The following is a 144179-nucleotide window of genomic DNA, read 5'->3' on the forward strand; positions in this document are numbered from 1 at the left end:
TTTTATGTTTTTTTTTTTTATTTTTTTAAAGCTGTCAAACATTTTAATGGTGTCACTCCATACAGTACATAAGACTTACATTTTTAAGAATTGCTGTTCTACTTCTTGCCTTTCATAGAAATGAAAGTTTGCCTAAGACATTACTCTGCTCTATAGCCTAATATCGCAGCCCAGCTGGACAGGGCATTGGTTTAGGGTTTCACAGCAGAGTTGAGGAAGGGCCAGATGATTTATAACTATGTTACCAATAGTACCTCCCCTTTCTGGATCCATCCACACTTTCCTGGAAATTGTCTTGAGCTTCGTGGGAGCTCAAAAGGTATAGACTGTTACAAATTCCAGTTCATAGACAAGGAAACTGAAACACCTTCAGACTCACCCAAACATCTTTTAGATCCCACATGGGCCTTGTAGGGACTGCAGGTGGGGAGCAGAGAGCTGGAGGGAGGGGCGTGGAAGGCTGGAAAGGCACGTGGAGAGAAAGATGCACCTGCTGGCCTGGGCTTGCTGACCAGGAAGGGAGTGTGACTCTCACCTGCCCAACACGTAGAACTCACTGAAGGATTTTCCACAGGAGACAGACTTCATCATGTTGATCTTTTCAGAGGATGGTCTGGCTGCTGCTTGGAGACACAACAAGAATGTGCACAGACAGTGAGTGAGAGAGAAGTCAGGGCCCCAGGGGAATAAGTGGGGGGCGGGGAGGAAGAGCCCCTCTGTGGGTGGCATGGCCTTTTGTAAATCTTGGATCCCAAATCCTGTGCATTTCCAACAGAGTCACATTCTGCTGGCCATGTCCGCTACAAACCCCTGTGTCATCGGGGATGGCTCACATGAGGGCTTATCAGACATCACTGTCACTTGGCATGGACCTCTCCTGAATCTCTGCAGAGTCAGAGTCCAGCTGTAGCCAGAGCCCCATCCGGGCATGCTAGTGATGAAGGTCCAGTAGAGTTAAGGGATAGGCAGCACAACGGCCTAAATCCCTGAAAATTTCTCATTGGACATGATACTTATTTAAAGAAGAAGAAGGAGGAGGAGAAGGGGGAGGAGGAGGAGGAGGAGGTGGAGGAGGAGAGGGAGGGGGAAGGGGAGGAGGTGAGGAGAAGAAGAAGAAAGAAGGGAGGGGAAAGAAGGAAAAGGAGGGAGGAGAGGAGAAGGAGGGGATGTGGGTGGGAAGGGAAAGTCCCTCAGCCCTTTCCACAGCTTTGGCTCCACACTCGTTCACTGGGTTGCCTTCTCTCTTTTCTCTTTCCTTCCTTCACCTTTCTTCCTTCCCTTTCTCAAGAGCATAAACCAAGTTTCCTGGTTTTTGTGTGTAAAGCCATCTCTGCAATGCCCAGAGGAGCCCCTTGCATACCTAAGACAGAGGCTCAGGACCCTGCAGCCTCCCCTGCCAGGCACAGCCAAGAGTTCTCCACTCAGGGCCTCAGGGAAGTTCCTTCCTCTCACTCCTCCTCAAAGGCTATTCTTAGATCCTTACCCTTCAGGTACCAAATTCATTATCACTTCCTCCAAGAAGCCCTCCTGGCTGGGGCTGGCCTAGACCTGTCTCTAATATTCTGTCCCTGCATCTAAGTTCCCTTCATTATACTCATCATTTATTTGAAATTACTTAGTTCTGCATTTCTCATCATTCTGTTTTTGGGGGGAAACTGGGTCTCAACCTTGTCTGCACATAAGTATCACTTGGGGTGCTCTGGGGAACAGAGGTTCCTGGATACACCTCCCCCACCTCCATCTCCAAGATGCAGCTGGTCTGGGATACAACCAGGCATCAAGGGCTTTCAAACCTCAGGAGATTCCAATGCACAGCCAAACCTTCTGCATCAGCTGGACTTTCCTGGGGAGTTTCTTTTTGATACTGGTTCTTATATTGTTTCCATTTCCCCTGAGTTACATTTTTTGTCTGTGTCTTACTTCCTCTTTCTCTTTGGAGATTTCTTGGACCACACGGTGATTCTGTCTTGTCTGTTCATATTTAAAAGGGAAGCCCCTGCAGAGCCAAGGCCTTTCTCTGGGGTGTGGACAGGGCTTACTTAACAGCTGTGTTTCTCAGCTTCAGCCCGATTGCTAGGGCTCCAGAAGTTCACTGGGGGGATAAGGATGCCAGTGTGCACAGACTTTTCTTTGGGGGATAATTGGCCTCTCCCACTTCTTGAGGTCCAACAATGGAAGGGGTGTAGGAGTTTGCCTCTGTATTCCCTCCACTGCTTTAACTGGTGGCTGCAGTCCAGAGTGGCTCTTGCAGAGTAGACCTCTCTTTTCCAGGGAAGGGTCATTGGTGACCTGGCCATATGCATGGGATGGGATCTGGGAAGGGGATCTCTGCTCCTCATACAGACTCACGGGTCCCTTGTGTTCAGCCAAACCTTTCTCTGCACCTTGCATCTGTAATTCCGGAGTACTTCTGAGTCTCGTTGAAAAAATTTAGTTTATTCTTTTTTGGAAGGCTTCTACTCCTTGACTTTCTTTGTTACGCTAATTCTTCCAGCAACTTAAACATCTGGACATTGGTTGTCATTTCTCATCCCATGTCATCGCCTATCCTGATCTTCTTTTCTGTGGGTTTATCAGTATTTTATTTATTTCACTTTAGAACAGTTTGGGGAAGCAGAGAAGGTAGATGCCTATGTACCATCCATTGAGAGAAAGCCTCAAGGCTTTGCTCCTTCTCTGGTCCAAGATAGGCTGAGCTCTCTCTGTTGAACTCAAAAGTTGATTTAAGTGTGTTACAAAGCAGAGTAGGAATGATTTTTATACTCACTTTATAAGATGTGGAACTTGAGGATCAGGGAAGTTAGTAACATACCAGAGGTCACACAGCTCCCAAAACTTTGCTTTCCATAGTCCACACTACTTTCAAAAGGCTGCCTTCTGCAGCTCCTATGACCCCAGAATTATCAGCCTATTTTTGAAAAACACACCAACTACAAAATTCAATTTCCTGATATGCCAGTAGTTATCTCCTCTATAAAATAAAGATACTAATCACAGTCCCACTATCCTTGCAGAAGGTTGGGAGGGCCCCAAATGAAAGTGGTTTGGGTAGCCTCTTGTGAAAAATAAACCAATATAGGTCATGATGGCCAAAGATGTATTTTGTTGTAATCATGACAATTGCTGTTGGGCGTTTTTTGGCCATACTTGTGAGCTTCTGACAGCAGCCAGTCACTTGAAAGTACTTCAGCTTTTGTTGGACAAATTAAGGAGAGTCATCAAAGTTTAAGGAGGGGAATCTGAGTTCTGAGTTCAGACAGACATGGGTTCAGACACCAGTTTTGTCTCTTCCTGGCTATATGACCTTGAGGAAATCACATAAGCCTTCCCCAGCCTGTATTTGCCTCTCTCCAAACTGGGAGAGTGGTCCCCAACTCTTGAAAATGCTGGGGAGGATTATGGAGAATCACACATTGCAAGCATCTTACAGACACCCTGGCAGATGACCTTCTCTTGCCCCGACTCCCCTTCCCTGATTCATTCAGGCTCCTAACACCCCTTCAAGCAGACCTTACATGTTGGAGATGAGAATAAAACCTTACCATATTGCATGGAGCACTGGGTGTGGTGCATAAACAATGAATCTTGGAACACTGAAAAAATAAGAGAAAATTTAGAAAAAAAACAACAAAACAAAACAAAACAAAAAGCTTACCGTTAAAAGAGTCATAAGGCCCAGGGAAGAGGACATTTGCATTTTTTTTTAAAAAACTATATTTTTCATTAATGTTTCTAATAAAACCAAAGCCCCAAGGAAAAATGAAAGGAATTGGCTTTATTTAACCCAATAGAGGGAGGCTTCAGTGGGCCTTGTAACTGCCTTAAAGTGTGGGAAGGAATATCAGATCAAAGCTGATTGTCAGCAATAATGTGCATCAAGAATCCAGACTCAATTACAGCCACAAAACTCACAGACAAAAGGGAAAGCAAGGAAGACTGGCCATAAGGAGAACCCTGAGGTCAAGAGCTGGGAAGCCAGAGGAGGTTATGGCTGTCCTTCCCTCCCACTCCTGCTCTGTTCTTGCCACTCACTTGCTGACCTGGTCTCCAGGCCAGGATCCCTGGACTTGTCACTCTTGCAACACATTGTAACCTTTCGTGCCTCCGTGCCTTGGCACACAGCCTTGTCTGGTTACAGTGCCCGCCCCCTCACACCTGTCTGGTTCCTGCACCCCCTTCCTCCTGTTGCAAGTGCTTTCTGTGGATCCCTTCCTCTAGGATTCCTCCAGCACCTCTCCCTCACTTCTCCCTCACACCCTAGCACTCCACTCAGCTCTGTTCCAGGAACCACTACCATGAATTCTATGGCTCGCTTACATATATCTCCCTCACTTGATTTTGATCTCCCACTATGCTAGCTAATTACCTTGTATATGACAGGGACTCGAAACTGTGTGTTGAGAGAATAGGTTAAAGAATGAGTGAATTCCTCAAGCATGACCATAGATCTCCACAAAGTTGTCTTTCTTTGAAATGATCCCTCCTAGACTCTTACCTCTGACTTCCCAGATGGCAGGGGTGAGAAGGGGCGGGGGGCGAGTAGGAGGCTTGGCTTAATTATCCGGGTAGGTTTGAGCTTCCCTGCAGAATTTCTCATCACTCCATGTGGACACTCCCCATCTGCCATGCAGCCCCCAAATGATCCACAAAGTTCCCGTATTAGCAATGCTGACCCTCCTCCTAGAAAGCGTATTCCATTCCTCTCTGCCTGAATCACATTGTATCCTTCAGGACCCGGCTTTGGCCAATGAAACCTGGACAGACACAGCAGTGAGCAAGCAACAAGGCCAGACAGTACAAGATCTCATGTGTTTCCTCTTACCCTTCTGGCAGTTTCAAATTCCCGCCTGGGAAGCACATATTCTGCTACCCATTCCGCTTGGCCTGAGAATGAGATACATAAAGGAAGCTATCTTCCCTAAGTACTCACTGTTTGTTCCAGGGAGGATTAGTGACCCAGGAGAAGACCTGGTCACAACTACAGCCTGAAGCCTAGAGCCCAGAGTTTAGGGCCCAGCCCAGCATAGCACAGCACAGCCAAGTGATGACCGAGTGACTTCTGGGACACAGTTGGCTCCTCTCACTATGGCCCTTCTTGCAGTCCACCTACAATTCCCTCTTGGAAATGGACCTTGGGTGTCTAAGTCCCTGGACCCAGTGCCCTAACTTCTCTGTGTGTCTGCTCCTTACCTATAAAATGGGGGTACCTAACAGCATTGTGGAGAGGATAATATGATTTGCTATATATAAAACACTTAGAATGCGCTCTTTATGTTGTAAAATATTGAAGAGTAGTGACTATTCTTACAGTAGTGTTAGTACTGGGAGTATTTAATGAATGGCATATTAGCTGCCTATTGCTATTTAACTAATTACCCCAAAACTTAGTGGCAAAAATAATATATTTATTTATTTGAGAGTGTCTCTAAGTCAGGAATCCGGGCATGGCTTAGCTGGAGCTTTCTGACTCTAGGTCTCTCATAAGACTACAATGGAGAGCTTAGCTCTGGCTGCATTCACCACAAAGCTCTTCTTGGGGAGGACGTGCTTCCCAACCCACTCCTGTGGCTATTGGCAGGTTATGTCCTCACCTGCTATCTGTTTAAGACACATAGCTGTCACATAGCTTCTCTAACATGTATCTTACTTCACCCAGAGGGAAACAAAGGGAGGAAGCAAAAACCCATGACAGAAGCTGCTGCTTCCTTGCAACCCAATTTCAGAGGTGACATCCCATCCTTTTGCTCTATTCTACTTGTTAAAAGTAAGTCATTAGGTCCAGCCCATAGTCACCATGAGGCAGAAATGATTGGAACCACCTATCACAAATGATACTATACTGACCATCACTCCTATAATAAATAATGGTAACAGTGAAGGGAAAGAGGGCTACATTTGGTATCAGAGAGAATTGGATTCAAATCTCAGCTCTACAACCCATCTAACATGGAATGATAGTACAAGTCACTTACCCTCTAAAGGCTCTGTTCTTAATTTGCAAACAGAGGATGATGCTGCATTTTGTATAGAAACTATGTGACATAAGTGAAATAATGGATATGAAATGCACATATGGTATTTGGCACAAAGACAGAAGAAAAATAAATGATGGCATCATTATTGCATTGTGTGGGGTTTTAGCTCCAGCTAAATGTAATTGCATTTTCTTGGCATATTTTTTTTCCTAAAGAATTGGCTTATCTAAGATACTAGCCAATCTGTTAGACCATAAAATAAATGCTTCATCTGCTCCCAGTTCCTTTGACCTTAGAACCAGAGATAAAATGCCAATGGATGAGGTCATGAGAGCTATAGAAAACCCTTAGTATGTGCTGTCCCAGGTCCTGAGTTCAAAAGCTTCCTGGAAGGCTCTAGGCCTACATAAACTCCCATCTCCTCCCAGGAAAGAGGGCTCTGTTAGCCCAAGGTAGCACCATGGCCTCTAGCAAGGAGACCAGGAGAGCAAGGAGGTCTGTCCCCCACAGAGTACCAGATATTTTAATCTTAACATTTAGAGGGATACAATTACTACGTCTTTGATATTTGTGAAGGCATTTCTCATACCCAGATAGCCTGAGGCCATTGCAAAATTCAAAGGATAGAGTCAATTTATTGAATCAGACTTTAGGAGGGGATTTATATGCAACTCCAGATAAAGACCAAATATAGATTTATAAGAAGAAAAAATGAAATGTTTTTCCTCTTGCCTAAGAAAAAGTTGAAGTTGTGTAGGTTTCTCATAACTTGGGGGAATTCATCTGGTCCCAAGACCTTGGGGTTTGGTGTTAACGTGGAACCAGCTTTTGGGATTTTTATTTGCTTCCACATCTGCAAGAGTAGATGAGCTAAGTCTACGTGGAGCAACCACAGGAACATCAGAAAGGCCACTAGACCCTCAACTGTCTGCCCTGATGTCTGAGTTTCCACCACTTCCGAATCCTTCCTTTGGAGAGACAACATGGTTCTGGAGACAGAGCACATCAATCAAAAGACAAAGGGATGACTTGCATCCCAACTGCTCACTGGCTATGCCAACTGGGCCTCTAGGATTTGGTTTCCTCATCTGGAAAACAGAGTGATGATAATATTTGCATCACAGAACCTGATGATGTTAATGTGAAAATGCCCACAAAATATTTCACTATTTTGTCAATGGTGAAAAATCAATTCAGCTGTTTGTTAGCCAGAATTTTGAATTCTATCTTTAATATTCACTGCGGTTCTTCTGGAAAGAATGGGGTTCTTATTATTATCGTTTGACAAAAAGGAAAACTGAGGCTCAGATGGGCAATTAACCTGCCCTTTGTCACTGCTAAATTTTGTGATTGTTATTATTGCTGTTACTGGATTCAATCATTACATTTCTGAGAATTACCTGTAAAACACAAATGTTGCCATTGTAATTACCTTGTGTTTTTTTTTCAGCCCTTACCTTTCCAGCTCAAATTAGTTTTTCTCAATTTTTATTGATAACTGAATCAAAAGAATCACGTAAAATCTTCTGCATTTACTATGAAACTACTATTCAATATATTATTTATTATATCATGAAAAGTCTTTTACATACAATATCAGGTAATAAATTCCTTTAAGAATGTTGTGGCAGGAAATAAGTTTGTACTTCTTTAATAATGGCATCATTTCTTCTAACAGATAATAAGAGCATTTCAATCCATGAGATTTTATCTTTTGTCTCTACCACCAAGAAGTATCTAATCCAAATTTAATCTCAAGTGACTCAAAAATGTTATTCATTCATTCATTCATTCATTCATTCATTTTTTTCACTCATTAACCAATTTTTTTCTTTTTTAATTAATTTTTAAAAATTTCTTTTCAGTTCCCAGAGTTCATTGTTTATGCACCACAGCCAGTGCTCCATGCAATACATGCCCTCCACAATACCCACCACCAGGTTCCCCCAACCCCCACCTCCCTCCCCTCTAAATGCCTCAGTTTGTTTCTCAGAGTCCATAGTCTATCATGGTTCATCTTCCCCTCCGATTTCCCCCAACTCACTTCTCCCATCCTTCTCTCAATTTCTTCAGTTTTATTCCTTATGCTCAACAAGAAAGTGAAACCATATGATAATTGACTTTCTCACTTGACTTATTTCACTCGCATAATCTCCTTCAGTCCCATCCATGCTGATACAAAAGTTGGTTATTCATCCTTTCTGATGGAGGCATAATAATCTAGTATATCTGGACCATATCTTCTTTTGAAGGGCATCCTGGTTCTTTCCACAGTTTGGTGACTGGCCATTGCTGCTATGCACATTGGCCCTTCTTTTCACTACATCTGTATCTTTAGGGTAAATATCCAATAGTGCAATTGCAGGGTCATAGGGAAGCTCTATATTTAATTTCTTAAGAAATTTCCACACTGTTTTCCAAAGTGGCTGCACCAGCTTGCATTCCCACCAACAGTGTAAGAGGGTTCCCCTTTCTCCACATCCTCTCCAGCACATGTTGTTTCCTGCCTTGTTGATTTTGGTGTAAGGTGATATCTCAATGGGTTTTGATTTGAATCTCCCTGATGGCTAGTGATGATTTTTCTCATGAGTCTATTAGCCATTTGTATGTCTTCTTTGGAGAAGTGTCTGTTCATGTCTTCCGCCCATTTTTTGATGTGTTATCTGTTTTGTGTGTGTTGAATATGAGGAGTTCTTTATAGATCTTGAATATCAGCCCTTTGTCTGTACTGTCATTTGAGAGTATCTTCTCCCAAATTTTTAATTTGGTTGGTTAATTAATCTCCATTGCAAGCATTGCTTGTTCTAGGGCCTAGGAAGAATACAATGGAAGAAAAAAACATATATAGATTCTTTCTTTCTTAGAGCCTTTATTTTGTGAAGATTACACATAAATAATAAACAAATATGGTGTATAAAATACTGATGAATGTTGTACAGGAAAGAAATGCAGAGAAGAGAAATGAAAGTATCAGAATAGAGGAGGGGAGCTGATATATTGCAGTTTCTACAGGGTGTCAGTAAAGATGTCATAATGAAGGTGACAGTTAGCTTAGATCATACCAAACTTCTCCCTGAAGACAAGAAAAAGCCAGGTAAATGCCTTTTAAATATTCTGTTTGAAGGAATTGGGGAACTATTTAACTTCAAGGATCAAGAACTCAAGGAGAAGAGAAATACAGCATCGTGAGTCCTATATTCTGTCTTCTCTTGAGGTATTTACCAATTAGTAAATGGCGACCAGAGGCTAAGAAGCCTGGAAGAAACTGCTGAGAGGTTAAGATTTCAGCCATCTTGTAGAGCTGTGGAGACACAAAATCTCAATTCAGATCACAGAGGGAAGGACCTGGTAAATACCACATGGGACCACTGATGTTCAACACCCCTCAAAAATAAGGGCAACCTGGAAATTCATCAGTTCCACAAAGACTGAAGTCAAAGCTTCAATTCAGCTCAATTCCAGGCTCGTTCATTTTTATCCTCCCAAACCCTAAATTCCTGCCAGGAGATAACTTAATCCCAGAGTCTCAAGTTAGTTCTAGATTTTTTTCATAAATAATGGCTGTAATTCAATGAAATTTACTAGGCAAACCAGGCAACAGAACCAAATAACCAAAACCAAGAGGGAAAAAAAGCAGGCACTAGAAACAGAACTGAAAGAGATCCAAAAGTGAATTTTTAAATAACTGATTAATGTGTACAAGAAAATTAATGACTAGATAGGAAATTTGATCAGAAAATTTAAAAAAAATTAAGATTTTATTTATTTTGTTTGTGAGAGAGCAAGAGAGAGAGAGAGCACGAGCTGGATGAGAGGAGGCAGAGGGAGAAGCAGACTCCCCACTGAGCAGGGAGCCTGACATGGGACTTGGTCCTGGGATCCTGGGATCATGACCTGAGTCAAAGGCACATGTTTAACCAACTGAGCTACCCAAGTACCCCAGAAGTTATTTTTTAAAAAGAATCAATAGAAACTCTAAAACAGAAAATACAGTATATGAACTTAAGTGTTAATGGATTGGTTTAACAGAAAACAAAGCAAAATAAAAAAAATAATGAACTACAAGTTAGGTTTAGGAAATATTCAGAGTAAATCATTTTTGAGACCAGAAGGTGAAAGCACAGAAGTAAGGATAGAATACATTTGACACTGCAATTGCACTACTGGGTATTTACTCCAAAGATACAGATGTAGTGAAAAGAAGGGCCATCTGTACCCCAATGTTCATAGCAACAATGGCCAGTCACCAAACTGTGGAAAGAACCAAGATGACCTTCAACAGAAGATATGGTCCAGATATACTACGGAGTATTATGCCTCCATCAGAAAGGATGAATATCCAACTTTTGTATCAACATGGATGGGTCTGAAAGAGATTATGCTGAGTGAAATAAGTCAAGGGGAGAGAGTCAATTATCATATGGTTTTGCTTATTTGTGGAGCATAAGGAATAACATGGAGGACATGGGGAGATAGGAGAAGGGAGTTGGGGGAAATTGGAGGGGGTGATGAACCATGAGAGACTGTGGACTCTGAGGAATTAACTGAGGGTTTTGGAGAGGAGGGGTGTGGGAGGTTGGATGAGCCTGGTGGTGGGTATTGTGGAGGGCATGTATTGCATGGAGCACTGGGTGTGGTGCATACACAATGAACTCTGGAACACTGAAAAGAAATTTAAATAAATAAATAAACAAACAAATAAAAGGATACATTTGACATATGACCAAAAGATTTAACAGTAGTTAGAGTCTCAAAAAGAGAGGACAGAGAAAATTAGCTAAAGGCAGCATTTGAAGAGATGGTGACTGCAGATTTTCACCAACTAATGAGCTAATAAAACATATCTAGCCACAGATTCCTGAGCAAAGCCTTAAGATAGCTTCCTCCTTGAGGAAGGAGCCATGAAGATATGAAGGGGAAGAATTCTCTGGGTGCAGGGAAGCAAATGCAAACATCCTAAGGCATGGATTTCAGTTTGGCTGGAGATGACTGAACAGGAGGGCAAGTAGTAAATTAGGTCAAGGAGGTGAGAGAGCAAGAAGGGCCATACAGAATCCTCTCACATCTTTGGCTTTTATTTAATGCAATGTGGTGGACAATTTCTTAAAAGAAGAGGACAGACATGATCTGACTGATCTCTGAAAATGTGCAATTAAGACAGAATAAAAACAAGTTCCTTGTTCCCAGCATCAGTTGTCTACTGCTGCTTAACAATTACCTCACATGCAATGGCTTAAATCAACACACTTTCATTATCCCATAGTTCTGTGAGTCATGATTCCAGGGACTTTCAAGGCTGACAAGGCATGGGCCTTGAGATCTTATCTGGAGGCTCAAGGAAAGTAGTTGCTTCCAAATTCATTCAGATTACTGGCTGACTCAGTTCCTTGTGGCTGTCAGACTGAAGTCCTCATTTTCTTGCATACTCTCAGCTCCTAAAGACTGCAAGCATTGCTCTGGGTGTGGAGCCTTCCATCTTCAAAGCCAGCAATGACATGTCAAATTCTCACCATGCTTCAAATCTCTGAATGACTCCTCTGTCACCAGCTGAAAAAAACTTTCTGTTTTTAAAGGGGCTAACTGATTTAGTAAGACCCATCCAGTTAATATCCATATCTTAAGGTCAGCTGATTTGGGACATTAATTCCATCTGCAAAGTCCCTTCAGAATACTTAGATTAACACTTGATTGAATAACCGGGAACCTGATATTTTGGGAAGACATATTTAGAATTCTGCCCACATTGTTATTTTGCAAATGAGAAAATGAGACATTGAAAGGTTGTGACTTGCCGAATATCACATTACTAGTTATAATTGCCATTGCTTTTTTTCTTGCTGACTACAGTGGTAATAGACTAGATAGGGAATGAATACAAGGGAAAAAACCAGAGTTCTAGTGTTATAGTCAGGGCCAAAGATGATTGCAGTATCGATGAGGGTGGTAATAGCGGAGATTGTGAGAAGTGATTAGTTATGGATATATGCTGAAGATATAGTCAAGATGTGCTGATGGACTGGATGGGGGATCTAAAAGGAGGTGTCAAGATGACTTTACGGGTTTTGGTCTGAGCAAATAGAAGGACTTTTACTGAGAATGCATTTACTAAGTTTGGGAAGTCTGGAGGATGAACAGGTTTGTTGGGGGAAGATCTGGTTTTAGATATGTTAAATTAAGATGTCTCTTAGGCATTCAAATGAGATGTCTAGTAGTATATAAATTTGGAGTTCAGGGGAGGTTGTCAGTGGATAGATGATATTTAAAACTCTGAGACTAGATGAGATCAGAAAAAGAATATAAGTATAGTTAAAGAAGAAAAGAGGTCCAGAAACTGAGCTCTGGATATTCAATGTTTAGAGGAAAAAGAAGGAACTCTAAAAGATGATCAAGAGGGAGCAGCCATTGATGCAGGAGGAAATCCAAGAGAGTGTGGTGTCCTAGAAGCCAAGTTAAAGTATTTTACTGAGGAAGTAGTGAGAGATCATCTGTATAAAATGATGCTGATAAATGAAATAAGATGAGGACTAGGAACTAACCCTTGTTATTTAACAACACAGAGTTCACTGATGACCTTGAAAAGAACAACTGTAGTGGAGAAATAATGGTACAAACCTTATGGAGTAGATTTATTAAAGAACAAAGGGAAATAGTGAGTATAGACATACCTTTCTAATTGTTTTTCTATAAAGACAATCAGATAACTTGTGCCTAGGATCTAAAAAACTAGGAAGAGCATCACTTCAATCCTAACAACAAGAAAAAGTGGGATAAACTGCAAAATTATTACTTTCCTTGAACCTATCAGACAGTTGAAGGCACATGGCTAAACAACTAACCTGAAATCTGGAAAAAAAAAAAAAAAGAAAAGAAAAAATACCTTGAAACCTGGTTTACTTGTAGAAGATCACAGAAGGAAGATATTCTGGGTGTCATACAAGCAGCTTAAAAGTCTAACAAATTGCTAGTGACTCAATGTGAGCTAGTTTGAAAGTATAAAACACTGGGAATGACAAATTAAAGAGGAGTTTGCAACCACTCTCAAGGTTTTCTCCATAGACCTCCTCTGGGTATTCATGGAAGACTGGAAGAATGGCAAGAGACAGGAGAAAGCCCCTGTCCATCATGCCTTGTGGGAGGAAGGGGCAACTACCTTGAAGGTAAGACATAATACTCCACCCAGGTTCTGATCTTCCATGAACCAAAGCCTTAAGATGCTGGGGAGAAAACAAGCCTAAGGCCACAGGACACAGATGAAGACACTTTACATATGGTGAAGATTAAAGAATGAACCTTCTACCATGGAAAAGGGGCAGAAAACAGTCCTGAGCCCAGCATCCTATACCAATAAAATTGGAGATCCAACCACTGAGGAAAAAGCAGAAAGCTGACAAAAAAATAATCACCAAAGACACAGGCAGAGTCTGGCTGCTTCAGGGTGACAGAGCAGGTGGGTGAGAAAGCCTAACCAAGAAAGCCAAGTCCACAGGGCCTGTCTAAAACAGAGACTGGACTAAATAATAGGCTCACAATCCCCCATGAGCAAATGAGAGCATCGTAGCACTGTGGAAAATGCAAGTACATGAAAGAAGACTTCCTCCATCACATTAGCATGCAGGGAAAGCCAATATCTGATGATACAACAGGAACATTGAAAAAAACTCTCCATGATCCCAGCTGCCATCCTAAGTACAAACTAACATCAGAGGAATTTGAAACAAGTGGTGCCCTGACAGTAACCATAGCAATAACTACTAACTATATTGACTCAATCCCATATACCCAGGGTTTAGAAGAAAAAGCATGACCATTTCTAAGCATAAACACTATTTACATTTGTCCCTGCTGTTCTACACTGAATGTTTGGGTGTTCAACCAAAACTTAACACACACACACACACACACACAGAGCACATAAACACACCCTACTCTCATGAAACATATTAATTAATAAACAAAACTAGACTCAGAGGTGACCCAGATATAACCACCAGGATATTTAAAATTGTTTGACTAATATGTCAAAGGTTCTAATAGAAAAATTGGGCCATACACATGATGGATGATAAATTTCAGCAGAAAGAATAAAGCTATAATAAAAGGTTCAATTGAAATGCTAGAAATAATAAGAAAACATAGTAAGATATATGAAGAATATTTTTGATAGGCTTGTTAATGCACTTTATATAGCTAATATATAAAATCAGACCCAACTTGAAGTTAGGTCACCAGAAATTACCCAAATAGAAACACAAAAGAAAAAATGCAATAAAAATAAAGGCATATCAACTCATCCAAAATCTTTAAGACAATACCAAATCGTCTACTGTTTGTGTAATGAAGTTCCTGAAGTAGAAGAATGAGAGAAAAGAATAATTAAAATGTTGGGAGAGATAATCACCAAGAATTTTCCCGAAGTGATGAGTGACATCAAACCACAGATCTAACAAACTCGGAGAAACTCCAAAAGATAATTAAAAAAATAAAAAAAAAAAAAACCATACTTATCAGGGGTGCCTGGGTGGCTCAGTGGGTTAAAGCCTCTGCCTTTGGCTTGGGTCATGATCCCAGGGTCCTAGGATCGAGCCCCACATTGGGCTCTCTGATCAGCAGGGAGTCTGCTTCCTCCTCTCTCTCTCTGCCTGCTTGTGATCTCTGTCTGTCAAATAAATAAATAAAATCTTTAAAAAAAAACATGCTTATCATATTCAAGCTGCTAAAAAGCAAAGATAAAGAAAAAAGAGACAAATTATAAAGAGGATCAAAGATGAATTACAGCCAACTTCTCATCAAAAACTATGAAATCCAGAAGACAATGGAGTCACCCTTTTAAAATACTCAATGAAACAAAGAAACTTGTTAACCCAGAATTCTATACCTAGTAAAAATATTTTTCAACAGTGAAGGTGAAATAAAGACTTCCTAATAAGAATGAAAGCTAAAATAATCCATTACCAGGAGATTTGTGCTACAAGAAATGTAGGAAATTCATCAGACAAAAATAATTATAATAGACCTAAATTTGGATATATAGGAAATGAAAAGCTTAGAGATTGTTATAATAAAGGTAAATGAAAGTATATTTTGCAAATTTCAATAGCTCTAAAAGAGGACAGTCTACAGAAAAATTAGCTATGTGCTGTGTGTTTATGTAAAAGTAAAACATGCAACAAAATCACAAAATATGACAAAGGGAGAAATTATAAATACACATTGTTTTAAGATTTTGATACAATATGTGAAGCAATATAATATTGTTTGAAACTATTTTGGGTGTGGTTCATAAACAATGGATTCTGGAACACTGAAAAGAAATTTTTAAAATAAATAAAAATATAAATAAATAAATAAACAAACGAACCCATAACTTGGGGGAAAAAAAAAGGAAAGAAAGTATTCTGTGATAAATTAACAATGTGTATTTTAAACACCAGGGTTATCACCTTTTTTTAATTTCTAAGGGTTTAAATAATTTTTAATGGTTTAAATAATAAGCCAATAGTAGAAGTAAAATGGAAACGCAAAAGGTTCTCAGTTCATGCAAAAGGAGATAGAAAAAGAGGACAAAGAATAGATGGAACTAACAGAAAACAACTAGAGATTTCTATTCAACCATATCAATGCTTACATTAAATATAAATGGTCTAAACACTTAAAAAACAGATATTGTCAGATCAATTCTAAAAACAAAACCCAACTATATTCTATCTACAAAAAAAATTTTTTTTAAATTATTGTTAAAAGGATTAAAAATATATGTTATACAAATACAAAATAAAGCTATAGTGGCTATATAATACCAGATGAATATATGAATAGTATCAGACAACTTCAAAACAGGGAAAAAGGGATAAAGAGGTATATTATATAATATGAAATTGGTGAATCCTAAATGTGTGTGCACTAAACAACAGGGTCAGTTTCTTTTTTGAAATCAGAAAGAAGGAAGAGAGTAGTTGGAAGAGAATATAGGTTTAAGGGAGGATTTTTTTTAAGGTAGCAAAAATTAAAGCCCGTTTCATGCTGATATGAGTGATCCAAATGAAAGGATATGGCTTAGGAAAGAAGAGGAATTTGTGAAATATGTAAGGGGGTATGCTTTCTAGGAGACAGATATGGAGGTTAGTCTTACCTTGGACTGGTCCAGAATCAGTAACAGAAAAAAAAAAAAAAAAAGTGAGGTAATTCCTTTAGGATTAGCATGTAGTTTCTCTTATACCATGTTCAAGAGTCCCAAATCTATATTCACTTTTAAAAATTGTGTATGCAATTTATATAAACTAAAAAATTAAAAATTAAGAAAAGAAACCAGCTCAACTATTTCTCTCATTCCGCATTTCCAGCTCTTAAAACTACCGGTCTGTTCTCTGTATCTATGAACTTGGTTTTGGTTTTGCCAGGCACAATAATAAGCACAGAACCTTCCCAGTAGGTAAGGAATTGTAATAGCAAAGAACTGCCCTGAAAGGGGGAAAGTTGGTGGAGTATAATCTTTGTGTTGTGTTCAGCTGGAAAGTTAGGGGGAAGAGGGAATACAGACTTGCCTACCTCACAAGGTCTTTCTGAATATCATATAACAATTGTTAATTACAGAACCTTACACAGAAATTTGACATTTTATGGCATGAAATAGCAGCTAAGGCTATTTCCAATCTGACTTCTACGTTTCCATGATGATATAAGAGCTCAGGGATCAGACTGAACAGAGAGCCTTAATGTCTCTATAATGAGTGTGGCTTTCAGGTCATTGGATGGGATGAAAAATCTCTTCCCTCACACCTTCCCATGGCTGACCACTATTTCTCACTTATGTGTCAACTCAAATGCTAACTCCTTGGAGAGGCTTTCCTGAAATATTCAGTCTAAAATATTCCCCATCCCCACCTCAGTCACTTTTTTCTTCCTAAAATATATCACTATGTAAAATGATACTTTTGTATCTGCTTTTTGTTTAATGTCTGTTTACCTCACCTACCATAAAGAAAACTCCATGGACACAGGACATTTGTCTGTCTTTCTTAACTCTGGGAGTGAATGAATGGATGAACAAATGAATTAAAAGGGCATAGGCTTTGAAGTAAGGCAGACCTGGATTCAAATCTAACTGGGTGGGTGACTCTTAACTTCAATTTCCTGATCAGTAAAATGCAAACAATAATTCCTGCCTCACAGTTATTGCAAAGATGGAAACAAATGTAATCAGGATGTGTAAAGTGCCTGACACTCTCAATAAATAACAGCTCCAACTTCAATTATGAAGAGATATTCAATTGGCCAAAGGAAAGGAAATCAAAAAGGGGCTTCAACTGCACCCTCTCTGCAAAGAGCAGGGTTCCAGTGGTTCCTGGGGAGCACAGGTGTTTGATATGGCTGTTCTGATACAGCCCAGCTGTCTTACCAGTTCCTGGCCCCTTTCCCTTATTTGAATGACTGGGGCTCCATCTGTGGGTTTTCCCGAACTGTGCCATGTCTTGGAGGCGGAATAAGAAGGACTTGCCATTTTAGGATATCCACAGTGAGCTTCTTGGCCAAACTTCACCCACCTCTGAGAATCAGCATGCACATACTGTGTGACCATCCTCCTTCCTCTCCTCTCCCTCATCGGCTTCCCCCTCTTGCCAGCTGGCCTTCCTGCCCCCGACCAGCTGGCATCTCCAGCCAAACAAGAAGATGATACCACCTCAAGTTCTTCAGACTATTTTCCAAAGGGATCAAAGCAGGGAGGGCAGAAAGCAGAATCCTGCAGCCTTTCTCAATGTCTTGCTCGTTGTTAAATAACTTGCCCAATTTTAAAGAGTTATGAATAGTGGAAGTCAGAATCAAACTCGGGAGCAACTTGTCCTAGGAGCTCTAGTTCTTGGCTACATCATGCTTCTCTCATGATGGAAAAGCATATACAAGCCTGGCATCTGGCATAGGTGTAATGTTTAATGGCAACAAAGGATGGATGGATGGATGGATGGATGGATGGATGGATGGAAATAAGGAAGAGAGAGAAAAATGAAGAGTGGAAAGCATTAGAGATACCTGAGCTGAACATCTGAAAAGAATATTGAATCCTTATCACAGAATCAGGATGTTTTCTCAGGATTGAGATGTGATTGATGGGTCCAAAGTAGCTATATCTTAAACAACTGTGTCAATAGAAAGGGTAGGAAGAGCTCTTCATAACTGATAGGCAGCCAGTCATATCTTCAGAAACCTATTTCTCCCCCATCAGTCCTAATCCCTGCATTGAGAACGTTGCCCTGATTCCTCATAGCTAATATCTCTTTGACTCACTTTCTTCTGTCCCCTTCAGTCCCAAGAACTCCTCAAGCCCTCACTTACAACAGATATTCTTGAAATATGGAGTTCATCTCAGAGGCATTTTTCTCTTGCCATAACTTTTTAGTTCCCTATAAGTGTTCAAAGTTCAAAGTGAGACATGACAGAGATGTTTTCCCAGGGATCCATGTGTCCCTTAAATACTTTATATCCTTTTTTTTTTTCCTTTTTTTAACTTAAGGAAGAATTTAAAGGGGCAGTTTGTCATTGGACTGGTTCTTGTTGGCTTGTTAACAATAGCACAGAGAGAAGCTGCAGTGAATTTGGAATCTCCATCCCAGAGGTGAGTTCTAGCTACACCAAAGTCCCTGTGCCACTGTGTGTATGGGTCTCTTCCAGGATAGAGGCCAACAGACTCTTGTCCAGATGTGGGAGATGCAAGCTCACTCTAGACTCCATAGGAATTACCCAGTAGAAGAACTGAAACCCCAAAACTCAACACAAGAGACCCTTATGTCCTTCCCCTTCTTGCTCTACTAGGCTCATCTCTTACTATTTCTTTCTTGTCCTTTACACTCTAATACAACTGGACTTATAAGCAATATACAAACTCCATACTCTGTGTTCTCTGCCAGTCCCCAACGTTGGCTCACTCATCCTTCTCTGCCTAAACATCTTCCCACCTTCCCTCCTTTGTCAATGCCTATTTGACTGCCAAGGTTCTGCTTGTGTGTTGCCTCCTCCATGAAGCTTTCTCTTCCTCCATCCCTCAGTTCAGGTTAGACTTTATGTGTCTTTCCATCTGAGTTTAGTTATAACAAACAGAACCACTCCAGGTATTTTAAGCAGAAACTGTATTGTGTTTAAAGAATCACTGGAAGCTTTAGAGGAACAAGTTCCAGACACAAACCCACCACTCAATGGCCACCACTCTGAAAGGAAGAAAGTGAAAGGAAATTGCATGGGCCTCAATGCTGGCTGGTCAGTGAGTTTTCACTAGGAGTGCGTCCTGTGTTTGACATGCTGGGGATAAATCAAGAAGGAGATGTCCTCTACCTATACACCACTGGCCAATACCTACTAGAAACATTTGCCTTTAGAAACTTTTCCTGATTGCCTAAAACTCTTCTAGACCTTAAAGAAGAATCCAATAATGGTAATATTTCTAGAAACCTGACAAAGAAAGGAAGATATTTTAAAACAAAGGATTATTACTGGGAATTCCTGCCTAGACATTCACTTACCTACCCTGTTCTTACAGTGATTTAAAACCAAGAAGCAAAACAGAGGTATGAGGAACACATGTCATCAAAGACCTGCTTATGCCTGACTTAACCTGTATGTTATCCAGAACATCAAATTCAATGTCACCTAAAGAAGTTTGTACCATTGATGCTAAGAAATTATCCTTCAAAAATGCTAAGCAGCACAGGTCCTTCCTTGGTCATCACTATATCCCTAGAATTTTAGGATGGTACGTGTTACATTGTAACTCATCAATACATACTTGCTAGATGAATAAATAAATGGATGAAAGCTGTATTTCTATCATTTCCTTTCATTTGCCCTCAAGCGCACAGTAAAATAAGTGCAGTCTGTCTTCCGTTGTCTGTTTGAGAAAACCTGGAATCTCCTTAGCTAAAATGTCAAGGCCTGGGATCCCCAGAAGCAGAGTCTGGGACACAGTCTCTGTGCATTTAGAAAATGAGAGCTGCCATTCCAAGAAGAATGGATGAGAGGCCAGGGGGGTGAAGTGGGCAGAACTGTACTCTCCAAAAGATATGTCCAGGTCCTAAACCCCTGTCTGTGCCAGTGACCTTATTTAGAAACAGAGTCTTCATGGATGTCATCAAGTGAAGTTTCTTGAAATGAGATTATCTGGGGTTTGGTGTGGGCCCTAATTCTGATGACTGGGGTCTGATACATGAAAGAAAGAGGAAATTTGAGAAGCATGGGATGAACATCAGGTGAGGAGCAAGGTTGACCCTGAAGTGACTAGGAATGCCAGTAACCACCAGTAGCAGGAAAAGAAAAAGAAACATCTGCTCCAGTCACCTTCAGAGGGACCTCAGCTCTAGTGACACCTTGGTTTAAGACTTGTGGCCATCAGCCTGTGAGGAAATACACTTCTGTGGTATTAAGCCACCCAGTTTGGGCACAGCACAGTTTCCTACAGCAACTCCAGGACACTGACCCAGGGAAGGAACTCAGCAGGAGGAAAATCTGTTACAAGTTGTGTTACCAAACTGACTGCAGCAAAGGGTAACTTGTGTGTGACCACTAGTGACTCCTCTCATCTTCATCTTGAGCAGGTGATCATGGGCATTCCAGAGAAGTCCCAGGACAGAAAGCAAGAGACAGAAGCCCACAGCTGGGGGAAAGCTCCATCCAGTTCCACTTCCAGCAGCTGGAAATAAAGCTGGAGCTTACGCAGAGCAGGGGCTAGGACAAGAGGGGAGGCTGAGATCTGCCCCATGCAAGAGTTTCACCCTCCAGCTTCTTGGCTCCATGCCTGCACCATCCCAGGAGGGAGCCCAGGCCATGCATGGCTGGTGGGCACTTGAAATAGGGCAGTTGTGCAACAGAAGAACGAGATTTTTTATTTTGATTAATTTAAATACAATTTTAAAAACCAATACTCCATTCAAGTATCAGACAACTTTTAAGAATGTTTGAGACAAATCAGGCTGATGTAAATCCACTTTTTCTCCTGCAAATTTTATGAAATTTAAGTACAAATTTAAGTACTCATAAAGTCCAGATAGAGATGTGCTAAATGCTTAAAATACACACCTTTCCGAAACTTGATATAAAAACAGACTGCAAAATATCTCATCTTTTTTTATATTACATGTTGAAATGATATTTTGGATTTAGTGGGTTAAATACCATGCGTTATTAAAATGAATTTTGCCCATTTCTTTGTACCTTTTTTAATACGGCTGCAAGAAATGTTTCATTACATAGATGGCTTGCATTACACTTCTGTTGGGCAGCACTGATCTCTACTACCAGATCCTGGAAAGCTCGAGCTTATCTTATGTACATTTTCCTCTCCTCTGCCTGGCCTGAGGAGGGTGGCAGGGGACTGGTATGGAGAAGGGATGTGCTAGGGAGGCTTCCTATGACTTCTGCAAGCAGTGAGTCCCCAGCCAGCCCTCTTGCTCCCAGAATCCTCTGGCAGTATTCAATCTTCCCTGGAATAATGCAAGCACAGGGTTTTGCCAGCCAGCAGCTCACTACCTGGAAGGCACTGCTATTTATAGACGATGCCATCCATGGGAAGTAATAGTCCCTCAGAATTCTCAGAAGACTTTGCTTTTCGATTAGAGCCCAGCCTGGTTGGGAAAGTGAAGACCAATTTATGAGTAATTTTAGTCCATGCGATGTACATTCAGGAGCACCGAAATTCCAAACCATTCTTCTCCAGGAGGCTGAGCACAGCTGCAAAGCCAAGAGTGGGCTTTTTCATGAGGAAACATAATTAGCTTCCCTGTAAACAGGCTCCATGGAGTAAGTCAGTGCATGGGTCTGTCTGAGGGGGGAGGGATAGTGCAGGTGAATCTCACCGAAGTCAACATAAGCAGCATTTCAAAGCAGTTTGGTTGGAGCTGCTTGGGGATTAGATTTCTAGTTCATTCTCTTGTTCTCTCACTGGCCATTTCTGAACACTGCTTAGTGCCAATTGAGAAAAATTACAAAAATAAAACCCATCTTTGGGAACACTGCAAAAGGCAGAATTCTCCTGGTTCAGAGGCATTGATTTGTGATCCTGGGTTCCCATGCAAATATTCAAAAATAACAGCTTCTTCTCTCTTACTTTTTGTCAGAATTATGTCTAGTGTATGTCAGTGAAAGAAACAGCTTGGCAGGAAGTGACCTGTCCTGACTCTGACCAGTGATGGGTAACACTTACCCATAAATGAGACTCACTAAAAGAGAGCCACAGACAATGGGAAGGGGTGGGACTGCAAGTCAGAGACCGTGGCACCAGTTAGCTGCCCTGGGCACAGAGGCCTGGGTTACCACCTCCAAAAAATGCAACATTATTTTTAAAGATTTTGTTTATTAATTTGATAGACAGAGATTACAAGTAGTCAGAGAGGCAAGCGGAGAGAGAAGAGGAAGCAGGCTCCCCGTTGAGCAGAGAGCCCAATGCGGGGCTAGATCTCAGAACCCCGAGACCATGATATGAGCCGAAGGCAGAGGCTTTAACCCACTGAGCCACCCAGGGGCCCCAAAATGCAACATTTTTAAGAACTGGAGAATTCCCCAGCATCCATGAGACAACAGGGTGTGGGTATCTCCCTTACTTTGTCTTTTGGACTGCCTGAATCCCAGGATCACAAGTGTGTGTGAACATCCACATACACCTTATTATTTACAATACTTATCATAGAAGTCATCATGATAACATCATTAAGTACTTGCCACTATAGTTCAGGTTCTCAGATGAAGAAACTGAGGCTCAGGAAGGTTTGTTGACTTGTTTGAGTTACAGAGAGAGAGAGAGAGAGAGTAGCCATCAGTACTAAGCACAGCTCATCTCACATTCAGGCTCAGGATGTTTTCCAGGTATGAAAGTCTTTCTTTAGCAAATACCTCCTAAATGTCTGCTACTAATAACTGTGTAGCTGTCATGTTAGCTCATTTATTCCTCAAGCAACTGCATGAAATAGGTAAATCTCAGGAAAGTTCATCAGACTTCTAGCTAACTATAGAGAATAGAGCCAAGGTCTTCTTTCTATCCTAATAGTCCACGACAATGATGATGCATGACATTTTTGAAAGGTTGCTATGAGTCAGCTTACTATATGTCAACTTCTAATTTCTTTACCTGAATTGTCTCTTTTATTGTCACAAAATCCTACCAGGAAAGTTTTACTATTTATTCCCATTTTATAGATTAAAAAAAAAAAAACTGAGGCAGAAAGGAATGCCAGATGGCTTGCCTAAAGATATATGGTTAAAAAGGAGTGACATTTTTCAGGCACTCAGTCTTCAGACCCTGGGCTCTTCACCCTTATGATTATAAAGGGGCAAAAAGTAACAATGAACCCAAATGAAAGTAGTATCTGCAGAAAATCCACTAGTAGTTGAGGGACTTCAGTCAAATTCTGGGAAACAACACAGAGAGTAGGAATTGATGTCACAGGGTAGAGGGAGCCTCAGCTCTGTGTGTTAGCAGAGTGATGTATGCATGAAAATTTTACATCTTATAACACAAAGCTCTGGAGAGGTCCAGGACTTGGGAGTGCTAGGTGAGGTTGATAGTGGGCTAGAACCAAGATTTACCAAGATAGGGGTCTGGAAGCATGGGAATTAGCTGAAAACCCAGATGCCAAGTAGTTTCCCTTCCTCCCCAGCCACCCACTCTGTGAGCAGTGTACTGTCAGCCCGATGTGGAACCTGTCTTCTTAACCTCATACCTCCACTTCAGGGAGAACATTTGAGGTTTTCCTTCTAACTGAAGATGTTGTGACCCCCCTCCTCCAAAGATCCCTAGTCGGGAATCTGGGATTCTTTAAGCATGATATCTGGCACTATAAAGAGTAGAAAAAACATGAAAGACAAGAGATATAACTATGTGGTCTAATATTTTACTGAGAGTTTATTACTTCTTAAAACACCACAGTGAAGAAAAATCTCTAAAAGCTTATATCAAAGGCTTCTCATTTTAAGATGGCAGGGTAAATACATTTTTGCTAACTTTTCCTTCCCAAAATTTCCTCCAATAACAAAAACTAAAAACAAAACAAAATAAAAAGCAAACAATGCATTTCATCTTCAATAAAACTAAGAGACATCTGAACACACTATATGGGAAGATGGACCACAGAAGGGGAAAAAAATGACTTAGCAGAGAGAACATATCAGTCCTCAGAGCCTGCAAAGAAAGGAATCAACCCAATTTGCCCTTCCAGCAATAGGGAAAGGCCTAGAAGCTGAGACTGCTGGGTATTAAAAGTGGCAGAGGAGGGAAGGATGGAGCAGGCAGCTAAATACAGAAGAGTGGTTGAAAAGACAGGGTTTTTTTTTAGTTGGAATAAATTTATTTCATCTGTCTGTAAACAAGGTGTTAAATAGTTGCAGCATTTTTAAAAATGCATATTAAATCAGATGAGTTAGATTGCATCCCAGATATAACAAAAAGCAAAGAATCAGCAACAAGATCTGTTTTAAACCTGTACATGTTCCACAAGGCCCAAACAATGAAGCGAATACTAGAATGTCCCCGAAGAAGTGCCTTTTGGAAGAGTCGTAGTTCAGTTAAAATCCATCTCACAGTGACAACCATTCATTTTTTTTTCTTTTTTAATTATTTTATTTTATTATATATTTCAGTGTTCCAAGATTCATTGTTTATGCACCACACCCAGTGCTCCATGCAATACATGCCTACCTTAATACCCCCACTAGGCTAATGTATCCCCCACATCCCCTTCCAAAACCCTTAGTTTGTTTCTCAGAGTCCACAGTCTCTCATGGTTCATCTCCCCCTCCGATTTCCCCCAATTCACTTTCCTTTTCTTCTCCTAATATCCTTAATCTTATTCCTTATGCTCCACAAAATATTCATAGCAACAATGGTGACAATTGCCAAACTGTGGAATGAGCCAAGGTGCCCCCCAGCAGATGAACGGACAAAGATAGGGTCCATAAATGAATGGAATATTACACCTCCATCAGAAAAGGTGAATCCCCAACTCTTATGAATAACATTTGACTTAAAGTCCACTTTGTCTCATATTCCTCTAACTTCATATTTTTCTGACTATGCTTTGCATGGACTCTTTTATTCAAATCCTTTCATTTTTCACAGTATTGAGACTTTATAAATATGCATTGGATGGCTTATGGTGAGTGTATATCTGTATCTGTATCTGTGTATCTATATCATCTACATCTATTCCATTCTGACAATGTATGGTGTTACTAGGATATTTAATCCATGTACATTTGGAGTAATTTCTGACCATTCATTTTAACAATAGTACAGCACAGAACACATGTGGGAAAAAATCCATTGCAAGACAGCCAAGTCCACAGTCATGCAACTTCATACATAACCTCAAGTGCAAATAAAAACCGATCCTGTGAGGAACAAGCCGGACATACTCCAGATGGTTATGATGGGATACCTAACATCCATAATGGCAGCCATTTTGATCAAGAGTAGAGCTGGTGTGCAAGGAAAAGACAGGAACAAAAATCTGAGCTACTGCAATGATGGAATGTCCCCGGGGATCCAATCAGGGTGGCTGCTGTAAGGTCATGGGAGGGAGTGCCTTTTGCTCTCGTTCTGCAGCTGCCCTCCTCATATATCCTACAGGCAAGAGGTCTGTCTGCCCTCAGGGCAACAGCCATACTGAACATAAACTACTACTGCTTTCAGTAGCTTGTCAACAAAAGGGATATTACTTGGTTAAATAAACCAGACACTGGTTAAAGAAGACGGAAGCAAACCAAATACCTATGTGAAAATTTTAAATGATTAAAATTTAGACCCCTGGGTCCTCATCTCAACCCCTGCCCTACGCTCCAAGACACCCTAGGTTTATTCTCCTGGGAACTGAGTTGAGTAATTGACTCTATACCCTGTTGAAAACACGTTCAAAGAAAAAGCCTTTATATGTAATTGGGGTGGAGGGGGGAACCACAGTCCCTTGAGTTGAAGATCTTTCTACAGAAAAATAAACCTATACCGGGAAAAGACCTACAAACCTCTAATGAAAATGCCATCTGGACTTCTACTGCCCTACTGTGGAGCCCACCAGGACACTCAGGACTTCTATCCAGTTTGAAGAAACTTACTCGTTAATATGAACAGATGATTAAAAATTACTAAAAATTGGGGAAATCATCCTTCTTGAGAAAAAAGGACTGAACAAAGAGCAAAGAATACAGAAGCAATAGAATTAATGTAGAGAGCATAAGAAACTTCAAAGAAAATATAATTAATATCCTCAGAGAAATAAAGGGAGATACTATAATCCATAAAACAAGAAAAATGCAATCATAAAAAAGTACATTCAGAGAATAAGTGAGAGTTCTTAGAAGTTAAAAATATGATAACTCAAAAAAATTCTTAATTCAAAATAAGTGCTTGACAATAAAGTCAAGAAAATTTCTCAGAAAGTAGGATAAAAAGATAAGCAGTGAGCTGTAGAAGAGAAAGGAAAAGAAAAGAAAATTAGAATTATCAATCCAGGAAGCTGAACATCCCACTAATAAGAATTTCCAGAGAGATCAGAGAAAATAGAGGAGACAGCATTATCACCAAAAAAAGCAAGAATATTTCCTATAATGGAGGTATACAACTCTTCTCTGAGTAATCAATAAAGAAAGAATTATTAAAAGCCAAAGTCCCAAACTAAAATATATCACTATGAAATCTCAAAACAAATAATCAAAAATTACATTTAAAAGTATAGAGATCTGTATGGCATTGGACTTCACCATTGGAACATAGGTAGTTAGGAAAATGGAGCAACTACCTCTGAATTTTAAGAGAAAATAATTTACTCCTGAGACATCTATAGCTCCACAGACTGTAAATCAAATGTGAGCATGAAGTGGAAAAAATGTTTTAATGTGTCAAGTCTCAAAAATGTAATTTCCACTCACTCACCATTTCTCAGGAAGATGCTGGAGGAAGGGTTCCAACAGAACAAAGAAGTAAACCAGAGAATGGAAAACCCACTGCAGGGGAATGGAGGTGAGACCTGCAAGGATGATGGCTTGGCAGGTGTCCAGGAATATAGCTAAGGAACTCATTTAGAGTGTGATTAGTTTCATATAGGAAGGAGGATGGAGGCACCAGAACGCTCTTGAGAGAAGAGTAGAATGAGTAGAGTACTCAACAGGTTTGAAAACATGGAAAGTTGACCCAGTTCTACACCATTTAATGGGGTGCTGTAAGGTGTGAGAAAACTTAGCCAAATGACAGAAAAAAAAAAAAACATAAATAGTGTTTTTCTGGCCACTGCTCCAATCATTTTACATATATGAAACAGTAAATGAAAAAATAGGCAATTATTAACTCCAGAAAAAAATAAAATAAAAAGTTTGTAAGGAAAGAAGGAAGGAAGGAAGGAAGGAAGGAAGGAAGGAAGGAAGGAAGAAAGAAAGAAAGAAAGAAAGAAAGAAAGAAAGAAAGAAGGAAAGAAATGTAGGGAGTGCACATTACTGGTTCAGCAGTGGACAGTGTTTATATAATTATAGTAATAAAACACCTAATATAAATTTGAATTTAAAATATGTCATGACTCTGTACCCCAATATCCATAGCAGCAATGGCCATAATCGCCAAACTGTGGAAAGAACCAAGATGCCCTTCAAAGGATGAACGGATAAAGATGATGTGGTCCATATATACTATGGAGTATTATGCCTCCATGAGAAAGGATGAATACCCAACTTTTGTATCAACATGGATGGGTCTGAAAGAGATTATGCTGAGTGAAATAAGTCAAGGAGAGAGAGTCAATTATCATATGGTTTTGCTTATTTGTGGAGCATTAAGGAATAACTTGGAGGACATGGGGAGATGGAGAAGAGAAGGGAGTTGGGGGAAATTGGAGGGGGAGATGAACCATGAGAGCTTGTGGACTCTGAAGAACTAACTGAGGGTTTTGGAGGGGAGGGGTGTGGGAAGTTAGATGAGCCTGGTGGTGGGTATTGTGGAGGGCACATATTGCATGGAGCACTGGGTGTGGTGCATACACAATGAACTCTGGAACACTGAAAAGAAATCTAAAAAATAAATAAAAATTTTAAAAAATATATGTCATGACTATCTTGAAGGAATAAGGTAGAAGCAGTTATAAATAGCACAATTACTCACCTACCTTAAAATGCATAAAATTTGACCTACTAAGTAAACATAAAATTTAGAATTATGAAGTTACTTTCTAGAAGATATGACTCAAAGAATTCAAAGTGGTGGTCTATGGGGAGGGGTATAGGTACGGGTCTTGACATACACTATTTAGCCCTATGGTAGATATTGCTGGTCTTTTGCCCAGACCCCCTTTCCCCTAGCTGCTGTAAGTGGTGGTTGCTAATACTCACAAATGCACCCTTTTCTAAAATAATTTCACTCAGCCAACAAAGCAGCCTCATCTGGAAACGTCTGGGAAAGCTGTGACTTTGAGGACAACCACTAGTCAATGACTGCCTGGTATGAAGTATAAAAGCCTGTCCCCTCTGAGAAAACATTAGGGTTCCAATCATTCTTCAGAGACCTCTGGGGGATAAGACTGTGCTGACACTTCAGTTGAAGCTACCCTTTGCTCAACACTTCCCCCTGTACCATCCTGCTCCTTTCACTTTCTGACAGTTGACTCCTGAGTGTACTCCCTCAGTAAATCACTTGCACAAAAATCCTTCTATCAGGCTCTGCTTCTAAGGAACCCAGTCTCTACATGTTGGTGACAGTGGCTGTGAGACTCCAAGGATAGAGTTGGATCACCTGCCAGCTGTTAACCAGCCATCACTTCTTTTAGGTGGCATATTTATAGTAGATACATTTTTAAATACTGAACTACAGATTTCCCTAAATCCACTAGGCCTCTAGAAGTGGTCCAGCTTCCTTTTTAAAAGACAGAGCCCTTACTTTGTTGACCAGTAAAATCTCGGTTGAGGTTGTTATCTTTATAAAACAATGTTGGCTTTCCTCAAGACTTGTCTCCACCTTCCCTCTTCACCACTAGACCAAGAACTAGGATCACATTTCTTCTTGACTCTAGTGGAGGGGATGTGCTCCATATGCTAAAAAAGAGAGGTATTATACACCAAAGGAGCTGCAAAAGATGTTCATCCACTTCGCATGGAGAGAAAAATGTCTCTGGACATTTGTCTCTGGACAAATGTCTCTGGAAAAATGGAGAGAGGAAGGATATACATATAGTTATAGGCAGGGGCAGATGGTTTGGCTGGTTTGACAAGCGCCTAAAAGAAGCAATATTAGAAGACTGGGGATAAAGATGTCCAGAGATGAGGCTTATGGATGGATCTATGGGAGAAAATCTTCATGAAGCATGTCACAGGCCCGCTAGAGAGTACACTGTAGAAGAAGCACTAAACAACTGAAGGAAGAATGACTCACCAGGACATGTCAACCAGTCGTTGTCTCTGGCCACCCCCATTCCATGCAATGTGTGCACAAACAGGAGCCACAATGGCAGAGATGGAGGCATGCCTGAGCCCAAAAGCACAGGCTTCTTCCCACAAGCCTGATCTAGCTACTGACACACAGGAAGTCTGAATTGCATACAAGAGAGATTCATGCTGAGTCCTTGATATAACCTAGAAGGGCCCACCCAAACTCTTTTTTTTTTTTTATTAACATATAATGTATTTTTAGCCCCAGGGGTACAGGTCTGTGAATCACCGGGTTTACACACTTCACAGCACACCACAGCACACACACACCCCAATGTCCATAACCCTACCACCCTCTCCCTCCCCTCCTCCCTCCCAGCAACCCTCAGTTTGTTCTGCGAGATTAAGAGACTCTTATGGCTTGTCTCCCTCCCAATCCCATATTGTTTCATTTATTCTTTTCCTGCCCCCCAAACCCCTCCACTTCCTCATATCAGGGAGATCATATGATAGTTGTCTTTCTCCAATTGACTTATTTCGTTGCTAAGCATAATACCCTCTAGTTCCATCCACGTCATCACAAATGGCAAGATTTCATTTCTTTTGATGGCTGCATAGTATTCCATTGTGTGTGTGTGTGTGTGTGTGTGTGTGTGTGTGTGTGTGTGTATATATATCACATCTTCTTTATCCACTCATCTGTGGATGGACATCTAGGTTCTTTCCATAGTTTGGCTATTGTAGACATTGCTGCTATAAACATTTGGGTGCACATGCCCCTTTGGATCGCTACATTTGTATCTTTAGGGTAAATACCCAGTAGTGCAATTGCTGGGTCATAGGGTAGCTCTATTTTCAACTTTTTGAGAAACCTCCATGCTGTTTTCCAGAGTGGTTGCACCAGCTTGCATTCCCACCAACAGTGTAGGAGGGTTCCCCTTTCTCCGCATCCTCGCCAGCATCTGTCATTTCCTGACTTGTTAATTTTAGCCATTCTGACTGGTGTGAGGTGGTATCTCATTGTGGTTTTGATTTATATTTCCCTGATGTCGAGTGATGTGGAGCATTTTTTCACATGTCTGTTGGCCATCTGGATGTCTTCTTTGAAGAAATGTCTGTTCATGTCCTCTGCCCATTTCTTGATTGGATTATTTGTTCTTTGAGTTGAGTTTGCTAAGCTCTTTGTAGATATTGGATACTAGCCCTTTATCTGATATATCCTTTGCAAATATCTTCTCCCATTCTGTCAGTTGTCTTTTGGTTTTGCTAACTGTTTCCTTTGCTGTGCAAAAGCTTTTGATCTTGATGAAATCCCAATAGTTCATTATTGCCCTTGCTTCCCTTGCCTTTGGCGATGTTCCTAGGAAGAAGTTGCTGTGGCTGAGGTTGAAGAGGTTGCTGCCTGTGTTCTCCTCAAGGATTTTGATGGATTCCTTTCTCACATTGAGGTCCTTCATCCATTTTGAGTATATTTTTGTGTGCGATGTAAGACTATGATCCAGTTTCATTTTTCTGCATGTGGCTGTCCAATTTTCCCAACACCATTTGTTGAAGAGGCTGTCTTTTTTCCATTGGACATTCTCACCTGCTTTATCAAAGATTAGTTGACCATAGAGTTGAGGGTCTATTTCTGGGCTCTCTGGGCTCTCTATTCAGCTCCATTGATCTATGTGTCTGTTTTTGTGCCAGTACCATACTGTCTTGATGATGGCAGCTTTGTAATAGAGCTTGAAGTCTGGAATTGTGATGCCACCAACTTTGGCTTTCTTTTTCAATATTCCTTTAGCTATTCGAGGTCTTTTCTGGTTCCATATAAATTTTAGGATTATTTGTTCCATTTCTTTGAAAAAAATGGATGGTATTTTGATAGGGATTGTATTAAATGTGTAGATCACTTTAGGTAGCATAGATATTTTCACAATATTTGTTCTTCCGATCCAGGAGCTTGGAACATTTTTTTCATTTCTTTTTGTCTCCCTCAATTTCTTTCATGAGTACTTTACAGGTTTCTGAGTATAGATTCTTTGCCTCTTTGGTTAGGTTTATTCCTAGGTATCTTATGGTTTTGGGTGCAATTGTAAATGGGATTGACTCCTTAATTTCTCTTTCTTCTGTCTTGTTGTTGGTGTAGAGGAATGCAACTGATTTCTGTGCATTGATTTTATATCCTGACACTTTACTGAATTCCTGTACAAGTTCTAGCAGTTTTGGAGTGGAGTCTTTTGGGTTTTCCACACATAGTATCATATCATCTGCAAAGAGTGATAGTTTGACTTCTTTGCCGATTTGGATGCCTTTAATTTCTTTTTGTTGTCTGATTGCTGAGGCTAGGACTTCTAGTACTATGTTGAATATCAGTGGTGATAATGGATACCCCTGCCATGTTACTGACCTTAGCGGAAAATCTTTCAGTTTTTCTCCATTGAGAATGATATTTGTGGTGGGTTTTTCATAGATGGCTTTGATAATAATGAGGTATGTGCCCTCTATCCCTACACTTTGAAGAGTTTTGATCAGGAAGGGATGCTGTACTTTGTCAAATGCTTTTTCAACATCTAGTGAGAGTAGCATATGGTTCTTGTTCTTTCTTTTATTAATGTATTGTATCACACTGATTGATTTGCAGATGTTGAACCAACCTTGTAGCCCTGGAATAAATCCGACTTGGTCGTGGTGAATAATCCTTTTAATGTACTGTTGGATCCTATTGGCTAGTATTTTGGTGAGAATTTTCACATCTGTGTTCATCAAGGATATTGGTCTGTAATTCTCTTTTTTGATGGGATCCTTTTCTGGTTTGGGGATCAAGGTGATGCTAGCCTCATAAAATGAGTTTGGAAGTTTTTCTTCCATTTCTATTTTTTGGAACCAGTTTCAGGAGAATAGGAATTAATTATTCTTTAAATGTTTGGTAGAATTCCCTTGGGAAGCCACCTAGCCCTGGGCTTTTGTTTGTTTGGAGATTTTTGATGACTGTTTCAATCTCCTTACTGGTTATGGGTCTGTTCAGGTTTTCTATTTCTTCCCGGTTCAGTTGTGGTAGTTTATACGTCTCCAGGAATGCATCCATTTCTTCCAGATTGTCAAATTTGTTGGTGTAGAGTTGCTCATAGTATGTTCTTATAATTGTTTGTATTTCTTTGGTGTTGGTTGTGATCTCTCCTCTTTCATTCATGATTTTATTTGGGTCCTTTCTCTTTTCTTTTTGATAAGTCTGGCCAGGGGTTTATCAATCTTATTAATTTGGGGGAACCACCCAAACTCTTAATAGGTATTCATACCCCAATCCTCTCCAGTCTGGAGAAGGCAGCAATTTATCCTACCCTTTTCTCCATATGCACCTTACAAGAGGGACACATAAGCTGAACATGAACGTGCTTTTCATGCCACAGGGCCTTGGTTAGCATCACTGTCTGAGGGCTCATGCTTGATGGCTGATATGGGATCTCCTGCATAACACTGCCTCAGACCATGAGACACACCATGTAGCAGAGAAATTATGGTGCCCTCATGACATTGAATCCAGCAGACCACTGTATCCCATATATCACACCTTCCAATCCCTACACACCAGATATGTTATTAGAATGGTCTCTTGAAGGAGCAGTGAAAGCATCAGCTTGAAGATGACACCTTGTGAGGATGGGAGATACACTTAAACCAGTGGCCATTGCATGACATATATTCCCAACAGTTCATACATGTGGACTGGAAATCAAGGGGAGGGAGTAGGAGTGACCCATTCAGCATCACTCTCATGACCCACTTGGGGATTTGATTTCCAATCCCTGCAAATTTAGGCTCCATGGGACTAGAGATTCCTCAAGTGGAGGAAGGGATCCATGTAGCTGAGAACAAAGTAAGATTCTCCTAAAGCTAAAACTATGAGTATTGCCTGGTCAGTTTAGCTTCTTATAATAGTAGGTCAGGAGACTAGTATATTACAATATAAGTGGGAGTCATTAGTCTTGGACATCGTGAGAAGGAGGTAGTCATGCTACTACAAGTTGAAGGCAGGGAGGAGTAGGGAGGAGTATCTACATCACCCCAATGAGGAAGCCACTTGGCCTAGCAGAAATTCTACTTGAGTGAGAGGGCATCTAGAGGGGATAAGAAAGAGGTGAAGAGTATAGAAATGGCCTGGATCCAATTGCAATGGGTGGGGTGGGGGGTACTAATGTCTATCCCATTGACCCTCCATGCTGAAGTTTCTTCAGAAATTATGGTCCATCAGAATGCTGGAAAAGCTGTTTATGGATGAAATAAATTTATTGTGAAAAGCTAATATGTCTAGATGGAGGAAACAAGGACTGGGATAGATGCTGGTAGTACTCTGCCAGATCTTCATCACTGGCCAGTGACTAGCAGTCCCATCCCCACAGAGAGAATTGGCTCAGTTGGTAAGAGTTACTTCACCTGGAAATACCTGGGGGTGATTCTGGTCCCACCAGCAGCAAGAAGCAGATGCCAGCTGAAGACTGACAAATACAGAGATGCTTGCCTCCAGGAAGACCAGCTCTGGGGCACTTCCAACCTCTCCATGGGAGCAGGCTGAGGCTAGACTCCAGCTGAAACCACCTGCCCAGCTCCTTTCCTGCTCACTCCTATTTCCCTCACTTTCTGGCAGTTTTTTCTGAAGGTCATTTCCTCAGTAAATCACTAGCAGAAGAATCTCTTTCTCAGGGTCTGCCTCTAGAATTCTAGGGAATTTGACCCAAATCAAGGATTATTTTACTTTCAAAACTGTCTATATGTAAAACTTGGATAATAATAGTTCACTTTTAAAATAAAAGTTTCTAAAGAGCTTTAAAAAAAGTTTCCCGCACTAGCTTCCTTGGGGTACCAAAACAATACCACAAAATAGGTGGCTTGAAACAATGGAAACATACAACTACCATATGATTTCACTCATATGTGGAATTTAAGAAACAAACAAATAGGGGCACGGGGGTGGCTCAGTGGGTTAAAGCCTCTGCCTTCGGCTCAGGTCATGATCCCAGGGTCCTGGGATCGAGCCCTGCATTGGGCTCTCTGCTCAGCAGGGAGCCTGCTTCCCCCTCTCTCTCTGCCTGTCTCTCTGCCTACTTGTGATCTCTGTCTGTCAAATAAATAAATAAAATCTTAAAAAAAAAGAAGCAAACAAAGGAAAAATGAGACAAACAAACAAACAAAATAGACACTTAACTATGGAGAACAAACTGGAAGATGTTGGAGGGGAAATGGGTGAAATAGGTGAAGAAGTTTAAAAGTATGTTTATCATGATGAGCACTGAGGAATGTGTAGAGTTGTTGAATCACTGAATTGCACACCTGAAATGAATATAACATGATATATTAATTGTACTGGAATTTAATACATAAATAAATGTGGTTTTTTTTTAATAGAAACTTACCATCTCACAGCTCTGGAGGCCAGAAGTCTAAAATCAAGGTGCTTCCCCAAAGAAGGGGAAGACCCTTCTTTGCGTTTTCCAGCTTCTGTTGGCTCCAGGAATTCCTTGGCTCAGGGCAGTACAATTCCAACCTCTGTCTCCGTCTTCACGTGGCTATCCTGCTTCTGTGTCTCTGTGTCTATGTTCACAATTTCTTCTTATAAGACACCAATTGGGATGCCAGTTTGGCTCAGTTGGTTAAGCATCTGACTCTTTATCTCTAGGTCATGAGTTTAAGCCTCATGCTGGGCTCCTTACTTTAAAAAAAAAAATCGTATTGCATTTAGGCTTCTCGACTTCAGTACAACCTCATCTTTGTTTAACCAGTTACATCTGCAAAGACTCCATTTCCCAAGTTAGGTCACAGTCCATGTTACCAGTGGCTAGGACTTCAGTATATCTTTTTGGGGCACACAATCCAACCTATAATGGTCTCCCCTAAAGGAAGGGTACTCAGAGTAGTGGTAGATGTCTCGTCAGTGACACTGAATGCTAGAAGATCAGAGAGCATGTTCTAAATACTGAGGTCAAACCACTTCCAAACTTTACCTAATCCCAGTAGGATACAAATTCATGTTCCTATATGCAAATGCTGTAAAACTTTACCTACTTTTTAGGACATGAAGAAGGAGATGCTCTAGCAATCTAAGGGAGTAACCCAAGGAAGAGGAAAATGTAAAATGCAGGAAAAAAGGTCCCCACCCAGGTGAAAGTACAAGAATATCCAGGATGGTCACCATGCCACCCAGAAGGGTAACTGTTTCAGACTGGATGGGACAATATTTGATTGGCTGAGGCTCTTGAAAAAAAGATGTATGGAGGAAAATTATAAAGAAGATATTGCAAAGTGAAAAAAAAGGAATAATAACAAATTTTAGGAGAAAAGTATTAAGACAAAAAATATACAAAGGAAGGAAATAAAATCATAATGTACTACCTGGCTCTAGAGAAAACTTAAAATAGTCATAATACTGCAAACCCTCTTAAAAAGTTAAATATACTGTGTGATGTACATTTGCTAAAAGAAAAAATATACATACATATATACACACACATAATATATACAAAATATATAAGTATACAAAACGCATGTAATATATATATTACACAATATATATACACCATATATATAAAGGGTTAAATCCTAATTAGGATTACAGCAATGCATTAATAGATACTGTCTAAATACATAATACAAAAAGAGCAACATAAGCACATGATTTAGTGATATGGAGCGAACCACCAGAAGAAACAGTCCAAAGAGTTAAAAGTGCCCGTAAAAACAGGACAAAGAGGGGGAGAGGAGGTGATGGCTGCTCTGTTATGAAAATGTTTTACTCTACCTAATTTTTTAAATCCATGTGACCTATTCAGATTATTTGAAAGGCCCAGGAAATTCACAGACAACTACACAACCAGAAATTGTCAATACTGGGATTGGAACCTGGAGCTATTTTATGCTTAAGCCTGACTCTGTTCTGTACACTGTGCTGCCTACTAATTAGTGGGCACTGTGACTTACCCTCAGGACATAGGGGTGAACAAAACTATCTCTTCCCTAATAGGTCTCCCAGTCTGTATGAGAGCATAGAGATAAGATAACACACACGTATGATTAAAATACAGTGCAAGAAAGGCCAAACTGGAGGTATGTATAAAGCATTGGGATTTTATAAAGAAATAACCTTGAATGTAGCTTTGAAGACTTTCATGATCTTTCCAGAAGGACGGATTGCCCAGGGCGTGTGGGTAGTTCTACAGGACCAGAAAATAAATTCCTGTCTCCTAAGATTGTTTACCCCTAAAGGGACTCTTTGGACATCGAGGCAGGTAATTCTGCTACTTCAGCTTCTTGGTAAATGGAAATACCAAAGGTCTGGAGCCTGGAGCACAGTGGAATCCAAATTGTAGGCTATGGCCAAGGAGAGGGCTTAGCAGTGTCCGAGACCTCTGGTGTTGGGTATTGCTAAGACATACTGGTAATGAACATTTTGTAAAACCAAAGGAGGGGAGTTTTCTGAACCAGGCTGCTCCCACACTGGTCTGGGGAGTAGGACAGGTCTGCTTTTTCAGGAACAAGCTAGGAATATGGGGAAAGAGAGCCATAAACCCTCGATAGGTAAATTCAGACAGATGAGCAAAGGCTGGCAGAATGATGGATAATTCTCTGCAATAGGTACACATATTTCGAAGCCAGAAAGCAACCATTAGAGCAGCATGAAAAATGGAATGTGGAACAGTGGGGAAGAACATCAGCAAACAGAACCAGGTCAACGAAAGTTTATAATCCAGCAGAACCAAAGTTAAGATGGCAGAGAGATTTTATCCCATTCCCAAAACTCAGCATTTGGTCTGCACTGCCTGGAAAAAAGGCTTGAAAAGATTTTAAAGGTGCTCTGGGCTTGGCAAGAAAGGGGTCTGTGACCTATGAGTGACACCAGCTGCTGGCCACAATGGGGGGAAATGCTGGCTTCAGACCCTCTCAGCAGGTGTATCCACCCCTCCCCAGGAATCAACATTCTATGGTGATGGGAAGTGTGTACTGTAAAACGCAGAAAATAAATGACTGTGTTATATTCTTTTCACATGGCCAAGGTGCTTACTTATGTTACCTTTACAAAATGAATGGGTCATACTCAACTGACACTTCTTTGCATAAAAAAATTGACATTTGGGTCAATTCTCACCCAGCTTTATATATGAATACCCTATCAAACATAGGATCATGATTTCACAAGAAAACTGTAGAGTACATAGTTTTCATTCCATGGTTTGGGTTTATTAAGTCTCCATCCAGCTGAGGGGTTTCTTTTATTTGTAACCTATCAAACTGGTACAGATTTATTTAGAAGCTGAAGCAAAGTGTTGAAAGGGCCATGGAGTGAATGTGCTATAGGAAGACTGAACTGCCCACTAGCTCTGAACCTCAGATGAATGCAACATTTCTTTTTTTATTATTTTTTTTTATTTTCAAAGTATAGTTGACATATACTATTAAATTAGTTTCAGATGTACAACATGCTGATTCAACAGTTCTATACATTATGAAATGTTCATCACACTAAGTGTATTATGATATTATTGACCACGTTGCCTGTGCTGTACTTTACATTCCTGTGATTTATTTATGTTATAACAAGAAGTTTGTACCTCTTAAGTCCCTTCAATAAAACATTTCTTGAAATGGTGCTCTGAGAAGATGGAGACTAGTCAACCAAGGTTCCCAAGTTAACAAGTTTTGAGACCCCCCCCATTCCTCCCCAAACACACACACACACGCACACACACACATACACATACCACAAAACACTTCAAACTGACACATCATTAAAACAAGTGTTTTGTTAATCAGGAGTTTTAGCAATTTACTAAAGTGATCAACCATGGAGTTGGGTTTCAGTGAATGGATTTTCACTGAGTTGGACTAGAGCTCCCTTTAAAGACTTCGAAGTTCTCAGTGATCTGGGGTGGAAGTGGCCATTTTACACAATGAGCTTGGAGGAAAATACCTTAAACTCTCACCCCATTTAGAAATAAAAAGAAGTGCCTGGGTGGCTCAGTCATTAAGCATCTACATTCAGCTAGGGTCAAGATCCCAGGGTCCTGGGATCAAGTCCCACATCAAGCTCCCTGTTCCGTGGGAAGCCTGCTTCTCCCTCTCTCTCTGTCCCTGCTTGTGTTCCCTCTCACTGTGTCTCTCTCTGTCAAATAAGTAAATAAAATCCTTGAAAGAAAGAAGGAAGGAAGGGGAAAGAAGAGGAAGAAAAGAAGGAAAAGAAAAAAAAAAGAAAAGAAAAGAAAAGAAAAGAAAAAAGAAAAAGTTAAAGAAACTTATTGGGTTGAAATGGGATAATCCCAGCCAAAGTCTTCTGACTGATAAGGACACCAAGGATTCTCATTCTGAGGATGACAACAAGAAGGACTGGACTAGTGTTCTGAACAAGAACCCAGAAAGGGGAAGAAGAGAGATGCTTGTTTGGGACCACAGTAGAGCTACACATGGAAACCACTTCAGATCTGTCACCACAGTCCACTTCTCCAACAACCACTTCCAGCTCCCCTGCAGTGTTCACCCCAGTGACTCCCATGGAGATCTGGACTAGCCAGGGAGCCATCATGACAAGGGTTACAAGGTTCTGTTGGCAGCATCTTCTGATGGAGACAGGAGAAGCAGTTGGAGGTCCAGCTTCCCAGTTCTCCCTCTTCCTTCAGTTCATGGTCAGACTTGGCCTCATGGACCAGTGCAGATCCCCAGGATTGACTCTGGAGACCTCATAAGGGATCCTGGACTTTCTGAGAAGTGTGGGGGATCTCATGCTTAATTCACTTGAAAACATGGGGTTATATTTACACCCCATCTGGCAACACAAGCCAAACCTTTCCTGTGAGGGATGAACTCTGCATAAGGTTTGTCCTGGGGGGACACGCTATGTATGACAGGTAAACAGAAACACTCAATAGATTTCTATTGTTTTGCTTTGGAAACATGAGCAGAAATGATAACTGAGTCCCTACACTTTGTTTCTATTGAGGAGAGAAGATGAGACAGTAGAATTAGAGAATAATATGATGAGGTCCTTGGACTTACAGGAAAAAAACAATTCTCCGTGGCAGAATGAAAATAACCCAGCTGATATTTAGTCCTGTGCAAATGACCATCACGAATTTTGTCCTATCTATGTACTATGCAATCTATACTATGATTTACTGAATGCATATTTTAATTGGCTCTTTCTTATCATTTACAATCTTTTTATAAAAGAAATTCTATATTATGGTTTTATAGTGCTGATTATTTTTCTAATATACATTATAGTTTAAATGTCCATTCATGCAGCACCAAAGCTTATCTCAAATACCAACTTTGGGGTGTGTCCCACACGGTGAGAAACTCTGGGACAACACAAGGAAGCATTCTGGGGAATCAGTCACCTGTTCAAACGGCTATCCTGCTGGCAGACCACCTGTGGGACATTGTCAACTTGGCCTCTCTGGGGCTCAGTTCCCTCACCTGTATAGGGAGTGTGATGGACACCTATCGCCATTTCTGCCTGGCGCACTCTCCAGGGAGGACTGCGTGTCACCCGCTTCCTGCCACCCCCACCTGCAGGAGGTTGCAGCAGTCGCACTGTTGTTTCATGACCTTTTCCCTCAGCTGCAGTTAATCACTCCCTTCCCCTGGGTGTTCCGAATTGGAACAGAGAAAATGGCCTGTTGAGTTACTGAACACGTGATGTGGGACGCTTGGGACAGCTGCGGTGCTACCATGTTTGTTGTAGTGGGGTGCAGAGCAGGTGAAAGAGAGAGAGGGAGGGAGAGGGAGAGGAGGAGGAGAGAGAGAAAGGCAGGCATGAGGCACCCAGTGAGATGCTCAAAGAAGAGCAGAGGTGGTCCAACAGGGAGAAAGTGTGCTCAGCTTTGCGGGCTGTGGTTTGCGACCCTCCCTGAAGTTTGCTCATCTTGCTCCTGGGCTGCATGAGACACTCGTGTGTCTCCATAATAACCCCACCCCATTATCTGGGATTTAATTTAATTTGACTTCACTTCTACAATTTGCATGCACAGGAGATAAAGCTAACATATGTTGTCAATAACTCCCCATCCAGGTTCTTTGAGGATTCAGCGAGAAGAAATACTCAAGGGGGCTCTGAGCAGGCTCTCGGGAAGGGACAGTTATTATTAACTCTGTGACATCTGCCAACCTTACAAATAAAGCAGCCAGTTATTATATCAACAAAATGAGTTCACTCCGGAGTCGGAGAACTGCAACCCAGGACAAGCAAACTATGGTGAACCGAGGGCAAGTCCGAAGGGACAAAGGGAAGGTCAGCTTCTATGAGGTTTTAGGAAGAAATTGGGGAGGATTGTTCTGAAGAGAAGTTCACTGGAGCAGAACAAGAGTTGGAGGTCGTTGTGGGACCTCACTGGCTCGCCAGCGGTGGTCAGCGCCCTGTTCCTGGGCCAGGAGAGAAAGGCCAGAAGTAAAATGCCTATGCAAAACGCGCCCTCTCTTGAGATATTTCTCATCTTCCCCCACCTGCTGGGGGTGCAGGCTGCAAGGAGAGGTACCTGCGGTAGAGCAGAGCGTGCTCTGTGGGGTCCCCGCTGCATTCTAAGTGAGGTACCCCATGTTGCCGCCCATCTTCATCCTCCTCCATGCCTTTCTGACTCCCAACTTGTGAGGACCAAAGAGGAAACAGCTCTGGGAGGTGAGAGAAGATAGTAGCAGAACAGACTGTGGGTAAGAAAGCCAGGGCCTGGCGATGAGGCAGGTAGGATGTGCGACAAAGCCATGTGAGCCTCACGGTGCTCTCAGACTGGAGGCGTGGAGCCTCCGTGTCTGCATCTGTCCGACAGGACACCTTCTAGAGGAAACACAGGGAGGGTGAGAAGAACAGGAAACCCCAAGACAAACTCTAGCTCTAACACCCATGGGCTCTGCCGCCCCAGCATCTGGGCTCAGCTTGCTCATTGCACAAACTGGGGATTCCCACCCCAGGTGAACACGCGCAGCCAAGCCTGGGCCCCAACGGCTCCCCCTCATCCTCTGTGCCCTCGATCCTGCTTAACTTCCTCCGTGAAGCTCCCCTTTCGTGTTCCTAGATCACATCATAATTTGTAACTACAGATTGACTTGTTTGCTCACTTGTTTAATTGGTGCTTCTCTCTCTTCCTGAACAGCTGTTTGGACATTCCCCTGCTCAGCCTCCCTTCCCAGCCTTCAGGGAAGCATTTTCTGTCCTGCTTCCCCACTGGTCCTAACGTCTGGCTTCCTTCTTTTCCCTCCCTGACTGCCATAGGAGATCCCAGTGTGCCCTGTGGCTAAGCCTGTCCCAGTTAGGACAGTGGAAGAAGGCTGGGGGGCAGAGGAGGGGCTGGATTTCTTTGCTTGGCCTCTACTGGGGCTCACCCTCAGAAGCTCTTCTCAGCTGACCTTGTCCCATGTCCTTACCACAAGCTTAGTCCTGGAGCTGCCACCCAGGAGCAGAGGGATTTGCCTCACTCCACCAAAGGCTCACTGGACACTTCCTCCCCAGAACTCACCAACATAAGCAAACCCTCTGGAGAAGGGGGCCTTGACATGAATCCTATGGGCTTAGGAGGCTGAGCAAAAAGTCCAAGATGACCCAGCAAGGTAGGAACCGAGCAGAGAGGGGAGCCCTCGTAGCCTTTCTCCTGTGCCATGTTGCATCTCGCTCAGACCAGGCCTTGAAACCAGATCAAGACATCACGGGGATAACGCCGCATATTGGCCTGCAGGAGCCACAGCGTGCAGGGTCTTCCTTCATCTTCTCCCACAGGCAGGCTCTGAAGCAAATATTTGAGGGCAACTAGTTTCTTTGGGGAATGCAGGAAACCCGTGGAGGGCAGTAATTCAGGGGAGGAAAAGCACCGACTTTTAGGTGAGAAGGTGGAGATCTGGCCATAACCTCACAGAACACTGTGGAGCCCAGTGTTCCCTCCCCAGGCTATGCCCTGGTGACCCAGCAGCTGCTTCCCAGAGTTCACAGAACATGCTTTTCACGGTAGCTCTGCAGACTGTCACGGGAGGGACAACCATGAGCTACATCCAACCATTTATTCTTTAAAGCAGAATGGTTCTGAATCCATGGTGAAGTACATCTTTCCCAGGGGGCTGTAAGCAGGGCTGGGGGCGGGGGTGGCAGTGGGGCAGGGGACAGAGGACAGAGAGCCTTGGAGGGGTTTAAGGAAGGTGCCAGTGAGCTGGGAATGTGTGAGGGGCTGAGGTCCATAGCAACCACCCACCTCCATGCTAGGAAATGTTTCCTGCCCATTTATAATATGCTAAACCCCATGATGCACACAGCCCCATGGGAGATAAGGTGAAAATTCAAGTTCACAACAGCCCAGACTCAGATAGGCAGTGCATGAAAATTCACATTTTGAGTTAAGGAATTACCAACTTTCTACAAAAGTTCAAGAACTTCCATAAACAAGGAAGACCTACCTGACCAAGCCCCCAGTGGCCTCAAGTTTGTTTCTAGAGAGATCTGCACTTTTTGGATGCTACTGAGCATGAGCACAACAGAGCTCTGACTGAAGCTTAAAGGTTTTCCCTTTATTTGTTATTGTTGTTTGTTAACAGATCATTTTTTCGCCTGGTGCACAGACATCTGGAGAATGGGAAAAATCAGGCAAGTATTCTTAACTGATTCTTAATCATTTCCCCACATAGCCTTTAACTTGCTTTACTTCACCTACAAAGGAAGGGGGGGGGAATCTCTTTTTTAAACTGTCTTGCCTCTAAAAATGTCATCTCCCTCATTTCCTTTTTCTCCCAGCTCTCTCTCAGCATAGCACCTGGGTGTCAGGAAGAAGGAACGAGACTTTTGGAGGATTTTAGGGAAGCCCAGTAAAGGGAGTGTGTGAGCAGTAAACAGCACTGGAAAGGAGGTCCCGCCACTCCAGCCCCAGCTCTGCTCTTCCGGCCCCGTGGCCACCAGCAAGTCACTTAGTTCTCAGATCCTTGCTTTTCTCAACTATAAAAGAAATGAATCTTGACCTTCAGAATGTTGCAAAGCTCCCTTCTCCGGCCTCCCCGTCTCCCTTGTTCCCAGTTGTGAACCCAGAACCCCTTCCAGGGCCTTGATAAAAATGTGTTGAATGAAACAGCGACGATGTCTATGAACATGAAATATTAAAGTCTGATGCCAAAAAGTGAACTTCAAAAGGTTTAATAAGCAGTGAAATTCAGACACTGCCTGAGTGTTTGAGTGAGAACGAAGTTGGCCAGAGTTGGCTGCAGTGGAACCAGGGGCAGCATCACTGTTGTTACTGCAGCTGGTGCGGGAGAGCTGGCAGCAGAATCGGTCCCCCTGGCTCCCTCCCCAGGGGACCTTTCAGCCCAGGGGGCCAGCACCAGCAGGTCCTGCTCCATGAGGACCCGAGTTGCCAGTTACCCAATAACCACGTGGGTTGGGTCCCATCCTAGAGATTCTGATTCCAGTGGGTCCAGCTGGACCCTAAGCAGTTCCTAGTGACAATTCCCTGCAGATTGACCTCTGAGCAGAGTCGACCTGAGCCATCCCCATCAACTCCTCCCTCTTGCCAGCAACTGGTGCAGGGATGAGCCTGGGACCCAATTCCAGCCACAGAGAAATGAAAGGGTCGATGGGAAGTTTCCTCTTTTGCGGGAGAGAGCCATGGGAACCACCTATCTTCTTCCTCTGAAAAGAGTCTTGTCAGAATGCGACACCTGAAACCTGTGTAGGCATCTGGCTCCTAATGTGAAAATGGAACCAACCCCAAGGGAAAGTGGGTGGAGAAGTAGTTAACACTGAGGTCTTTCAGGGTGTCGTTACTAACCCTAAACAGCCAGTGCAAACCCACCTTAGTTGGAGGGGACCCCGAGACTCTGACCAGTTTCGGGGAGAGTATGTCAGCCATCATGGAGGTTCAGAGCTAAGAAGGAACATGGTGCCCCTCCCTTCCTGGGTGGGGCTGTCCCTCTTGCCTTGAGCAGAGGAGCAGGGGGGAAGCAGGTGTGTACAACCAGCCCTAAAAGCCAGCACCAGGAGAAAATCCTAACAAGCAAATGAGGTGCAGTTGTGGTTCTAGACTCGGCAAAGTCATGACGAATGGGTAAGAAGGGTGACTGCTCACTGGAATTGATATCCCTGGTGGGGGAAAGAGAAAGAACTGATGAACTAATTATTATAGTAACCCTCGCTGAGCACCTGGGAGCGTCGGGCAGTCCACTCTCAGCATCTTCCCGGTCCCACCTGAAAACACTAGTTGCCATCCCCCATCAGCAGCTAGAAATTTCACATGCCTCGGGACTCTGCCATGACCTATACTCACACAACTACAAACACCCAAACATCGTTAGGACCCATCATGCCTGCTTGACAGAAATCCTCTTATTATTCCCCATAAAATGTCACCCAACTGTCAGGAGACAGACCTTCGTTCTCTCCGCCAACCCCTCCTTGCTTTTGAAGGAGCCAGGAGCCAGGTGGCAGAGTGTACTGCATTCTGACTAGTTTCTCTCTAGGTAAGATGATTTTCTTTCCTTGGCTAAGTACTTGGAGGCAGCTGGTTATTTCCAGAGAGTAGAAAAAAGAGATGAAGGTTGAAGACAAAATTGGGAAGGAAGAAGAGGGAGGGTAGGCACAGAGAACAGGCGGAAGGACCCTAAAGATGAAATAATGACAAGTAATGTTTGTGTTAGAGGCAATTTCTGGGGCAGGCCCTGTACCAGACATCTGAAACTCACATGTCGCAAACAGCTCATACACAGGACTGTTATCTTGCCTGCATCTATTGTGGTGTCCAGGATACAGTGGTATAACGACCCTTCCCATGGCCAAGAAAGCCACGCATGAGCTGGCTCCTGTCGAGCTCTGCACAGCACACACAACCCCCCCCCCCCCCCCCCCCCGCCGAATGGTGCTCTCTTGCTCTGCACTGCTGACCCCCAATTCCCTGTCAATACCACTCTGGGTGCAGACAGTCTTGGGTTATCTCCCACTCTGTGTGCACTGATGTTCAACCTTACCCGCCCTGCCTCACCCTACAGCCACACATGCTCATTGGCAGGCCAGTATCTTCCTGATTTCCAGATCTTCCTGTAGAAAACTCTTCCTCCAGGAAGCCTTCCATAATGCCCCAAGATGGGTCCTGGCACCCCTCCTTCATCTCCCCGAGGCCGATCCCTGGATGTGTCTTATGTGCTGTGTTTACCTCTGTGCTCATTGACTTCTCCATCAGGGTCCACAAGCTCCTTGAGAACAATGTTTGGATGTTGCCTGAGGCCCATTTGGGGTCCTCCAAATAGCCTCAAATAAAGCCTGCAGTGAAGGATGTTTGTTTGCGAGATAATTCCGGGAAGGAGGAGTATGGATTCAGGGAGAATGAGACAAAGACAGGGGAAAGCCAATGTCAGGGTGCTTTTCAAGGGTAGTGTTGTGGCAAACAGGAGCTGGATTTGAGGTGTTCAGAACTCCTTCCAGAACCTTCCCTCTGAGGGACAGGCAGAATGGGTGTTTACCCACCATTTTCTTTCCCCCACGGACACACTGAGGATTTCATCCCTAGCTTCAAATGCTGTGACATGTCCCCATGACTTCCCAGAAGCTTTCACCTTGGGCTGGTGTAGCCCCAGCAACCCACAGTCCCCACCATGGGCCCCCACCACGGGCCCCCACCACAGACTTCTTTCACACAGAATGGCCTGTCCTCCCTCTACATGTCCAGCCATGTCCTCTGGACTCTGCCTCATCTTTCCTCCAGGAAAGCCTCACCTAGCTCCCACTTCTGCCCAAGGCACACTCTGTCCTCTTGAGAAGCTTTCCCAGATTCACTCGTCCAATCTGGTTCTCAATCCTTGCTGCAAAGCAAAATCTCCTGGGGAGCTTTAAAAATAAAAACACTGATACTCGGGTCCCACCACCGAAACACTGAATTAATTGATCTAGGATAGGATTTGGACATTGCTATTTTTTTTAAAGTTCCCCCCCCCCCCCCGTGATTTTAACATGCTGCCTGGCCTGAGACCTGTTTGTGTTCCTCTGGGTTTCCAGAGTCCTGGGTTCCCCTCCATGTTGCTCTATACCGTCCTTTCTTCTCAGTTCCCAGCCTCCCCACTTCATCCTCAAGGCCTGCACTTACCTCTCTTCCCCCAGGGAGCCCCTCCCTGCAGCTTGGCTCAGACATCCCAGCAGTGGCTTTGGTCCCCCAGGCTGGGAGCCACTCCCCTCATCCACCCTCCTGCCCACCCTGTCTGAAGCCTTGGTTTTCAGCCACCTCTATGTGCGGCCCTTGACTCCGCACTGCCGAGATGATTAGAACAGTCAGCTACATCTTTCATGGCCATTCTGCCTTCTATCTCTACTCTCCCAGACTCTGACACTTGGGCTCTCAAGCACTGAGCTCTTAACAGTATCAAGTCAACAGGTCCTGCTGTGCCAGAAAGCACTTGAGTGAAGTGCTGGAAAATCCCTTGAAATCCTTCCCCAGAAGCAGCCACCTCCACCCAGATCCTTGCCTTGAAGAGGAAAGACCTCTGCGGGGGCAGGAGACCCCAAGGAGTCCTCCTATGGGCAGGGATCCTGCAGACCTCAGGGACAAAGAGCCATAGGACTCTCTCTTCAAAGCACATTCCAACCTTTGCGCTTACTGTGTTTTGCCATTTAGAGCCCTTGCAATCTCTCTCTGCTCCAACGCTGAGGTCAACACACCAGGTTCTATGCTGAGCCTGGAAGAAGAAAGTGGCTTTCCCCCTGGGAGTTGTGTGGTCCTGACTCTTTACCATGGACAGAAGAATTTAGAATTCATTCCTGGCTTCATGACCCTGTTTCACACCTCCTTCCTGTGTCCACTTGAGCAAGTCACTCAGTCATTCTGTGGGGATCCTCGACCCTGGCACAGAGGGCAGCTTTATTCTTCCCCATCCATGCCTCAACACTGCTGGTCTGAATCTCACTTCCCCAGATCTGGAGAAGGAAGAACTCTGACTTTCCAGACAACTCTTAGGTGCTACCAAGTACTTCCACTTTGCAGTTTTAAAACTCAGCAGTTTAGCCTAACACCAAAGCCTAAAGCCTCACCTTATTTAAAACCTCTTCTTGGGACCACTGCGTGACTCAGATGTTAAATGTCTGTCTTTGGCTCAGGTCATGATCCCAGGATCTTGGGTTCGAGCTCCTCATCAGGCACCCTTCTCGGCAGGAAGGCTGCTTCTCCTTTTCCTACTCCCCCTGCTTGTGTTCCCTCTGTCTGTGTGTCTCTCTGCTGAATAAATAAGTTAAATCAATCAATCTCTCTCTCTCTCTCTACACACACACACACACACACATATATGTATATATATTCTTGCCAGTGTCCTCCTGTCCCAGGCTGAGAGGCCCACTGCAGAAAAGGAAATTTTGTTATCTCACCTTCTCTGCTCCTTCCAGGCTGCCTCTGGGTCCTCCAGGGTGGCATGGGAGGAGCCAGGGTACTCCTGTGGCAAGAGGTGAAGGGCAGGAACTATCCAATGCCTGAAGTTGTCATCCAACACTAGAGGTCCCATGAGTGTGGCAGATGCAATGCTTACCCCTTTCCTTATGCAACTTTTTTGGGATCCCCATGGAAGTACATCTACTAGGGGCCTCTAACTACAGTCCCCTAGCTTGGGTGATGCCATCTCTGGCGTGTGGCTTATAATGTTCCCTTCGCCCGTGGCTTACAGCTGACCATCCCACACACTCTAGGCCCGTGGCCAGACAGCTCATGGCTGGCTTCCCTGCTCTTCAGGCTCCATGCATCACTCGCCCTACACCCCATTACCACCCCTAGTTCCCCCGAATATCCCAGGCCAAGCACTCAGATACTCAGAAAAGCCCACCCTCCCTCCTGTACCCACACTGCCTACCCGTGGGGAGGGCACCAGGCGCACAGTGTCCTGGCACTCTCCTCTGCAGAGAATGCCACCTTCAACCCTCTCCCTGTTCACCCGCTGTCAGGTTCATTCATAGCCTCCAGGGGAGTGAAGGGCCAAGGCCTTTGGTCAGACTTGAGGGCCAACCCTTAGCAGTTCTTCCCCCGCTTTCCAACTTCATTGTTTAGAATCCCTTTGTTCTCAACTTTAGAGTCTTGGCCAAAATTTAGGGGAGAAAAGCACTATTTAGGGAAGAGAAATACCACTGAAGTGTCCGTGAGATGAGCCAGAACACAGTGAATCCCTTCACTTGAACTCGTGGGACCCTGTCGGCTCCTGTCCCTTCTCTGACCCCTGTGCTACTGCAGCCTGATCTGTGTCTGTGCCTCCCCAGCAGACCACGGGCTTCGGGAGGGCAGGCCTGTGACTCCACCACTGTGTTCTCAAAAACTGGTACCTTAGAAACAATCAGTACCCTCTCTGTTCAATGAATGAGTAATACAGTTCCCTGATCAATCAGGTAGCAGGTCTCACTTACATGGAAGGAATAGCTCCGGTGCTATGGAGTCTAACAAGAAATGGAAATGACGCTCTATCGAACAGTGCCATGACAGCGATAGAAACAATCATCTCTGGGCCAAGTGGACCTGCTAGCGTATGGAACTCCACACTCAGTCTTCACAAGGGGTGAGCTGGGTATCACTAATGTCCCATCTAACAGATGAGTAAACTGTGGTATCCGAGGCTGAGCATGAGCTAAAATTTGCAGGAATTACAAAACCAACTGTTGGGAAGATCTCTGAGAAGGGTTTAGAGATGTGAAGGACCTTCTCTCTGGAAAGCGTTCAGAGAAGTTTTCCTGGAGGCAGTGATGTGACAGGAGAGCCTTTGGGGTGTGGCTCCCCAAAGCAGACATCAGGAAGGAAGTCTGGGCTGGGGAGAACAGGAATCCACTGCTCCTGTTGAAGGTAATAGCAGACAGTGGGCTCTAGAACCAACCTCGAGCTCTACATTGTCTGGATGTGAGGGACAAGTAATCCAAATGGGGTTTAGGCGTGTGGGATTTGTCAAGGCGATGAGAGCCACGGAGGGCTCTGCATGACCAGAGCTGTTTTCTGGAAGATTAATCTGTGGGTGCATGTTTCCTGAACTGACAGACAGGGACAGAAAGAGACAAACCAATCAGGAGATCCCTTCATTATTCAGCAGCGACGTACTGAAGAGCAGGAGCTCACAGGAGGCTTAGGAGTCCTTGTTTATAATGCTGCCTTGCTCCCGACAGTCCTCTGAAGGGAAACGCAGTGAGATCTGCAGCTGCATGTTCCAGAGCTGAACGCAACACCAGGCAAGAAGGTGGGCAGTACGTTCCTTCTGAGTGAATGGACGATACTGAGTGACATCTTCCTTCGAGAGTGAGAACTTAGGATCAGTGATGATTAAGCAAAACAGTAGTAAAAGGACATTGCCGGGAATATTGGACAAGCCCAGAGGGCTGGGTTGTATCCAGAAGAGGGAAAGAAGAAAAAAGCACTGGACCATGAGCTTTCACCCCTTCAGACCTCAGTCTCCCCCATCTGTCCAGCCACAGGCGGCAGAGGAGGATAGGATAAGAAGTTCTCCAAGATCCTTCTGCCTCCACTCAGCTGGGATTCGAAGACAGCCCCCCCCACCCCGTCTTTGCTCTCCACCATGCTGCTTCCTTGCAGTGCTGAGCGGGGACAAGGAGAGAAGGCCCCCAGGCAGGCAGGTCAGCAGCAGACTTCCGCACCTGCCCCTGCCCAGGTTATTCTGGGACGGCATCATGGGACCGGCTCCCTCTCTTCTCCCCGAACCAGGCTTTTATGAAAGTCCCTAACGAGCCCTGTGCTCTTATGCATTTTAGAAATCTCATCTAATAGGAGCTCATGGAGTATAAATTAACCCCAAGGAGCAACGCTGCATTAATCCCTGCGGTGATTATACATTAGCCAAAGAATTTCTTTGCCTATTTTAAGCAGCTGAACCCAGACTGTCTGGGGTGCTTTTCTACTTTGTCTCAGTTGCCAGCCATTCATTTAGATCATGCCACTTTCTGCGTCCTCTCCAGCCCCTCCCCGTCCCCGCTGCGTTGCGGTGCAATGGCAAGGGCACAAGCGAGTACCTGACACGCCCCGCCCCTCAGGCCCTCAGTCCCTCTGACATCCGGCTGCTTACTTCAGCAACCTGAATTTTGGCTGACTGTAACCCTTGATCATAAGAGCAGTCTTCCAGGCTGTTTTGTGAGTTTAAGAAATAGCATGCCCCCTGGGCCCTCTCTCCCTGTTAGTCTTCTCCCCTCCCCCAGTGTTATTGCCTTGCTGCATTAATATGACCAAAGCTGAGAATGGCCAGTAAAGAAAGTCACTAGGAGTGGGAAAGATCCAGAAAAGTTTCAGCTTGTCATGGCTGAAAATAGAACTAATTAATATTCTGAATGCATTAATGAGGTCTTCAAAATCACGGAAAGAAAAAACTCTACTGTACATCCATCAAAGGTGTGTTGTACCTAGCTGAGGGTTTTCTGGGAAAGAAACCAAGACATGACTACCCACATTGCCCACCGCATCAAGCTTGAGTCATGCTATTTTCTAAATCAAAAATTATAATTATAGACTTGTCTTGCAAGCAGACAGAGCCTTTCTTCTGAGAAGTTTGGAGACCTTGCTATTCAGGGCCCAGCAGCTCACAGGGGATGATCTCACCCAGGCCCCCAGCTCCTGGGGGAGCACACACCCATTCCCCATCCCAAGCAGGGAAACCCAGAGGCACACAGGCCCTGGCTTATAGCCTGGCCCCTAACTCAGTGCCTGATGTGACTCTAATTCATGCTGCACACCACCTTGCTGTTCACAAAACTCTTGGGCAGATTGTCTCTCCCATGGAAACTGCAACAGTCTGAAGAAGACCATGCCTGCTTGACACCTAAGGACCCTGACGCTGGACAGAGTTATGTATCGGGGATGCCCCGAAATCACACGAAGGCTCTCTCTCTGCACCACCACAAACGGTTATGGTCAAATGAGATCCTGGATGGTCCCCCACCGGCCCCATCTCTGAATGTCACATAGCCCCCCTCTCCTGGAAGCACCTTGGAGACCTGAGGCTTTGACACAGATCTAACATAGAAGACTCTTGCTCGAATATAAAATCCTTGTTTCATCCATTATTACTGCCAGTAATACTATGATAGCCATTATCTTGTTGAACACTTACCACATCTTATACTTACTTCTCGAGACAAGCCTGTGAGTCATGCACACTATTATCCCTGATTTCCAGATGAGGGAACTGAGGCTTAGGAAGAGAAAGTGACCTGAACTCAGGTCTCTGGCAATAAGAGGTGGCAAATCTGGGAATCAGCAGTTGGTGTGACGCCAGATTCTTCCATGCAATGTGCTTGCTTATCTATGCATTCGCTCAAGAAGCACTTGATCACCTCTGACACTGGGGTAGACACACTAGTGGTTCTGGGACTGCTGTTCCCTGTCTTGCCATCACTCATCTGATCAGCAACAGGTACACTTTGCTTCCAGCAGCAAGTGCATTGATGTCCCAAGGACTTGATTCCGCTTGGTTTCCAAACTTTGGGAATATTCTTTACCTTTGCCCTGATTCCTATTTAGTGAAAAGGGCATCTTCTCTGACCACCAGCCACCCACCCAAAGCTAAGGCTTTACCTGGGACAATGACCAAAAAGCAGCAAGATGGAATTGACACATCCTGGATCCCATTTTCCTCATGGTCCATCCTCGCATGCATGCGTCCCTGAGCCAGTCATCTGGTTTCTCTCTACCTTGACATCCTCCTCTGTAAAAGAAAAGTTGGATTAAGAACTGGATTTGATGAGGCCAAACACACAAATCCTTTTGAAAAACCAGGAATCCATGTTTAATTTGTTTTTTTTTATTGTGGTAATAAAATTACATAAAATTCACCAATTTCACCATTTTTAAGTATACAATTCAGTGGCGTTAAGTATATTCACAACATTGTACAACCATTGCCACCACCCTTGTCCAGGATTTTCATCATCCCAAACAGAAAGTCTGTTCCCATTAAACACTGATCCTCTCCCTTGCCCCCAGTCCTAGACTGCCGTTCTGCTTTGACCAGAAACACACAGAAGTGGAATCCTACAGTGTTTGTCCTTTTGTGTCTGGCTTATTTCACTGAATGTAGCCAAAAAACAGGTTTTAATGTAAAGGTCACCCATCACACCCAGTCTATGCACTGGATAGGGCTCTTACCTCGAGAAACGTTTCCAAGCTTCATCTCCTCTATGCCTGCCAGCAGCATTATCTCCACTTAGCCAAGGAGGAAAATTAGATGAGGCAAGTTTAAGGAATTTGGCCAAGATCACTTAAATAGTGACCGAGCCTGATCTTCTGTCCACAGATCTTTGCCTCAAGTTCAGGAGTCTTTCTAATTCACTTCGTTGAGGTTGGAAATGTGATAATACCCCAGTTAGCTGACAAAGCCCCCCAACACAGTAGCCACTGACCCAGACAGGCTTACTTTAGATTCTCATCAAGGGGTCTTGGCGGAAGAGAAAGTGCCAATCCCCCTCCCCTCCCTACCCGCCCACCTGTTATCTCCTCTGAAAAGACTGAGGTTAGGGAAGACCCACCCAGACCTCCCTGCAGTACTTAAACCAAGTCCCTGAGACCCCCGTATTTCAACTTCCCCACTACTAAACAGGTTGAATAAAACTTGTTCTACCTGCATTTCTGAAGGTCAGTGAACCTGCGGGTTTAAAAGACATTGGAAATTGCAGGCAGTTATTGCATGGTGTGATGTTGCAGAAAGACCATGGCAGGGTCAGAGCTCCAGCAGGCCACTCTCCGTCAGATGACCTCCCCGAGCTTCAGCTTCTTCAAGCACATATGAAACCCCTGTACGTGCCAGGCACAGTGCCAGACCAAGGGGGACTAGGGTGTAGGGAAGATACACCCACATGCTCATGGTGATTAAAACCTTATGGGGTGAAGGGAAGATTTAAGACAGACAGAGAAAGCGTTCAGTTCAGTATGTGGCAGATGGTAAGCAACCCATATTTCACCACATTTTCCATAATGTATTCATTCAGCAAACATCGCTTGAGTAACCACCATGGGATTAGGCTGGGCTTCTCAACCTTGGCACTGTTGACATTGGGGCCATAATCCTTTGTTGCGGATGGAGTGGGGGCACTGCCCTGTGGGCTGCAGCATCAGGCACATCTCTGGCCTCCCCACTAGATGCCAGTACCATCCCTCCGCCGTTCTAACCCAGAAGATGTTTCCCAACATTACACAGTGTCCCTGGGAGGCACAACTGCCCCTGTTATGAGCCTCTGGTTTAACTATATGTCAGCTTCTGAGATGCAGAGTTGGATGGAATAGGCCTGTCCCAGGAATTCCCAGTCTCAGGGCACAGACAGAAGGATGGATACTTCCATTAGGCAGGTGGGCACCAGTAGAATGGCCAGCACTTGGGAGAATCTGCTGTTAGACATGTGCTTTCACTGGCCTAATGGGGACAGCTAGCAAGCAGTGGGATTAGGCAGGAGAAGACATGGGCCTCTGCCCCGCAGCAATGGTTAAAATGGACAGGAAGGTGGGGTTGGAGAAAGATCCAGAGCAGCTTGGTGAGGAAAGAGGGATGACAGGCTGGAGAGGAGGGAATGCATGTTGGGGACAGCCAAGTAAGACCTGACCAGGACAAAGGGTAAGAGACAAGGCTCTGGCTGTAGTGATCAGTACAAAGAGAGTCCACACAGATCTGTGGTCTCTGTGACCCAGGTACCTGCTCTCCCAGACCCTTTCTGCCACTCTGAAGCTCAGATCTCCCCTTCCTGCTCTCCTTCTCCCTCTCCCTTCCCTCCTTCCCCAGGTGTCTCCAAATGGGAAAAAAGAGAAAGCCAGTGTTCTTCCTAAGTCCCAGGAGGCCTAAGCCTGGGGCCTCCCTGCTCCATGTCCTCCCACTAGGAAGGCTCTCAGAGCCTACTCAGCTAAAGGGTGTGGGGGCCGCTGAGTGGGGCACAGTGACTCACACTGAGCAGATAATGAGCTCTGGTGACAAGGGACTGATCACCAAAGGGAGAAGTGCCACCTCTCTGAGAGTTCAGGCTTGGCCCGCAGGGCTCCTCCGTGGGATGGCTGTTGAATGAGTCTGACAGCTTCCCTGGCATCACCCTCCCACCACACCGCCCCACGCCCCCACCCAGGAGGTCTTGCTCTTCTAAGTGTGCATTTTGCAGTTAAAACAGTTAAGCAAAGGCCCCTAGAGACTTGAAACTGGAGGCTTCATCCTCGATGTGGGCTGTCTTACCTTCCCTTTAAGCATAGGCTTGAGCCAGTTCTCCGCATTGGAAATACCCAAATGTGCATTTCCTGGGCCTACGTGGTCACTGTGGACAACCAACGCCCACCACAGAGGCTCCATGGTCATTAGAATTCAGCCATGAATAATTGCTAGGGGTCCAGCAACCACAACAAGGTGAGGTGCACATTCTCTAAAGCGGTGCCCATGAAGCTCATAACTTAAAATCCTGGGTTACTAGGACTGCAGTGTTGGTGAGACCACAAGGCAAAGAGAATAGATCAAGAGACAGGAAAGCAAGACCTGAGACAGAGGGAGAATGAGGCCACAGATGTCATGTGTCCCACCTACCGCGGGTCATCCACATAAAATGATGAAGGTATGTGTCAGTCAGGACTCTGATGGTGAAGCCAAGGCATGTACAAGCTGTTTAATAATAAAACTACATGTGGGAAGAAAACCAGTAAGGGATAGTGCAGAACCTAAGGGTTAACGAAAGCAGGGAGCAGTTACCACCCCCAGGTCCAGAGAGGCAAAGGGAGCAGAAGTTACTGGAATCCAAAGAGAGTAGTTACATGGAGAGGGCTTTCCAATGGGAACTGAGGGACAGAGAGAGCCCCAGAGCAATAAGTGCCCAATCTCTACCCTCCCGCTCTTGAGGTTCCCTCCGGGCCAAGCTCCACTCTATGATAAAGGGCAGAGAGCATACTGAGGTGGTCCACACAGGCAGCCTCTCTACACTCCATAATGCTCATTGTCTGAACATCACTGTTTGGCAGTTCGTTGTAGCAGGCAGATGGGAGGGAAGGGAAAGGATGAGGGAGTAGAGAAGGGCAATGAGTCCTCTCCCTGTACCCCAACCAGGTACTTAGAGATGAGGAAACAATTTAATGCCTTCAGTAGAGATGTTTTGGTGGCCTCCCTGGCATCCATTTTCCCCTCCCTCTTTATGACAGCTCCAAGAAAGCTGATTCCCGCTCCAGGTATAGAAGAAGTAAGCAAGGCTAAGCCAATCGGAACAATCCCCCCACCCCAACCCATGCCCCAGAGACAGGTTAGGCATTTGACTATATGACTTTTCATTGGAATTCTGGGAAATGAGCATCCTGCTTTCATTCTGGGGTCACATAAGGAAGAATGGAAGCCCACAGATGTAAGGACATCCATCCTAAGACCAAGAAAAGAGCCAACATAAGATGACATAGTCACCATCAAAGGCAGAGTGAAAAGATCCAATGAGGCCAAGTCCTCAGGCAATTTTCACACTTTCTGTCCCTGGATCTTTGGAAGAACTAATACATCTCCCATTGACTAGATGAAAAAAATTAAAGCTCTGTCTTCCAAAGTCACCCAGCTAGTAACTGATGGAGCTAAGACTTGAACCCAAAGGCTCCCGAGCTAGATCCAACCCTGCTTCTTTCCCTGGCTTCTCTATACAGTGCTGGCAAGACAAAGCTGGGAAAAGGCTACCAGCTACACACATTTTCATCACACCCTATGTCGATATTTATTGGAAGTGCAGAATATGAAGGCTTCAGTTAATGAAATTAGATTCGTCCCCACATTCATCATCTTTTCTGCATCTGCAACCTCCAAATTGAATCTGGGATGGAGTGGCAGAATTTATCAGCACTGGGATAATTCAATGAACACCGCATGGGGTTTCTCGACAGTCTACGCAGGGTTAGTGTCACAGTGATTGGGGGATATATTGTCATCTTCCTAAAGTTGGGAATTAAATCTTTTTAACCATGACTGTATGGCCTAAATTCAGTGAAATCCAGTGAGATGACTCTCAGATAGCTGTTAATCATGAGCCATGCCCCCAGAACTTCTCCCACCCTTTCTTCTCCCCTTCATCCTTCCTTGCCATATTCCCTCCTTCTCAGGCTCCATTCTTAACCTGGGAACAAGTATAGTCTTCAAACCATTCACTACCGAGGTGGCTAGAAAACATACCTGACAAAAGGTCGATGAAGAGGAAGAAATGATGAAGGACGTGTGAAGGAAGGGAATAGAAATTAATGAATCACCTGCTGTAGGGTATGAGCCATTGGAGGCATGAGCTTCCATACATTCTCTTATATAGCCTGCCCCCCACTGCCACCCATTAGCAACGACCCTTCTGGAGCTGCCAGGATAAGGTAGGGACAAAAGAGATGTAAGAGAGTAACAGACTTGCTGTCTTAACCACTTGATCAAAAACTGCCAAGAGACGAAGTTAAGCTGAGTGACAGAAACTGTCAATATCCTTGCAGGCAAACCGAGCTCTCCTAGTGCCCTCTATGCCTTTCCTACCCATTACATATTCTATGTTTATGAGGCATTTTTCTTCTACCAATGCCTAAATGCTAACAATATTCTTCAGGTTTAGTTCACTCATTTAGTCAACACTCATTCAGTAAGTGTCGAGTGCCTACTGGGTACCAGGCACTACTGTAGACATTATCAATATAGCAGTGTGCAAAAATAAATAAGTAAATATGAAGAAATTCTGCCCTGCTGGAGCTTACATTCTAGTGGATGGAAACAAACATTAAATAAATAATAGGTAGCGGGGCGCCTGGGTGGCTCAGTGGGTTAAGCCTCTGCCTTCGCTCAGGTCATAATCCCAGAGTCCTGGGATCGAGCCCAGCATTGGGCTCTCTGCTTAGCAGGGAGCCTGCTTCCTCCTCTCTCTCTGCCTGCCTCTCTGCCTACTTGTGATCTCTTTCTGTCAAATAAATAAACAAAATAAATAATAGGTAGAAATATAATATTTTGGGTAGTGTTACATGTTATGGAGAGAAATTAGGCAATGAAGGGAAGGTAGGAGTGTGGGAGGGGAGTGGAATGTAATCTTAAATTACAGGCCTCAACAAAAAGACATTTGAGTAATGACTTAAAGTGAAGGAGCTAATCCTGAAAAAAATCTGAAAAAGAGCATTTCAGGTAGAAGAAACAGGATGGGCATAGGTCCTGAGGTCTGAGCATGTGTGTGGGTTGAAAAAAACATCAGGATATCACTGTGGGCAAAGTGCAGTTAATGGAAAAAGGGACAAAGTAGAGACTGGGTCAGAAAAGTAACAAGAGGGCAGATCATGTTGGCCTCATAGGCCTTTCTCGGTTTTTACCCTGTGAGGGTTGGAAAACAGCTGATGCCTTTTGTGCAGGAGAATGGCATAATCAGACTAACATTTTAGCAGATATTTCTTATTGTTGAGTTAAAAATAGACTGTCAGAGAGGACAGGTGGAAGCAGGGGTACAAGCTGGGAGCTGTATATTAATCCAGGCTGTTTCCTGGGAGATTTGGAACCTAGCTGTGCCATTTCCACAGTGTTTTGGGGATTTGCTGCTGCTTCATTTACAAGGCGCTATCCCAGTCCAGGCCCTTGTCATCACTAGACCTTGCTGTTACAACAGCTTCTTAACTGGTCCCTCTGTCTCTAATCTGGTCCCTTGGGTTAGATAGGAGAGGCCCTGCTGTGATGAATGCTGGAATATCTATAACCTGACATAGTAAATGAGTGTTCTCACTTATATCATCATCTGATGTGAGTTGGCTGGCTTTCCCCATCTTCTGTGTCCTTTGAAACACAGCCTCCAAGTTCTTTATAGAAGAGGAAGAAAGGATTTTAGAACTGTAACTCTTAAAAGTGGCTTACACTCTGCCCACATCCTTTTAGCCAAAACCCCATTATATGGCCCCAACCTAATTCACAGAAGGCTAGGAATTGTAGAACAGCTCATGAATATTTGATGTGCATCAATGTACTGTCACACATCCTTCCATCCTTGTGCTCCTTCTGAAGCATAAATATCTCCATGTCCTTCTCATGTTCATGACTTGGAGATGAACCCCAATCCCATCACAGTGTGTCATCATAAAATTGGTAGTTCTTCCATGAGTTTTCCCTCACCCATCCCGTATTTTTTCCTTAGGAAACATTCTTTATTAACCCATCTTTATCCTTTCTCCTTCAGCCAATAAAACCATTACCATGATAGTTTTTAAACTTTAATGCATTCTTAGGATCTTTATTCTTTGTTAATTAATTCTCAGGTATTTTTTTTTAATTTTTTATTTTTTCAGTGTAACAGTATTCATTATTTTTGCACACTCAGTGCTCCATGCAATCCGTGCCCTCTACAATACCCACAACCTGGATCCCCCAACCTCCCACCTCCTGCCCCTTCCACACTATGGAGTATTATGCCTCCATCAGAAAGGATGAATACCCAACTTTTGCAGCAACATGGACAGGACTGGAAGAGATTATGCTGAGTGAAATAAGTCAAGCAGAGAAAGTCAATTCTCAGGTATTTTTAAGGAATTTGGATCTTAAAACTGATAGATGGTGTTTCATTAACCACATTTTTAAAGAACTGCTATGAACCAACCATCAACATTCACTTTAGTAAAGAAGAAATCAAGGCTCAAAAAACTCAGATGGAAAGTGGGTGCCAAAATCTAGGTTCAAATTCAGACTTGTTTGTCTCAAAAACCAAGGCTTCTTGAAATAAATGCAAGGATGATATTATAACCCACTATGGGAATAAGGACTTAAGAACATTTATGGAATTATGATTGCCTTTGGGTTCACCCATTCTTTTCTTGCTTTCCCAACCTATGGTGGCTTCTGTCAGATCAAAACTCCTAGACCTCACTGGTGTCTCAGGGACATGATGGGAGTAGCTACATATAGGAAAGCAAGGAGGAGTCCAACAGCTCTCCAATGTCCATCAGTTCCACTGAATTTTTGCTCTCAAGGTTTCAGATGTAACTCCTCTCTAAAGGGTCCCTTTTAATCATTTGTTTATGCATCTGTCTTCCCTCATAGACTATGAGCTCCTCCATGTCAAGAGTCAAGTCTTATTCATCACCTCATTTACAGCATAATTACATCTGAATGAGTCTGCACCTGACTTATAAAGGGTCTACAGCAGAATAAATGAAAGGACCTATTGATCCAAGCACTTTGGAAGACCCAAAGATGAAGTGAAAAATGAACCACACCCCTGATCTTAAAACACTCATGATTGGGTCCAGTGGCTTCATGGAAGACCAATAGGATTCAACAATACCACATCCCTCCCTCCATGCCTTCATTCCCAGACCCTTACATACACATTTGCATCTAATACTCCAGAAAGCAGGAAGTTACATCCATAAAAACTCAAATATGACCACTGTAAGCACTGATCTCTGACTCAGGGAATCTGTGGTCCTTCTACTACAGAGGCACTTCCAATCCCAGTTTTTCTATATATAAAAAGATAGAGTAGAACCAAAGAAAATCTGAGGCTTCTTCCAGCTCCAAAATTCTATGCAGACCCATTGAATGTCATGCAGAGGCCACCTTATTAATTCAAACCTAGAGAATAAATTCTTCTAAGTATAGAATTATTTATCATTTGCAGGAAGAACTGAGCAGAACTCAAGCTGTTCAAGTTTCCTTCTTTTTGGCCAAGCACGATTTCCTTGCAAAAGTTTTGGGTGGGATTTTTTTAAGCTTCCAAAGAGGTTCTAAAGACTTTTTGGACATTGATCTGTATTTCTATACCATATGGTTTGAATTTAGTAGGAAGAAGTCAGGAACAGACAGAATGAGCCACTTGTGCCAAGCACCCAGTAATTTAGAAAGTTCCAAGAAAATGGATGTTTCAGAATTGCCAAAAAAACAATTGGGGGCAGAATGGGCATATCCAAGGAGGCAGAGGAGAACAAATGTTCTGAAAGCCTGGTATATAAGATTTTCTGCAAATCAAGCCCTTCAAAACATAGTGGGTTAAATCAAGAGCCACTTATTTTGCTCATTACTCTGTGGGTCAGATAATTAGGTCAGGGTACCTGGATCATTTCTCTGGCCTTGGCTAAACTATCTCATATGCAGGGGTTTGGCTACAATGGCTCATCTTAGTTGCACACGGCCTGTCATAGACCATAGTCCAGGAGTGTCCAGATGTTGGTAACAGGGATCCCAAGAGAATGAGTGTCAATCAGCAGATGCTTTTCAGGTATCTTGGTGCTATTATCCCATTGGCCAAACATATCATTTGGCCACTCCAGATTCAAGGGGCAGAGAAGGACCTTCACTTCTTGGTAGGAGGAGCTTTAAAAAGTGATATAAATATGAAGATACAGTGAAGGGACATTTTTGTGGCCAGTGTTACGATCTACCACACTTAGGCACATGGGGATTAGTTTAAATTCACTGAGATTTCCCTGTGAAAAGTGAAGACCGGGTCATGGGGTGGGGAGAGGATAGCAGAAGAAATAGGGGGCTAACAAAATGTGACCACAGTTTTCACAAACTTAAAGAGATATTCATGGATAAGAAGATTTGCATATGTTCTTAATAGGTTCAGCTGAACTATATGCTTAATGGCACACGTCACATGATGCAAAAAGGAGAACATTTGAACCATTGGAGCTTCCCATTATAGGTAAAGAGGAAGGGAACAATACTGAGTACCTACAGCAAATCAGACATTATAACATTTTCCATTGAATGCTCTCAAAAATCCATCCCCTTTCAAATTTTTAGAAGAGAAAGGAAGTCTCAGAGGAGTTGAATGATTTTAATAAACTCACAGAACTAAGAAATGGCAGATTAGGATTTGAACTCAGATCTCTGACACAAAAATCCAAGTCTTTTGACACTATGTCATGCTGCTTTTAGGCTCTTTCAGGATAGAAGGGACAGAGGCACACCCGGGTTTAGCATGAAAAAAAATTTTTGTGTTAAGGATATATGAGGAAGTGGCAGGGCTGAGAAATGTCTCTGAAGCCCCCCTACTCCCTCACCCACTGGCTGTCTCTCTAGCCTCTTCTTGGTTTTCCTTACCCTCCCACCATTAGAAATCAGGGACCCCAATCTCACTAAGATATGCCATCTTATGGGCTTATGAATGCATTTGTTTAGGTTCATTTATAAGCCTGAGACTTACCCTGCAATGGTTGTATTTTAAAGACTGTACTGGAAACCAAGATGTCACAACAAGAGCTACTTTAGTGCTTTGTACATTGCTCCTGGTCCTCACCAGATGTCCACTAAGTCAGTACAATTATTACCATTTTACAGATTTTAAAAACTGAAGTTCGGGATTCAAATCCAGGCCAAACAAGACCAAAATAAGTTCTTTTCCACAAAACTACACTCTCTCTTAAAGGGTTTGATGTTGGAAGCCTCCCAGGCAACATGAGAGTGGGTGGTAAAGAGACTTTTTATCAAGTGGGCTTTCCTTAAATTATACCGCATTCTACCCAACCCGATGCATGAGAAATTCTGGTCTTCCACAAATGAATTAAATCTGATCATTTTGCCATTAACTTTAAAAGGATTTTACAGATTCTTAAAACTTTCCCTATTATAGAAAATTTCAAACATATGTAAAAAATAAATCAAATAGCATTATGCACCCCCATGTACTCATCATCCAGCTTCAATAATTTTCAACATATGGTCAAACTTATTTCTTGGCAGATTTCTAAGAGATGAATCCCAAACCTATATGGTTGATAATGAGCTGCTTCAGCTTTCCCAAAATTAACAGCCAAAGGGTGTTGGAGCAGGAAGGCCCCCCAGCATCATTTGGGATGAGCAGCCCTTTTTAAGGGAAAAGGTTAGGGTGAAGAGAAGACCTGTTTAAAGTCATGCACTAAGGGAATAGAAAAGAAAGGATTAGAACCCCAGGATCTCCTGGTTTCAAGCTCAGAGCCCTTCCCCACAGACTGGCCTCTCCAAGGCATCAGAATGTTTGCTTGGTGCCCACCTCCTAAGCAGTCACTGACACCTCCAGAGGAGAAAGAGGAGGTCAATGTGGATTGATTTGGCCTCCATCCAGCAGGCTCAATGGACTTTGTCAGCCATGCCCTCCTCTGACCTTCTTACTCTTTCAAGGGTAATTAACCAACCAAATGGGTTCCTCCTGCTGAGACTTGGCATCCAAATAATCACAACGCTCCCCCCACCCCCGCAATTGCTGGTGACCAAATCACTCCTGTGAGGTCCCACTTGGTCCTCCAATGTCATGTCCTTCATCACTCGGCTTTTCTTACTTAAAAACTTGGTGCCTCACAGCTATGGCAGTCTTGTGAGGAAGCAGTAGACTTTGCAGTCGCAAGTGGATTCCAGTGGCATATTTCCTGGTAAGAAATGACCTCCTCCCTGGAGTGAAACCAAATTAATAGGAGATTACATAGTGCATGGGCATGATGTAGAACGGTCCATTCTCAAACTGTAGCTACATGGCGGCTTGCTAGGGGCATCCTGGAAGCCATGGGATAAACATCTTCCAGACAAGAATATCCTGTTTTCACAACAAAGACCAAAGCTGGAATGTCTTAAATGTGAATCCCGTGGCAGACACTATGATTAGTACATTACAAGCATTAATTCATCTACTCTTCCCTTTAACCCTAGAGGTACATATTATTGTTTTCCCCAGTGGGAAGAAACTGTGTAACAGAGAGATTAAGTAAATTTTTGGAAGTCATACCACTATTAAACAGTAGGCACTGTTAATCAGAATAATAGGGTTTAATAGGGCACCTGGGTGGCTCAGTCAGTTAAGCCTCTAATTCTTGGTTTTGCCTCAGGTCATGATCATGGGATCAAAAACCACATCAGGTTCCATGCTCTGCACTCAGCACAGAGTCTGCTTGGGATTTCTTCTTTTCCCTCACCCTCTTTGTCTCTGCCTCTCTCCCCACTCACAAGTGCTCACTCTCTAGCACTCTCTCTCTCTCTCTCTCATTTGCTTTCTCAGATAAATAAATAAAACAAAATAAAGAATACTAGGGCTTAAAATACTGTCTAAACTCCAGAAATGAGATACCACATTAATAAGGTTATTACTGAAGCCAAAAATAATGCAAGGTAACCATGGAAAAGTATAGGTCAGTATATATTCAAGTTCCTAACTGGTAGTCCAGTGGGAAAATGCTAAAGGAATTAAGAAAGTAAAAAAAAGCAATAAATTTATCAGAGAGGACTTCGAATGGGACAGAATATTTGAAGAGTAACTACATTTACAAAATACTTTTTCAGCTCCTTTCTCTTCACCTTGACAATGGCCTTAATGTGGAAATTATCACAAACCCATTTGCAGATGAAGAAACCAAGGTTCTTAGGGGTATGTGATTTGCTAAGAACCAGAACAGACATTAGGACTGACTTCAAATCCTGAACTTTTCTAGTCCATCCCAGTAGAGCTCATTGTTGGTATATTCCAACTTCTCAACAAGGTGTCTCAATTCTGGGCCCACGGAAGGGGGTGATCATATGTCCCTCTTTGCTCAGCACAGTCCCAGTTTATACCTGTGTCCTACTACAATTCGTGATGATAGTACCCTCTTTTGTTTTCAAAAAGTTCTGTTCCTGGGGGCACCTGGGTGGCTCAGACATTAAGCGTCTGCCTTTGACTTAGGTCATGATCCCAGGGTCCTGGGATTGAGCCCCATGTTGGGCTCCCTGCTCAACACAAAGCCTGCTTCTCCCTCTCCCACTCCCCCTGCTTGTGTTCCCTCTCTCACTGTGTCTTTCTCTCTGTCAAATAAATAAATAAAACCTTTACAAAAAACGTTCTGTTCCTGTTTGGATGAAAAAATTATAAAGCTGCCCTAACTCTGAACAACACCTTGCTAACACCTGGACCTGCATGGTGGAGCAAAGTGCCTACAAACTTCCTCCCTCCCAGGGACACTGCAGGAGAGTTCTTACTGAACAGTATGAGCCACAGATGAGACTAAATTTAGGACAACGTGCAGAAAGACTTTCTAGTTTATTCCTCCCCTTCTCATCTTCAGTCCCAACTGACTGTGGCAGAAGTGACTATTCTCTGAGTAGAAGGTGCAGGAAGAAGGGAAATAGGAAAAAAGGAGAAGAAAAACCACAAAGGGCTATCTGTCCTGTCCTGGCTGCACACTTGAGTTCATTAAATATCTGGGAGTTAAGATTTTTGTGACTAGTCACCCAGTCCCTCTATGTCACCAAGGTGACCCAGGTTCCTCCAGCTCCCAGGACATTTACACATCATTCCCACCATCATTCTGAAAATCCATGATGAATCTTGGGGCTTTCCCTAATTTCCCCAATTTCCAATTGGGGAAGATTGCTTTTCCCCAATTCTCAGTCTTTCCTGCCACCCACCCTTTGATCAGGTCTACATCCCAGTTCTCAAGGGATAGACTTGTCCAAGTCCAGTGCAATGGAATGAAAGAGCAGAGGCTTGGGGTCCAGCACACCTGGGGTTGAATCCTGGCCATATCCCAAGTCAGCTTCATGGTCCATGCACCAATATCACTTTTCCTGCCCAAGGGAAGAAGACCCAACTGCCTGTGCTTGGATTGGAGGCTATGGCTCTAGGATGTCTTGGGGTAGTCTGGCAGTCTGTCTGACTAGAAGCCCAGGTAGTCATGGAGTTCACCTCAGTGCCTTCATTTGGAATGAGTAATAGTTAATAATAGCATCTTCCCATATACCATCTGTAGAAGGCATTACAGATTCAACGTTCTCTGGTCCTGTGAACACAAGTCAGGTGACTCTACCTTACTTGTTATGGAGGAGGGGAGGAGGTAGGCAAGAAGATATCAATGCCTTCCTCCCTTCTTTCTTTGAGATATTTAGGATGGGGACCAAAACCTAGTCAAGCTATGTTTCAAGAGGTATTGTGATATAAGTCTTTGGAATCAGGTAGATGGGTGGTCCAACCGGTGGCTATATAACCCTCAGCTAGTTATTTTAAGCTCCGTTTGCCTCAGTCTCATTGTCTATAAAATGGATACAGTGCCAACTTCATACAGGTATTGAAAAAACCAGGAATATGATTGTGTTAAAAAAAAAAGTGAGCAAAGCATGTACACATGCTGCCTGTAAACAATTCCCATGCCCTCTCCACTCAGTCTCTCACACCAGTCTTCTGAACTAAATACTCAGGGAAGACTTGAAAGTCTTCAACTTGGGCTTCTGACTAGAGGGAGTTCTACCAGTTTTTCCATGTAAGCAAGGAATAAGTGTTCACATGTGGTCAAATCACTGAACTTCAGGAGTTTATTTCTCGTGTGTATCAGTTGCATGAAACAAACCAGTCCCACACTTAGTGACTGCTATGGAATAAGTTGTATCCCTCCAAAATTCAGTAGGATGGTGTTAGGTCATGGGGAGGGAGTGGAAACCTCATGATGGCACATCAGGGAGCTCTCTCTCTCTCTCTCTGCTCTCTGACATGTGAGGACACAGCAAAGTCACCTGAAAACCAGCAAGAGGTTATCACCAGGTACATCCTGGTACCCTGATCTCAGACTTCCCAGCCTCCAAAGCCATGAGAAATAAATTTGTATTATTTATAACGTACATCATCTGTGGCATCTTGTTGTAACAGCCCAAACTTGCTAAGACAGTGGCTTGAAACAATAACCATCTATTGTCTCACCAATTAATAGGTCATGTGTGCATTTTTGCTTATCTGGATAGCCTTATTTAGTCTCAGCTGGGCTCTTTCATTCACCTGAGTTCAGTTGCCAGGTCAGCAGTGGTCTAGATGGTCTAGAATGGATTGGATGGGGATAATTCCACTTTATTCTGGGTGGTTGTTCTTACTTCAGCAAGGTAGTCCAGGCTGATACTCATGGTGGTGACAGAGGTCCAAAAGACCCAGCAAAAACCTGTGTGGCTTCTTGATGACCAGGATTAGGATTGCCCAACATCATTTTTGCCATATTCTATTGACCATAGCAAGTCATGAGGCCGGCCATACTCACGGGGTGAGAAGATAGTCATCTCTTGATGGGAGGACCAGCAGGACCACATTGTGAGAGGTTGAGAATTGAGCCATTTCTGCAGTCGACCTATGGCAGAGAAGTCAGAGCAGCTAGTGTCACCTTAACTGGTACTGTCACAAACAGATGGTGATGACAGAGCCAGGATTCAGTTTCAGACCTGATGCACGTCAAAATCGGAGCCTTTTTTAGGATACCATAATACTGCTTTTAAGGAAAACAAAAACAGCTTTGATGAAATCAATAAAACATCTTAATGCAAACTTCCTCAAGTCTGCAAATGGATGGAAAATTTCTACTCTCCCCCCTCATTATCCAAGGCATCTTTAAGGCTGCTGAAGAGTAGAAGCAGCTTGATTTTGCTCCTTTGCAGGATTAGTTCTTCAAAAAAGGAGTCACCTTCTTAATTAGTTCTAATTGGATGCATGATTCATGTTAGATCACAACAAAGCCAAAAGTTGAATAATTTGAGGAGGATTCAGGAGTCATTGGCAACAAAGCAAGCTTCTTGGTTACCCAGATTTGGGCTATTCTGCCTTCACCTGAGTTGCCAGGTAGTTGACTTTGAATTCCAAAAGTAGGCTTATCTTAAGAGAAATTAGAAACCCCCTCCATGTACTTGGTGGGCCTCTTCATGGAGGGGTTGTAATTTCCTTCACTTTCTGGGAGTGAGTGGCCCTAGTTGTCATGAAAAGAATCAGGTTTATCCACTTCTCCAGCCAAACAGGAACTTCAGGCATCCCTTGAAACTCCTGCCTTTGTCCCTGTCAGTGATACCATCAGAGAACATGTGACTTAGAGACACCTGAATATTACCTTGTCCAATTCCACCATTCTATAGAAGGGAAAATTGAAGTCCCATGAAGAAAATCTATTGAGCCAAAGCTATCAAGCTATCGAGAAGTAGAACCACACTGGTGCCTGGATGAAGGCACCACCTGTAACAGAGGAGGCACGGTCTCTAGGTCGACAAAACCTGATCTAAATTCCAGTCACATCGCCCATTGTGCTGTGTGACCTTAGATGAATACCCAACCTCTCTATGCCTTAGGGTTTTTTTTTAAAGATTTTATTTCTTTATTTGAGAGAAAGAGAGAGAGCAGGGGGAGGAGTTGAGGGAGAGGGAGAAAGAGAATCCCAATCAGACTCCAAGCTGAGCATAGAGCCTGACATGGGTCTTGATCATGACCGAAGCTCAATCTGAGAGTCAGACACTTAACCAACTGAGCCACCCAGGTGCCCCACTGTGCCTTTATCCTGTTTTAAAAGGCATGGAGGTCATTGTGACATTCAAGTGAGATAACATACATATAGTACCCATCGGGTTTTCTGACACATAGCAGGTACTCAGCAGAAGATCGCTATTATACAACTCACAGAGCCAGAGTGAGAATGGATGTAGTGATAGGAAGCAAGGGCTGTGGATATTTTCTAAGTTATAGTAGACAAGAATGACTTCTCCTGAAATCCATTCTTGAAATTCGTCTCTTGGATAGAATGTGAGTTCCACAGAGAGCAGGAACTTCATCTATGTTATTCACTGCTGTATTCCCAGAGCCTGGCTATGGAGGACAATAAACACTTGTTTAATCAATGGATACATGACTGTTAGGTCACTGGAGTAATGGATCGTGCAAGTGTGATTCTTTTCTTTTCAGGGGTAAATTAGAAACACAAAAGATATGCCATTAGTAAGGCTCCCTCTCCCACTTTCATCAAATTGACACATAAAGAAGACAAGCAGGGTGGCTCACATGCTAAGCACAAGGGGCTCAGACCAGGGAGTCCCGGAGAGAACCCCAGCTCTATCATCCATGCCCATGTGACTTTAAATGTGCTATTTATTCTCTTCAGATCTCCATTTTCCAGTTACATGACGGGAATGGCAAAAGTTCCTCTTTCAAAGGATTGGTATAAGTAACAAGGAGAGCACTGAAGCTTGTTTAGCTTAGAGCAGGACACAGGGTGAGGGCTCCATCAATGGGAGCTCAACTGGCAAAAATAAAAACATCACAGCATTCCTACCACCCTGTTAGAGGGAGGTGAGGCTAGCTCCTATATTAGGTTTCCCAGGTAAGCTCATGGAAGAACACAGACCATGGAAATCCTCCCAAGTCTCCCTTGACCCCCTGCATGTCCACGCCAGCTCTGAGACACAGAACCTTAGTCTATGATATAGGCCATAGGCCACAAGGTGTTTATAGGATGGAAGCCAGATAGGGAAAAGGGAAGAGAAATTATCAGTAAAGGGCACCATTTCTGTGCTAGGCATATGCTTGTGTGTTATGTCCCCTTTAAAATTATGGATAAGAGAGCCATGTCATTGAGATCCTTTTTCACTTGCCTTGGCCAGCAGGAGGCAAATAACTTACTTCTTGGCCCACTAATGATTGCTTGTGATTCCTAGGTTTGCAAATTTATATATTTTCTGTTTTTCAAACTTATCTCGCTTGTTTTTACTGAAGTGTAATTTACATACAGTTATGTTAGTTTTGGGTGTACAATACAGCTATTCAAAATTTTTATACAACACCAGTGTTCACTTCAATCAGGATACCCTTAATCCCCTTCACCTATCTTACCCAGCCCCCACACAAGTAAATCTTCCACTATTTGCAGATGACATGATGTCATATACAGAGAACTCAATTTTTTCTTTGTTTTCCTTTTCTTTTTTACTATATAAATCCTAACAGAATACCTCAAATACTTTGTGAAGTAAAGATAGATATTAATCAATCAATAGTTCCATTTATCCTCTCAATGACACCAGAAAAAAACCATCATCATCTCTATTTTAGGTAAAAAGTAATAGTCTCAGTGAGACCTCACAGATGTCAAACATGACAACCCACATCTGGCTGACCCCAGGGCCCTCTCCCTCCACTGTAGCAGGACCCTCCCACTCCGATCACTGGATCCCCTGCTCTCCTGGACTCCATTGGCTTCCTCCCCTCTTTGTGCAGAAAACCACTTCCACAGTCAGGATTATCCACTTGGGGTAAATTCTCAGAAAACAAGTAATGGAGTCAAAGGCTATGAATTTATTATAGGTCTTGCGCAAATGTTGTGTAAAGGTAGCCACCACGTTCCTGAGACCAATGGAGGAAACATGATCTGTGAGAACCCATGGGTCTGGCTGTGGTGGGGCCAGAACCATGGCCAGTTCCCTCCACTCAGATGGAGCGAACCGGATAATCAGATGGAGTGAAGATGGAATCCAGGGTCACTGTCTCCCACATGTGCTTGAAGGACACAGTAGCTTCTTGCCTTTTCCCAAAATCCTCCCAGCCAATGTCATGGTGTTCTAGGCACTGGCAGCCATCATTCAGCCTTCCAGCTCACAGTTACCCAAGAAAGGCAAGTGAGCATCAGCACACTGGTTGGGACAAGCTCATCATCCAACGCAAGCACCACCGTCCCATCAGAGAAGCCAAACTCTGGGAAACAGCCCAGGCTGGGGCAGGGAGGGAGGGCCACCATCTCTCCCCCAATGACTCTGCTTGATGTCAAGCACAGTAGTCCCTTCCAACAATAAGAGTGAGCTCAACAGGACAGCATAAACCACATGCTACACAGGAGACAGTACCTCAGACTGCTGCCATTGCCTTTTATCCCCTTTAACCTGCCCTAGTCTCTATTTCTTTATCTGTCAAATATTGGCAATGAGACGTGGCAGCAGGGCTGCTATGGGGCTTAAATGATATAACTCGGGCAAAGTGTCTTCATCATCCCCCACATATTATCAGGGTTGATAAATGTAATTTGCATGCATTAATCAAATGTGTATAGCATTTTACATTTTACAGTTTACAGTAGGAGTTCACGTTAAGGTCAGTTCCTGTGGTTTCAGTAAGCAACAGGCTTTGGTGGCCTGAGACTAATCCCAGGTGGGAAATAAGAAAGAGGGTAAAGGTCAGAATAAATTGACTCCAGCTTTTATTCTACTGCTCCAAGTCCTAGGGTGACTAGATGTCTCTGTTTGCCGGGGCAATCCAGATTGCTGGGGTACTCCTACTATGTTGGGGTGATATTTCATGGTTCCCCCTTTACTCCTGAGAGTGGACTAGTCTGGATTATAAACTCCCTGATCACCCTACCACTAGATAAGACAATTCAGTGTTTTCATGAAGAGACATTGAAAAGTGAAGTGGCCAAAAGCTTGAATTCTAGTTTCTGAGTTAATACAGCTTGGTCACTTCCTAGCTGGGTGACCTAGGGCAAACTACTTAGTCTCTGTGAATTTCAGTTTCCTCATCTATAAATTAGGACCCACCTCACAGGCTCACTGTGAAGGTGAAGGAGCGAGTCATATAAAAATGCATGCCTAGCCCAGCAAGCACACAATAATCGTTAGTCAGTGACATTGGTCCTGTTGGAAAAATAATTACTTACTCAAAATGCTTCTGGAATCATATTCTGGCAGGCTCAACCCATCAAAAAGTTCAAAAGTTAAAGGACTCCACTGCCTCATAAATAAATCGAGGGTCACCTTTAGACATACAGTCAGCAGGGGCTTCAGGCATTTCTTGGTCATTATGGATGCCAACCGAGAAGGTTGACACCAGTGAGATTTCGCCCTTGGCTTCCTTCAGAGTCATTGCTGAGGACTGCTGGTGATTGGTGGCCATTCTTTCCACCCCGGGATGTGTTAAATATTTACAGCTGGTCAGTACTGGATGGAAGTCCTCGATGGCTATATAGAACCTGGACTGTAACAGTGCCAGCAGGAGGAAGTTTCCTGTGACCTTGGTTATTCATTACCCTTCTGTGACTCTCCCCTGGTGAGTCTGCCTCTCCTATGGTCGCCCATGCTCCCTGCACACACAAAGAACAGGGGACACAGTCAGGGGGAAGGAAGGATGGCTCTGCATGCTCCAGAATGACTGAGCTGGCATTTCACACATGGGAAATCGGGGCCGTGGAGGAGTGGGCTTGAGGTCACAATGCAAGCTAGTGGGAGAGGAGGACAAGGGCCCCTTTCTGCTATGCTAAGCTTTGTGAAATTCTGTCCAAATGGGCACTAGATCCTGTTCATGACTTTCCCAAATTTTCTCATCCATGGTTTGCCTCTAGACAGGTCATCTGACCTCAATCATATTCTTAGAGACCAAAAGAGATTTCTGGCTTCATTCAAGAGAGGCTATGTGCTCCATACCAGCTTCACAGCAGTGGGCATGCTGTCAATGCCCTCCCCTGCTTGACCAGCCAAGCCCTCTGTAGGTCTCCCATGTCATGAGGCATGCCCCAACAGTGCCCCTACATTAGCATTACACCACCAGCCTTGTGCCCCATGTGCAGGCACAACACCAAAGTGCAAGACACTTGACAATAGGTTTTCATACTCACTGGCTCACCTAACTGGACCCACTCCATGCTGCCACTGTTGGAATGGGCCTTGCTCTCCAGGTGCCTGCTAAGAGGGTCAGGTAACACACCTGGCAATGTGGGAGAATTAACTTGCATTGTATGACCTTTGACCACTGAGAGATGGCAGACGGAAAGGAGCCGGCATAGAACTGCTCTCCCTTTTTCTCCTGAGGGAGCTCTTCCAAGACATATTGTCCCATGTGACCTCCACAAAGCCGTCCTGCATAGCCCAACAAATGGCTGTTTAGAGAGAAGCTATGGGCAGCTCAGTGTCACTCCTTATATCTACTTCCCCTCCCCTGCCTTGGTTCCCATTTTACTCCATAATCTTGCTGCTTTGGATTTTACCCACCAATAGAGCCTTAGCATGTATGTTTTCCTCAGGATCTCTTTCCTAAGAAACCCATGCTGAGACAAAGGCAAGTTCTAGTAAAAAAGACACCAATGTCATAGGGTCACAGAAGGGCTGGGTAACACTAATAATGTAGTGTAACCACATGCAGGCAGGGATTGGTCTGCTTCACTCGCTGAAATTGCCCAAACTTCTAGAGTAGTGCCTGGAGACAGTAGCACTCAATAACTATTTGTGTAATGGGCAAACAATACCATAAATTTGTTCAGGGCTTTATAGTTGAAAAAGTGCTTTCACATACAGGATTACTTCATGATTCCTAAGTCACCCCTGTGATGGATGGGTAAGAAGCACGTCACCTTTTCTGATTTTGGAGAAATGAAGTCTCAGAGTTTGTCCGGGGTCACAGAATTCGCTAGCAAGACCGCCTAACCTTGCAAACTTGAACAAAAGTCTTTGGAGTATACTTCTAGGGTTTTCTCATTCTATTAGTTATCAGGGTCTAAGAACAGGAAAGAGTTTGGGGTAGTGGGTCCAACAAAGCAGTTATTAAAGATTGAGCAACTAGAGTCTGGAGGTGACAGAAGTTCCAAAATTCCATCAGATGGAGAAGTGAGCCCTGCCATCAGAGGAAGGAGGTGTTGTTGTCACTTCACTTCTCTAGCCATGTCTCCCTCTGGTCAGAGATGGTGTCCAGTGCTGAGAAAAGGCAGACTCTGAATCCACTGGTGTAAGCAGGGATACTTCAGAGTGAGGAAGGAGAAATGGGGAAGATATTCAGTTTACAAAATATTCACACATACTATCTCATTTAATACAACCATCTGAGAAGCAAGGGAATGCATTAGCTTTTGCTGCATAACTAATACCAGACTTAATGGCTTAAGACAACTATTTCTTTAGCTTATGATTCTTCAGGTTGAACTGGATAAAGTTCAGTGGCTCTTAGAGGTCTGCAGAGTAGCTGGGAGCTAGCTGGTCTAGGATAGCTTCCCCTGGGATAAGGCACCTCTGCTCCACATGGGCTCTCCTCCTCCAACAGCAGAAGCAGGGGTCCAAAAGAACTAGCAGAAGTATGCATGGTTCCTTGAACCTAAGCTCCATACTGCCTCACTGTCACTTCCACTGCATCCTATTTGCAAAAACAAAGCAAAAAGTCATGCCCTTTCTTAAGGGGTAGGGAAATGGACTCCAATTTTGAAGGAAAAACTTGCAAAGGCACATTTTGAAGGGCATGAATATGGAGAGGTATGGACAATAGTGACCAGTTTGCATTTCACAGTGCTGATGTTATCCTACTTTTAGAGCTGAGAAAAATGGAGTTCCCAGAGGGGAGTGGTTTCCCCAAAGCCACAGGACACGAAAGCTGGAGTGCTGAGACAGAAATCCCAGAAACTTCCTTCCAAATCCAGAGTAGCCAGCGTCCTCCTCAGCCCTCTGGAGGGTCCCCCACACCAGCAAGATTGCCTGGAGACACTCAGGCTCAAGGAGAGGAGAGAAAATCCAAGCAGAAGATCAAGTCCAATATGATAAAGACCTGGAGAAAGATGCCAAAAATTTCTGGAGGAGGCAGAGACCAAAGATTTTTTGCAACAAACTGCTTTATAACAGAAAAGAGAGTATGACCCACTCAAAGAAACACACTCACAGAAAGCAGCTTTGTGCCTGCATGTCTGAGACTACACTGGTGGATGGCTTTTGAGTAGGTATAGAAAGTCACAGGAAGGAAAGAAGTCCCACTCTCAGAGAAAAGTGTGTCTTAATCCAAAGGTGGGAATTGGACCACAGGGTCAGACAGATGCCCTTGTTCTCATATCTGTGGCTGTTTGTGTAGTTTTGTTTTTCTTTTGAATTTTTGTTTTGAAGCAATCAAGACCAATTTTAAAAATTTAGAAAGATTTCTACCTTTCTCCGTTGGAAAGTTGAATTTGTCTTTGGGCACACTGCCCCTGGTTCTGGAAGGATCGTCACAGATTTGCAAATTTAAATAGTTACCCACCCACTGCTCTCAAGAAAACTACCCTTAGTGCTGTCAAGGGTCCAGGAGATGCAGAGATGCCTGAAGGTACTGAGAAGAGGTTGGCTGGAGGTTTGCAGGGGACCATGCCTTGTAGGGAATCCGGGGAGGGAAGGGGAGGAAACAGCAACAGCAGGGATCTCAATGGGATTTAGACCTCTGGACCCTAAGAATGGTGGACTGTGGCAGTACTGGGGTGCTTTGCTACGCATCAAGGGAGAACCCAGAGAGGAGGGCTAGGATGACAATCAGGGCTGATCAGCCTCAAGGAGTACTGCACCCAAGAGTGGTGACAGCCTGTGGATCTCAGGTGGAGACCAAAGCCACACAAGGAGGGCCGGGCAGCCTATGCAGCTACCTGGTTTTAAATGCAGAGTGTCAAAGCATTTTGTGGTCAGAGATGGGGGAGACCCAGGGTGGACTGGACGCACACAGCTCTAGCAGAGCATCCCAAACATAATGGCACTCCATGGGAGTGTGTTGCATTAATTAATGAGGTGAAAGAAATACATGAATAAATAACAAGTCATCAAGAGGAGAGAAACCTCTTTTCTTAAAGGGAAGTGATCACCTCAGAGATTCAACTAGATCAACTATAATCTCTTCTGGCTTCTACGAGCTTCTTCCTCAGCAGGCTCTCCCTTCCTGGTGGCAAGATGGCCAAGAGTGGCATCAAAGTCCTCTTACAGGATCCCAGGGACATCTTGATGCATCTCCTGGGCTTCTGTTGGTCCACAAGTGTATTCCTGAGCCAACAGCTGTGGCCACAGTGAGCAACACTGTCATGAGACCCAGAACACACACAAAATGCAGGTGGATTTAATTCCACAAGCAACAGCAACAACTGGAGGGGAGGAGATGATGGATCTCTATGCAAAAATCAGAGGGTCCTTGCTGGAAAAAGGGGATGTGGAAGCATAAATGTCCACTATCTCAAATGCATGACCCCGGGGTCCTTAGTTAGACTTTCTAAACCCCATTTTGCTATGGACAAAAACATGATTACAGCAAAATCCTTGCCATGGTTTGTGTGTGTTTGTGTGCGATTTGAAAAAGATAGCTTGCACAAAACCCAGAACTGGGCCTGGCAACGAGCAGGAATCAAGAAAGTCACATGAAGTCATTGCTTCCTGTTAGATTCAGTTTCATTTCTGTTACACAGGGATTTACTCCTCTTTCTTTACAGAAACTTGTCAGTAATATCTTTATTAGGACACAAATGTGCCTTGTTCTGAATAAAACAAATGTATCGGCCCCTGCCAAGTTCAGAGGCATCCAAGGTTAGCAGTGTTCTTTAGCACGCACCCCGAAGGAGGGCAGATAGCAGAAGCTCAGGGAATTTTCCACAGGCCTTGAAGAGCAGTCCAAGTTATAAAAAGAATGTTCATGTTTAAAAATTAAATGTTTGGTTTAAATATTTAAATGTTCCATTTTTCCCCCTGCCTGGTTGTTAATTCAGTATTAAAACAGAAGAGGAGTTGATGTACAGCCCTTGACATTGGCCTCCAGGGCTTTCTGTCTAGGAGCTCTCGGTTCTTTCTTCCAAGTAATAATCATTTTAATAGGTCATCATTGTCAGAGCATTTCCTCTATTCCAGAAACAGGATAGGTACTGTGCATGTGTCAACTCTTTTCCTCTTAAGCTCAACTCTGCAAAGGAGCCACGATCTCCCATTTTACAGGCAAGGAGACTGGGAACTGGGGAAGTTACATTGGTTTGTCCAAGATGACCCAGCCAGCTGTGAGAGGTTAGGACATGGGATATTAATCTCAGCCTGCCTGACATCAAAGTCTATATAATTTCAACTGGAAATCATGGGTTGGGAAATCAGACTCCAAACCTGTCAAGATGAAGGACCACATGAGCCCTGAAATACCCACTTTGGCCTCCTCACTGATTGCTCTAAGGGATTTACAGAAATCTGATTAGGGTCCAACAAGGTGCTTGCAAAAGATGAAAGATTGCAAGATTAAAATGAGTCCTTGTTATAAATCAAGTACAGCAACGACAGGCATTTTGAAGTAGCACTTAAAGACACATCATCAGCAAAGTAATGAGATATTTATTGTTTTCAAGATTTACTGGCATTCTAATAAATGCCAAAACTGACATCCGTCAGTGTGGGTGTAGGATTCTGCCCAGAATGATAAGCTGGCACATTCCTCTTAGAATTTAGGAGGAAAACATAAGTGCAGGTGTGGCTCTCAAGATGTGTTGTGACTGGTCAGTCTGTGGTCCTTGTGTTGAGGAAAAGGCCTTGCAACTTCAGAGCTCTCAATGTCAAACCAGGAAACAACCTGAGAACTCTTCTTAACTAGCCATCTATTGTATGGAGGGTAAAATGAGAACCAGAGAAGGGGTGTAACTTAATTAAGGCCTCACAGCAAGTTGGTGGTGAAGGTGAACTCTAACCCAAGACTCTTGCCTCCCCATGCAGAGTTCTGTTAACTCTGCCAGGCAGCTTCTAAGCCCTTCTAACACAAGAGAAAGCATTTTCCAATAGAGGGTGATTGACAAGCCTGCATGTGGGTACTAACTGTGCTGGAGAGGACGAAGTGGGAGCAAGTCCTCTCAGCAGGGTGGAGAGAGGAGAAATCAGAGCTAGAATTCCAGCTTAGGGTGGGGCAGCCCAAGGACCATACTATGGATCTGCAGCAGCCCCAGGGGTCTCAGCAGCTCCAGGAGCCCAAAGAGGAGACAACTGTTCATCTGGTGGTCATGTGGCCACATATGAATGAAGGGGTGCCCAAAAGTCTTTCCCAGCAGGGCCTAAAGATAGCAGAAGATTCAGACATGAGTCCACAGAAGAACATTCTGGACTCATGGATGCCTTGGTCCCCATCACATGCATGCACACAGACATAACACACACACATGCACACATACACAACCCCCAAGCTAAAAGATTGGCTATGAGAGAATTATATTCAAGCCTGAATTAGAGCCCCTAAAGCAGGATTTCTCAATCCAGCACTACAACATTGGGAGTCAGATATTTCCCTGGTGTGGGGGGTGGGGGTGTGGTCATGTTCATTGCAGTTTACAGCAGCATCCTGATCTCTACCTATAAGATGCCAGAACCCCCAACCCCTGTCAAGTGTGACAACCAAAAGTGTCTTAGGCTATTATCAAAGAACTTCCCATCTCTGTTGAGAAATGCTGACCCAAAGTGACGATTAATAACTTTCGGTCTTTGTACTTTTTATGTTGTTTGGAAGGCATCTTCTAACTGACCAAAATACCAACAATATTCAATGTTTATCTTTAGTTTCCCTAATACTGACCAATATATGGTTTTTCAGATTAAAAATGTGAAGGCAAAAGCAAACCACTCCCGTGGTTAATAGCACTTCTGAGAAGTTCAACGGTTTGTACCATCTGGTCATCACTGAGTGACATCCATCCATCTGGTGCTAACATGCATTTTGTCTGAAAGCAAAGCAAATAAACCACGATTTAAAGATGTCCAAGGGCTGCTTCAAAAAATCCTATCCTGTCCACTCAATGATTGAAATACTAGGCCAATTACCAGAATCTCCTGAGAAAACTTTGTGAAGATACACATTCATAGGACCTGCTTAGGCTTTCCAAGAAATAAGACCCTGAAATTTGTATATTTTTAATCTCTCCATGAAATTGGGATTATTGTACAGTGGAGGGAGTCACTGCCAGGTTGGCATTCTTTATTCTTATTAAAAATCAACATGATCCTGTTCTCACCATCCTTTGTTACCACAGCAGTGGGTAATTCACTGACTCACAGATTGAAACAGACAATTTTTGCAGTAATGCATGACATCCATATTTATTCCCTTACCAAGAGCCTCTTTACAAACACAGCTTGAGAGCCAAGTTTGTAAGCCAGTGTCTGAATAACTAAAACTGGTCAACAGTTCCGCCCAACACAATAAATTGTCATGTCCTAATCAACAGAGAGAAGGCACCGTCCTAACCCTCACTCAGGTGTGCTTGAAACCCTTCTGAACACATGTGTCTGGGAAGTTGGGAGATTTCCTACCCTTCTGCAGTCCTTGCCCTGCCACTCACAAGCTCTCCGACTTTGACCGAGTCACTTCACTTTTCTGGGTCTCCATTTCCCTGATCTGTCATCATCACTAGCCATCAGGGAGATTCAAATTAAAACCACATTGAGATACCACCTTACCCCAGTTAGAATGGCCAAAATTAACAAGACAGGAAACAACATGTGTTGGAGGGGATGTGGAGAAAGGGGAACCCTCTTACACTGTTGGTGGGAATGCAAGCTGATGCAGCCACTTTGGAGAACAGTGTGGAGATTCCTCAAGAAATTAAAAATAGAGCTTCCCTATGACCCTGCAATTGCACTACTAGGTATTTACCCCAAAGATACAGATGTAGTGAAAAGAAGGGCCATCTGTACCCCAATATTTATAGCAGCAATGGCCACAGTCGCCAAACTATGGAAAGAAACAAGATGCCCTTCAACGGACGAATGGATAAGGAAGATGCGGTCCATATACACTATGGAGTATTATGCCTCCATCAGAAAGGATGAATACCCAACTTTTGTATCAACATGGACTGGACTGGAAGAGATTATGCTGAGTGAAATAAGTCAAACAGAGAGAGTCAATTATCACATGGTTTCACTTATTTGTGGAGCATAACAAATAACATGGAGGACATGGGGAGATGGAGAGGAGAAGGGAGTTGAGGGAAATTGGAAGGGGAGATGAACAATGAGAGACTATGGATTCTGAAAAACAATCTGAGGGTTTTGAAGGGGGGGAGGTTGGGGGAGCCAAGTGGTGGTTATTATGGAGGACACGTATTGTATGGAGCACTGGGTGTGGTGCATAAACAATGAATTCTGTTACGCTGAAAAGAAATTTTAAAAAATGAAATAAAGATGACTGAAACAAAACCAGGCAAGACTTCAACTGATTACATGACTTGCCCAAAAGTAAGCTAGAGGAAGTGGAATTAGGGCAGAATCCAGGTCCCTGGCTTGCAGACGTTAAGAGTTAGGCTCTCTGCTTCTGCTCTACAACTTGCCTGGGTTGTGAGCCTCTTTAGATTATTTCTTGAAAAGAGTGAAGAGATCTTGAGGACTTTATATTCTAGCCCCTATCTGCCCTTAAAGCAAGATGGGACCTTGGATGCTTCCCATGGTGGGTATTCATTCTCCTCATCTGTTAAAGGAAGGGGCTTGACGAAATGCATGACAAAAAAGTCATGTGTCCATTAGCTCCCAGGACCTACAACAGACACAGAAGACACTTCATTGCCACCCAGAAGCCACTCTCCCTACTTTCTCTCTTGCTAATGGACCCTCATTTTGCCCAGTCTGGTCATATGTCAGGCCCAGGATAACTCCCGGATCTTTTGCTAGATACTCACATTCCAGAACCTTCTGTGGCTAGGGGCAACCATGGAGTCCAGTTCTGACAAAGGCATCATGAGGAGTTTCTGAGGAAGCTCTCGATCCCTTGGTGCAGGAAAGAGACAGGAAGGGAGAGTCTGCTGGCTTGGCCCCTTCACCCTGCCCGAAGTGCCCTCATGATCCTCGGAGCAGCCGCAAACCTCTTGGGAAGATAAGGAGGCAACACACCTAGAAAGAAAGCTGAAGATGGCAGAGGCAAGAGATGGGAGCCAAGTCCTTGATGACATGGATGAGCTGCCTGACCAACTCCAGAAGTGCCTCCCTCCAGATCTCTTGTTAAATAAACATTATGTGTCCTTTTGGTTGAAGCAACTGTTAAGGATTCTGTAAAGCTGCGCAAACACAAACATCTGTTTGCTTTGCCTGGGGCTGGAATTATATCCATTGATGTGGTCATGGTGATTATCTCCTGCTGATCAGTAGCTCTTATCAGCAGTGACACATGTCTTTGAGTAATAAGAAATAGTCAAATGAATTGCTTTGTGTAAATGCGATTTGTTTGGTAGGCAGGAACCTTTCCAAATATGGAGCCCCTGAGGGAAGAAGAGAAATATTATAAAGGAATTTTGGGTGATGAAAAGAGAAAAAGAAGGCCACCATGGCTGTGCCAGGCATGCTGTTGGTCACATGCGTTGGTCTCTGAGCACTTCTCTGTGCCTGGCACTGTGCGAGCTGCTGTCACAGAAATCACAAGGTGGGAAAGCACTTGCCCTCATTGGGTTTGAAGACTGTGGTGTGACAGGCTGTTCCAGAAGGGATTATACATGAGATAAAGGTCACAAAAGGGGAAGGAAGGCAGTACGTGGAAGCTCTAAGAACAGAAGGGGTAACTCACTGAGGGAGCCAGGGAAGGTGGCCTCTCTGAGGAAGCCACATTTCAGCCAACACCTAGAGAGTATATAAGAGTTGGCTTGGAGTGGAGAAGCAAAGAGGAAGTTCCAGAGATGGAAGAATTATAGTCAGTCATCAGGACAATTCTGTGCTCTGGTACATGAAGAGAGATTGTCATCTCCATTTCTGTCAGTCGGTCAGTTATGCCATAGGAACAAACAACCCAGAAATATTTCAAGGTTCAAAGCAAAAGCAGTTCATTTCTCCCTCTTCTTCCATCTGTACCACAGGCAGGCTGGGGCCTCTGCTCATGGATTTCCTCTGGAATCCAGGCTGAGGGACGCTCCTTCTGATCCACATGTCCACAGTGACAGAGACAAGAGGAGGACAACATGGCCAGCCATGCACTGACTCTCCAAAGCTGTCCACTGGCATTTTGTACACATCTCCCCAGTCAAAGCAAATCATATGGTCTCAAGTATAATCCCCTTATGGGCAAGGGCATCAAATACAGTGACCGGTGATATATTCTACTACATATCTGTGCTATTATGTACCAACAAAAAGCAGAGGTTTAAAGAAGTGAAATGATGTGTTCACGATCACGCAGCTAAGAGGTGGCAGAGCAAGAATTTAGAATCCACATCTAAGTCTAGAGCACTCTCTGCTACGACAGGAAGTGAGCCAAAGTGCCCACGAGGCTTGGAAATGCTACGGCAGACATCCGAGGAGAACCCACGCTTTCTGCGCACATGAACTCCATGGGTGAGTCGCCCTGAGCAGGCTGATAACCACAGTGCCCCTCCAGAGGACCTTCCTTCCAGCCAGTTCGGCTGGCAGAGCAGAGAGTCCAGGCTCCCCAGGACTGCCCTCATGGCTCCAAAGCACACAACACTTCTTAAATTTGCTGCTTTGAAAGTTACAGACATCTGTGGGCCTGTGCTGCCAAGAAGGCCCCCACCTTGCCTGCACCCCAGGCACCTTCTTCTTGGAACAACAGATTCCTGGTTTTCCCAGCACAGACGGCTGCTGTCACCACCTCGGCTTGTTCCCAGGGTGGTTTCTGGCTGCTCACCTCCTCAGAGATGAGCTCCTGCCTCAGCTTCTTCGATTCTAGCAGCATCTTCTTGGTCCCTGTCCCTGATCCAAGTGTAGGACCAGGTTATAGTCATATACACTTTAGACATTTGTGAGGGTAACAAGCTGAGATCTCAGCTAATCTCCACATTTGTGGTGGCAAATTGTCTCTTCTTCTGAAGGCAGTAGAGTCAAAATATCTAAGGAACCCCCATTAGACCTTAGGGATCCTTTTAAGATAGCATGAAGGACATTTAAAATGCTATTTAAATAAATTCTGTCACTGAAATAAACTCAGCATTGCACCCGGCATCCATGGGTCAGCTAGTTCTGTTGACTCTACCTTCAAAATACATGTGCAGTCTGACCCCTTTATCACCCCCACCAAACCTCGGATCCCGGCCATCATCCTATCTCAGACCCATGCTTACAACTGCTTCCCACCTGGACTCCCGGTTTCTTCCTGTCTTTGCCCGGCCTGAGTTAATTCTCCACATGCCAGAGTGGTTCAAAACAGCCATCAGAGCAAGTCACATGTCTGCTACAGCCCTCCCCTCCAGCGGGTCCCATCTCCCTCAGAGTGGAAATTAAAGTCAATGGAACAGCCCACTGGTCTCTTGTGGTTTGAGCCCATGGCCTGCCTGGCCTCCTCTCCTGACAGCCATCCCTCAGGCTCCCACCCCAGCTGTGCTGGCCTTCTGGCTGTCCATGGCACTGTGTCCAGGCCAATGTAGGGTCATTCCCCTTTCTGGCACATTCTACCCAGTAAGTGACACACTGTTCACCTCTGAGGCTTTATACACACGTTGTCTTCTCCAAAGGGCTGCTTCTCCCCACTCCTAACTTAAACTGAACTACTTCCCCCAACCAGGCTTGCCCTGCCCTGCCTGTTCTTGCTCTGCTTTTTGTCCCTGGCACTTGTCACCCTCCACCACAGAACATCCATTGCTGTGTAGTTTATTGCTTGCCTACACCTGTGGAAGCTCTGCAAGGACAGGGTTCACTGCTCCAAAAACACCCTTCATAGAACAGTAGGAGCTCCATCAATATTTGCTGAATCAAGGAATTCTGTGACGTCGTTATGGCAGTTGCCTTACCCAGGAAACCTCCTAAGCCTGGAAAGAAAAAACACTGAGGTCTCTTCAGCAGTGAGAAACAAGGTTTTGGAGGGCAGCAGACCTGGGTTCGAATCCTAGCTATGCTACTTCCTGCCATGACCCTATAAGAACCATACCTAACACCACTGATCTTCCCTTTCTCTGCAAAATGAGACACCATCACACAAAGTTTTTGTGAGGAATAAATGAGTTAATAATGCAAGTGGAGCTCATAACACTGTGTCTGGCCCAGAATACACACTTGAGAGCCGACAGCAGCTATTTCTAATTATTACATGATAAGGAGGAAATGCCACACGGCTGAGGCGAGCGGGGAGGGGGCTGCCTGCGGCTTGCACACCAGCTAAGTGCTCACTCTGGCAAGCTGGTCTTGCAGCCCTTGAAATTCAAACTTTGCTTCAACAAAGTTTCAAATTAACATACGACATAGATCTTCAGAGACTCTGCCAAATAGTCAAAATCACAAGGTTAAGCTTCAAACACCAAGGTTTCCTGAAATATTAATTAGCATTGGAAAAAGAAGCAACACAGTGGAAAATGAAGGGAAAGACTTGGAGTGGATTTATAAAATTATAGAATATCAACTAGCAGGAACCTCACAGAATGTCCATCCCTAACCCCATGGCACAGATTGTCATGATAGTCCAGAAGGGCCTGGACTAAACGAGTTCCAAGAGTCCCCCAATGCTGAGAGTTCTTGAAATCCTGAACCCTAGGTGTCTGGCTCCTGTCAAGTCCCGCCAACAGCCCAGTAGGCAAAGAATCCCGCACAATATGGGACAGAGGAGAGTGAACATGTCTCTCCCAGCACCTCCCCACCCCTGTCCCCAGTGTGGATGATAAAATGTGGGAGTCTGGCTGATTTTTCTCTTTTCTTTCTTTTACTTTAAGCCTGCACTACTCTTAAGGCTGCAAGACCCCCAGGTTCCATTGAGCTCACAGGGCATATCTGGATTTGCAGAGACCACACAACTTCACATTGGCCACAAATGTAAATGTAAAACACAAATTTAAAAACTGCCCTCCACCAGGACAGATGAAGAGCAAAGATCCTCCTTCACATCCTGTATCAGTGACATGCAGACCTGTCCCTTGAGTGCACTCCTCTCCCTCAGCAGGACACATTTAAGTTGCAGTGTGCCTCTTGACCTTCTGTGAGCTGGCTCAGGACCTGCATGCCTGGAAAAGCTGCATCTATTTTTCACTGCCATGTTGGGGTTTTCAGAGGTGCAAGTGAGGCCATCAGATAAGCATCCAGGTTAGGTGTGAAGCTCATGGGAATGTGCATGCATGTTAGTGCCAGGTGCCCCTGGTTTAGTAAAATGGGTCTGCCCTCATTAGTCTGTGTTTGTAGACAAATCCAGCAGCCTCCATGTCTTTATGAGGAGTAGCAGTGTTAAACACAGTGTTCAGGACTGTTATGAAGAACAGAAACAATGTATACAAGAGCCTGGCACAAAATGGGTCACTGATGAGTTGTGGCATTTTCATTACCTCCTAAGCTATCCTTTCCTTCCATTGCCTTCCTCCATCTCATACCTGAACCACAGCAGAATCCACCAAATGGGCTCCCTGTCTGATTCTCGCCCCTTCCCATCTCTCCTCTAGTGCAGCCAAGAATATGTTGCCTTAAACCTAGACACAATCGTGGCACTTCCTGCATAAACCTCCATGGTCTTTTGGAGGACTCATTGTGTGAGGGAATATGAAGAGCAGTGATAGAGGGTTCTTAGTTGGAAGAAACAGAAGCTGGTTCTAACTGATAAAACAGGAAAGAAATTATTTTAAGGATTTTGGGAGCATAATAATTACAAAGGGAAAAATAGTAACTTTATAGTAGAGAAACCTGGAATCCAGCACCTTAACCAAGCAACCAAAGAAATAACATGAGTAAAGGACAAATCAAGATCATGTGCCTCCTGATATGATACACTAAAGAGGACACAACAACACTTCCATGGTTTTTCAAAAACACGGAAAATGCAAGAATGTATGTGACATGATTCTAATCATAAGGAAACATCGCATAAACCCAAATTGAGACACCTTTTACAAAATAAAATGCCTGTCTGTTCTCTTAGCAAAGGTCAGGTCATGACAGAAAAAGAAATACTGAGGAATAGTTCCATAAAAGAGATTAAGGATACATGACAATTAAATAAAATGTGTATTCCTAGATTGGATCCTGGACCAGAAAATGATGTTTTCATCTTTTGCATGAAGTAATGTTAGTGGTTCAACTGGTAAAATGGGATTAAGCTTGGTAGACCGGAGTGATAGGACTGTATTAGTGTGAATTTCCTGATTTGGGTTATTATATTAATGGTGATGTTAAAAAGAGTGAGAGGTGGGTAGCTCAAAGATTTGCAGGGATAGCTGGTCACTCAGATATGAGCTTCAGCTTCCAGGGGCAACATCCTTATCTGCCCTGATAAGGATACCACCCCACGAGTTCATTATATATACCATAATTTATGCACCACTGGGAACTGATGGCCTCCAGTGCAAGGGACCTCTGTACTGGGAATTTGACCTGTTCCTAAGATCCTCTCAAACCTGGGAGCTTCTGCCACCTTCTGCAGCAAAATGGGTCACTGCAGGAGTCAAGTTCATCCTATTACTCACTTTCACGTCATATCTGTGTGAGTACTAGCGATCAGCACAACTTGTTTACAGTACAGATGGTCTGCATCCTAGCTGCAAGGGAGGCTATGAATTTGAGATTTCTGGTTTCAACGCTGGTGATGGGAAACTCATAAGGAAAGGAAACCATTTTACAAACACTCATAAAATGTTTTAGCTTACTTTGAAAAGTCATAAAATATGGCTAAGGTAAAGGGTAATGATCATTCATAAATTCTACTTACTGTTATTCATTTCGGGCACAACCAAACTCAACCTTGCTCAGTTCAAAATAAATTTCTTTTTCTTCCTCTCTAGATGGCTATTCTCAAACCACTACAAAGTCTGCTAGTGGTTGAGATTTTTGTGGCTTTTGAGATGGACACTGCAATTCATTGCCTGCTTTCTGCAAAAGTTTACAACAATCTTGATTCAAGTAAAAGTGCTTTTGGCTATGTCTAAACCTAAAACAACAGGAACCCTGTTCATATTTCAGCACACTAGAGCTGTGAAGAGAGACAAATGGGTGTTTCCACAAAGAGAGAACAAGGCAGTCAGTGGTTCTAAAAACCCACTGGTGCTAAGAATCACCCATCGTGTTTGCTAAAATCCTGATTCTAGGCTCCAGTCCCCCAGAGAGAGATTCTGCAGGACTGTGGAATGTGCTGGGGTCTGGCTTCCAAACTTCTATCAAAATCCCCACATTTTCCCAAGACAAATGCTGGCCAAATGGCACTTTGAGAAATTCTGGACAAGGGGCAGGAGTGTCACATGGATTAAGGCGGAAAGGTGGGATCATTCTGGTGCCTGTAAGGAAATCCAAGTATTTCAGGACAGGAAGCCAGGGAGGTGAACTGGGGATCGCAGCTGGGGAGGAACTGGGCTCAGCCACCTGCCCTGTAAAAGTGACCTTCCACTGAAAAGGATGGAGAAGATAACTTCTAAACTCCATGCTGACAGCACCAGTTGGTCAGTTCATAAAACCACACCAGATGGACTTCCCCGGGTCTCATTTTAAGTTTTTCATTTATTGATTCATGTATTTATCTTGGCCACCTTTGGCACTGACTGTTCACGCCCCACCGTTGACTCCGCTGAACAAAGACTGACATTCTCACTTTACAGGCTTTCTTTTACATGCTGCATCCTGTCCAGAGGAAACAGTGGGTTTTTGCCTCCAGCTCCAACAGCAGCCTCCCAGGATGTGTCCCTCGGAGATGTAGGGTGTCTCCCTCCATCTGCAGGCATAGAGCCCCTCACCAGCACAGCTCACATCCCAGATCCTGGACTGCTGCCCCAAACCTCAGCCCCCACATTGTGACAGAAATGCATTCCATTTATTCCCAATGAGAAGGCTCTCTCCCCTCCGGCCCTGGATCGATGGGACAGAAATGGCCGATTTAATTAGTCCAGTCACTAGCTCGCCTTATTACTTTCTCATTTACGATGAAATAATGGGGAGCAAATGAAAGGGATTTGTCATTTCCTAAGGAACTGGTGAGGCTGGGTAGGATGCCAATTTCTGCGCTCAGCTGCAGCCCTTACCTCAAGGCAGACAAGGAAAGTCACTGCCTTTCCAAGAAAATCAGTACTTGTGTCAGTCTGTGGAGTCCAGTAGAGAGTGGGACCAATAGTGCTAGACTGCAGTGCTCTTAATACTCACCCAGGGGGCTAGGAGAGATCTGCTTCTACCACTTTGTGTGTGACCATGGATGGGTTACTGACCTTGCTCATTGGAGTGATTCTTCGAGTCTGAGTAGGTCCCAGGGTCCACCCCAGTAGACGATGTCCGGGTGATTCTGATGCACACTGACACTAACAGCGCCCAGACTGGACATATACAGTCCTTGGTCCCCACAGACCACCCTGGCCTCATTCCTGACACAGTACCCTTATGTATGTCACATGTGTTAGCTGCAGAGAAATTCTCATCGGTACCCAAATGCCACAGTATTGACCACCACCCAATTCTACACATGCTGTTTCTGCCTAAGATTTACCTTTTTTCCTCCACCCCACTCCTTTCTCCACTGCCAAACTCTTTCTCCCTATAAAAGGCCCAAAACAAATATCACCTCTGTGAAGCTTTCCCTGATTCTCAGAGGAGGAGCCTGTCACACTGTCCCCTGTACACACAGAGCATTCTGTACAGCCCTTCATCAAAGCAAACATTGAATTCTACATTTTTCAGGTCTTCCCCCAAGTAGACAATGAGACCCTTGGACTTATATTTTGTTCATCTTCATATCCCCAGAACCCAGAAAAAGTGTCTGGCACCTTAGCAGTTATTCAAAATGTGTATGGGATGAAAGAATCAATCAATCTGTCAATCAATCAATTTTGAGCCAATCTCATTGTCTATTAAGCCCCAGCTCTCAGCTTAGGAATGATAAAATGTATAGTTGTCTGAGTGATGTGATTTCAGAGAGATCAATAACTCTCTCCACACCCCAAAATAGCTTCCCTCAAATCCCATTATAGTGCATGAAATTCTCACCATTAGTTTACTCATTTAATTCAGCAAATATTGATTGTGACAAGAAGCATAGGAGATAAACTTGAAATTGTAGTTGGATTTTGTCTAGTATGCCCACCTGAGCAAGCATCGGAAGGGCTCCTCTTCATCTGAAAGGAGGCACTTAGCCATGGAAGGCTTGGGAGAAGAGTAGTCTAGCTCTTGGGGTATTGGTGGCTGTATCCTCTGAGGGAAGGAACAAGGACCAAAGGAGGAGCTGATGTAATGGATAGAAAAAGCTAAGGAGTGCATTTGCAGGCATGCTGAGTTGGAAAGCCTATGGCACATCTCGGAAGAGGTGGGCAGCAGGTGATGGATATAAGCTTCTGGAGATCAGAGGGAAAGGGTCCTTGGGAGACTGTGATTAGGGAGTCTGGGCAAGTCCAGATCATGCGTGGAGTAAACAATACCACACAGGAAGGCTGCAGCAGAAGAAGGAAAAACAGTCAAGGATCAAATATACGGAAAATCTTTTAATGGACAGAAGTTACGGCACCTGGCATTTCGCTAACCTCTTAACCATAGTCATCGTCTTGATTAATTAACATTTGTTGAATGAATGAGTGAGTGAATGGATGAACTTTATGTTGCAAGTACTAATTTCCATTTTCTCGGCATGACTAGAGCTTAGAGAGCAAAATGACTTAACCAGGATTATACAATTAGTGAGAAGCAGAGCCAGAATTCAAACTGTTTTGTCTGACTTAGAGGTTCAAACTTTGCTTCCTTCTTATGCTATTTGAGGTGAGAGCAACTGGCAGCCATTTTGGTCCCTGACGGCTGCATGGGCTGTGAGGCAGCTGGCTCCAAGCAGCTCGTGACACCTGGATGAGCCCATTAAATGCCAATCCTGTAGTCAGTGACTTCTTGTTGGTACCCTGAAATTGGCCACAGCAGACATATTTACACCCCAGAAATTGTCAAATGCTAAAAAGTCTATGAACTAGCTGTTTGGTTTGGTTCTTTTTTTGGTTTTTGTTGTTTTTTTGTTCTTGTTTTTGTTTTTTAGATTTTATTTATTGATTTGAAAGAGAGAGAGTGTGAGCTGGGAGGGGCAGAGAAAGAATCTGAGGCAAACTCTGTCCTAAACATGGAGCCCAATGTGGGGCTCAATCCAGGACCCTGAGATCATGACCTGAGCTGAAACCAAGAGTCGTACCCTTAACCAACTGAGACACCCAAGTGCCCCTTGGTTTTTTTTTTTTTTTAAACTTGTTTGCTTGCTTCCAGAAAGACAGTTTTAAACATTTACCTAGATACAGTTGGGAAAATCCAAGTTATAGAGTTCCTCTTTATAGAGATAACAGACTCTGATGGTTAAAATAACCCTTTGTTTTGCATGTGAGGAGATGAAAGCCCAAGAAATTAAATGATGAACAAAGTAACACAGCCCATGAGAGGTGGGCAGACGCAGAGCTAGAACCCAGATCTTCTTCTCCAGGACTTCAGGCCTCATCGCTGTCTGGAGTTCTCGGGAAGACTGCAGCTCTGAACGCAAACCCACGGCCACATCTTGCCTTATATGGTTGGCATCACTGAGCCTCATGGTGTCTCATTTCTGCCCTTCTAACTCCCAACATGTGCTAGAAGATGGAGTGGTGGGTGCCAAGCACCCAGTCTTTGGAATCAAGTTCTTTCTCTTAGCAATCTTGTGAGCTAAGACAAAATGAAACATGCCCAAATGTGAGACAACCTGATTGGCTGTATGTTATTTCCCAGGGACCATATCCGAAGAATGGTGAAGCCAGTATGGACACATAAACTTCTGGTGGTATAGGCAGAGGAAAACATCTACTTGTTCTGGAAGATTAATGCATTCAATTATGTGTACGTATTTCAAATCATACCTAAAACAAACATCCATTTAATCATCTCTCATAGTTAGTGAAATAATATTATACAGACTCTTCCCACGCATCCCTACATCAGTGTCTCTGTCCTCAAAAGCCCATTCATCACAGCATCCTCAAGTGCATCATCTGATCTTACGGCTAGGCTGCTTGAGAAAATGAGACTTTTTGAAGTCACTGGAATTATATACCAGGCTGTTTTTAAATTCATCGATCTCACAGATACACATTCCAGATCACTACAATGTGACCACTTATTATATTTTTAGACATTTGGATTTAGCTGCTTTTCATATATCAAAGAATATTCACAAACAATTTGAAAGTTATAAAGCATAACACACTGTGCCTTATATTAATTTTGACCTAACATTAAGACAGATGCACCAGCTTCTGTTGCTCATCTAATATTTGCCAAGAATGTGATATTTGACTTTTTTTCCCATCCTTTCCATGTTTTTATATTTGAGGACCTTGTGAATACCATGTAGATAGATGTCCTTAAAACTAGAATGATAATCCGTGTCTTTTATCAGGAACAATTTCTCAAGCTACATTTGCTGATATCCTTAGGTTTATCTCAGTTGTTGTATTCTGTGCTATTTGCCCTCTTTTATATGTTGTTTTTGCCCTCCTTTATTACATTAATGTATATTTTTGAACTGCTATTTGTTCTCATTCCATATATTTCCACCTACTGGTTTGGAAGTTATATCCTCTATTTCTACTCTTTTAGGGCCATTCCTAGAAATTCCAGCATGCTGACTTGGCACATTAACACTTCAGAGTCTAAGGACTTGGGAACATTTTTTTTCTCCCTTCACTGCTTTCTCAACTCACATATTCTCTCATGCTTGTGTTTTTTAATTCCTTTTTTTTAACTTCACAAGATATAATTTTTGCTGTTTCATATAATTAAGTCTCCCTAGGACTCAAGAGGTGAATAGGAGTTAGTCTATCAGAAAAGAAACAATAAGAGGCACCTGGTGGCTCAGTCAGCTAAGCACCCAACTCTTGATTTCAGCTCAGGTCATGATCTCAGGGTTGTGAGATCAAGCCCCATGTCCGGCTCGCCACTCAGCTGGAGTCCGCTTGAGATTCTCTCTCTTCCTCTGCACCTCCCCCCTGCCACTTGTGCACATGCTCTTTCTCTCTCAATAAATAATTAAACATTTTTTTAAAAGAAGGCCATTGGCGGGGGGGTGTTGCATGGGTGGTTCAGTCAGTTAAGCATCTGCCTTTGGCTTGGTTCATGATCCCAGGGTCCTGGGATCAAGCCCCACATTGGGCTCTCTGCTCAGCCAGGAGTCTGCCTCTCCCTCTCCCTCTGCTGCTCCCCCTGCTTGTGCTCTCCCTCTCTCTCTCTCTCTCTCTGTCAAATAAATAAATAAAGCTAATGTACTGTTTCCCAAAATAGAGCATATGTATCACTGTGGAAGATAATTTTAGGTGATGTCTGGAGATTATTTTTTTTCTTTCAATAGTTACAAATTTATTTTCATGTGAAATAGAAAAAAAACATATACACACAAATGCACGCACGCACATGTGCTCAGTACCTCAAACCCATTTTTTCACACCTAGTGTAGCTAGGTTAAAATCCACTTTTTAAGTAATAGTTAATCTGAAAAATAAAGATTAAATAATGGTACAGGTGGTATGGAAAAATGGAAAAACCATGAAGGTGATCTCTAAATACCCAGAGTCCTAGAAGCACTAGGCTTGGGTGGGGAGGTGTGAAACAGCACGGGGCTGGGAAAGACAGAGTCATAAACTGGATGTGGGGCCGCTATGGGGAAGCATCTGGATCCTTTGGAAGGGACCATATCACACACACTTTCAAACACTTAGTAAGTCGGAACATCTCCCAAGGGCAGAGCATCAGGGAAAGGACAGAGTCGAGGAGGTGGTCAGGATTTTGGTTTGAGCAAATGGGGCACTCGGTCCCACCCTTCAATCTTGAGAAATGCTTGCCAGCTGAAACAGTCAGAGACGCTAGCCAGCCGAGATTAAGCATACAAGGAGAGTCAGGATGGTGTCACCCATTATGGTAGAAGGCTGCAAACAAGCTAAATGCGGGACAAAAGATTGAGTTCACAGCAGCAGATCCATGCATGGAAGATGCAACCAGGAAAGTCATTTTAAGAATATACAATGACATGGGAGAAATGCTCACACAGAAAGTGAAACCTCTGGATACAAGTCTGTATTCAGTATGAAGGTACATATTCATTAGGGAGAACATGAAATATACATCACATAATAAACATAAAACTGCTTATATCTGAGGATATACTTATAATTTTTAAAATAACTTCTATGTTTTGCAAAATTTCTACCATAAATAGTACTTTACTTATTTTTTTAAATAAGGAAAGGTTATTTTTAAAAGGAAAAACACATTTCCACAAAGCTAATGCTAAAAAAGCAAAGGAGGAAGCCCTTGTTCCTCCCAAAATTGAAGCCAAAGCAAAGGCCAAGAAGATAGTGCTGAAAAGCATCTATTCTACCCAAAACAAAACAAACAAACAAACAAACAAAAAAGACATGTACATCATCCACATTCCAGCAGATGAGACACTGGCCTGTCTCCAGAGTACCACCAGGAGGGACAAGCTCCAAGACTGTTCCATCCTCAAACTCCCCTAAGGACCAAGTCAGCCAAGAAGATCAAAGAGAACTCAGTGCTCATGTACATGGTGGATGTCCAGGCCAGTAGGCCCCAGATCAAGCCAGCTGGGACAAAGCTCACTGACCTTGACTGGCCAAGGTCAACCTGTTGATGGAGTCTGATAGAGCAAAGAGGAGAACATTCTATCAGCCCCTGACTACAGTGCCTGAGACGTTACCACCAAAACTGGCATCATCTAGACTAGCTTTGTCACCACCAAACAAAGAAAAGGAAGAGAAAGGAGTCACTGAGGACCCTTTGTTGCTGCCCCTGTAATCATCTCCCCAGAAAAAAAAAGGAAAAAGAACAGATCTTGTGACTAATTTTAAAATCGGAGGATGTGTTCAAATTCCCCTTTATACTCAGTGTCCCTTTGTCTCCTGCCGGCTGGGTGCTAACACAAGGAGCTGGGCTTTTGTTCCCGTAACTCTGGGCTTATCTTCATCAATAATGGTTTGTCAGACTATTTTCTGAATCAAAACTGGGGCCTTGGGAGAGGAGGAGGATTTCTGATCAGTCCCTAGTGTTTGTCCTACACAAGTGAACTTCCAAAGGGGACAGAGAGAGAAAATGAAAATCCAGTGTAAGGGGGAGAAACTATTTTCTTTATACTCAAGCTAAGTTATTTAATTATCTGATCGTGTTTAAGCAATGGAATAAAATGGAGTTACGGCATGTATTTTTATTTTCTTAATGCTATCGTTTTCCCTTCATTCATTTGTATAATCATCAAATCTCAAGGTTGGGAAAGACTGCCTGCCAGTTCCTCTGGGCCAATCCTTTCATTCTGCAAAAGGGAAACTGAGGCTCAATTCTGGCTTGAGTCAGAATTTAATGAGGGAAGTGCACAGAGACAAAAGTGAGGAGGAACCACTGGGATGTAGCGAAAAATAGCATATGGTTTGAGATTTTACAGAATTTCAATGTTTCTAAGCCATGTAAATGTCCTATTGGCTCTGAGACTCAAATCTACAAATGTGAACTGGAGTAAGGGGCCCCACTGAGTGGATATCTGGAAAATGCTGAGCAAGGGCTGGCATATGGTCAGGTCTCAATATAGATCACAAATCAGGGGACACCCACGTGTCCCACGTCACTGCACATTGAACGCCAGGTCAGGAGTTGCTATTAACATCCCTTTGTTACAGACCAAGAGGGCAAAGCTACAAAGCCAGAAACCTGCAGAGTCAAAATTCACACACATTTTACAAAATCAGGGCTTGGAACTGTTGGACACTATTACACCCTGATTGTTTCTTTATACTTTTAAAATCAGTAGTGAATGCGCTACAGGAACTGGCAAGTGCTCACTATGTAAGGAATTAGTATTTTTTCTAAATATCCAATGTGGTTGGAGCTTTTCTTAGATTCAAAATCAGTCTGAATCAGCCGTTTCTTCCCCAGACTGCTTGGCTTAGTGATAACCCGGGCTCCTTCCAGGTGGTTTTCAAAGGTCATTTGATTATATATAGTTCATGCAGATCATCTCACGGCATCAGCCTAGGCACACTCAGGACCAACGAGCTCCTGTGCAGGAAGTGGAAAACATACCTTTAAGGACAGTCTCTCACTGGGAGTCAGGAAGCCCATGATCCCATTCCCAGCTGTACCACTTACAACCCTCATGGCCACAGACACAGTCATTGACCTTGCTGAATCTCAACTTCTGCATCCATAAAATGGAACCTTATACTCAAATAAGGACAAAATAGAATGGCCCCATCACCAGATACTGACAAAATTGGATGTGAAATTCAAGATCCCCAAGTCCAGGGGTCATAAACTTAAAGGTCTAGAGGGGCCAGGGAGATTATATTAATGAACAAAATAAACCCTGTGTCAGACAACACGGCATGGTGGGGATTGTTGTGAAGGAAGGATCCCCACAGAAAGAATTGTCGAGCTCCAATGTTGTGCAGAAATGTGGGCTCAGGAATTCTAGATTCTCCCATCATCAACAGAAGGCAAAAATTTTGTTTTTCATGAAAACTGTTCTGAGTTTTAAATGCTGGCAATTAACTCAAATCATTCTGGACACTATAGCAAAAAGACAGGGGGGCGCCTGAGTGGCTCAGTGGGCTGAGCCTCTGCCTTCGGCTCAGGTCATGATCTCAGGGTCCTGGGATCAAGTCCCGCATTGGGCTCTCTGCTCAGTGGGGAGCCTGCTTCCCCCCCCCCCGGCCTCTCTGTCTGCCTCTCTGCCTGCTTGTGATCTCTCTCGTCAAATAAATTAAAAAAAAAAAAAATCTTTAAAAAAAGAGAGAGAGAGAAACCAAAAAGACATTGCTGAGGTCTGGATTTGGCCTTGGGCTGATGGCCCATGACTTTTGATTCTACCCCATCTCCCTCCCTTCCCCAGAGAAGACACTGAGGATCTGTGAGGTTAATGGAGTGGCCCCGTTACCACCAGGACCAGGATCCAATGTCCTGTCACCTAGTTCTAGCTCTTCCATAATACCTGGATGTTTCTCCTTTGATTCTCTGGAAGTGGCCTGGGAAAGAAGTATGAATTCACCATAGCCAGCAACAAACCTCAGAGTCCCCACCCTTCACCCCGGCAGGGCCATTTGGCTAAAGCACAGAGCACAAAAGAGATGATTCACTTCCTGGTCTTCCGCTTATGAGGTGGGCAGGGAGGGAAAAGAGGAACTGGACTCGTGTCACAGGTTTGGGGAGATTTCATTGTTTCAGAAACTCATGTATCTACGTCTTCGTGAAAGTCTCCGTCATTGTTCCAATAATGCCCACAATCTCCTGTCTAGTTTCTCAGGTGTTCCTTCCCGTACCTGCTACAGAGCATTCCTCCAAGTGACTGTGCCACGGCCTCACACAGGAAGGTGTGCCGTTGGCAAGGGAACCAGCTTCTGAAGTCAGAACCATGGAGGATGAAAGACATTGGTTGCACAGAAAAAATTATGCCCAAGACCCTAATTGGATTATCAGTGGTCCAAAATTCAGCTTTAAGCAATTATCCATCCCAAACCCATGAGAAAAATAAAGCACAAGCCATTTCTTAACTGTCCTTCCCGGCAAAGGGGAGGAAAGGTTCTTGCAATGTGTGGGAGTTTCTATTAATGAGGCAGAAAACAAATTCTTGGAGAAAAAAATTACAGACATCCACATAACTCATTGGTGGGTTTTCTTCCATTATTAAAAGTTTTTTTTTTTTTTAACCAAAGAAAGTAAGTAATTGAAATCTCTATTCATAGCACAGTTATATTTCTGTGTGGGGGCCTGCAAAAGATCAGATAACCTTTTCAAATTTCATAAATGACATCTTATCTCCTGTGAATCACCAGACCTTCAATTCAAAGCAATGTGAACTTCTGACTGTCCACCTACCAGTCCCTGAGCTGGGCCCAGAGGTGAGTAGGACTGACTAGTGAGGCCTCAAAGAGCTCAGAGCCTATGGATGGAGAAGGCAACACAAAACCATATTCAGCACAGGATAATACAATCTGCACAAGTCTGGATATCCACCCCAAGCACTGTGGAAACAGAAGTTGGAACAACCAACAGTACCTGGGAAAGTCAAGGAAGGCTGCATGAAGAAGGTGATACCAACGGACGTCGAAGGATGAGTAGGAGTTTGCTACAAGGACAAGATAGTGGATTGTCATTATGAGCAGAAAACACAAATAATACTTGGTCACTGGTGTGAAAATCCTGGTTCCTTCAGGAGATCCTGTGTAATGGATTATGTGATCCAGGGGAGCACAGGGTGGAGTGCAGCACCTGTGATTTTGTGCAAAGTGCTTTTGTCTTACTAACTCATTTGATCCCTGAAATAGCCCAAAGCCCATGAAGCCAGTACTGGAGCACTTGCATGTGCCAGACACTTGAATAAGTATTTTGCATTCATAATTTCATTTCATCTTCATCCTAGGGACTTACAGAAACCATCTTTCCTATCCCTATTTTGTAGACCAGGAGTCCAAAGCTGCAGGCCTTTCATAACCTCCCCCAGGTCACAGAATAGAACCAGGATTCCTGTCCTGGTAGTCAGATTCTAAGAGCCAAACACTCTTCACAATGCCTCTGCCACCTACATGAAGCAGAGCTGAGCAAAGCATATTAGTGGGATCTTGATAAAACAGGGATCAGATCCCTGGGAGACAGTGGGGAACCTGCGGTCCAAAGTTATGAGGCAAAAGGTCCCATTGGCATACTCTCCGTAAATGTATCTGTGTCCTCCTGGAAAGGGCTGAGATCATTGGAAACCAGGAGTAATTGAGGCCTGAGCTCAGGACACAGGCTCAAAGAGTCAATACGTCATACTAAGAGGCACAGAGAACACAAGGCTGCATCCGAACTCGGGGCTGGAGATGGTGCTGTCCAATCCTCTGGCTCTCTCCACTCCACCATGGGGCCCTGGTAAGCAGTCTGCAGCCACCCCCACACAGTCTGAAGTCTCCGTGGAGAATGAATGGGCACCGGTTCGCACCAGTCCCTGTGAAACTTCCAACTAGCACCTTCTCCGCCTCCCTCCACACTGGCCTGAGGATGGTTATAACCAGCACAGCAGCACTGGTAGAAATTCCCCTCCTCAACTTATGAGATCTGTCCTCCAACACATGCTCATACAAAGGTCTCCGCAGGACATTTTAATTTATTCATTCCCACATTTGCTTCCTCCTCCCCATTTACAAACCCCAAAACACCCCACCCCCAAATCTCTTCGAGTGGGAAGTGGGACAACTCTGAAGTAGAGAGGGAATTTTAATCCCAATTTCAACGTTTTATAAACATCTTGGGAATCAAAGTACCGCAGCTATAAAATGGGATTTATCCATTCAACACATATTTATTGAGCACCTACAATATCCCAGACACATTGAATTCATGGTCAGCAAAGTGAAGCTAGTCCCTGCCTCACAGAATCTACAACCCAGCATGAAAGAAAAGCAATGAAATCAACCACTGTGATCGATTTGATGAGCATTCAGTCCGAGGAAGAATAATTCTTAGAGCCAGGAGGGTGATATTTCTAATTCTTGTCCAGGTTGTTAAAAGCAGATCTTTAATCCACTGCCTGAGAGCATTTTAACTCAGTGTGGTCAGAATCCAGAGGCCACAGAAAGAGGAAAGGCTTTTGATTTAGACAAGGCCAAGTGCCACCAATTATCAGACATAATTTTTCTCATCTGTAAAATGGGTATGTTAGCTGGACCTACCTCCCAGCCCTGTTGGAATTTACATGTTTTGTGAATTTAATGAGATCATGTCTGTTCCAGATCTGGCACATTGGTGTTCAATCCATAGTCGATCCTGTCCTCTGGGTCTATGAGTGCAGACTGGAGCCACACGACATGACCTGAGTGAGCACAGAGAGGTATCGGGACACACACAGCCACTGAGTTACTCCTCTTGGCAAGGACAGTAACCCTGAGAATGTGCAGGAAACAGTATGAGGCACAAAGAGGTCTAATGAAAATACAGAAGAAGTCCGGTTCCAGCCACAACCAGGGGACCAACTTCCTATGTGGTCCCTTGGCCACTCTGGTCAACTTTATTCTCACCTTCCAACAGGATGGCAGTCTTTGCTCTGATTGTCCCGTGGTGATAAGTGTTGTAATGACCAGAATCTGATGAAACAAGTCAATTACAAGCAGTGGGAAGCCATCTGGGAGGAGTGATTAACACTCATCCAACAGTCATGATTATTATTGTTCAGAGCAGGGCCATGTTCTTCAGTGGAGTTTGTGATAAATCATGGTGAGGATGGGCTGATGACAAAGGGACGCCTGCCTCCCTTACTGTGGGCAGAACAGAAAGACCAGAAGACCCTTCTCAGTCACTTTCAGCTGTGTGGCCTTGGTGATGTTCATGAACCTCTCTGAGCTTCCATTTCCTCATCTGCAAAATGGGGAAGAGCACAGCATCCCTAGCACAGCATTCCGAGGAGTCAAAGACATGGCCAGGGTCAAGGGTCTGAACCATCAAGCAGAGAACCTGATGAGCAGCATCAACCACCCCAAATGCCCATCTGGAAGCCTGACCCCCCAGCTCCATAGTCACCGCACACAGCCAGGCATTTCCCAGGAATCGTGCTCACCTTCAAGATTCTGCCAGCATCTGTGGGCACGGCCATCCACTCATCCACAGCAGGCCCCTCAGTCTCCTTCTCGGGTTCCCCAACATGCTCCTGCACCCATCTGCAGCGCTCCTTCCCCATCTCAAAAATGGCTTCCCTTCCCTTGTGGAGGACCAGCCCCTCAGCCCACACTCTCAGGCCCCACCTGTCCAAACCAATTCTGCCTCCTCCGCTTTGTCCTCACAGCTCAGCCTGGAGGCCGGCACTCTCCAAGAGGCACCCCCAGCCTCACCTACTTTCGAGTTCCCCTCCTGCAGCTCAGTACTATTTTTTTCTAACTACAACGTGCTCCTTGCCTCACAGCTGAATTCCTCTGGGCTTGTATCTCCAGGCTATTCCTTTCTGTCTCCATCCTTCGCCCTGGCCATCATGCTCACATTCCTTTGGCTCTCCAGAAGCCACAGCCTGCCTTAACCACTCCTCCCAGAGCACATTTCCAGTAGAACTGTGGCCCTGCCCCCCAGGAAGGAGAGAGACCCAGCTAAATTCCGGGCTTATTCTGGGACCCTGTTCCATCACCAGGATTCCTGCACTTGTAACTCAAAAATGCTGACTATTATACTCCTAATTACTTAAAATACAGCATTTTCACAAAGGATTCAACTTAATTTCCCTTCCAGAGGTCACCAGTGAGGTCCATATGAACCCTGAAACAAGGAGCCATCCACCTATGGAAAATTCCATGGGGCTGGGAGGCCAGCAGAGAGGTAAGGCCTCTTGTCCAGACTTAAAGGCAGCTCTGAAATCAAGAGTAGATTTGCAGTCAGGCAGGAAGGAGGACCATGCTCTGTGAGCCAGAGGAGACTCTGGACAGTTTACCAAGCTGAGAGGAGGGTCAGGAGAAGAGCCAGAGTATGGGCCAGGGACTCGAGGACCCAGGATGGGCCAAATGCAGGGAGTCAGAGACCAGACTGTTAAGTTTTCTGGGTGGGCTCAAATGCGCTGCCGCTGTGCCCGCGTTGGTGTGCTGCCTGAGAAAGAAGGCTGGATTTGTGAGGCCAGAGATGACTGTAGACAACTCCCTCGCTATCACACCCAGTGCCCACTCCATAGGACCATTCCTCCTCAAATGCCACACTGCCCTCCCTCCCGGAAAATCTCTCCCCTCGTTGTATCCCACTAGCTCTCTGATTTTTCTCTGGATTCAGTTTGCAGGCTCTTTCCTCTCCTCCCTGGCCAATAAGTCTAATCAGTGGACAAATTAGGTCTTCCAACTCCCAACAGCTCAGTTCCATATGTGTTATAGTATAGACAACAAAAAACTAAGAAATGAAGGTCATTCACTTTGTTTAAAGTCATCAAACACCTACTGTGGGTCTGGACTATGCCAGGTGAAATGGCCCCCGAGGAATTTTAGAGTAGAAGGTGGCCAGAAGGTGGACATTCTCCTACCCAGAGACAAGGCTCCCCACCCCTGCGATGGAGAGTCATTTTTAGACCAGAAGGAAGGCCCTTCTCCAAGGTCCTGATGGGTGTTGGGTATCGGGCAATCGTTCCCACGTGCATTTGAGCCGGAATCTAGACTTTTCTACAGCTGCTGCGTGCTGTGTTTGTAAGAACTATCAGCCTCACCATCAATCCTCAAGCTTGTATGGTCTCTGAATTATTTAATGCTACATTCCAAGAGGCTGTGAATAATGGAAGGGGGCGTAAATAATCTTATCTTTGTCTCTACACGCAGAGATTGGGAAGGGGCACCCAAAGAGGCTCTTATTCTGTCAGAATCTTACAACACCTGTGCATGATTAAAAACCAAACCAAATGCCCCTAGATAACTGCTATTCCCTTGTGGGGAAAAGAAGTCAGCAAGTGTCTCATCCTATTTCCCATGTGGGGAGAAGCAATTATATATCAGGCTTCAGGTTCCCAGGCCTCCAGGATAATTACAGCACTGCTTTAGAGTTGTACTGAGCCTGACACATTACCCAGCTCTTTTGCACGCTTGTACAGACGGGCAGGGCAGCTTTCCTAATTGACAGACAAGGACACTGAGCCCCAGGGAGTTTCCCTGGCTTACAAATACAGTTAGAGTGAGGAAGAAACAAGCCTGGATCCAGGTCTGCTGACGTCCCTGAAAGCATTCTTTCTTTTCACCTTTCCACCTGGCTCTCGGGGCACAGTTAGGGCAAACATTTGTCTCCCCGCCGTCATTCAGTGTTAATGAGACCTACCCACGTGCTGGGTTCATCTTCATCTCAGGTAGATTTTTGTGCAGAAGGGTCACAGGGAAGGGTCCCTGTGTTTCTTAAGCACGTTTGACCTACCTACTCCAGTAGTAAGCCCCTGAGGCACAGGAAAGAGACATGAGGAAGCAGAGGGGATGGAGGGCTTTGTCATTGAGCAGACCCCAAAGCACTATGGTGTGGTAGAAACAGGCTTTGGGTCAGGAATCAAGAAATCTGGGAATGAGTTTTGATTCTGCCACTACTAGCTGTTTGATCTCAGAGGTCTTGTCACTCTGAGCAACCAATTTCTTAATCCATAAAATCGGACAAATAGCAATTTACCCACAGGGTTGCTGTGTGACAGAAATGGGAACCCTGTGTGTTAGTGGACGTGTTATTCCCTTTCATCAGATGACATCCCCAGGATTTCCAGGGTGATGCATAAAGATAAATACTTATCAGACCTGCAGTAATGGGGAAGAGCTGTGATCTTCCTAGAGGCAAGGAACCAACAGGGAGGCAGGAGTAGGGCTTCTTGCACCTGATGCGCAGAAATGGTCCATGTCCACCAGGGGGCCCATTTTAACCATTCCACGTCCTCTGCTCATTTCAAAATCTGTCCTCAAAACCTGCCTCCTTTGATTAAGGATAGAGGAGAACACGGTTAGAAAGGATGGCAGGAGTAAACACACAAGCAATCCTTGCCCTCATTTCAGAATTGTTTATCCTCCAAGACCTCTCTTCTCCCTGGAGGTCTGATCTCTTGTGACAATGATTGCCTACCCCAGCATCCTTCAAGGACCATTTCCATCTGTGTCTCCGTAGTCATCTGGGGCCCTCCCTCACATCCACTTTCATCGTGCACTGACTACCACAATCTCATCGACATCAGCCAGGAGCTGGACAAACAGCCTTTTAAGGTAATTAAGGAGAGCATGTTATTATAGGGAGACTCTATTCAAAAACTAAGGAAATCCGGTATGACAGAGAGCTGAGACATCACCTAATTGGGAGAACAATCAGGGAAGAACTATTATCCAGAATAGATTCAATTCCCCACACCCCACTGCTTAAGTGTCAAGACCAGAATAGCTCCCCTGGGCCTGATCAATGGCTCCACTTCCTCCTCGACACTGTGTAGGAGCGTTGGAGAAGGATGATAAAGGATTACGTGCCGTGTGAGGCTCACTCTGCGTGTCCTCACCCTTCCTCCTCTCCTCTCCCCAGCGTCATTGCTCCGCTGAATTGTGATTATGTCTCTGATACTTCTGTGAGCACCTAAAGGAAGAAAATGTATCTCATTTTTCTTTATTTAATCAATAATCTGCTGAGCATCTCCACACAGGTGGTCTGCAGACAGCTTTAAATCAAAACGTCTAAGAGTGAGTTCCTTACCTGCCCCTCAGATTTGCTCCTCCTCCTAATACCCTATCTGGATGGGTGGTACCACATGCACCCTAATCACCAAGTAAGAAAGTGAGGTGTTACCCTTGACCCCTCCAACTCTTTCCCATCCATCAGCCCTAAATCTTTTCCAGTTTTGCCTTGGTCTTCAGTAAGTTCCTGGATATTTATTGAGTTCTTCTTATGTTCCATACATTCTAGCTCTGGGGGAAGCACTAGACAAAGTGGACATAATGGCTGTCCTCCTGGGTTCAAACTCAGCTCCATCATTACTAGCCTGGGTTAATTAGTTATCCTCTGTGTGGCTCAGGGTCCTTACCTGCAAAGTTGAGACAAGAATAGTGCTTATCTCATAGAATTGTTATGAAGATTAAGTATGTGAGTTAGTATATGTAAAGTACTGAGAACGTAATAAGTATTCCCAGTAAGTGCCATGTGTGTTGGCAGTCATATGAATCTCAGTTGTAGTAAGTGATACTGAGGAATATGTGCTCTTCCCCTGATGCCCTGGTGACTTTACACAGATCCATATAAACTGGGCAGATGAAGCCTCAAACCATCGCCAGTCTGAGTCTTGGTAGAACACTTAGTGATCCTTCCAGAACATGGAGGACAAGAGGCTTAGAAGGAACTATTACAAATCCATCCCTGCATGCTGCCCACCTCCCCAGGGAGTCTGTTAGGAGATAGTTTCTCATGATCTCTGGGTCTCTGATGAGGTATGAGGCTTCCCCCAACCTCCAAGGGTATAAAAGATTATAAAACCACACAACTGCCTTCAGCAGGGGGTGTTCCACAACTTGTGTTGCATTGTTCTCTGACCCCTATGGCCTTGGCATTCTCCTTTTGGGGTGTGGGACAAGGATCTGGGGAGCTGATGCCTTTGGGTTCTCTTCCTCCAACTGTCTATGCCGTGCTTAGGTGGCTCAGTTGGTTAAGTGTCTGACTCTTGATCTCAGCTCAGGTTTTGATCTCAGGGTCATGAGTTCAAGTCACACAATGGGCTCCATGCTGGTCTTGGAGTTTATTTAAAAAAAAAAAAAATAAGATAAAGAGGCTTTCTGTTGACTGTCCCCACATTTAATTCACCAACAAATACTGTCATTTCTACTTTTAAAATATACCATCCAGTTTCTATGCCTCCACTCCTGTTCTTTTCCTGTCTAGTTTCCTCAGAAGAACCAGAGTGATTGTTTAAACATACAGAGAGAATCATGTCATTCCCATTTCTTGCTCTTCAAAGACTTCCAATTATGCCAAATAAATGCCATCCTTATCAATGACCTACAAGGCCCTACATGGCCTGGGCTGTGCCCACATGTCCAGCATCAGCTGGGAGAGGCACGCTCATCAGCTAAGCACTTGCCACACAGGCCTCTTCTAACTCATCAAACACAACAAGATCCTTGGCGCCTCAGGGTCTTTGCACTTGCAGCCCTTCCCTCTTTCTCAGATGAGATGACAGAAGACAAAATCCTAAAGGGTTCCTACGAGCCACAGGAGAACCACCACAAAGGAGGCAGTGACGAGCAGCTGGAGATGTGGGCCAAAATCCAGGAGTGTGGTGTGAGGAAGCAGGGCCATGGGACTCCACGGCCTGATGAGCAGTCACAGGAGTCAAGCCCTCACAAGTGTTCAGCAACCCAGCACACCATGAGGTCACTGCTAGGCTGACCGTGAGAGGGCTCAGAGAGTGATGGGGGTTGAGGCTGGCCCAGATGGTCAGCAGGAGTCCCTGAGAACAGAGCATGAGGGACAAGCTGAAGATGAGGAGGAAATGAGAAACACTGCAGAGTGAAATTGTGAGCAGCAGATTCCAGAGAACAAGCAGAGGGAGCAGCCCCTGAGGAGAGGAAGACGCCCTGGAAGCAGGAGTAAAAGAGAGGGAGTGAGCAGAGCTTTTAGATGCCCTTCCTGACTCTCGTCTCACATTCACCATGCACGGCTCCTAAGTCAACCAAGCACATCATCCTGGCATTCTCCTCAGCAGGCTTTGCTCAGGCTCTTCTCTGTCAAGAACATCCTCCTGCCCTCCTCTACTTACTACCTCCTAGGGACTCCTAGGACAGAGGACCTACCTCTGTGCACAATTTAAGAAACACCCTCCTCCCTGGGTGATCTATTTCTCCTCTGAGTTCCCAAAAACTTACCGCGCATAACTATCGGTGGCTTGGCTGATTCGTATTATGCTTGCAATCTCAGCTGTCTGCTTCCACATGGCAGCCTGAACTGTCCATTGGTCACATGTGGGGATGCCCACATCCCTAGGGACATCTGACACAGAATTAGCACACAGGAAGCATTTACTGGACAAATAGAATCAGCGGCCCAGGACTGGGTCTCAGCATTGCGATCGTTTCATCTGTAGAGTTTACAGAAAATTGTCTCATCTCTTTAAACCTGTCACTTACGGTGTATATAGGAAACCAAGCCCAGTAGGATATGGAAGGCATCTGTTGTAATATTGAATATAATAGTGCTGCGAAAAATTAAAAAAAAAACTGATGAAAATGTTGTGTGTTATGATCCATTGCCTTTTGTCTTAGGGGAGCTGGTCCTTTAAATCTAATGGACTCTGACAGGAGTGTGCACAGGGCTACCAAGTTTCCATTTGGGTTTTTGAGAAAGGGGAGAGGTGGTGGTGTGGTGGAATGAGCCCTGGAACTTGGTCCGAGTTCCTAAATAGACTTGGGACTTGAAGCACATCACTGAAGTCATCGATCTGATTACTTAGACTCGCTGAGCATCGGGTGCCGGGAATACAAACGTGAGGAGGCCTGCCCCCGCCTAGAGGGAGAGAGACCTGCAAATCAGCAGTGAGGGTCCGAAACCCCACCATGACCCCTGTGATCAGGGCAGGAGAGGGGGACAGTAGTACATGGAAGCAGCAAGAGGCACTCAGGGAGTGCTCCCGAGGAAACACAGGCACATCTGATGGTGGTTCAGAGAGCAGTGGGACTTGCCACAGAGAACCAGGGGACAGAGCACCAGTGGGCAAAGGTTACAAGTGTGTATGGGACAGACCTGAAGGTGGTCACGCGATCCCCACTTCCTGGTGTTCATGCCGTGGTGTAATATCCTTCTTCTCGAACTCAGGCAGGACCTCTTCCAACCAATAAAACATGGCAATGGAGATGGGATGTCACTGTGACTGTGTTACATTATAAAAAACCCTGTCTTGCCAGCAGATCCCCTCAGGGTGCTGTTCTCCTGGTTGACTTTAAAGAAGCAAGCTACTGTGGCTCCTGCTGTTTCAAGGCAATGAATTCTGTCAACAACTCAGGGAGCTTGGAAGTAGATCTTTCTCCATCCAGACCTTCAAATGAGAATGCAGCCCAGCCGACCTGTGCATTGCAGGCTGGTGAGACCCTGGAGCAGAGAACCCCGCGAGGCTGTGCCCTGGCCTCCTGGGCCATAGAAACTGCCATAACCCAGGCAGGTTGTTTACAGCTGCTAACCACATGCTAATTGGTTATGCAGCAACTGAAAACCCATATAAAGTGGGAAGCAACTTTCAAACTCAGAAGGGACACAGCCTTCTTCTAAGTCTTGATTTTCCCAAGTGTAGAGCTGGAACCATAACAAGATCAGACACACACACCCCACAGGACGGTGGTGAGATCCCAGTGAGCTATTAACCACAAAACATTTGTAAATTGCCAAATTCCATAAACCTGCTGGTTGATAGCATCTCGTTCCCTTACATACATGCTTACCCACAGAGTTCCCAGAATCGGCGTCAGCCTTATGTAGAAAGAGTGATAACACGGAGAACTCAGCAACGTATTTTCAGGTCTCTCCCAGAGCAATGTGTCTCTTGTCTCCGAACTTCGGCCAGCCTGTCTCTTCTACAGTAGCCCCCTGCCCTTCTCCCCCTGTCCTGCACCAGCCTGCCCCCGACTCCTCATGCTCTCAAAAGTTACACTCTACTTCCCCAGGCTCCCTACCAGGGCAAGGGGACACCTCACTTGTCCTCTGCACTCCACAGTGCCCCGTACCCATTCCTCGGGGCTGTCTTCACTCCACAGCTCCCACGTGCCTCCTTACCCCTCATCCCACTGCCCCAGGAGCCCTGAGCCACCTAAAGATAGGAATCGAGTCTTATTCACCTTCGTGTCCCCGGTATCTTCCACAATGCCCTCTGTGTAGTAGATGATATCGTGCCTATAAAATATTATAATATCTGTGTGCATATCTACATGGCAAAGGCAGTTTCCCAATCTAGAAAAACAGTCCTGATAGGAGCAGAAGGGACCCCACCAACATATCTCCCCAAGAGAAGTTTTATCCATGCATAATTTTATTTCATTGAAGAAGAGGATGAATGGGGGGTTGTTTAAACCCTTCTTTTAAGAAACAACAAAAAACAGCCATTGGAGAGGATTCGGTGTTCTTACAGGTATAGACAGCTCTGCTATGGCAGGCCGCGTCGGGAGCTACCGGAGGAAGGGGGCTGCTGCCCGACTCGTCTTCTCTTCTGAATTGTCATCTCAACTGCTTTCAGGCAGCCTTCCCGAGAGGTGGGAGGAAGAGGAGGTAGATTTGCCAGTGTCTAAAGCCAGGAAAGGAAGCCTGAATTAGCTAGAGCCTGGGCTATCCCCACTGCCTCCCGGAAGGCACAGGAGAGCCAGGGGTGGAGGGAAGGAGGAGGAAGGTGGACGCAAAACCCGTATCAGAGGCATGGGGAGGGGCCCCAGGGGGGCTGAAGAGAGCAGAAGGCGGTCACTGCCACGGTCACTGCCATGGTCATGCTCCTGCAGCACTAACCCACCTCCCCCTGCCCCCGGAGCCAGGACTCTCCTAGGATGAAGCCCTGAGGCTCCCAGCTGCTAGGTGGGGCTCTGCTACCCTCCAGGTCTAGATTTGACTCCATCTGCCGACTGCATGACCCAAGACCGTGAAGCCCGCAGAAAGCCGGTTTCCCATCAACAAATGGAAATGACAGTCCTGGCCTCACAAGGTTGTTGAGACAATTAAATGAGCTCCAGCGTGCACCAAGCCTGGACCAGAACAGATTATTTTAAATGTCAGTTCCACGTCTCCCCAGCTACTTCCCCTCAGCACCCGAACCTAAAGGAAAATGCACTGAAGGAAAACAAGACAAAACACGTGATAGCATTTCGGGGTCAGTAAAACCTCCAGTGTGTAAATCACCATGATTACTATGGGCGAAAAGAAGATGAAAGACAACAGGTATTACAGAGAAGGAAATTGCGAGCCTGCTGGGTTGGTGCTCGTGCACGTACACGGCGCTTGGGAGCGCCTGGAGCTCTCTCACACCGTGCCTTTCATCGGACCCTCAGCTCTCTCAGTGCTTCTGTACTTCCTCCGACGTACAAGTGGGGAAACCGAGGCTCACCTACCACACTGGCTTTCCCAGGGAACCCCGCCGGGCCACAGGAAGATTGGATAGGAGCTCTGAGTTCTGCATTGGTGAGCCGTTTCCACCCTACAGCAGGTACATGCTCATCTGTGAGCACTCTTGACGGACTGTCCAGTCCCTCACCGTGACCCCTACCACCAAGCGATCCCACATGCTCCCTGGTACCTCCCATCATGTCTAAATGATTAGAACAATTCCGGTTGCACAGAACATGAATCTTGTCCAAATGAGATGCACAGAACATGAGTTCATTGTCGGGATGTGCAGGGATGGTTTGGGATTTTAGGATAATTGGGTCCAGGAGCAGGGTCAGGCAGGTTGAAGATACAGGGTGTCACAGACTGCAACCAGGTCCTTCTACCCCGGCCTCCCAGCCCTCACTAGCACATCCTGTATTCCCCAAATCCCCCCTTCTGGACAAAAGTGAGCACTCACACCTCTGAGAATTGCCGCGGAGAAGGCCGACCTTCTGGAAGGTCTCCTTCCTGATGCCAGCTCTCCCTCCTCCAGGTCCTCCTCTGGCCCCTCCTAGCCATGGCCTCTAAGAGCTGATGTGTCTTGATGATGGAGCACATCTGGAATTTTATGTCTTTTTCCTTAAGTGAAAATGTTAGAGGCTGCTAGTATTTTAAAGGTGTCCGCTGTGTTTTTCTATTTTTAGAGTAAACACAACAAGCTTAGATAAACCACTGTAGTGGTCCTTTTAATTACATGCACATAAAGCAAATAGGAACCATATTCAGGGGAAGGGTACCCCGGGACTCTTTGCCTTAACAAAAGCTGCTGTTCTCCACTAAGGACCCAGGAATATTGGCCTAAGGACCCAAAAGCCTCCTGGGAAGAAAATGATTTCGATCTCAAACCCCTAGCCTTTTGAACACTGAAGGGACTACACACTGGCACCCAGCAAGGGGGCCCTAATAACAGGCCCCCTTCCCCAAGGTAGGTGGCCCTCTGTAGGCTCTCTGCCCTAGCCCCCAGTGGGTGGACCATCAGGGCTCAACTCTTTTGCAGGCCTGGTTTTCCTCAGTTCAGGGGAGAGGAGTAAGACGACGGGCTTTAGTCTCAGTTAGAAACCGTATACCCAGTTCCATCTAATAGGTTCTAGAGATTATAAAGAATTGATACAGCATTTGCCTGAAGTTGTAGAGTTGTCCTTTCTCTCTTGACCTCTGGTTTCCGTGTGTATACTCAAACAGCTCCCTAAACACAGACAGAAGTGAACACACACACACACACACACACACGTATGGTGCAGCCTGAGAGTGGCAGCACCGAGCATCAGGTCAGCTCTAGAACCCCAGGTGGCTTCTCATTCAGGAGCTGACAAGGTGACATGGGACACCTGTCTCTAGCTTGCCATGCACTGGTCCTGTGCTCTTTATGCACAATAGAAGAACAAAGCGAGGGGCGCCTGGCTGGCCCAGTCGGGTAAGCATCTGCCTTCAGCTCAGGTCATGATCTCAGTGTCCTGCCGTCGAGCCTCACTTCAGCTCTCAGCTCAGTGGGGAATCTGCTTCTCTCTCTGCCTCTGCCCCTTCCCCCTGCTCATGCTCGTGCTCGAGCTCTCTCTCTCTCAAATAAATAAAATCTTAAAAAAAAAAAAAAAAGAACAAGGTATGCCTTTACAAAATAATTTCATATGTAACATTTACCAAACCATTCAAGAAATCAAATAGACAAATCAACATCTGTTTCATTGCGAAGTTGTTGCTATGGATATTCTCGTGGGGTCTTCTCGGTTCCTCCCTTCACGCTAAATTGGGAGTCACAGCAGTGAATTCGCCCTGGGCTGGGCTTACCTGCCTGAGACCCGAGCTCCCTGTGGAGGCCTCCCCAGCCGCCCCCACCAACCCTCAGTTCCCCAGACAAGCATGTTTGCTCCATCCTGGACATGGCCATCTGTTCTCTCTCTCCCTGTCTGTCCACTTCTCCCCGCTTCTCCATCTCCATGTTTCTTCCCCTTCCCCTGCCGCTCTGCAAACCCTTCCCATGCACCCACATAAACTCATTTCGTGTTTTATATATCAAAGCCAGTTCCCTTCAAGGAGGGGGAGAAAATCCGTCCTGAAAAAAATAGATACGTTGGCACCAGTATCACTGGGTGGTGGTAGCTTTCCTTTAGCTCTTAAAATCCCTTTTCCTTCTCTGGGTGGAGGGAATGTTCCCTAAAGGGCAAAGGCATCTGCTGGATGTCCAGTAATGAGGGAGTAGTAAGGCCCTGATTCTTCCTCTGGGACTGTCCTAATATGGCGGCCCTGCTCCTGGGGGTCTGCACCTGCTGGGACACCTCTGGGCCTCCCTGCTCAGGCTGAGTTCTGTCTGGTGCCTCAGCGGCAGGATGCTGGCCTGGGGTAGGGAGGCGGCAGGGGAGTGGGAAGAGGTGTCACTGCAAAAGTCAGCTGGTTGTTACAGCTGCTGGTGCACACAGCTGGCCGCCCCCAAGTAGACCCCAGGGACTCCCCATCTCAGAACTCGGCAGTCTTCTCAGGAAGGAGTGTGCTTTACAGATGAGACACGGGCAAGCCATCTGTCACACTCACTGTGGCCCATCCAGACCTACTCTCTTATGCCCTGAATGGTGATTTTTTTCTCCCCACTCTGGCTGGACCTAAGGACATGTCAGATATAGACAGGAACAGGGCTCCTGGGATCGCAGTCTTCTCCGGCTCATCAGCCTGCTGACAGCCGTCCGGGCTCGAGTTGCCCGATGTCACGGGAAAAGCACAAACTTAAAGGGGGCCTTGAGCTCCATGCCCACCCCCAGCTCTTCTGGCCACATGACCCTGGCCAGGGACATGGCTTCTGTATCCAGGCGAGGAACAGGTGGCATGCAAACGGACAATGTGAGGGGGGTTTCACAGAGGACCATCTAGAAGGGAAGGGCAGAATTCAAGGGGGAAAAGAAAGGACATGCATATAAAGGACAGGAAGGGACAGTGACCAGCCCAGAGCTAGAAGGGCCAAAGGCATGGCCCATCTTCAAGAGCGGCCCAAGGAGCAGAACCTCAGGGAGAGACGCAGCCAACCCACCGCCAAAACACCAGAGGCTGACTCCCTCCACCTTCCCATCACAAGTGCCTCCCTGGGACCAGCTCTGCGAGAAGCCAGAGGCAAGGGGCCACAGAAATTCCCGACAGATCAGTTCGGAGGCCTCGGCTGAGGATTTGGATAGAGGAGGGAGATCATCCTGCATACTCTACCTAAGCCAGTTTCCATGCCTGTAAACTAGAAGCAATAACAATTATGGAGAACTTTCAACAGCATAATACACGCAAATGTCTTAGCAAGGCACACAGGAGCTACTCTGTATTTACTTTGTCCTACACCTTGTGTTTCTCTGGGTCTGCCCCAAATCAGGGCACATTCTTCACCCAGGTGCTTCCCCAGAAATAGTCACCAGCATCACAAGATGTCCCTCGTCTCGAAAACCCTGATACCTAACGTTTAACAATGGCTCGCATGGCTCTTAATCTAACTGAACACTCACAACAGCCCGGGAGGTGAATGGGTTTGTGCCCATTTTACAGATAAGAGACTGAGGCTCACATTCATTACTTTGCTCCAGGTGGGTTCCTGAGTGAGAGAGCCAAGGCTCAGACACTGACTTTTACCTTCCAGGTGCGGCTCTCCTTGCGTCCATTGTCCAGCTCACACCTGCAAGGGGAGCGGAGCACATCCCTCCTCAGTGTTCTGACCCAGCTGCAGGAGGTCTCCCCAGATCCAGCGCACCCTCTCCCTTCCCTGGCTTCTTGTGCTGTTTGATTTCAACCCCAAACCTGGAACTTATTACCGAGAACTCTGCTCAGTGTGCTGGAGAACTTTGCCCAGAGTTCAAGGAGAGCGGGAAGTGCCCGAGTGCGTTCCTCCCCACGGGTGGCCCTCAGAGAGGACAGTTGCTCAGGGGAGGGCCCTCCTAGGACAGCCACCCTCACTCTCCAGAGCTGCCGTCAGGGGTCAAGCTGTGTGCCCTCCTCAGGACTTTGCTGAAATCACGTCTTTACTTGGCTCCTTCCCTTCGCAGGCATGCTTGCTTCCTGACTCCCTCACTAGCTTCTCCCGAGAACACTTTATTAAAAAATCACCTGTTCACGAGTCCTTGTCACAAGGTCTGCAACTGGGGAACCTCCTTACCCCAAAACCCCTTCATGAGTGCTAGAAACATCCTCACAAAGGAAGGATGGACAGACTAGACCGCCTAGCCCCGAATCAGAAGCAACCTCTTTTCTCCTCCAGATTCTCAGGCTTTCCATGAAATTACAAACATTCTAAAACATTACAAAAAAAAAAAAAAATCACTCTTTGCAGAGCCTGTAAAGAACTGGGAAAATCCCATGATTCCTGGCCCCCGTTCTACCTTTGTAGTGTAGTACACAATGTCCTTGATCATTTTTCTCAAGGATGCACAAATAATCCTAATTTCCCTCCAATTCTGCCTCCCCTGAGGGCTCATGCTTGAAGTTTCACTACCAGAGCTTTGATGGCGGCTCCAACAGAGCATCCTGGCTGGAGTCAGACCTGAAGCTGCTATCTCAATGCTGTTCCACTTTAATTTGAATGAAATATCTGTTTCTTCCTCTAATAAAACAAAGATAATGCCACAATGGGGTAGAGTGAAGATACAGAATGGCAGAATACCTGGGAGGGGGCTACAGAGGGCCACCATAACTTATGAATACAATTTCACCAGAGAGACTAAAAGCCCAGTGCTGCTGCCTCCAGCTTGTGGGGAGTGAGGCTGGGTCAGCCTGGTGAGCCAGTGACCATGCTTCTTGCTGCAAGAAACAGACTCAGCACAACTCAGGCAAAGAGGACGAGTATCCATCCAGGTAACCAAAGTCTCCACGTAGGTTTTCCAGTCCCTGGTTCAGTCACAGTTCAATGACTTCATCAGGGACCCAAGATCTCCACATATTTCATGCCATCTTCATTCTTGGTGGCATGTCCCTCATGCTAGCTACCCTCATGGTCAAAAGATGGCCCACATCTTGTCAGTAGGGAAATGCAAAACACCACCACAATGAGATACCCTCCACTCCTACTCAAATGGAGAAAATTGTGGAAATTGACCATACCGAGGGCTAGTGAAGACAGGAGGGAACTGGAACTTTTACACAGTGCTACTTGGACTATAAAATGGCACATGCACTTTGGAGAACAATGAGAAGGTTTTTTAAAAAGTTAAACATTATACCCGCCATGTGACCCATAGCCATTCCACTCCTAAGTACTCACCTAAGACAGATAACAGCACCTCTTCACACAAACTCTTGTGTATGATGTTCACGGCAGCTTTACCTGTATAGCTGAAAACTGAAACAACCCAAATGTTCATCAGTAGTTGAAGGGATACATGAATTGTGATATACTCATACAATTAAATACCACGCAGCAAAGAGCAAGAATGAACTACTGATATTGTACTCAACAACACGGATGAATGTCAAAGCAAGCATGCTGCACAAAGGAAGACAGGTAAGAGACAGTACACACCGTATGATCTGTTTATATACCAAGTGAGAAAATGCACACTAATGTATACTAACAGAAAGCAAATCGGTGGTTGACAGGGAAGAGATACCCAGAAGGAGCAGGAGAGAAAAACAACAAATGGACATGAGGAAATTTGGGGGGTAATTAATGTGTTTACTACCTAGATTGTGATGATAGTTTCACATGGTATATATATGTCAAAACTTATCAAATTTTTAAATTAAATTAAATTTAAATATGTGTTACTTACTGATGTCAATTATGCGTCAGTAAAGCTCTCTTTTCTTAAGCCACGTGACAACATAGAGCATGGAAAACAATACAGAATGGTTTGCCAGAGGTCAAAAGCAGTTCATTTCCACTTGGGAAAACCCAATAAAATATTTTGGTAACAGACAAAAGGACACATCTTCAGAGGTCAGAAGGATTGTGTCAGTTGTGCATTTGTGTCCCTAGACCTTATTTAATTTTACTGAGAGTCTATTATGGACCATTCATTTGCTGGATGCTGGGGATGGAACAAAGAAGACCCTGCCCTCAGTAGCCCAAACTCCAGCAGAGAAAGTCTACAAGGAATAACAATGGCAAAATGGCATTCACACTCACTCCCAAAAGCTTTATGCCTCTTCGTCCTACACACTGACAAGTTTTGCTTCTCTGAATCTCCATTTTTCTTGTGGTGACCACACAACTCCCTTAGGGAATGCAGATTTCTTTTAAGGATCTTCTATGATTAATTAAGCTAGAGTCAAGTCGTTGTCAGGAAAGATTATTTGATGCTCTGTCTATTCATGTCACACATTAACTTTGAGGACACTCAGCCATTATACTGTGAACCCATCACCCACATCTTCTGCTGTTCCCTTCTTATATCTACCTTGCCCCCCATTAATAGATTGGGAGCAGGTATACACAGCAAAAGGAGCATGGATGTTGGTATGAGACACACCCAGATCCCAACCTCTCTCATCACTACACTCTAATGATCTTGGGAAAGTAATAAACCTCCCTGATCCTCAATTTTTCCATTCATACCAAGAGAATAACATGTAACTTTCAGGATTACTGTGAAGATGGGTAAGAGACGATGAAGAACGAAGTATCATGCCCAACACATAGTAGGTGCTCAGTAAATTGAAACTGTCCATCTAATAGTAATGATTCCAAACCAAGCTCTATGATTAGCATCAAGTCCTTGGGCAAGTTATGTTACTCTTCTCAAGTCATTTCCTCATTTGAGATGGAAAGTTTTCAAGGCTTATTTCACAGGCTGTATGTCAGGCTCACTATGAGAGCTGCGTACAAAGTGAGCACTTGCTAATTGCCAAGCAATGTGCATGGTGTTGATACAACAGGGATGGAAAAGAAAGACATAGTCCCTTGCCTTCAAGAGCTAAAAAACCATAAGCAGCAAATTCTGCTGCAGTAAGAGAGAAGGAAATTCTGGAAATGGGAGCAAAGAGAGGCTCTCCTCCCAGGCTGGCAAGGAAGAGAAATCGGAGGAAGCTTTCTAGAGGATGCATTATCTGAGCTGAGGCTGGAAGAACCTGCAGGACTCACCAAGGAGCGGGGAGAAGAAGTGTCCTCCAGAAGGATGGCCAGCAGGAGCTGGTCACATTAGAGAGCTGGACATCACCCAGCATGGCAGGTGCTGAGAGTTGGGTGGCACTCCCATCACCCTGCCAGACCCCAGAAGGCACTGAGCAGGCTGGTCTCCCTCCCACCTCTTCCCAACACCGTTGCCCCACCAACAGCTGGCACAGAGCTGTGCCTGTGGCAGAAATGGCTTTATCACCATTTCCAGAGTGACCCATGTGCACGCATCCCCACGATGTGACAGCCATCCTCCTGTCAAACCCTCCAAAGGGACTCCATGCCCTGAACTGACACTGCCTGGTGACAATTACAGGCTGAGAGTGACTCCTCGCTGTGGGGTTTTCAGATCAGTGCTACTAGCCTTACACAACATGTATATTTCCCTTTGTCCTCTGCAGCCTTACGACTTCCAGCCCCTGATGAATCGCGGTGTGCTGGTTTTGATAAAGAGGCTGGGGCAGGACAAAGTTTTTGGATGGTTTCATTTTGTTCCTCCCAGCCCCTCTGTTAGACTGTCCTGTCCCTACCCTACACCACCAAGACGGCTGAGTCCCCGTGACAAACTGGGAAGGAAAGGAAAGAGCAGCCAACGCTATAGAGCCACTGTGCGAACTGATAAGTTTGTGGCAATTTGTTACACAGCAATAGAAAATGAACACAGCTGTCAGGTAGAAATGGACCTCATGTTTGGTGGAGGAAGAAAGGAAGGGAGGGAGGAAAATCAAAGGCCATGGCAAACAAAATGTGAGAGAAGGCAAGTGCCATGTGGGATGAAGTCAGAGGCAGAGGTAAATGGGCACTGGGCTCAGGTAGAGACTTGGTAGGCACAGCAAACCCTTTAAATGTAGGTGCAACTGGGGATATTCAAAGGTCCTTCCGTTGGTGTGATGAGATCTGATTTATGTTTCCTAAAGAGCGCTCAGGTGCCCTGTAAAGAACAGATTCAATCCTAGAAAGTGATAGAAGAAGCATGGAGACCAGCTGAGGGACTGCTGTGAGAGGCGAAGGGAGCTGGTGGGGTTGGGGGGCCCTTATGGCAGCAGGGAGATGGAGAGAAACAGGCAGGCTCAGGAGCTCTCTCAGGAGGGCTCCTGCCTGCCTCACGTGTGCGCTGGGTGCTGCCTGAGGGCTTCCGGTGAACGGGACATGATTCCCTGGACCTGGGCTTGAGCAACCGGGAGAAGGCGGCGACATTCACCAAAATGACGGAAAGTAGGAGAGAAGCAGCTCTGGAGCTCAGGTGGGAAAAGGAAGCCGTTCTGCTGTATTGAGCCGAGACGCCCATTAGTCGTCAGAGGGGAGATGTCACGTAGCAGGATGCATGACTGTGCAGCTTCAGGATGTTGGTGCTGGAGACACGAACTTGGAAGTCATTATCATGAAGATGGTACTGAAAGCCACGGGAGTGATGAGGTCCCGTAAGGAGCATGAGTAGGTTCAGAAGAAGGAGGACCCAGAACAAAGCCCTGCGGTCGGTCGGTCAGACCCAGGGCAGGGGAGGGGACTCAGCAGAGACTAGGGTGTGGGAACAGCCTGGGACGGAGGAGGTAGAGCTGCAGAGTGTTTCGTGAGGGAAGCCAGAGTAGCCTCAAGAAGCTCAAGTAAGCAGCTGTGTGGCCCAGCCTCACTAGGAAAGAAAGCAGCGTGCCAGAGACAGTTCCCAGCCTTCCGGCTGGCAGGCCAATGGGGACCTGACAAGGCAGTTGCTGTGGGTGGGGGCAGGCCACCGAAAGGCGACACAGCCTTCTTTCTTTCGCTGCATTAAACTGAGCCGTAATCACTTCATACCTACATTGACTTGTTTGTTTCCTCACCCCTGCCCCACTGGAACATGAGGCCTCTAAGATCAGGACCGGTGGCTCTTTCTGCCCTGTACCCTCAGCACGTAATGCGCAACCGTAAATACTAAATAAATAAGCCTGTGGAGCTCCTGGAGCTCCTAACCCCGCCCAGCACCTGCCGTTGCCCTGCCCTTCCGAGGCTCACCCCATCCCCCACCCGCCCCCCGCGCAGTCTCTGAGATTGACACCCAGAGGGTAGGCGCTTGCGTGTGAGTTTAAGTAGAAGACAGCAGATGACATGGGATGAAGGAAATTTAAAACATGAACGGAACAGACACCCTGCCTGCACTATCAGGAGACCCAGGTTCATGTCCCAGGTCTGAACCCGATTTTTGTCTTTGACCCCGTGGTGCCCCCCTTCCCCCACGCAGTCCACCTGCCTCAGAGCTGTGTCTCTTCACCTGCTTAAGGTGACGACTGGACCAGATCTGTGTTTCAAACCTTTCTTTTGGAATCCAGAAGAACCCCCTGGACAAAACCTGAGATCTAAAAGAGATAAAGGGGCATTGGTCTAAGAGGCTGATGGAATCCCCGGCCCCATTGCTCAGCCACCCCCAGGCCTCCCACAGGGTTGCTCAGGGCTCTCCCAGAGCACGTGACTCCGTTTGCCCACTGGCGGTCCAGACTCCTGCTGTGTGTGCCTCCCTGGTGCCTCCCGGTGGAGACGCCCAGCAGGTGCAGCCCCGTATGGGTCCCTCGGCCTTCCCAAAGAGGCCGTCTCCTGGTGATGGAGCTCAAACCCAAGGCCCCCCTGGCTGGGATGTTGCTCTCCCTGTGATCCTGATGGATGCTGACAGCAATTAGCGGAGAGAGAGATTTCCCTGCAGAAAGATGGGAACATTTATTAAGCACTCCATGCCAGGAGGCAGAACACAGCACAAAATTCATTAGTACTTAGGGCCCCAGCAACTCCCCCCCATTCTCACCCAAGGGCTAAAGGAAAACCTAAACTCCATAAATAAGGGCTACCAGGGCCTTTTAAATCTCGGCTTGCACCAGTGTGGAGTTTCCATCTCTCTAATTTGCCATCTTTTTCCCTGGGCATGTCAAGGCTGATATGAGTTTGGGGGTTTTTATTAAATCAAGCACCTGTCAGAAGGAAGTCTGCCTCACTGTCAGTGAGGTGGCCAGAGCAGCCATCCGCAGGTACCCAACAGGAACCTCAGCCCACCCAACAGTTCCAATGACCTAGTCCCTTGGCATCCTAAAGGCTTAATTTTCTTAACAAATCACATTAGGGGTTCTTAGCATATGAAAATGATGGCACTTTGCATCTGTCTTTCATCCTTTGTTCCCCACTCACAGGGTGTTTGTGAGTTCTTCCAGGAATGAGAAGTGAGCACCTTCTAGGGGGCACACTCCAGGCCAGGTCCAGGGAATTCAGAGTTGTTTCATTCTCACTTAAATGATCCCTGCCCCAAAATGAACTATTGGGATTTTATCAAGATCCAAAGCTTTTGCACAGCAAAGGAAACAGTTAGCAAAACCAAAAGACAACTGACAGAATGGGAGAAGATATTTGCAAACAACATATCAGATAAAGGGCTAGTGTCCAAAATCTATAAAGAACTTAGCAAACTCAACTCAAAGAACTCAAAGAACAAATAATCCAATCAAGAAATGGGCAGAAGACATGAACAGACATTTCTGCAAAGAAGACATCCAGATGGCCAACAGACACATGAAAAAGTGCTCCATATCACTCGGCATCAGGGAAATACAAATCAAAACCACAATGAGATCCCACCTCACACACGTCAGAATGGCTAAAATTAACAAGTCAGGAAATGACAGATGCTGGCGAGGATGCGGAGAAAGGGGAACCCTCCTACACTGTTGGTGGGAATGCAAGCTGGTGCAACTACTCTGGAAAACAGCATGGAGGTTCCTCAAAATGTTGAAAATAGAACTACCCTATGACTCAGCAATTGCACTACTGGGCATTTACCATAAAGATACAAACGTAGTGATCCGAAGGGGCACGTGCACCCGAATGTTTATAGCAGCAATGTCTACAATAGCCAAACTATGGAAAGAACCTAGATGTCCATCCACAGATGAATGGATAAAGAAGATGTGGTATATAAACACAATGGAATACTATGCAGCCATCAAAAGAAATGAAATCTTGCCATTTGTGACAACGTGGATGAAACTAGAGGGTATCATGCTTAGCGAAATAAGTCAATCAGAGAAAGACAACTATCATATGATCTCCCTGATATGAGGAAGTGGAGATGCAACATGGGGGGTTAAGGGGGTAGGAGAAGAGTAAATGAAACAAGATGGGATTGGGAGGGAGACAAACCATAAGCGACTCTTAATCTCACAGAACAAACTGAGGGTTGCTGGGGGGAGGGATGTTGGGAGAAGGGGGGTGGGGTTATGGACATTGGGGAGGGTATGTGCTATGGTGAGTGCTGTGAAGTGTGTAAACCTGGCAATTCACAGACCTGTACCCCTGGTGATAAAAATATATTATATGTTTATAAATAAATAAATAAATAAATAAATAAATAATTTTTTTTTAAAAATGGTCCCTGCCCCCAAGGAAATCTCAGTCCTTGGATGAGGGTGGGGAGCATTCCTGGCAGGGGTGTCTGTTGTGCAAGATGCAGGGGGGGACCCTAATCCAGTCTCAGAGCAAGAGCACCAAAGGAAGGAGCCACACAGTGAGGAAGGGCATTCCCAGGGGTGGGAATTGCCTGTGCAAAGACTCAGGAGGAAGAACAGGAGGGTTTAGGGCTCTGCAGGTTGGGAGAGGCTGGAAAGTAGAGGACAAGTGGGTGCAGAGAAAAAGGGAGCCAATGAGTTAGGCAGAGGACACGTCATGAACTCTTGGAAGTTGTAGCTACGGGATTTCAACTTTAGCCTAAAGAGAAAGGGCAATCACAAAAAGCCATATTGTGCTCATAACCACTAATATTTTCATGTGGAAATAATAATTACAACAGTAAAGACTCTTAGTTGCAAGTAACAGAAACTCAACTCTAGCCTGCTTAAGTAAGAAATTCTAGAGCTTTGTTGGCTTCAGGCATGGATGGATCCAAGTGCTCAAGTGATAACATCAGGACTCAGTCTTCCTGCATCTGTGTGGGCTTCAATGTCAGACAGACCATCTTCACATGGTACCTGCTGGCAGTTCCAGTCTAGCCTAACAGCTGATATTCAGTAAGTACACCCTTAGTCCTGACAGTATTCTCAATCAGTTCTAAACACTTGGCATTTTAGCCTCTCCGTGACACCAGAGTGGAGGCTAATTTAACCCCTGCCATAGATGACAGTTGAAGCACTGAGAAGCTAAGTAATTGACCCGAAGTCACACAGCAACAAAATGGCAAAAACGAGTAAAAGCCCAAGTTTGCTTCCAGAGTCCACACAACTAATCAACACCTGACCCCACCTCCCTACTAGAGCCTCACAGCTTATGACCACAGCAGCCAATTCCTCTTCTTGACAGTCCCATCATATGACTAGATTTCAGCAGATTGGCTTGGGACCCCTGCCCACTCTGCCTAAGCTAATTGCTAAGTCCACAGACACAGGATCTGACAGCTGGACAGACCTGGGTTCTTCCTGCCACCAGGAGGGAGGGATAGCTTATCCCACACCTCATGAACTGAGGCCGAGGAGGCGTTGCTGTGTCTGAAGGAAAATCAGGGTGATGTTACTGAAAAGAAAGGTTCCTGGGCCCAAAAATGATGGCTATCAATGGCACGAACAGTAGTAATTGTAGCCTCGCATATCCACGTCCCACAAGACCTCTCACAAAGCACTGTGGTCCCAGTGACGGTCCTGCAAGGAAATCACAAGAAGTGATGACATATGTTTCGCCTACAGAGCCTCATTCAGAGCAGGAAAGCATCTCTCCCAGGATCACTGTGAGGACCAGCAACCCCAGAACCAACCCCTTCAGGGACACCATTCATCTCTCCTATGATCCCAGACTCCAAGGCTCACCATCCTCTTGCTTCTTCCTCATGGGAAGGAGGTCAATGACATAGCAGCAGCCAAAACAGGGCTTGGCACCTCTCTTTGTCATGTTCACTTATCTCTCCCACAGCCCCAGGCAACAGGTACCATCGACCCCTCTTCAGATTCGAAGCAAACTTGAGGCTCAGAGAGGTAAATAACTTGCTTGGGTCACACAGCAGAAGACAGAACCCCACCGCCATGTCATCCCACCCGCACTCCTTCCACTTGCCCGCATACTGCCCCCTCTGACAACCCCACCTACGCTCCATGGCCTGGCTCAGGTACCCCCTCCACAGAGAACCTCCTGGCTCCTCCAACCAGTCAGACCCTTCATCCCCGGTCTACACCATCCCAGGGTGCCACTGCGTGATCCTATGTTATCCAGAGGTCATTGTTGTTTCAGAGACCATAGAACTGGGGGAGAAGTCATTTATTCATTCACTCTTTCAACACAAAGGCACCTAGTACGTCCTACATGGGGAGACAGGGGTGAGTGAAGAGAACAAAGATGAGCCCTGTTGCAAAGACAGGTGTCGGCGATTCCCTCCCTACAACCCCGTCAGCCCACCTGAGGGCCCCCTGCCCACAGCCCCCACACGGGCCTCGTTCCCTGCATCTCAGCCTGAGGATGCATTCTGGCCAGTGGAAGTAGGACAGGCTGGACATACCAGGGAATCTTTGTCCAGGACAACCACAGGCCAGCCAGAGATGGAGCTGGTGAGTGAGGACCCCAGCCTCCTCAACCTGCCGTGGGGCCATTCTGGGGTGTGTCTGGAACAGTCTCACAGAGATCCCTGAGGAGACAGACTCCCAGGCTCCTACAGCAGTGACAGCAACGTGACCTTGGTGGCTTTCCTCTCTCCCTGCATCCCCTCCACCCCCACCCAGTGCTCCCTGGTGTCACCTGGCCAATAAGCTAATTGCACCCAAACACGTGTCTCGGGGTCTACTCTGGGGAGACCTGAGCCTTGTGCAGCTTACAGTCTAGTAAGACCACATCTAGTAAGATCCAAAATCCTCATTTTATGCTTGAAGAAACTCAGACCTGAAAAAGAGCCTCAGTTTCCTTCGCTCATTTCCACTTCTCAAGTTTCTGCTGGGAGGGTCCCTGTCTTACATATCTTTGGTGTAATTCAGACCCCAAATATAGGGTTGAGCAGGTGGTCAGAGTCCAAGGGGTGCACACAGCACTGAATAGAGTGGTACACGCCACAGACTTCGCCCCAGCCCTGATGGCTCCCAGGCTGCTGTCTGCTGGCAGGTGACTCTCATCGTCGTGAAGGCACAGGAAGGAAAACTCCCAGCTCCCTCTTCTCTCTGCAGGCATACAGACTTAGGTTTAAGTGATACTGACTGGGATTGGGCAATGACTTCATGCACGTGTTCCCCAAATATTTTCTGAGCACCCATCAGCACCTGGCACTCAGTGGAACGTATACAGGAATAAGGCTCGTAAGGTCACCATCTTGGAGCTTATGTCCCAGAGTGGAGGACATAAACCAGCAATAAAAACGGCCACTGCAGATTCCCTCTTCATAATATGGGAAGTTTCTTGTCCTGGACAAGAAACAGTGTCTCTGTACTGTGTCCCAGTCCTCTCTCTGCTCCTACCGTGTCCACCTTTCCCAGGGGAAGATGCCGATCTGGTTGGCAAATTCCGGAATAATGGGCCCAGTTTGCCAGCGAAGGAGATGGCAGAGTGTGGTGGGAAGGTCAGGACATGAATGAGGTCTCATTTCTCTGCCTTCAGAGGGTTCAAAAGGGCAGGAGCCTCAGGGTGGCCCTGAGTTTGTCCACGTGGTCTCTTTCTCTCTTGAGGGTTTCTCTGTCTCAGACAGGTAACCCAAGCCCACTCAGGGCTAGATACTGCAACACACACCTCTTCCTGCCTCTCTCCTCTCTCTCTCCCTCTCCCTCTCTCTGTCCGGGTTCCTTTTTCTCCAGCGGTTGGTGCCCTCTCCATTCCGCTTTGCTCATTGAGGCCATAGGGCAAAGGGTTAAGGAGATGGGCTCTGGGGCCAGATGGTGGCCTCCAGCAGCTGACCTAGCCTCTCACACCCAATTTGCTCCTCTATCCAACAGGCACATAACAATTTTCATTTCAAAGGGGAGAGGAGAAGCAGCTCTGAGACTGCTAAGTACAAAAAACCCCAGATAACTCTTGGCGGTTTCTAGCAGCTCAGGGTAAGGAAGCTTCTTAGACCACAAACAGACCTGAACCACCAACCTCTTCATTGACCGGCACTTGGCACTGGGCTTTGTGTCGCAAGCCCGGCTAACAATGGCAGGTTATTTTCCCTTCTGTCTCCTGTGCTGGTGCATGGCCCTCCTTCCACTGTCCCTGTCTACTCTGGCCGTAATATCATGGAAAAGCACCCCAGCGTCCCCTGATGTCTGACACAACCCCTTCTCTCTGTGGTTGCAAAGGTTTGGCTGTGATTTCCCGTTCCATGGGGAAGGCTCAACGAGAGGAGAAATGCCTTCTCCGTCCTGCCTTTGCCCTGACATGCAGCGAGATAGAAAAACAATTGCTTGCCGGCTCCAGACAAGGCCTCCAAAGCTGTTAGGAATTGCCTCCCCTCCCCCCAGCGCCCCCACGCCGGTTCCTGAGGCTTTCCCAGGCCGAGGTGGGAAGGAGAGCTCTGACTCCTAGACTCCTAAGCCCCCTTGGGCCCTGGCATTGACTGAATTAATCAGAGAGGGGGACCATTCAGCCTGAAGGCCACCTGTGTTCCAAATGTGAAAATCCTTTCACTTGGGAAAAGCAGAGAGTCCCACGGAGAGTCAATGGATTTCAGTTCAGTGAACATTGCTTCGGGCAAATAAACAATTTTATTTCCTCTTCCCCACCCCCTTGAAAACATCAATGAAGTGTTTTGTGGTGTTGCTGACAGCGCATGCCACTTCGAAGCTGGAAATAAAATCGTCTTTGAGCTATTTATAACTGACTGGCAAATGGAAGGCAGTGGAAAGGAGACGAAGACTGGAGCCGAGAATGGTGGGGTGAGCTGGGTACCAGCCCCCCAACTCCCAGCTGTGAGCTCTGCATAAGCCGCTCAGAGCCCCCAACCCCAATCCACCTGCCCACCCCGCCCGCAGAGGGAAATAGGATGAGAACACGCGCATGTGGACAGAGGAGTGGGGGCCGGAGGGAGCACCACCGGCTTTGCAAGGACAAGTGGTGTGCATTCTAAACTGTAAAGTGCCCCGGCCTGTGACATCTCGAATAAATGGAGGAATCCTTTTTCTCAAAGTAGGAATTTTTAGCCTGGGGGTCCAGGTTCTACATAGCTCTTAGGTATCTAGAAGCTGCCTGTCATTGTTTGCAAAAGTTTGAAGCACACAGTACATCCCTCTGAAAAATAATAATAATAATAATTAATAATGTTCACGTAATTTAAAACCTCAAAAGCAGCTCTGACCCAGCAGAGGTTAAGACCCAACGTTCCACATGGAGCAGGGACTACACACTCAGATGCCTACTGGAGCCAGGGGGGTAACCTGGGAGGGAGGCTGACTGAGTCCGTGAATCGGTGGATCCGTGGACACGGTGGCAAACTGGGGCTCCTGCCCCGGCAGAAGGGGCATCAGGAGATTATAGCCAGTCAGGAAGGTGAGCCCAAGGACTCTGGATTCTTTTTTTTTTTTTTTTTTTTAAGAAAAAATTTGAAATCCAGATTTTTACTTAAAATCTTATGCTTTTTTCCTCCAGCTAATTCAGATGTTTTGTTTTTCTGTTTTTTGAGAGGGTGGAGGGCCAGAGGGAAAGGAAGAGAGAGTCTCAAACAGGCTCCCTGCCTGGCATGGGCCCAACACAGGGCTCGAGCTCACAACCCTGAGACCTTGACCTGAGCTGAAATCATGAGTCAGACCCTTAACCGACTGAGCCACCCAGGTGTCCCTGCATCAGAACTTTAAAATTGGGTTAGACAACGCATCGACGGGCTGGATTCAGCCTGAAGGTACCCACTTTGTAAATTCTGTTCTCAAGTCTCCCGGTGAGATATTTTCGTGGCTGCTCAAGGAGGACCCAAGTCCAAGGTCATGACTCCTTCAGATCCAAAACTGAGTGATCCTGGCTCCCTCTCGAAGCAATAGGGGCCAGCATCCTCCCACCGGCTCACCTGAGCTGGGACCCTGAGCATGCCCTCCTCTCCTCCTCCCCCAGGCTCCCTCCCATTGGATGGCTCTAGAATCCCTGTCCATCCCCCGAGGCCCTTCCTTTGATTCAGTCCCTCTCCTGCTCTGCCTGCTCCTTGCCCATCTCTGTCACCATCATTAGCACCGTCGCTAACCGGTCCCCCGCCTCCAGCCTTTCCCTTGGTGCAGACGCCGTCTCGGGAGCCTTGGACCGGCCTCTGGTCTCTGCCCAAATTCACTAAAAGATCAGCATCACTCTCCTTCCTGGGGAGGAACGAGTGGGTTGTGGGTATAAGAAAGATACAGCAGGGCTCCTCCCCCATCTTTCCCTCCTGGGAAGTAGGATTTCCCTCCCTCCTGTGGGAAGAGCTGGGATAAGAGTTCCCAAGCAACACAGCCATCTATTATTTGCAGCAAGACAGGTAAAGAATTGCTTCCCCCTTTCAGACAAGCCCAAAATCTGTTGAGTACCCTCAACAACGCTGCTCTCATTTGCATCCTTCTTGCCGCACTTGAAAAATGCAACTGTTTATTTAGTGACCTCCGCTCTCCTACTAGACCCTAAGTTTCCTGAGAGCAGGAGCTCTTCCGTCTGTGTCCCATGGCCTCATTCCCAGCCCAGGCCCAGCACATTCCTGGGCTTAAGAAATGCTTATTAAAATAAACTAAATCTGGTGACGGGAATACCCAACATGCCACCACTCCCCCAAGGCATCAGGGCCTTCAGCCACTCGGTCCCCGTGATCTCTCCAGACCCTCCCCTCCCAAACCAGCCTTCTTTTATGGGGCCGCCCCATAACACAATACTCCACGTGGAGTTTTGAGCAGTCCAGGGCCCTCAGAGCGGGACCCGCTCCTCCCTCATGGACAGTCCCCTGCTCTAAAGGCCCCTGAGACACACTCTCACGTTCCTGGAAACACCAGCTCCGCACTGCTTGTGGGCCAGGAGAACGCCACCCCACAGGAGAGACGCTGAGGCAGCCTGCAACCTGGCTGCAGAGACTCCTCTGTGTGTAGGGAGCTGGCGCCCCTCGGAATGTGACAGACAACTATATCTCTTCACAGATGAGTAGACAAAGGCCCAAAGAGAGACCTGTCATCCTAGACAGGAGTATGGAGTTGATTGGAGAGAGAGTTCCCCCCGAGGGATGAATGAAGAACTGAGTCGTTCACACGCTGCAGTTTGAAAACAAATAAACCTCCAGAAACAGAAAGACGAGGCCAGGGCAGAATGAGGGGTTAGTGCAGAAGGTTGCCTGCTGGAAGTTTTCATGAGTTCTGCCATGGCGGCAATCTGGTGGCATGAATACTGACGTAACCTTGACTCAAAAGACTTACTTCCTAGGAGATTCAGAAAAATAACCTGAATTTCCTTAATATTTCCTTCTCTGAGGTGACAGACTGAATTAGGTCTTACTCTTGACACCTCCAGGAACAGGCTCTGCATCTCCCCCTTTGCCACACCTTGCCTTTGCCTTGACCACATGCCCTGCATTGGTCAAAGGGATGTTGGCTGTCACCACAGGAACAGAGACGTGAGGTGAGATTGCACTGCCACTGGTTTGCTTCTGTGCTCCCTGGGGGAGCTGCTGTTCCTCCAGCCCAGAACCCAGATCTGAGCCCAATCTGCAGGCTAAAGCCAGGCTCATTCGGACCCAGAGTCGGAACGGAACCTCCAGCTGAGCCCAGCCAGATCAGCCTGGACAGGTACATTCAGCCAACGGGAAGACCCTCGAACACAGGATAAATGCTGTTGCTTTATGCCATCAGGTGTCACATGGCAAAAGACACTGGCATACTCATCAGTGGGGCAGCTCCAATTCTGATGAAGTCATGGCACTGTGCTCTGAATCAGAAGTCATGGCATTAGTGAAAGTCTCTTGAGCACTATGACATATGCCAAAGTTGCTTGTTGATATTGTTAAGGGGTAAGAAATCCAGATATGTCTCAATTGGGGTAAAAGAGGAAAATGATTCAAAGTAATCATAAAGGCAAAATGAATTACATTATCTCACTCCCCAGTACAGGCTTTTTACAGAGATCTGCTCATGTCATTTCTTGGCAGGGAAATGTGATCATTTTAGAAGCCCACCACCACTCTTTCAGCTTCTAAAAGCTGCCTACATTTCTTGGCCCATGGGCCCCTTTGCATCAATCACTCCAACCTCTGTGTCCATCCTCACATCTCTGACTCTGTTTCTCCTCTCTCTCTTTCTTTCCTTTAAAGGATCCTTGTGATTACATTGGGCCTACCTGGATAATCCCAGATAATCTTCCCACCTCAAGACCCTTGCTTTAATCCTACCTGCAAAGCTTCTTCTGCCATGTAAAACATATTCACAGGTTCTGAGGACATCTTTGTGTGGACATTTCTCTGTCCACCATGGTGAGCTTCTGACTTCCATCCTAGAAAAGCAGAATTCAGAAACGAGAAAATTATCCAGAAGAAGGAAAGGATATGGACTGTCACCAGCACTCTTTACCTATATTAAAGTTCTGTCTCCTTCTGGTCACATGGTAATACTGTACTTCCAAGTCCCCCTGGAAAACAGTCATCCTTTATGATTTGCTTTGACCGTGGAAACAGGAGCGGATGTGACAGTGGCCCCTGTGAAAACCGTTAGCAGTATGCAGTTTGCCTGCTCTCTGTCTTCTCCATCATGGCAGTTGATGGTCTCTAGGTCTCCTGAGTCCCAGAGTGAAGCAGACTCCCAGATATTCTGTGATGGATACACAGCATTAGTGAGAAATAAATTTTGTTGTTTTCAGCCACTAAGATTTGGGGACCTAACCTAGCCCATCCCAGCATTCAAAGCTTCCAGGCTGCCAGAAGCTTGCCTGCTCTAGTACTCCATTTTGATTGTATGTCTCCACGTTTGTCCCCAAGGACTCCTATCCACTGTCCCAACTGAGTTGTCTTGGCCAAGATCCAGCAACAAAGAATCCAGGGATCAGAGATCAAACTGAGACCTTCTAAATCTAACTAAGTATATCCTCCCCTAACTCTCTGAATGCATGTGTGTGCATGCACACACACACACAGAGAACAAAGCTAACTGTTCTCCCAGAGAAGCTGCCTCTTCGTGTCTTCCACCACGTTACCAGTTGCTTGCACAACCCCAGGCCAGAAAAGCCAGTGGGGTGGAGAGTGGGCTGCAGGAGGGAAGCGGCAACATTGACTCAAACTCACTAGGTCACTCCAAAGTCTAAATGGGGATGAGGATCTAAGTCAACTGATGTGGAAGAGAGATGCCCAGCCAAACAAACACGCTTGACACACTGGTTATAATTGTGTCTGCCACAACCTCTCAGCTCCAGGAAATGTAAAATGACAGAAACCCAGACAGCCTGAGTCCTGGAGAGGCAAGCTGGTTAAGGGCCAGGAAAATCCTCCCCCACATATGTACTCACTAGAGAGGTCTTCACTGGTGATGGCTGTTTGCCAGAGAGCCAGGCCTGGAAGACAGCTTGAAGGAGGAGAAGAAAACTGCTGTGTGCAGGGGGTCTGCATATGTCACAGTGTGGGTTGGGATGGATAGGGAAAACAGAGCACAGTTTGTCCTAGAAGTTAAGTCCAGACCTAACCTCCAAGGGTGTGCCTAGCACAGAGGTAGTTCTTAGCAAGTGTAGCACGGAGGGAGAAGAAGATTAATTCTACCTTTCAATCATGTCTTTGTTCATTCATTCATACATTTGTTCGTTATTCTTTCTTTTAAGAAGCATGAGTGGAGCAACAACCTTGTAATCTTGGAAAAGATAAATAAAGCAGAACCTCTGTCCTTTAATCATTCATGGCTAATACATGAATATCAAAACCTAACTGTATGGGAGACCAGTGGTCTCCAAAGTGGGAGAAGGGCACATTTACGAGCAGTGCCCAAGACACCAGTTGGGTTTTGGGTTTGTTTTTTTTTTTTTGGTTTTTGTTCTTAAAGATTTATTTGAGAGAAAGAGAGAGTGGGGGTGGGGGGAAGGACAGAGGGGGAGAGAGAGAGAGAGAATCTCAAGCAGACTCCCTGCTGAGCACAGAGCCAGGTGTGGGGCTTCATTTCACGACCCTGAGATCATGACCTGAGCTGAAATCAAGAGTCAGACGCTTAACCGACTGAGCCACCCACTTGCCCCAACAACATTTTATATTGAGAAAGGAAAATATTAGAATTTCTACTTACTTTTCTCTCATATTTCCTGAATTCATATTTTATGGATGCTTTCTAACATATGATAAAACAATACAGTGGCACATGTAAGTAATAAATAAATGATGAAACAAGCAAAGTAATATGGCTTGGAAATATGTGCTCAAAAACATGTAATGATGGAATACATAAGCAACAACCTAGAGGCAGTTATAGATTTTTGATTTCCTGGTTAAGAGAACAGCAAGATAATAGCTTTTGATTCATCCTCATCCAACTTCCCATTGAAATACTTACAAAAAGAGACCCAAGAGAATTATAGGTGCAATAATACGGAAAACCAGAAATAATGTCAGTTCTCTACCAGAGCCCAAAAGGAATTTCCACTAAGTGAAGATCAAGTGGGTCTATGAAACAGAACAATAACAACAGTAGCCGATAGGAGGTTCCTGAACATGTCCATCATCTGCCCTTACCTCAGACACCAGAGCATCATTACCAAAAGGAAGGGCAGTAAAACTATATTGAGTGTCTAACGCTCTGTGACAAATAACCTGACATTTGGTGCATCACTTACTATCTCCCCCAGCTCTGTAGATCAGGAGCAGAAGCAGCCTGGTTGGGTGGCTCTAGCTCAGGCTCTCTCATATGATTGCTGCCAGGTATCAGCTGGAGTCCAGTCATCTCAGTGATGGACCAAGACCACAAGACCCACATCCCAAGAGGCTCACTCCCATGGCCAGCAAGTTGTAATGGCCAAGTTGGTTTTTCTTCATGTGGAGTCACCAAAGAACCATGTGAGTGTCCTTCCAACTGCAGAGAAAACAATCCAAGAAATTAAGGCAGAAGCTGCAATGCCTTCTATGACTTCACCTTGGGAATCACCATTGTGATCTCCACTGTACTCTACTGGTCACACAGGCCAGCCCCAATTCAGTGTGGAAAAGGACTACATGGGGGCATGAATACCAGAAGTGGGGCTCATTGAGGCTCATTGAGACCATCATAGAGGTTGTCTACCACAGAGGCTAACTCACTGGAAATCATTTCTGATTGGGACAGGGCTCTTTTTTGCTCTGTCTCACTTTTGCCTCTTTGTCTCTGTCTGTCTGTCTCTCCCCTCCCCCTGCCCTTATTGTCCTTTCTCTCTCTCCATCTTTATCTCTTCCTCTGTCACTTGTATCTCCTCCATTCATTTTTTTCTTTCTACACATTGTCAAAGATTATAACATCCACTTGTGAAAAGATAAAAATCTTCACTGATCTCACAACTAGCACCAATGAAAGGTTAGAAGGAAAAATCCTGAGGTCAAGGGTATCAGCAGGAGTCAAAACAACAAAGGAGATGCCCAACCCACTGCTTGAGACAAGAAAGGGACTCCATTTGATTCTGAAAAAGAACTTCCCCTACACTTTTCCTTCACCCTGCAGCCTCCATTGGCAGAAGTCAGTGTCTCAAGGATGAGCAGGCAAAGGTTAGACTGGCAGGGCACAGCTGACAAAGACTTGTACACACAGAAGTGTGGCCATCCTGTCTCCAGCTAACCTTGGGTGAATCCTTGCCTCTTGATGCCTAGCTACCTCCAGTAAGCCACTTCTGTATACAGCATGGGTTCCGTAACTTTTGGAAACCCCTCCAGATTTAATTCCTATGCTAGGAAGTGTTCTTAGTAGCAACCAACAGAATTCATTCTGCCTAATGTAAGCACGAAAGGAACGTCTAAAAGGCAATTAGGTAACTCAAAATATCTCTGAGAATGGACTCTGAATCTACTGGGTCCAAACACCCCAGTGGGGGTTCTCTAACAAATATCCCTATATAGCAGCTCCAATGACCCTGTCTGGACACCAGAAATTCCACCACTGCTTCCCCCAAAGAATCAAACAACTCCACCATCTTCTGGACAAAGACTTCCTAATGCTCATTTCTAATTCCAGGTCTCAAAGGAGTTCACCTAACTAAAGGGACCTAGGTTCCCTGCCATTATCCTAACTGAAAGCAACCCTCAGGATGCAAATTTTCTGGATTCTTCTTTAAGAAGACAAGAGTCATAATGTTAAAAATAATTAAGAGATAGTGAGGCTATTCAAAAAATTTCAGACAGTTGCGAGTGATGACATATGTCAACTGCACAGATAAAAGTAACACAAAAAATGTAAGTTAGTGAGAAGGAGAAGGAAAAGGAAAGGTGTTTCCACATGGATGACGACCCACCCACACTGTCTGGAAAAATACGGAGACGGATATTGGTATCACTGACATTACTATTTATGGTTATTGGCAACCTGAGTACATTTAGGGTTGTAGATGATGTTCAAATCCATGATCTCATCTAATCTCACAAAATCCGAATGGAGTAAACCTGTTTGGGATCATGGGTCTCAGAGAGATGGAGAGAAAGAGACAAGACCGGTCACTGGAGCCGCACTGAACAACCAGAGATACAGCAAAATTGAATCTCCCTCAACACCTGTATCTGCATCTCAACAGGGGAAACTCTTTACTTATCTTGGTGGAGAACCTCAGCTTTGTAGAATAGGAATAGGTCCCACCTTCATCCACAACCAACCCTTTATACTTTCTTTCACACGACTCCAGGTACACGTTTTTCCTTATCAAAAGGAATACATACATAAGTGTATGTATGTACAGACATACATACATAAGTTTGTTTTCGCATTCCCTTCATTAAAGCAACCCACTGGCTACCGAGCAGAGACTCCCTAAGTGCAGCGGAATCAGAGTTGCAGGTATAGTGGCCCTTTGTCATTTTTTGGCTGCCTGGAATCCAAATTTCCTTTCCATTTCATACAAATCCCCAAACTGTGTCATAGTCTTGGTGGGGATAAAGTCTATGGAAGCCTAAGAAAACTAGACAGTGCCCATCCCCACGTGGCGGTTGGGCAGTCATGTGACCTCGGGTTATCCACTCGCACTTCCCATCTTGAAAGCTGAAACTCGCCTGTGTTCTCAGGTACCCTGGCTTCCACGGAATCCACCATTTTTCTGAGCCTGGTTTTCAACCTTTTCATCATTCCTCAATCAAGCCAGCATACTTCCTAATGATTCTTTTCCTGCTTAAGTTACACAGTTATGCAGAGACAAAGACAAAAAAAAAAAAAATATATATATATATATATATATATATATATATATATAAATTTTAAGAAAAAAACACCTGAGTAGTTCATCTTTGATGTCATGCTAATTATTAAAGAATCCAAGGTTTCTGTTATCCTGCCCAGCTTCATCAGCACCAAAGAAAGTTTCTTGTTGGGCTTTCTGAAAGGCCTTCATATTTCAACAAACATTCATTGTTTGCACTCTCTGTGTCAAACACTGCCCTAGATAATGGAGACTCAGTGAATAGGCAGTAATCACTTCTCTCTAGGAGTTAGTGGTTAGAGGGAATTCAAAGCTGTTTTTAAAGGCCCCCCCTACACCCATCACTCTCTTTTCAGACACCTAGGAATCAGGTTAGAAACTACTGATCTAACCAAAATCTCTCCTTCGTAGAAGAAAAAAAAACTAAGAACCAGAAGGGTAAAGAGGTGTCTCCAAAGTCATAACACCGATTTCCCAACAAAGCCACGAGTAGATCTCAACGTCCCCAGGTCCCAGGCCAAAACTCTTTCCACTTCATCACCCCACTTGTGTGGGGATTTAAACAGCAGACATTATCTCCCCTTTCATTCATTTTTGCCAACTGGTCAGCGCTGAGATGCTGGCAGGCAGGCTAGTGAATGCCCAGTTAAGCCCGGCTGGGGTCATCTGCAAAACGGAACACTACCTGATGAGGAAAACAGTCCCTCGAGGCCCTTGGGGACACACCATGGAAGACAAGTTTGAGTTAGCGAGTCCAAAAGAGAGATGGGAACAGGAGGCAGACAGGAGTATGCCAGTCTGCCTTCCCAGCACACCAGCCCCAGGAGCATATGGCCCATAATTAGACACCCGGGAGATGGTTATTGAGCCACAAATGGAGAATTATGGCTTCAGGTGAGAACCAGCAGCAGGAAGCGGAGCCCTCAGAAGACTGAGAAAACCCTGTTTTCATGCAAATGTCTTCAGTAATCATAAACAAAAGGAGACAGACAAGGGCCTCAAAGTGCAGGGATGCTCTTGCTGTATCCCATACTGAGTTTCTGGAAGATCTCTGAGACCCAGCAGAATCTTTCAGGCATTAGTCCCTCGTGGACCCCGGAAACCCCATCTGATTTATTATAGGACTACAAGCTGGGAGCATCCCCTCAGGAATACCACTGAGCATATGGTTCCAGTGCATGTTTTTCTGTGGTTGAGGAGATCTACTTTACACCTGAGAATTGGTCAAAGGTCCTCTAAACAAGGCTCCTGTTGTCCTCTCTGCCCATTACTGCCTGTTCCCTTCCAGTCCACTCGGGAGGCAGTAGAGGAACGGTGAGCAGCACAGCTGGCACACTTCCTGGCTGTGTGGCCTCCGTCTGTTCCTTTACTTTTCTGTGACCCAGTCTCCTCATTGGTAAAATGGGGATAATGTCAAGTGGAAAATGCAAGCTACTGCATTGAACGTTCTCAGAAGAGAGTCTGTACAAATCCATGATCTCACTTGATCTCACAAAATCCAAATGGAGTAAACCTGTTTGGGATCATGAGTCTCGGATAGATGGAGAGACAGACAAGACCGGTCAGGAAGGGATAGAGGCCCCTGTTGATAGCTCACCCCACAGAGGCCTTATGTCTCCTCCTCACTTACTCCATCCTCTGGTCTTACCTCTCAAACACTCTCCTTACACACCCATCTTTACACACTCTCTTCTAGCTCACACAACCCGTACCCCACCGCCATGCCTTTGACTGCTCCACACAGACTCCTTTTCCCACCATCTCTGCACATCCAGGGCCTACCCGCCTTCCAGACCCAGAGGGTCTCACACCAGAACGTATCCCTGATGGCCGTGGGTGGGAATAACCCACTCCTCCCTTCATTCCCCGCCCAGGGTGCGCCTCCCCTATGCTTCTTGATGTTCTCTGCCTTGTTTTATACTCGTGTATGCCATTACAGCTCCCCGCTCCAGCTCTATGCTGGCTCAGCTCAGTAAACCTGGGGAGGGAGCAAATGAGGAAGAGGGAATAATGGTTGTCCCAGTGTCCCTGACGGGCTCCCACAGATGCACTCCCATCCTACCCTGCCACTCAGCATGGAGGCACCATTCACTCACCCCCATGTGAGCCTCTACATGCATCCTCTCAGACCAAGTGCCCAGGCCTGGGAGGCAGGCTTCCAGGGAGCATCAGAACTGATGCCTTGGCTGAAGAGGGCAGAGCTGCCCTGGAAGAAGGGGGACATGGAGTAGAGGGTACTGTGCAAGGACACTCACAGGGACAGCTGAGACAGGTGAAGATGGCAAAAAGAGTGAAGCGTAACAAAAGATTAGACCAAACGTGTTGGCTGGGGTCAGAGGGCCAGGCGGTTGCTCAGGAAAGCAGGCTCGGTTCTGCAAGCAGAGGGCAGTCACAGAAAAGTCATACGAGGTGATTCAAATACAGTGTTTAACATCACGGATGACACACAGGGAGTGTGTGCTATGTGCTGGCTGTGACCACCATTATTAATCGCACTGGCGTCTTAGTCTAGAATGGTAGCTACTGGGTGTTTAGAGACCAAAATATCCAGTAATTATCCTCAAGTCCTACGTCCATTGCCAAGTTACTGGGGGACCTCAGGCCTGTATCTGCTCCCTTCTAAGCCTCTCTGGGTCTCAGTTTCCTCAGGTTCTTCATCTGTAAGAGACAGGAGCTACACTTGGTGATCTCTGGCTCTTTTTGTCTCCCTCTAACTATCCCTGATGCTGAGGTTCTATTGGCAGCTTCTACACGAGCCCCCATTGACCCGTCTCTTCTGTGGCCACCACAGCTTAGGTTATGGTGCCCAGTTCTGTGCTCTCGGTATCACTCTACATGGTTCCAGTTTCCTGAGTTTCTGGTCTACCCACAAATCACGTCTTTAGTGAGCTCCTCCCATCAGGACCTACCAAAGAACTGAGCACCTAGGAAGTTCTTAATGGCTATTGGTTTAGAAGGAGTCACACCATCAGGAAAACTGGGCATCAAAACTTAGCCTTATAATAGTGATACAAATGAGGAGAGGAATAAAGAGGAGGAGGGAGGGGTGCCTGGGTGGCTCAGTGGGTTAAACCTCTGCCTTCGGCTCGGGTCATGATCTCAGAGTCCTGGGATTGAGCCCCACTTTGGGCTCTCTGCTCAGCAGGGGGCCTGCCCCACCCCCGCTTCTGCCTGCCTCCTGCCTACTTGTGATCTCTGTCTGTCAAATAAATAAATAAAATATTTTAAATAAATAAATAAATAAAAATTTTTGAAAAGAGGAGGAGAGAGAAAAGGAGTGAAGGAAGAGAAGAGAAAGAGGGGTAGGAGGAAGGGGAAGGAAAGGAACAGGAGGGGAGGAAGAGGAGGGAGGAGGCAAGGGAGGAGTTAGTGGGGAGGAGGAAGAAGGAGACGGGGAAGAGGAGCAGGGCAAGGATGGGGAAAGGGAAGAGGGAAGGAAGAAGAAGGAGGAGGGAAGGGAGAAGGAGGGCGGACAGTAGGAAAGGAGGAAGAGCCCAGAATGTCCTGGGTCTGCTGAGCTGAGCTAAGCACTTTACCAGTGTAGCATATACAAGTGTCAGTCCAAAGATACACATGCTTAGGAAATATCACCCTTCCATTCTCTGAAATTACCCTAATTCCCACTTTGTGCCCCTATTTCCCGAGGGTATCAGGAAGCTCCCTCCTGGTCGCTGTGGGGCTCCTTCACAGAACAGGGTACACACCACCCCAGGAACACTGTACGGCTCCCAGGGAACAGGGAGCCACTTCTCCCCTGCACCCCTGCCTGGTTGCTGATGCCCTTCTCCTCTTCCTGAAGAGCATGGGGCCCCTTCCAGTTGGGGCTACCCCTGAACAATCTGGGAAGCATGAGACCTTAAACAGCAGCAGCCCCGAGACCCAGGGTCCCCTCCTCTAACCTCCATGGTGTCATTCTGCTCTGCCTTCTCTCTAAACACTACCAAGGAACAGGACAAGACTGCAAAGCTCCTGGCCCCATGCACCCCTCTTGTGCCCACTGCACTCTGCTTTGAGGGGGCAGAGTTCCCCCCCAGACCTCCTCCTCCGGCTCCAAAAGCATGATCCTGTCCCTCAGACACCAGCCTCTGTCTTACTTTTTCCTATGGATTTTCATCACTCATCATACCTAGAACCTTAATCTTTTACAGGAGGAAAAAGCTCCCCTTCCCCAGAGAGCAAGGAGCACTTTGTCTTCAACCCTCCTAGAAGGTAGGGAGGAGTACGTCTGGCCCATCCGTGTAATACATGGACGAAGAGCAGAAAAGAACCACAGGGAGATGATCTGAGACAGGAGCACTGCCCCTTGCAGTGTCCACGGCCCTCCGTGCCCTCGGAGACTGATGGGGGCCAAGTTCAGATCACCAGGCTCTGATGGGGGCCAGTGACCTATCTGGAGGCTTGGAGCCCAAGCTTTGCAAACCTTCTTCACCTGGACTTCAAGCCTTGATTGCCAACCCTTCCTCCTCCGTCACCCTGAAGACTAAGTATGATGCCTGCTCCCAACCCTGTCAGCCACCCAAAATCAGCCTCTGAGGCCAGGCCTGCTCCAGTCCACCTCACCCTCAACTCCTGCCAACTCACCCACAAGTAAGCTCTGGTCTTACCCAAGTCCTAGGCCTTCTCACCACCTCCCACCTCGAGCTGGCCCCTGGGTTCCCAGGCACCTGATTCCTCAGCCCTGGACTCTGCTGGCCACCCAGGAACTGGATTCTCCTCTGCAGCCTCTCTGAGGCGAGCCTGCCCTGTGCCGTCAGCAGGAAAGGACGGTGCTCCCCGGGGCCTGGCACAGCTCCTGCAAGTTAGGGACTGGATTCCATGCTCTCTGCATTCCGTGGTGATGCCCACCTTTTGTCTTCTTCCACAGGATACCCTAGAGCAGAGGAAGCAAGCTGTTTCTGTAAAAGGGCAGAGAGTAAATACTGTAGGCTCTGTGAGCCACACGGCAGTCTCTATCACAAGGACTTGACTTGTCCCCCTGAGGCCAAGAGCAGCTGGAGACAACAAGGAGATGATAGAAATCAACTTCATTTATAAACAGACACTAACATTTTAATCCATCTAATTTTCACATGTCACAAAATATTATTCTCCTTTTGTTTTGTTTTGTTTTTTAACCACTTAAACTATGAAAGCAATTCTTTAAAATGCAAACAAAGCAAAACAATGGGCTCACCAGCCTCATAAGGAGAGCCCTCCAGCCCCATCTGGCCAGAAGGCTGTAGTCTGCCAGCCCCTGGTGGAGCGGAGCAAGCCCTGGGCCTGGGGTCAGATGGAGGCCTTCCGGTGCTGCTCCCACCTCTTCCGGGTCCCAAGACCTCGAAGATGTTACTTCCCATCTCTGGGTTTTTTACTCCTCAAAAAACTTGGAAAATAATAGTGCCCTTTTCGTAGGATTGGTTTGGACATAGGAGTGGTTTGGGGCACAAAGACCCCAAATGATAAACTCTAAGTGGGGAAGGGGAATGATTGCTCGTTTTCATGGAAGAAAAATCTGGAATCAGGGAATGTGAAACAGTGGGTGTAGAAAGCAGCTTTGGAATTGGAAGAGTCCTGAGTTTGTCCCTGGCTCAGCCACATAGAGCTGGGTGACCTTGATGGAGTCACTGGGCCACTCTGGCCTTCAGTCTCCTCAACCATAGACTATCCACAATATGCTCACCTCACAGGTTTTCCAGAGGACTACTTCGAAAGCATAAAAAGGGAAGTGTTTGGCATATACTAAACCAAACATGGCAACTACTATTTATCCCGTCTTGATTTTCTTCCTATCTCAAAATTTTTTTTTCCAGAAAAGCCAGCATTCTTTATCAAAAGCCTGCCTCCTCTCTGTCTCCAAAACATCCCTTTTGATGGGTCCCCTATGTTCCATCAATACCACGTACTCCCACCTCCCCGAGGGAACCCTTGTTGCTGGAAACTAGGGCAACCCTTTGAACCAGCCTTCTTTCTGCACGCTGAAAAACATCAGGCAGCATGCTGAGAGCTGTTTGTCTTCTCGTCCTCATCCTTGGAGTCCCTCTATCAGGACCTGAGGCTGACAAGGGACCAGCACTAGGACAGGTTGCCCTCGGGCCCAGCCCTGAGAGGGACATTGTCTCTGCGGCCTGGGCTGCAGCTGTGGGACCCTCGGGTCCCTGCCGGCTATGTGGGTCAGACTGACGGTCAGTTCCCAGCCCCATGTGTCTCTGATCCCACACAGATAACCCTGACACAGGCCAGGCTTGTCCTCATGCTGAAAAAGCTTCCCAGACACGGCATTTCAGGGGAAGGCCTGCTGGAAGCTAGAAGGCTGGTGTAGCTAGAGGACCTACGGTGATCTGAGCGGGGAGGGGCAGGAGAAGGCATTCCTTCTGGTTGTCTGGTTTTCCTATCACTTGCAGGAGACAGATGGTCCCAGGGCTGAGGTTTGGGGCCAAGACACCAGAACCAGGATAGAAGCCAAAACCAGAAAAATTCAGGGTGAACAGTCACCCAGAGAAAGTTGGTTTAGTCACCAAGTCCAGTGAATGGGGACAGAACCCCAAATCAGGACAAAGTCAAAGAATTAGGTATCTTCTGTCCTGTGTGTCAAGTACCTTCCCCACTCCCAATACTGGACCAGACCCAGGAACCCGTGGGAACCACGACACAGTGCCAATGTCCTGAAGAACTCACTTTCTAGGCACAGAGGTATTCACATACACAGACTGCTTTGTGTTCTCAAAGCCATTTATTTCACTTCACACATGGCACATAGTGGATCCACGTTTCCTGGCTTCTCTGCTCTGTGAGCCGTGTGCCTGAGCTCTGGCCAATGGATACATGTGCTAGGGAGGCACTGCCAGGTCTGGTCCACGAAATGCTCCTGAAAACTCCTCCTCCATCCGGTGCTGGCTGAATGCAGATGGTCCCTGGGAATGGGCAGAGCCACAACACGGAAGGAGCCTGGGACCCTGAGTCACCCTATAGAAGGCCATCGACTGGCCACAAGCCTCTGCCACAGACTTGGAGTGAGTAAGAAATAAGCATTTAAATTATGGACATTGGGGAGGGTATGTGCTATGGTGAGTGCTGTGAAGTGTATAAGCCTGATGATTCACAGACCTGTACCCCCTGGGGCAAATAATACATCATACATTAATAAAAATAAAAATAAAAAAAGCATTTAGCATGTTGAGCCCCCGAGATTCAGGGGCTGGCTTCGTAGAGCAGTTAACCTATCCTGACCAACATGACCAAAGAACATGTAATATCATAAGAGCAGTGACACCATAACCAAACAGAATGAAACCCAACCTCCCTGCCGGCTGGAGAGTTCCAGGAGTCAAGTAGCCGAGCCCCATCAGAGATGTTCCCCATCAAACCAGCTCTGTTGCTAGAGTTTGTCACTTGGCCCCCACACTGAGTCAGTCTCCTGCCCACACCTGACTCAACCCACCCTCGCAGACTCTGGGCTGTCCCCCATCTGTCTCTCCAGGGTCTCTGAAAGCTGCCCACACTGGCCTTCCCCAGTGAGTTGGGTTCTCCTCACAAGGCTGTGTGCTCATAAGCACAAGGTCGTGGGGGACCAGGGTTGGAGCAGTAAACAGAACCACACAGGAAGATGGACTCTTGGCTCTATTCAGGGCTCTGCCACTCTAGGGCCCCTTCCTTTTCTAGGTCCGGGCATCATAGTGGAGGTCCATGTAACCGTGACCATCCACAGTCCCAGAGACCCTGACTGCAGTCTGTTCACCTGCATTTCAAGTCACTCACACAAGTGGTCTCCTCACAGACTCAGAAACTTGGTCTGCAGCAGGCCTGTGATCCGCGTGCTTGTGTCCATGTTTTAATGCTCATGACAATGTTGGAAGGTAGTACCCTATGCCCTTATTGCAGAAGGAGGAATGTGAGATTCAGAGAGGAGAAGAGGTTTCTAGGATTCACACTCACGGCCCCTTGACTCCAGTATCTCCTTCTGACTCTCTGATAGTTATTTGTTTTCTGAAAACACCCCATCATGTCGCCTAGTGGAATCAGCTCTAGGTTGGCTTAGAAAGTCACGGATCAGGACCCTGATCTGCCCTGAAATCCCTGTGTGACCTTGACCCCTGTGAAGCCATTTAACCAGGAGGAGGAACCACAAGATGCTTTGAAACCTTGCAGAGGTGGAGGGGATTGGATGTGTTTCTAGATATAAAAATACTTGAGAGAGGGAAGCCGTCCAACCAACAGAAGGTGGTACTTCCCTTGTGCACATCAGAACTCATTGAGGGTGGAATGCAGAAAGCATCTGAGCTCTCCCTGCATTCAGAACTTGTGGAGAAGAAGGAGAAGGTGTGTAATTTGTGTTGTTCTTGTTGCTTCAGAAGCTCAGAGAGGGGCTGAAAAATCGTGACTTCCAAAGCTCACAGCTTTGGGTTTGTGTGGACATCTGGGCCTGGAGATGGTGTCATCTGGCATGAGTGAGAAAGCCTCCCTTTAGCAAAAAGTGATTTGCAGGAAGGGAATTTCTGTGCTCTGCGTGTGGGCCAAAGACAAACCAAATGTTCCCTGGCATTCGCGCTCCATCACCAGTGAAATGGGGTCCCATCCATAACCACCCATTGGGAGAAAAGAATAAGAAACTCCACAAGACTGCATCCTCTTTAATCCAGAACCGAGATCCTGCACGTGAGCACACTTTGGAAAATAAAATATAAATAAATAAACTGCGATGGACACAAAGATGTACAGCACATGTCTTCCCTCCGTACTCAAAATATAAACAGTAGACACAGCCTCAGGCTTCACTAGAGTGAACCAATTCAATCCATTTTGTGGTATATGCACATATTATAATCCTGTGATGTTATTAAAAGGATGTGTCCAAAGACCTGGTAGTGGGTTGAGAAAATGTTAATAAAGTACATGTAATGTCAGCCTACAAGTTGCCTATGGCCCATGTGCCAGCAGGTGCACAAGTCACTGGGAACAGTAATGCCTCCGGGAGGAGACAGTGCATGGCCCATCTCCTGGGTGAGGAGGGACACTGACTTCTCATTGTTCATTGTCTCATAACTTTCAAATCTTCAGACAGAAAAGGACCATAAAAGTCCAGCACGGTAGAGAAAATAAGACCCACACTAAGACATAGGAGATCTGACCAACTTCCGGGTAGAAAAGGAAAACAAAGCTCACATACAAAAGAACTGGAATCAGAATACCATTGGAGTATTTCCAACGGAAGGAGCAAAATAAATATATTTGCAGGATTGAAAGTTAGCTTCTACGCAGCCGTTCTTGAGAAGCTACTGGGATTTGTCCTTCCGTGTACAAGAAAGCAAGTTAGTGGAAAGATAGGGGACTTGAACACAGGCCCCTGGAAGATCCAGCCTAACAGGACAGCATCCAGACCCAGAGGACCCCCTGCTCCAGACAGCAGAAGGAATCAGAGTGCTCCTAAAGGGAGGAATTCGGGAATATAATATGGATTAAGGGCATTTGTGATGTTAGGTCCCTTGAAAAAAATAAACAGTAGGTATCTAAGAAAGTAAACAAAATACATGAAATGACGACTTACAGAAAAAATAGAGTGCAGTACTTAAGGCAGGGCTAGAAATTATCTGCAAAGTCATCATGATGTATGTGTTCATTCAGGTTCCCTGAGGAGCAGACATTAAATGATGCACATGGGATTTACTGGGGGAAACACCTAAGGAAGGATAAAGGGGAGGGAGCCAGAGACAGATGGGAGCCGCCACGCAGCCCTGACATTCTGAAGGAAAGAAAGTCAACTTAAGGAAATGTTGCCCACACTGATGAGCCACCCTCCGGCCCAAGTCCCCCACTAAAGGAGTCCAAGATCCAGCACACAGGGGCCGGAATCTGTGCCCACGCTCAGCTGTCCCTGAGCGGCGGCAGCTGAAGGAAGCCGTATGCAGGAGTGGTTCCAAAAGGGCAGCTTCCACAGTGACGGGCGATAAGCAGAAGTGAGGTGTGTCCCTTTCCAGTGGAGGAGATCAAAGTCCCAGGATGTCATCCTGCGCTCACTTCCCCTGTTATGGTGAACTTGGAAGTCTCTCGCTGAGATGGTGACAGCACAAGTTGAAGTTCATGGAAGTTCTTGAATCACAGAGAGAGGACGGACCCCATAGACCTACATCAGCACAACAGACCTGTCTCCCTGAAGACAACTTGGTCATTCACTCAAAGGAGGGCACCAGCCACTGTCCCCATAGCCTCAGGGTTGTCCCGGCTTTTCTGTTGGCGGGGTTCCCACTTCCATCATACCCTCAGCAGTAGGCACCAGAGCAGCTCCGGCACTCACATCCGACCACAGCAGACCCAGGCTCATATTCCCCGCCTTGTAGGCTCAGGTGGAGCACTGTGCTAGAAGTCATGGGGTCTGGCTTCTCCATCAGCCAGGGTCTGTGCACCGCATCCAGAAGGTGCCGAGGAGTTCACACACCTGGAGCACACTTGGACCCATGAAAGACAGGAGGTGAGAAGGCGTCAACAGATACATCCTGTCCCTTCTTCCCCATGGTAGATCGTTCTGAGGTGTGGAGCACCAAAGGTGTCTTACATGAGCGAGCAGGTGTGTCTTCTTGTGATGCTGTGGCCTCAGCGATGCACCCCCCCGTCTGTATGTCCTCCACAGTCCATCTCCCTTCCCTGTACCCTCCCTCTTGCAGGGACCAGACCTCACACAGAGCCTGAGGGTGGGAGCTTGGCCCTGGCTCCACACTGCATAGCTAAGCCCTCTCCGCAGGAGGCCTCTTGGACCTGCAGGCAACAGAGGGGCTTCCGGGGAAAGAGGCCTCTGAGGGCAGGAAGGGGAGGTGCACTGAGCCCTGTGTTCAGGAGTACAAAAGAGAAGCAAAAAAACTGAATATCTCAGAAAGGGAATCGGGAAGCACAAATGAGGAAAAGGACTAAGATCATTCCGTGAGTCTCTGGGAACCTGTTTGTTTACCCACCTCTGTGATTTCTCCCTGACTTTCTCCTACGAAGATGAGCAGTTAACACGTACACTGTGAAGACAGCAACCTACAGGTCAGGGTTAGAGAATAAAAGAACAGGAAGTTTGGGGCGCCCACAGCAGGAACACAGTGAGGACCAAGGCTGGGGGGAGGGGGGGCTGGGCCTGCTGAAACCCCACCTACACCAATAATAACAACAAAACCTCTGAGGTCCAAGAAATGTTGTATTTCTTTTCTTTCTTTTTTTTTTTTTACAAGAAATGTCATATTTCTATATATTGCTAAATCAAATTAAATCCACCTCAGCCTTGTCAGCCAAGATCAACAATAAACCCACTTTCAGTTACTTGGGAGGGGAATGAAGTGGAGCCTCCCATCTCTCTTGAAACCTCAAATGATATAGTTGGCATTTATTGACCGCTCACTGCCTATCAGATGCTGTTCTAGGCACTTTGCATGGATTCATGCACTTTATCTTCACGACATTTTGGGTTCGATACTGTTAACATCTCCATGTTATGGATAAGAAAACTGAGGCACTTGCCCCAGATCCTACAACTAGGTAATGACACAGAGACACGAGCCTCTGAAACCCACATTCCTAACTGATACCCTATAATGCATGTTATGTGTGGCACCACAGTCCAAACACAGGATAGCCTCTGCTCTTCCAGCTGCCACGGTGGCTGCTCCTGGCCCTCCTTGTCAGGCCCTTTGGGGTCAATTTGAGGGGAGGGGCTTTGCTGCTGTCACCACTCCAGCGCCATGGAGTCCTTTCCCACGGAGATGTGGACTATGGCCGGAACACTGTGGAACGGGAGGCTCCATCCACCCGGCACCTGTCCACTGTTTCTCAACTCAAAATTTGACTGAGTAACCCCCACACCTCTTCTTCTTAGTGGCTAAGAATTTCAGTTCTCTTTCTCTGGGATTGTGCCCATCTGGAGAATCAGCCTCCACCCCACACCCTAGACTAGGAAAGAACTGAACCTTCATCCACAGGTCAGTTTCACCCTAGAGCAAGGGACGTCCATCTCTCAAAGGCGTGAAGTCTTCCTCTTCCACTCAGGGAAAAAAAAGAAAAAATACTTCTTTTTCCTTTTCCAAAGGGATCCAGGGCCACGTGGCACTGTTGTACAAGTTGTGCACTGTTACTGTAGGAGGCGCCTTTCATACTAATAGTCATCATAGATTTAAATATTTATTAAGACCATTTCTGAAAGATCCAAATAAACTACGTTGAGGAAGAGGAGGGCTTTCTCTTGGCCCAGAGATGGGGCTGGGAGTGGTCCACCACAGAGCAAAGGGGGAAAGTCAAAGCACCATTAATGCCTCAGGAAGACATCCTGTTAACATTTACTGAGTACCTCCTATGTCCAGGTTTCTTTATATTCATTGTGTCCCTTGATCTTCAAAACAATCTTATAAAGTAGGCAACACTCTAATTTGCATTTTACAGATGAGAAAACCAAGAACTAGTTAAGGAGTTTGTCCAAAGCTGAACAACTAAGAAGTTGGAGGAGCAGAGATTTGAACCCACACCTGCCTGACTTCCCAAACCCCACCCCCACTCCCACCCCACCCCCACCCTCGCTCCAAACTTCTGTGGATGACAAAGTCACACCAGGACTCGGGATTGGGCGAGGAGGGATCAAACGAGTTCTGTAATCACAAGATGCACTCCGTTTTCACGCAGAGTTATATTCCTTTTACATAAAGTTACATCTCAGACTTCCAAGATTGTGGGATCACACGACGTGTGTTTGGGTGAAAGGTCTGCATGTTCAGAAACCTAAGTGGAAGCCCCTGCCACCAACTGGCATGTGTGGCTTT

General features: G+C 45.4%; 1 long non-coding RNA gene across 1 annotated transcript; it reads right to left on the minus strand.

The window, feature by feature from the left end:
• Positions 1 to 9180: 9180 nt before the first annotated feature.
• On the minus strand, positions 9181 to 98391 carry LOC116876992. Its single transcript, XR_004384506.1, has 4 exons — positions 98143 to 98391; positions 66221 to 66307; positions 51854 to 51983; positions 9181 to 9276 (listed from the first exon to the last, which is right to left on the minus strand). It is a non-coding gene; the product is annotated as an uncharacterized LOC116876992 (long non-coding RNA).
• Between the last annotated feature and the right edge of the window lie 45788 nt (positions 98392 to 144179).

This window comes from Lontra canadensis, unplaced genomic scaffold (genome assembly GCF_010015895.1).
Source record: "Lontra canadensis isolate GAN:19392208 unplaced genomic scaffold, GSC_riverotter_1.0 scaffold49, whole genome shotgun sequence".
Taxonomy (NCBI): domain Eukaryota; kingdom Metazoa; phylum Chordata; class Mammalia; order Carnivora; family Mustelidae; genus Lontra; species Lontra canadensis.